This window comes from Canis aureus, chromosome 9 (genome assembly GCF_053574225.1).
Source record: "Canis aureus isolate CA01 chromosome 9, VMU_Caureus_v.1.0, whole genome shotgun sequence".
Taxonomy (NCBI): domain Eukaryota; kingdom Metazoa; phylum Chordata; class Mammalia; order Carnivora; family Canidae; genus Canis; species Canis aureus.
The window spans coordinates 59,420,197-59,564,375 of NC_135619.1; the positions used below are offsets into that span (position 1 = coordinate 59,420,197).

General features: G+C 35.9%; 2 long non-coding RNA genes across 2 annotated transcripts; one reads left to right on the forward strand and one right to left on the reverse strand.

Moving 5' to 3' along the window:
• Positions 1 to 15,877: 15,877 nt before the first annotated feature.
• LOC144320175 (uncharacterized) lies at positions 15,878 to 63,249 on the forward strand. The gene is made up of 3 exons (XR_013385739.1): positions 15,878 to 15,992; positions 31,873 to 32,046; positions 63,034 to 63,249. It is a non-coding gene; the product is annotated as an uncharacterized LOC144320175 (long non-coding RNA).
• Positions 63,250 to 75,161: 11,912 nt separating this feature from the next.
• Positions 75,162 to 104,160, reverse strand: LOC144320176 (uncharacterized). Its single transcript, XR_013385740.1, has 3 exons — positions 103,986 to 104,160; positions 103,103 to 103,193; positions 75,162 to 75,472 (listed from the first exon to the last, which is right to left on the reverse strand). It is a non-coding gene; the product is annotated as an uncharacterized LOC144320176 (long non-coding RNA).
• Positions 104,161 to 144,179: the final 40,019 nt, after the last annotated feature.

Genomic DNA, 144,179 nt, shown 5'->3' on the forward strand with positions numbered 1-144,179 from the left:
AAAACACCTGAAAAATGTTTTCCTATGGAAGAGACATGAAGTAGAATCAGTGAGTAATAATGTCTTGTTTTAATTTTTAATTAAATGAATGAAATTGAATAATATTTTATAGATTTATCTTTTTTCCCCCTTTTAGTGAAGTTTTTTAGTAGTTTTGCTAAATTTGTTTCTTTCATGGGTTATTTCTGTTTATGTGAAAGTGTTCCTTGCCTACATTTCCCATTTTTTCCCATACTTTCAGTATTTTGGCAGTAGTAGCGGTAGCAGTATTGTTGTCCAGGGAATTTCTGGCAAAAAGTATATTTAACATTTTATGTATTTAAGTTCATATTTAACTTGGTTTCTACTTAAGATATCTATATCTATCTATCATCTATCTATCTATATACACACACCCTCTCCATATATTTGATTTTTAAGACCTGTAGAGTTTTCCTTTCTTTTCTTTTAAAGTGATTAAATCTTTGATCTGCAATTTATTTTTATATGAGCACTAAGGGAAGAATTCAATAAAACTTTTTTTTTTTTTTTCCCCAAATGACCAGTTAGTTTTGTGAAAAAGATGGCTCTTTACTCTTACACCACTTAATGAGCAATTGCTCTTTTCCCCACTAGAGCTCGCAAGTTAGGCGAACTTATGCCGAGTAACCACAATTGCAAGCCACTGTGACTTAAAACAACAAGGTTTTACGTCTCACTGTCATTATATGTCTATCATGTCCTTTTTCTATTCCGGGATTCAATTAGGGATACCGCATAGTATGCATGCATCAGGTCTCCTTAATATCCCTTCCTCCAAGTTTTCTCAGTTGTTTCTTGTTTTTCTCGACCCCCACAGTTCTGAAGCTCACTAGTCAGGTGTTTGTAAAATACTCCTCATCTTGAGTCTGTCTGTTCCATGCTTTCTAATGATTAGACTGGGGTTTGCGTTTTGGGGGAGAATATCATGGAGATCTAGTTCCCTTCTCATTCTTTCACTTCCGGAGTACATGATATCGATATGACAAGTTTATTCATTGTAAAGTTATGATTTTTTTTTCTCTCCATTCTTTGGAAACAAATCAATAAGTCAGCCTTCAGTCAAGAGCAGGGGAATTAAGCTCACTCCCTTGAGTAGAGATTGCATATACTATAAGGAATTCTTTTGTAAGGATAATTGATTATTTCTCCCATTTATTTATTCAATAATTTATATGCTATGAACGCATGGATATTTATTTTATTATATTTTACTTTAATTTTATTTCTTAGTTTTTTTTAAGTTTTTATCAGTGTTATAGCAACTGTTTCACTATGCACTGAAATTATAAAACAAACCAGCAAAAACATCGGGAATATCCAGTTGTGTAGAGTTTGAAAAAATTCATCTGGGCAACCATCCCAAGAGCAAAGTAAGTAACACTTTGATCATTTTCTCGTATTCTTTTGTTGTTGTTGTTTTGTTTTTTGGCTTCCCCTATGTCTATTATGTGTTTGACATTTCAATAAGGCATATCACACTAAGACACTCAAGTGGTATTATATGCTTGCATGTCCAAAAATGAGACATTTCATTTTAATCTGAAGACATTTGAATTTAAGATCAAACTTCTGGCCCTCTTCTTAAATGAGTATTCACTGAACTTATATTTTATTTTATTTTTTTAAGATTTTGTTTATTCATGAGAGACACAGAGAGAGAGAAAGAGGCAGACACACAGGCAAAGGGAGAAGCAGGTTCCATGCAGGGAGCCTGATGTGGGACTTGATCCCGGGACTCCAGAATCAGGCCCTGGACCAAAGGCAGGCACTAAACTGCTGAGCCACTCAGGGATCCCCACTGAACTTATATTTTAAAAGTTTAATTTTACCTTTCTTTTATGTCTCCTTTAGAGTTCTCAAATATTGCATAAAACTATGGGTTTGCATCATTTATTACAGATTTTTATATTTGGGCTAGTGTTTCTTAAAGTAGCAGGAAATGCAAACTCAAACTGTACCTAGTATAGACACAATCACATGATCTTATCCAGAAAATGATAATGCCATCTTGTCGCTGTTCAGTGATACTAATTGCCAGGCAAACTAGTGTGTGCCCGGTGGCAGGCAGGTTATCTCTCCCTCAAGAGTTTTGTGACTTACCACATTTGTGTTGACAGGCTTTTCCTAAGATAATATCATATCACAGTGTTTTAGTATTACCTGCCAGACAGAATTATTCTTCCTTGACGGTAATTTGTCTTTCAGAATTTCAGTGTCTCCTGCTTTAAAATCCCTTTCATCTGTCATCATATCCATATTGGTCCTTTAATTAGATTTTTTAAAAGTCTGAACAATATTTTAGCTTATGTCTCAGAGAGTCATTGAAATTAGCCCCCTCCTCCTCTTCCTATCCTTTCCTACTAGGTTTCTAAAGCCTAGTAGAAGTTCTTTTTTTTTTTTTGTATATTTTTTATTGGAGTTCTATTTGCCAATATATAATGCTCAGAACACCCAGTGCTCATCCCGCCAAGTGACCCCCTCAGTGCCCGTCACCCAGTCCCCCATCCCCCCTAACACCTCCCTTCCACTACCCCTTGTTCATTTCCCAGAGTTAGGAGTCTCTCAGGTTCTGTCACCCTCACTGATATTTTCCACTCATTTTCTCTCCTTTCCCCTTTATTCCCTTTCACTAATTTTTATATTCCTCATCTGAGTAAAACCATATAATGATTGTCCTTCTCCGATTGACTTACTTCACTCAGCATAATACCCTCCAGTTCCATCCACGTTGAAGCAAATGGTGGTTATTTGTCGTTTCTAATGGCTGAGTAATATTCCATTGTGTATATAGACCACAATTGCTGTCTGTGTGTATAGTGCCATATAGATGTGGTCAGTGTTCATCTTTCAATGGACACCGAGGCTCCTTCCACAGTTTGGCTATTGTGGACGTTGCTGTTATAAACATTGGGGTGCAGGTGTCCCCGGGTTTCACTGCATCTGTATCTTTGGGGTAAATCCCCAGCAGTGCAATTGCTGAGTCGTAGGGCAGCTCTATTTTTAACTCTTTGAGGAACCTCCACACAGTTTTCCAGAGTGGCTGTACCAGTTCACATTCCCACCAACAGTGCAAGAGGGTTCCCTTTTCTCCGCATCCTCTCCAACATTTGTGGTTTCCTGTCTTGTTCATTTTCATCATTCTCACTGGAGTGAGGTGGTATCTCATTGTGGTTTTGATTTGCATTTCCCTGATGGCCAGTGATGTGAAGCATTTTCTCATGTGCTTGTTGGCCATGTGCATGTCTTTTTTGGTGAAAATCCTTTTCATGTATTTTGCCCATTTCATGATTAGATTGTTTCTTTGATGTTGAGTTTATTAAGTTCTTTATAGATCTTGGATACTAGCCCTTTATCTGATATGTCATTTGCAAATATCTTCTTCCATTTTGTAGATTGTCTTTTAGTTTTGTTGACTATTTCTTTTGTTGTGCAGAAGCTTTTTATCTTGATGAAGTCCCAATAGTTCATTTTTGCTTTTGTTTCCCTTGCCTTCATAGATGTATCTTGCAAGAAGTTGCTGTGGCCGAGTTCAAAAAGGGTGTTGCCTGTGCTCTCCTCTAGGATTTTGATGGATTTTTGTCTCACATTTAGATCTTTCATCCATTTTGAGTTTATCATTGTGTCTGGTGTAAGAGAATGGTCTAGTTTCATTCTTCTGCACGTGGCTGTCCAATTTTCCCAGCACCATTTATTGAAGAGACTGTCCTTTTTCCAGTGGATAGCCTTTCCTGCTTTGTCGAATATTAGTTGACCATAGAGTTGAGGGTCCATTTCTGGATTCTCTATTCTGGTCCATTGATCTATGTTTCTGTTTTTGTGCCAGTACCATACTGTCTTGATGATCACAGCTTTGTAGTACAAATTGAAGTCTGGCATTGTGATGCCCCCGTATCTGGGTTTCTTTTTCTTTTCTTTTCTTTTTTTCTTTTCTTCTTTTCTTTTCTTTTCTTTTTTTCTTTTCTTTTCTTTTTATCTTTTCTTTCTTTTCTTTTTTTTCTTTTCTTTTCTTTTCCTTCTTTTTTTTCTTTCTTTTTTTCCCTGTTTTCTTTTTTAATATTCCCTTGGGTATTCAGGGTCTTTTCTGATTCCACACAAATCTTAAGATGATTTTTTCCAATTCTCTGAAGAAAGTCCATGGTATTTTGATAGGTATTGCATTGAATGTGTAAATCGCCCTGGTAGCATTGACACTTTCACAATATTAATTCTTCCAATTCATGAACATGGAATATTTTTCCATCTCTTTGTGTCTTCCTCAATTTCCTTCAGAAGTGTTCTGTTGTTTTAGGGTATAGATCCTTTACCTCTTTGGTTAGGTTTATTCCTAGGTATCTTATGCTTTCTGGCTGCAATCAATTGGGATTGATTCCTTAATTTCTCTTTCTTCAGTCTCATTGTTAGTGTATAGAAATGCCACTGATTTCTGGGCATTGATTTTGTATCCTGACACACTGCTGAATTGCTGTATGAGTTCTAGCAATTTTGGGGTGGAGTCTTTTGGGTTTTCTATGTAGAGTATCATGTCATCTGCAAAGAGGGGGAGTTTGACTTCTTTGCCAATGTGAATGTCTTTTATTTCTTTTTGCTGTGTGATTGCTGAGGCTAGGACTTCTAGTACTATGTTGAATAGCAGTGGTGAGAGTGGACATCCCTGTCATGTTCCTGCTCTTAGGGGAAATGCTCCCAGTGTTTCCCCACTGAGAATGATATTTGCTGTGGGTTTTTCGTAGATGGCCTTTAAGATGCTGAGAAATGTTCCCTCTATCCCTACCCTCGGAAGAGTTTTGATCAGGAATGGATGCTGTATTTTGTCAATGATTTCTATGTATCTATTGAGAGGATCATATGGCTTTTATTTTTTTCTCTTGTTGATATGATTGATCACATTGATTGCTTTATGAGTGTTGAACCAGCCTTGCATCCTGGGGATAAATCCCACTTGATCATAGTGAATAATCTTAATGTACTGTTGGATCCTATTGGCTAGGATCTTGTTGAACATTTTTGCATCTGTGTTCATCAGGGATACTGATCTATAATTCTCCTTTTTGGTAGGGTCTTTGTCTGGTTTTGGAATTAAGGTGATGCTGGCCTCATAAAATGAGTTTGGAAGTATTCAGTCCCTTTCTATCTTTCAGAACGGCTTTAGTAGAATAGGTATTATTTCTTCTTTAAACGTTTGATAGAATTCCCCTGGGAAGCCATCTGGTCCTGGACTTTTGTGTTATGGGAGGTTTTTGATGACTGCTTCAGTTTCCTTCCTGGTTATCGGCCTGTTCAGATTTTCTATTTCTTCCTGTTCCAATTTTGGTATTTTATGGTATTCCAGAAATGCATCCATTTCTCATAGATTGCCTAATTTATTGGCGTACACTGCTCATAATACGTTTTTAAAATCATTTGTGTTTCCTTGGTATTGGTTGTGATCTCTTCTTTTTCATTCATGACTTTATTAATTTGAGTCTTTTCTTTTTTGTTTTTAATAAGGCTGGCTAATGGTTTATCTACCTTATTAATTCTTTCAAAGAATCAACTCCTGGTTTTGTTGATCTGTTCTACAGTTCTTCTGGTCTCTATTTCATTGAGTTCTGCTCGAATCTTTATTAACTCTCTTCTGCTTTGTGTAGGTTTTATTTGCTCTTCTTTCTCCAGTTCCTTTAATGTGAGGTTAGCTTGTGTGTTTGAGTTATTTTCAGTTTTTGAGGGATGCTTGTATTGTGATGTATTCCCCTCTTAGAACTGTTTTTGCTGTATCCCAAAGATTTTGAACAATTGTATCTTCATTTTCATTAGTTTCCATGAATCTTTTTAATTTTCTCTAATTTCCTGGTTGACCTATTCATCTTTTAGCAGGATGTTCTTTAACCTCTATATGCTTGAGTTTCTTCCAAATTTCTTCTTGTGATTGAGTTCTAGTTTCAAAGCATCGTGGTCTGAAAATATGCAGGGGACAATTTCAATCATTTGGTATCAGTTGAGACCTGATTTGTGACCCAGGAAGTGGTCTATTCTGAAGAAAGTTCCATGTACACTTGAGAAGAATGTGCATTCAGTTGCGTTTGGATGCAAAGTTCTGTATATATCTGTGAAATCCATCTGGTCCAGTGTATCATTTAAAGTTCTTGTTTCTTTGGTGATGCTGTGCTTAGAAAATCTGTCATTTGCAGAAAGTGCCATGTTGAAGTCTCCTACTATTAGTGTATTATTATCTAATTATGTCTTTACTTTGGTTATTAATTGATTAATATACTTCGCAGCTCCCACATTAGGGTCATAAATATTCATGATTGTTAGGTCTTCTTGTTGGATAGACCTTTTGAGTATGGTAGAGTGTCCCTCTTCATCTCTTACTACAGTCTTTGGAATAAACTTTATCTTATATGAGGATTGCTACCTCAGCTTTCTTTTGATAACCATTTGAATGGTAAATGGTTCTTCAAACTTCCATTTTCAGGCTGTAGGTGTCCTTAGGTCTAAAATGTGTCTCTTAAAAAATAATAAAATAAAATAAAATAGAATAAAATAAAATAAAATAAAATTAAATTAAATTAAATGGGTCTCTTGTAGACAGCAAATGGAAGGGTCTCACTTTTTCATCCAGTCTGAAACCCTGAGTCTTTTGATGGGATCGTTTAGCTCAGTCACATTCAGAGTAACTATTGAAATATATTAATTTAGTGTCATTGTAATGCCTATTCAGTCCCTTTTTTGTGGATCATTTCTTTGGGCTTCCTCTTTCTTTTACAGGATCCTTCTTAATATTTCTTGCCGAGCTGGTTTGGTGATCACATATTCTTTCATTTTCCGTCTATCTTGGAAGCTCTTTATCTCTCCTTCTATTCTGAATGATAGCCTTGCTGGATAAAATATTATTGACTGCATGTTCTTGTCATTTAGTACTCTGAATATATCCTGCCAGTCCTTTCTGTGCTGCCAGGTCTCTGTGGTGAGGTCTGCTTTTAATCAAATATTTTTCCCCATATAAGTTAGGGATCTCTTGTCTCTCACTGCTTTAAGGATTTTCTCTTTATTTTTGGAATTTGCAAGTTTCACTATTAAATGTCGAGGTGTTGAACAGTTTTTATTGATTGGGGGGCGGGGAACCTCTCTATCTCCTTGATATGAATGCCTGTTTCTCTCCCCAAATTAGGTAGGTTCTTAGCTATGATTTGTTCAAATATGCTTTCTGGCCCTCTGGCTCTCTTGGCACTCTCTGGAACTCCAATTATACGTAGATTTTTCCTTCTGAGGCTATCACTTATTTCCCTTAATCTTTCTTCATGGTATTTTAATTGTTTTTCTCTTTTTTCCTCAGCTTCTTTCCTTGCCATCAACCTGTATTCTATGTCACTCACTCTTTCTTCCACCTCATTAACCCTTATTGTTAGGACTTCCAGTTTGGATTACATCTCATTTAATAGATTTTTAATTTCGACCTGATTAGATCTAAATTCTGCAGTCATGAAGTCTCTTGCATCCTTTATGCTTTTTTTCCAGAGCCAGCAGTAGCTTTATAATTGTCCTTCTGAATTGACTTTTTGACATTGAATTGTAATCCAAATTCTGTAACTCTGTGGCAGAGAGTACTGTTCTGATTCTTTCTTTTGTGGGGAGTTCTTCCTTCTAGTCATTTTGCTCAGTGCAGAGTGGCTATGCATGAGCTGAGTCCAGAATATCAACCACAACCTAAGTAAATTTCACCCTAGATGACTCTGATGAGGTCAGAAACCAGAAACTGAAAAGAAAGATCAGAACAAAATGAAACAAAAGGACCACTACAGTGAAAAACAAATTTTAAAGCAAAGTAGTAAAAAATAAAAGGCCAATAATCCCAAAGAAGAAGGAAAAAGAAGAAAAGATATAAAAAGAATATAAAGAAGCAAAAGTAAAGAGGAAAAAATGAAAAAAGAAAAAAAAGAAGAAAAAAAGGAGTGGGACTGGGAGATGTTGGTGGTGATGAAGTTGTAGTGGAGGGAGATTGTAGTCTCTAGTAGAAGTTCTTGGATTACTCTATTCACCATTAGAGTAGTTAGTATATGTGAATCTATAGAAGACATGGACATCATTTGGTATTTCTCATTATAATGGTTTTATAAGAGAGCTTCAAGAGGAGAACAGAAGACTTACATACATGCCATACATTGGAGACTTTTCCAGAGAAGACATGACAAAATATGGCACCCAGACCTATTCTAGCCAAGGAGTGACCATTCTCCCTGTTTTAGTGCAGAACCATATACTAGAGAAATATTATATATAATTTTTTATTCTCCCATGATTACTTTGTTCAATATGGAAGTATAGCCACCCTTCAACTGGTCTAATGTTCACAAAAGCTTTTCTGGTAGAAACTTGTCCTGTTCCAACAAAGAAAAACATAGTTAGGTAGCTGGAATTAGTTTTAATCACTTTATGCAAGATGAAAGAAAGATACAGGAGAGTCAAGATAAATAGGTTTATTTAAAGCCTGGTGAAGTTGCTGTAAGTCACACACACATTGAAGACCTAATGTTAGGAAAGAGAAGCATTCATACACCCCGCAATCCAATTTATTTTTGCTGATTGTAAAGATAGTTTTCAAACTTAAGAAGGCAAAAAAAAAATATATAGTAGTGTGAATTGGAGAAAGGTATATTTCTTCCTGACCCTGTCTATATTGGTAATGGTTTATGTGTGCCAATGAAGCCATTTAGAGAAATACACTCTGCTGATTCTGGAGTAATAAAGCTAAATCTACTTAAAAAGTCTGAGTCACAAAATGGAAAACATTACAATACTTAGATGGAGTAACTGCATGACCTTTGACAAGTCACTTCCTATATCTGGTTTATGATCTGTAAGATCCCTTCCAATTCAAGATCTTCAAGGACTCGAAGACCATGCTTGTTGATATGTAATTCCAGAAGCAACCACATCAGCATTGGTCGAAATGCAAATTCTTAGATTCCCTTTTTAGAATTAGTGAATCAGAATCTCTGGAGGTGGGAGGTTGGGTTTAACAAGATCTCCTGGTGATTCTTATGAAAACTCAAGTTGAAAAGCACTGCTCTAAGACATTTGGTGAAGGTCAGAAATAAGCTGAACACACAAATTTGTAGACTACAGGGAACAAAAGGAAGTTGTGAAGGAAGATGTGGTTTCTCTCTGGGTATAGGAGCAACCATTGGACAAAGTTGAGAATATATTTCTTGAGGTAAAACATTTTGGCTCCATCTAAACAGCAGCGAGTGATGGTTATTGTCCATTATGAGGAATTATTTCTCTTTGTCTTGTAAAAATAGCTGTGTCACTAGAGTGCAGTCTCACTCTGACTCCAAAACCAAGGGAGGTGGAAAGCCTTGCTAAAAACAAACAAAACAAAACAAAAAAAACCAAACCAAAACAAAACAAAACAAAACAAAACAAAAAACAACCTTGGCAAACAATACAGGCTTACAAGCTCACAGTACACTTTTCCTGCTGTGGCTCTGGAGGCTGGTGCTTCTGCTCTGAACTTGCTGCGGTTTTCTGGTCTCCAAATGCACAAAAGTCCATTTTTCTTTATGACACCCGAGATCACACTACAGGCTATAACACTGCTGGTCTTCTAGCCCTGACACAGGCTCCTACAAGGAAAAGACCCTATGGTTTTAACAATAATCACTTTCTTATCACACAAAGAAAACTCATGATTCAAACAAGACTTTCCCTTGGCACTTATAATATCAGCTTTATTGTACCTGTGGTCTTAGGGAAAAAAAAAAAAAAAAAAAACCAATGGAGAGAGAAGAGAATCAACCAGTAAAACATACCAGGAGCAAAATGAAAAGATGATGGCTTCCATAAGGCAAAGGAATGGCACGATCCAAGAAGGGGATCTGATGTTGGGCAAAGACATTTATTTAACACAGCTGAAGCCAAGAAGAAGGGCCACAGTCCTGTTATTCAGTGCTCCTTAGATATTCTTATAGAAACAGTTTATTCCATCAGCAGTTCAAGATTATAATTCTAGCCAGGAAAAAAAAAAAAAAAAGAATAACGTTGAAACCTTAAAGGTGGCTAGAGTAACAAAGCAGTACTGCCACAGGAAGCTCATGATAAATCTTTATGGGGGACAGGAATGAATGAGTAAATGAACCAATTTATGACAACTTGTGTAATAAAGCTTTTTCGAATACAAAATGCAATACAGAGGAATGAGATCTGATCCCAGTTATTCAAGCAGGGCAACCACTAGCATTTTCCCAGTTGATTGTTTGGAGAAAAGGGAACTTTGAAAAGAACTATAGCTGTACAAACAGATTAAATGTTCAAATGGGAATATGGCATATCATTGGCATTATACTGGAATGCCAATATCATATGGTGATATTGGCATATCACCAGCTTTGGTGTCATACTGCTTGAGTTCAAATCTTGACTGTACCGTTTGATAGATGTTTTAACTTCAATAAGTCTGTAAAGGGGGAAAAATGTCCCATTCCATGGACTTGATTTGTAGATAAAATCAGCTAATGGATTTCCATAATTTGACATAATACTTTGTAAGAGCTCACCTAACGGGACATCTGGGTGCCTCAGTGGTTAAGTGTCTGCCTTTGGCTCAGGCCATGATCCCAGGGTCCCAGGATCAAGTCCAGCATCGGACTCCCTGCATGGAGCCTGCTTCTCCTTCTGCCTATGTCTCTGCCTCTCTCTTTCTGTGTCTCTCATGAATAAATAAATAAAATCTTAAAAAAAGGAAAGAGCTCACCTAACTATTGACTCATTCTTATTAACACTAATTATTAAACACTATATGTTACTATGTAATTTTAGAATGATGCACTTGTCTGAGAGAGGTGACAAATACTGCTTGTTTCTCTTTTACTGAATGTTTCAATGGTTGATGAGAGAAAAGGGAGAGGTTTTTAAGGGATAGAGATAGCTTGGTGAGACACTGTTGCCCATATGACAATGAGCACTAAATATTTAAGGAGTTAAAGCCCCAGCAGTGCTGAAACTCATGACTTTCAACAAAAATGAAGTTTTGTTTTTTCCAGACACCCAAAATTTTCTCCTCTACAAACACACCCACACACACACACACACACACACACACACACACACATTGAAATTATGTCTTGGCTGAGAAAAGGAGGTCAGAAGATGAAAGTCACAGAGGAAATAGAGTGTTTGGATTAAAGAGATAATGCATATCACAACATGCATCTCCTACAGTGCACCCCAACTCACATGAAAGATAGGGCTTTCAGACTGAGCAATTAGTCACAAAAGGGAAGGGAGGAAGGAAGGGAGGGTGAGAAAGAAGAAGAAAGAAAGAAAGAAGAAAGAAAGAAGAAAGAAAGAAAGAAAGAAAGAAAGAAAGAAAGAAAGAAGAAAGAAAGAAAGAAAGAAAGAAAGAAAGAAAGAAAGAAAGAAAGAAAGAAGAAAGAAAGAAAGAAAAGTAGTAGGAAATGTAGGAAGTAAGAAAAATTCTGGCCTAAAGAGTAAATAGTGCTGACCATTTCCAGAATTAGCAAGAGAAAGCAATCTCTTCCTAACAATACCACTGATAAAAACATGGTACTTAGAGGAAACTTTTAATTAAGTATGTAAGCAAGGGTTTATTTATTTATTTTTTCCTGAGGAAAAGTAATCAGGGCTCTGACACAAAGATGTGACATTCCAGAGCAGTGGGATGGGAGATAGTGTAGAAGCAAGAAAAAGCCGGGCATCAGGATTAAACAGAAAGGAAAACTAGACTCAAACCAGCAGTTTTAAAATATCTATTATTTCGTGAGAAATAAAATTTGGGATTATTGTCAGAAGAGTTTGACATACCTGGGTTTATGTAGAATTATGGACTTGACAGTGTGTAATAATAACAAAATAACTCTGTGGTACTCTTTCCTTTATGTGGATTTCTCCTTTTTTTTTTTTTTTTTTTAACCGAATTTTAGTTATGTGAGTCAAAGAAGCCTTCGAAACAATGCCATAGGTGTATATTTGATAGGGTAATTCTTTCTCAAAAATTAGAGACAAGGGGGGATCCCTGGGTGGCGCAGCGGTTTGGCGCTGCCTTTGGCCCAGGGCGCGATCCTGGAGACTCGGGATCGAATCCCACATCGGGCTCTCGGTGCATGGAGCCTGCTTCTCCCTCTGCCTATGTCCCTGCCTCTCTCTCTCTGTGACTATCATAAATAAATTAAAAACCTTAAAAAAATAAATTAAAAAAAATTAGAGACAAGAGTGAGCTGAAAGTAGAATATACTAGAAACGATTCTTAGATAACAGCTTATAAATTACTTACTACTTATTGTGCTCCACGTGGAGACGTTCAACTGTTGACCACAATTAACATGCCCTTTTGTTTGTAGACCTCCAATGCTGCGGTTTGGAAAGCATCCTAATATCAGGAACTGAGCTTCCTGATGCTGAGAACTATATCCTAACCACTATCTATGGTATACATCAGAAATTAATGTTAATAGTTGAGGTAGCACCTAATATTTTCTGAAATGAACTTTTGTCAAACTTTATGCTTTCTATGAATTATTAATATTTATTTTTAAAGATTTTATTTATTTATTCATGAAAGACAGAGAGTGCGAGAGAGAGGCAGAGACACAGAGGCAGAAGCAGGCTCCATACAGGGAGCCAGATATGGGACTCGATCCCAGAACTCTGGAATTGTGCCCTGAGCTGAAGGCAGATGCTTAACAGCTGAGCCACTCAGGTATCCCTGAATTATTAATATTTAATTCTGGAAAATACCTTGTGATTTAGCTATTTTTATTATCCCTTATAAGGGATAAAGAAAGTGAAGTAAGATGTGCCTGGGTAGCTCAGTTGGTTGGCATCCAACTCTTGGTTTCATCTCAGGTTGTGATCTTAGGCTGCTGGAGTCCAGGCTGGGATGGACTCTGTGCTCAGAAGGGAGTCGGCCTGAAGATTCTCTCCCTTCGCCCCTCCCCCCACTTGTACACTCTCTCTCCCCCTCTAAAATAAACAAATAAATCTTAAAAAAAAAAAAGAAAGAAAAAAGAAAAGAAAAAAAGAAAAGAAAGAAAAGAAAAGAAAAAAAGAAAAGAAAAGAAACTGAGGAAATGCAGATTAAATAAATTGCCTGAGGTCATAGTGATGCAAGAGCAGAGTCTCTGTAACACATACTCAGCATATGCTTACAGGCATATCAAAATTTGTTTCAGTGTATAAGTCACTTTCCTAATATATTTTTTATCTTAATACTTTTTGCAACTTGAACACTTATTCATAATATAAAATAATTCTAGAATATCTATGTTGAGTGTCAACCGTAGATATTCTCCCCCAAATATCAAGTGGATTAACCAGAGTGAATTAAAAAACAGAAAGCCTGATTGTACTCAGTAAATAAAACAAAATAAAAAAGCCCAGTATGTACATTTATCATCTCTAATTCTGGAAAGCAAATGAAATCAAATAAAGCATCATTTAGAATACCTTAATGTGAACCTTTGCCCTAGACTCATTACAAGGAATATTTTTTAGCACTGAAAATGTGTCTACTTTGTCTCAAATGGGCATACTTTCCAGTCCCCAAAAGAGTTCACTGTTTCACATATTTAGGCCAAATGAAAAGCATTATCCATCAACTACCAAAAGCCCTTGTAATGTTTTTATCAAAATCACAAACTATCGTTTGAGTTGACAGATTAAGAAATAAAAATAAAGGACAACACAAGGCTACATTTGAATTTTAGAAGGACAATGAATTTTGTTTAGTGTTAGGGTATATTCTGTGATACTTGTGGGGACATACACTAAATATTACTTGCTGTTTATCTAAAATCTAAATTTAACTCAATATCCTATATTTTATTTGGCAGTGCTCCTATAAGAAATCAAAACAAACCAAATAATTTGTGAAATTATTGAATATGGTTATGCCCAATATGAGTCTTCTCAAGTGATAAATTGACTTCTGAAGAAAATAATACAATGTATACACATTTTTGCTGTAAACTAAGGCTTTTCATATTGCGGCTTCATTAGCTGCTCAAACGCTTCGAGATGAGCTCCTTTTTCATGTTTTTTAAACTAATTTTACCCTTTATTTTTTCCTCCTGGATTATCATATTTAATGTGGTGACACTGAAACATTTTCATTTCATGTTTACAAAAGAGAAGTACTCTGATGAATAATTAAATCTAGGATGAGAGTTTTTAGAATTTCCTTAGATGAAGCACTGTGGTGCTGTTTTACTTTCCTTTTTAAAGGGTATATGTACAGACATCAGCCCTCCTTCCTCAAATCCTATTAAGATGAAATAAACTAAAGGAAGTGATGAGTCTCCACCTTGTCCCTCACACAAATTCTATTTAGGAAACACCAGATCTATTCTTTGCAAGATTACTTAAGGAGGGAATCAACCCAAAAAGACAATTTAATTATCAATATCTGGAACAAAAGGTAGCTATGTTTGCAGAGTTGTTACCTGAGAAAGAGAAACAAACTTTATATTCTGTTTATCTAATTATAAAATATTCCTAATGCATTTTTCTGACAGGTTAAATTTGAAAATGATGGTAATTCAGAAGCTAGAATCACATTTGTGTTTGTATTAACATTCAAAATGCCCCATTTGGGTCATCCTGATAATAATAGTTAATATTAACCGAGTTGTGTTTTTATGCCAGTTTCTCTGTGCTAATTGCTTTATAAGAGTTATCTCCTTAAACCCACCAACACCATGAAACAGGTAGTAATATAATCCTCATTTTGTAGATTAGAATACTTGTCTAAAGCCATAGAGATAATAAGTGGCCAAACTTGTCCAAGATATTGTCCTAGGCGGAGAAAACATTCTGACCCCCTATAAAATGGGACAAGAGTGACAAAATCTACAGAGGACCCTGAATTAAGCTGACATACATCTTTCCATTTTTTTTGATTGATCATCCCCAATCCCAATAAGTACATAAAACTAGATACACTTTTTAAATCATGATTGAAGAAATTGCTCTATAAAAATAAAATAAGTTGTAGAAGCTAAACACATCCAACCAGATTTTGTCTTTAATAAAAAATATTGAAGCCTTAGTCCCTGGCTGGAGAACATGATTGAATCTACCTGGGTTATGGTCTGGGTATCAGGATATTTTAAATCTCCTTAATTACAGGAAGAAAAAACAAAACAAAAACAAAACAAGCAGACAAACAAAACAAAACAAACAAACAAAAAAACACTGTCACAATGTGCAGCATTTGTAGGTTAAACCTTAAAGCAATGGTTTACAGCAGTCTTTGCAAGTGTCTGAACAACATTCAAATTGATCCTGGCAGCTTTTCTAGTTAGTATATATGAACTATTTCTAAAAATACATTATTCTGAACAGACATCTATCCCAGCTTCTCACTGGAATGCAGAACTAGAGAAGTAGGTTTTATTTGTTCCCAGAAGAGGATGAGAAAGGAAGAGAGAAGTTATAAAGTATACGGAGATGCAAAAAAGTTGCTTAGAATTTCAGTAACAACAATAATAATAATAAAGTGGGAAGGCATATCCTCAAAGACCAGCATTTCAGAGGACTGCCTTGCTTCTCAGTGTATGACGATAATACTGCAGTAAATCATGTCCCCAGCTTCCAGTTCCATAGCTCCAAATTCTCCTAGCAATTGGCATTCTCCTGAGAAAAACAAACATACCCATGCATTAAGCCTCTAGTCCCTTGAAGTTCCCAGAAAGCAAATTAGTCCACACAGTAGATTAGAAATAGAAAAAGGAAAGTAGGGGGTGGTGACTTTTGGTGATAGCAGGAATAGGAACCTGATGATTTAAGAATGTGTGAGTGGCTTTCGGCAACAGGGATTGGCTGTGAGCTTTGAGCCCCTCTGGGTTTGTTGGCTGTGGGAGTCCTAATTATGAGTATAATAGATAAACTCATCATGGCCACAACCAGCTACTAATCTGGTTCTGCTATTAACAACCAATTAAGTTTGCATTATGAAATGATTTCCGGAATTGAAGGTAGGTGGACTTTTAATTATGTATTGTTTGAAAACATTAAAGATTTTGAATCAAGGGCTTGAAACATTATCTTTGATATGTGGTAATAATTCTGATCATACCAAAATTGTCTGCTGTACCTAAAATAGCAAATCAATGAGAAGTGGAGTCAAATTGTTGTGTAATTTGGATATAGGAGATTAGTATTATGTGTTTGTATTATTTTTTCCTCCAGACCTTCCATTATTTCTGGCTAATTTTAATCAAGATACCAAATGGCCTTTTATCTCTATTTCTCTCCCAGATATGATTCTAACTACCTAACATTTGTTTGAATTTGGATTTAGTAAATGCCTTCTTCTCAACCCCTACAGCTAAGCATTTGAACTAGTGGGTTGGTAATGAAGATATATAAAGATAAAGAGGAAAGAGGAACATTGGAATTGCATATAATAGATCTGCAGTTTCTAAGATGTCTGCAGCGCTTTGATTTTATTCTAGCTGCCTGTGGAAGTAAAGATGAATAAATATCAAACAACTTAAATCATAGTCTGAGATCACAAGAGAAGGAGCCTCAATTTTGCTACGGGTCTCTTATTGTAAACACAATTTCCAAATAATAGAAGTAAAAAAACAACTGGTTTCTAAATTCATATGTTGGAATCCTTCTACTTACTTATTTGTGTTTGTTGGCTTTGTTCTGTTTTATTAGGCTCTATGTTTAGATGCCTACGAAAAAGAGTAAAGTAAGTTTTTCTGTAGATGTTTAATAGAGGGATTTTGGTTGGACAAGTAGATTTAAGTGTGAATCACAATATCAGTCCACAGCACCGATTCTCAAAGTCTAGCATGATCAGAATCTCCTGGAGAGCCTGTGAAGACAAGGATTACCGCTTTCCATCCCCACCATGTGTGATTCAGTATTCCTAGGGGGAGTACGAAGAATTCATATTTATTTTTTTATTTCTAGAATTCATATTTCTAATAAGCTCCCAGGTGATGCTGATACTGCTGGGCCAAGGACCATACTCTGAAACACAGATTCATTAGTACTCATAAAACAATAACATTACACACTATAATATAAAAAGACATGGCCAATTTAGTCATGACCTAAAGTCTCATTTGGTTCACTCTGAAAATATGAATCCACATGAAAGAGAAGCATTTTCATGGCTTCCTTAATCAAGCACATCAAATTTTGTAACTTCCCCAGGAACCAGTCGAACACAAGAGAATGCATTCTGTGCTAGCACCCAATTTCCATCCTTCTGTGTAAATTTTACTGACATTGATGGTATTTATATACTTAATCCTCCTACTTTTCTTTTGTTATTATTATGATTATTATTATTACTATTATTATATCTATACCATCATGAGAAACAACCAAAGTAACATTTTTTTTATTAGGGTCTAGAAGGTAAGTGTCATGTTAGTGACCACGTATCTTCTCCTAAATGCCTAAATCTCAGAGTCACTGTGTCAAGTAAGACTTGTCCTCTAACTCCAAAGATGATATTGATAATCCCAATGCCTTTATCACAGTTCTTAAAACTGCATTTTGAAAGAAATCCTAGAGTCCTGAACAAAGTTTTTGCAGAACAAGAGGTAAAAGCAATCTGAAAGGCCAGGGCTTAATAGGAATCCAAAGCAGAAATGCAGAGTCATAAATCCTTATACCCCTGACAGGAACAGAATCATTGAGGAAGTTAGAGATGACACATTAAACACCCAAACAAAACGACAACACTCCCCTTGATCTGGGGCAGATGGATACCAGGGTTTCTATGGATTTTATTACTTTAATCAACCAATCAAGCTTGTTTCAGAGACCTGTGCACTCCTCATACATATGGACATGAAATTCCTGGCCAGTCCATTCTCACTTTACCTTTAGAAAACGCCTCTAGCAAATGTTTCCTGCCTATGCAAGCCATATGTTACTGGAAGGAGGTCTTTGTAGAGCTTCGTCCTTCTGGAGATAGTAACCACAAATGACGGATCACAGAGATTAGGTAAGGTTAAAACAGGAAGAGTCTGTGGAGATGAGCTAATCTAATTTTGTCGTTTTACAGATGAATACACTTAGGGGGAGATGAGAGAATGTCACACGGCCCGTTAGCGACAGATGATATAGGGTTGCTGAATTGTGATTCTCTGCATGGCACACTTTCCTTTACTCATCCCTTCTTAAGGGATTCAGCTATTCTAGAAGATGCTTGTCAAGAGTAGCATGATTTCAATGTCTGCAAATTGAAAATTGATCTACTTATTTTGTATATTGCATCATGTATTATGATTCTATTTTGTAAACGAACAGAATCAATAGGATATATAGATACAGATATATGGATATAGATATCTGTATGGAGAGGTTTATTTTAAAGAGTTGGCCCACATGATTGTAGTGGCTGGCAAGTCTGAAATCTGTAGGGCAGCCTTAAAGGTCGGAAATTGAGATAAGACTTGATATTGTAGTCTTGACTCTGAAATCTGTAGAGCAACCCAGCAGCCTAGAAACTCAGGCTAGGTTTATAATTTGCAGACTTGAAGCAGAATTGCTTCTCTATCTGGAAACTTCAATTTTTGCCCCGAAGACCTTCAATTGACTGGATGAGGTCCACCCACATTATAGAGGGCATTCTGCTTTACTGTAGGTTTCCTGATTATAAGTCTCATCACAACTACAATTACTTTCACAGCAACATCTAGACTATTATTTGACCAAACAACTGGGCATGACAGCCTAGCCAAGTGTGCACATAATATTAATCATCACACATTTCTTTATTTGTGATTCCTAAACACGTGTTTCATTCAATCGTGAATGACTTGAGAGTCAGATGTATAGGAGTCACCCCTTACCCATTCAGGAGTTACCTAAGAATCCTATAGATGCCTAAAACCACAGATAGTGCCAAACTCTATACATATTGTTTTTCCTATACTTATGTAGATATGAAAACTTAAAAAGCTTAATTTATAAGTTAGGTGTACTAAGAGATAAACAACAATAATTAATAATAGAGTAATTATTATTGTACAATAATTATTATAATTATTATTATACAATAATTATTGTATATTATACAATATAGTGTAATAAAAGTCATGTGAATGTGGTCTCTCTCTCTCTCTCTAAATATCTTAGTGCACTGTACTTATCCTTCTTCTTGTGATTATGTGAGAGCATAAAATGCCTATGTGGTGAGATGAAGTGAGGTGCATGACAGTATACACTGTGGCATTGTGTTAGGCTACTATTGTCCTTCTGAGGCATTGTCAGAAGGAGGAACATCTGTTTCCAGATGGGGGATGAAGAAAGTGAAACCACAGGTAAGTGGAAGCTGTTGTATTTAAAAGGCACCAAGTTGAAAGTTGCCTAGGTTAAGCAATGTTTCCCAGTATGGCCTTAGTGGATGTTGCACTCTCCATCCATGTGATCCCTCTGTTTATTAATCTGCACCAATGTTTGAGTGAAGATGAAGGCTTGGTTAATTACCACTCTAAAACCTCCATTCATATAAAGGGTCTTGACAGGGACAGAATGGGGATATCTAAATATCTTGATATTAAAAATACTTGTAAACTATATAACTCTACTCAATGTTCATTTTTAGATGATTTTCAGAGATGGGTATTATCTAAGATTTTCTTTTATCTATCAGAAAGGCAACTAAAAGTTGATTCTCCAGATTTTTTTCTTCACATTTCTTATTGTAAAATGTGTATATACACGTCACAAAAATACACAAAATTAGATTGTAAAATGGTTGAAATAAAATAAAAATAACTAGAAGCTTAAATGTTTCTTTTCCTGGTCCAATTAGCCTGCTTTTTGCACTGCAGGGTTTTATAACTCAGCCTCCAAACCCACATAATATGCCCTCATCATTGTGTCACCCTGCTTAGAATATTCAAACATTGTCATATTTCTTATTTTTTTACATTATCCTATTTTTATCCTCAAGTGTCCATGGCACTATAGACAGAGCATTCCAAAACAAAACACAACAAAACAAAACACTTCAGATTTAAGGGGAAATTGACCTTGGTCATCTGAGACTGCAACAACAGAAGCCTTAATTCCTGGGTTTTTTCTATGTAAACTATGAAAAATATTACCTCAGCCTACATTTACATATACTTTAAAAGGAAAGCTGTCCTAAAGTATTTTTGATGTTTGCACAGACTCATGCATGTAGAGATTATTGTCACGTGCAGAGTTCTTGCCTTCCCTGAAATCTGTCTCCCCTAGTTTCCTGACACTATCCTAACTTTCCCTCCACCCCTGGCTGCTTCCTTCACAATTTACAACCATGCATTCTGTGGGAATCGCAAAAGTGAGTGCAATCTAGAAATTATGGAGAAATAATTCCATCTATTCAATGGAAGCCTATTAAAAATTTAAAGAACATTGTCTCAAGTAAACTTTCTAGTAATGATTGGTTTACTCGTGTCTTTATTTCTTTCTTATTAAAAAAAAAAGCTGTTTTCTAAAATCAGAAATCGTATATTCACTACTGTTCTTTGGTTTAAAAATGTGTGTAGATCGAGCCATTAAAAAATCAAAGTTTATTTCATTATATTGACATTTTGTGGGGGGAAAAGTGCACATTAGGAAATACACGTTAGGTCTGGAAATTACAGTCATAATTTATTCTAAGTTTAATAAATGCACTGCTAGATTTTAAGTTTCCAGAATTTTAATTTTTTAATCACTCCATATTTAGAGTGTATTTTTTCTTCTTTTTTTGCTTTGTTTTTAAAGGCTAAATAGATTACCTGAAATGTTGAAGTCTCACACATTTTTCTTGGTGCCTACAATCTCATTGCTTGAAAAATGCCTACTTATTGCTGAAGCAAGTGTCATGACCTGGATGAGGACACCCCTGGTTGTACCTGCTACTAAATCTCATCCTACTCAGTTCAGGACAGCATTCTGTTTGATGAACTGCAGTATCTCATTGGGAAAAATATGACATGTGAGGCATCTACTCTGTGCCAGGCACTTGCTCAACACCTCAGAAAAGTCCTAAGAAGTTGAGATAAAGAGAATCATTTTACAGCTTAAGAACTGAGTGTTAAATTATGTAAAGAACCCAAGGCCTGGCAGTTTGTAATATGCAAACACAGGATTTGGACCGCTTACTAGCTAGCTGTTTATATTTATTCATCCACTTAGAGCTCTGTCAGCACTAAATAAACTGTTCTATTTATCTGTTTATCCTCAACTCCAAATGCGGCCCATGGCACATAATTATTAATGAATCTTGAGTGATTGAATGAATGAATGAAGTTCGCTTTTTTTCTAAATTCAAGTCTTTCACAGTAAATTTATAGAGATTTACAAAGTCCTAAACCTCAAACAGATAAGAACATTTATTTCCAGCTCTCCTATCCATCCTACTTCAAGGTTCCTTCTAGAGGTTAGCAGTTTTTTTACCTTTGACACAGGGTTAACACATAATTATCTTCTTATTGTGAAAAAAATGTAAAGGTTATCATGACATTTGATGGAAAAAGTCAAATGAAATAATACATTCTGTGAAGTACAATTGTCAAAGAAGAAATCCAATATAGTTCTTTTATTTCTCTGCAAAACATATATACATTTAGCTACAGATAATTAACATTTATAAAACCCATAAAAGCTCACCTGAAACTTTTGGCAGGTAATTAGTAGGATGAATTGATTAATGTACATCTTTATCACTTATAATAGAGTGGCTTTGTGTGTGTGTGTGTGTCTGTTTTGCAAGCCCGAACAGGAAAACCGCCACAAGTTTAATGCTATGTCATGTCCAACTTCTCAAAGAAAACCATAAAAGCTTCTATAATTATGATTCATTGCATGAATATCTTTTCAAACAAATTTGGGACATAAAATCTGAAGTGATATGTGCTATTAGAATTCCAAGTTAAGAGTGAACATAGAATGATTGTATCCAAGAGCATATATGTTAGATTATACTACAAAAAATTAAGTGGTATGTCACTTATCCTGTGTCATTTCCAGTGAGAATTTAAGAATCTATTACATTTATCTTCTATGGACCACTGAAGGCAGCTGAGATTTTTTTGAAAGTAGTTTAAGAAAGAAATTCTTTGAAAATTCCTAAACTTGGTTTTGGGCCTTTTCAGATTTTCCTTGAACTTAAAGATACTCAAAGACTCCTTAGAGATGAGTATTTATAAACTATTTTATGAGAAGCCAAATACTGAGCAGATTTTTTAGAAAGCTAACATCAAGATTTTCATAAAAATAGTTTTAAAACCTGGACCAAAGATTTTCTTAGATCATTAATTAATGAGAAAAACACTAAGATATCTTAGCTGCTTCTGAGGGGAACCCAAAGAGCATAATTATATAGGCAGTCAGAAATTGTGACAAGGAATTTATGATTATATCTGCAGTTAGATCAATATCTATAGGACAATAATCAATGATATTCCATCAGAATTCTTGCATTTCTGTGCACTGGAATTATCTGCATTATTATCATATTTCCATGGCTTACAGAATTGCAAATAGCTCAAGGACAATAAAAGATAGAATATGCCATATGGTAAGCTTGACAGGATAGTACAGTCTGTGATGGTTTTGCTCATTTCAAAATCTTGTACAGTATGATCTGAGACTTGAACAACACATCTTGGAAGTTTTTCTGGGAGATCTCTGGGTGGCTCAGCGGTTTAGCACCTGCCTTCAGCGCTGGGCATGATCCTGGAGTCCTGGGATCAGGTCCCACATCAGGCTTCCTGCATGGAGCCTGCTTCTGCCTCTGCCTGTGTTTCTGCCTCTCTCTCTCTCTGTGTGTCTCTCATGAATAAAAAAAAAAAATCTTTAAAAAAAAAAGAAAAGTTTTTTTGGTAAACTATTAATTGAGTCGCTGAGGTACTTGGGGTGTCAGATGCTATTAAGGCTTTAGAGAAGACCATGAGGCTACTTTGCATGAGACAATGGAAGAATGATATCTGGCTTTTAAAACATGGTGCGTGAGGTAGGAAGAAGGGGGAGAGTGTGAATAGGGGAGGTTGTAATGCTCAGGGTGCACCCCTCACCAACTTTCCTGAAGTCTGAGTTTCAACACAAAATAAGATGAATGTTTCCTGTGATTGGATTTGTAGGAAGAACTGGTAAAAGAAGAGTTTATAGTTGTGGAGAGTAGGAGAGAGTCAACGTGGGAGAGCTCAGGCCCTGGGTAAATGTCAATGTTCTCCATGGTATTTCCCTTTTCTACCTTGATGCTTTCACTATAACAATTTCAGGGCCCTTGGGATGCCTTACCTTCTCCTCTCTGTTTAGTATCTTTCAACCAAATTCTGGAAGCACCATGGAAGTTATCTTGGTGGACTTTAATTTTTCATTTATCTGAAGATTTGTTGCCCTTAGAACAGTACAGCTAAGGATACCGTTGTGTTCAACCCAATTAGACTATAAGCTCCTAAAAGGCACAGAAGTGCCACATGAGAATTTTTGTTCTTCAGTAATAATTGTTCATTTAGGGAGTATGAGTCCTTATTTAATGGCTCTAAAGGAAATGACAGCCATGGCCAAACAAATATGTTTTACTTAATCATAAAAGCAAATAAAATATTTGCTTCCATGAATTTGCATCATAATCAGGTTATTTAACACTTACTAAAATTACTTGCTATGTGATGTGTATATAGTAGGCATTGTCATATTCATTGTCACACTGGATTATGTTTATTTTCCTCAAAGTATACGATTTCAAGAGGTGAAAATAGATACAAAGTTAAATAGTCATTAAGGGGTCATGCAATTATTGAGTGCCAGTGTCAAAAGTAGTAATCAACACCTCTTATTTCTGTTCCCTCTCAGCTATGCTTGGATTCAGTTTAAATAAATCAGTGGCAATCTCAGGGCACAGTAGAATGTGTATGTAGCAGACAATCACCTACCATAATAGACACCTTTGTATCTTTCTATTTCCTTTCTTTTTATTTAATATGCCTCTTTCTTTTTCCTTCACCCACAAGATAATGTGGATGAGAATAAAAACAGGATTCTAATGATAAACTCTATATTTGACCTTGAACAAATCAATTAGCTTGTGTGATGTTATCTGGAGAGTTGCAACAAACTTAGCTGGATCATAATGCTGGTGATAAAACATATCTCAGGAGTGTGTTAATAATCAACAGATGCTGTAGAAATCTAATGCGTTATTTTTATTTTCCCATTTTCACTTTCTTTTCTCCTTTGCTGCTGTTTAAGGCTAGGTCTTCCAATGCCACTTCAGTGGGCTACTTAACTCTCTGCTGACACTTAGGACTTAAATAGTTTAGATGATGACCTAAATTAGCCTTTGGACTGTCTCAGTCCCTGGAAAGTGTTGAGTGTCTCCTCTAATTGTTGTGTTTCACAGGATGTATTCTTTGAGTTGACTTCTTCCATCGATTGTCATGATAACCTTCTTATTCTTCACAATGAGGAGATAATTATATGTTAACCTGGTGTCTGAGGTAAAAAGCTGTCAACTTTTAGACCAAAGCCTTGCTATAGGATATATAGGAACCTGAAAAATTAATGTTCTTAGCAGTTTGAGGTTTAACACTTTGTACATTTTTAAGAAGCTACTTTGAAAAGGCAGAAGGATTCAAAACACAGAACAAAAGTAACCTCAAATGCAAATATTTCTATTATATTTTTAAAACAGAAACTGGTTTATTTACATAGAAGCATTTTGCCCAGAATGAGTAGTTGTTTTGATATGTCTATCAAATCATGTAAGCCATTATTCTAAAGTTCAAAACAAATCAGGGCAGTAGACCATATGCTATAAACCCAATTTGATTTTGATTGTTGGGCCTACCAACTGTAAGCTCTGTGGTTTTGGAAAAGTTAACTTAAGATTTTGAGCCTCAGTTTCCTCATCTGTAAAAAAGTGAGCAACACCATTAACTATTAGATATCAGCTCTAAATTCCCAGGCTGCAATAGAGCAGGTGTTTGATGCCCTCAACTGTGTTTTGACATATGAAGTAATAGCCAGAGCTTTGAGCTATTGGTCTGTATCACTTCACCCTCGCTTGGATTGAGTGCTCCTTTTTCTACAAATGTCCTTTGGGATCCCCATCTACTCTCTGCTTGACTAATTTTCTTTTCCTTTTTTTTTTTTTAAGATTTTATTTATATTTTTCACAAGAGACACAGAGAGGGAAGCAGAGAGAGAAGCAGCCAGCCCCCCCACCCCAGGAAGCCTAATGTGGGATTTGATCCCAGGACCCTGGGTCATAACCTGAGCTGAAGGCAGACCCTCAACCACGGAGTCACCCAGATGTCCCTGCTTGACCAATTTTCTTTTTTTCTCTTTTTTGATTCTAATTACCTTTCTGTTCTCCTTGGAATGCTATTGTACCCCCACATTTATGCTTCATCTTTTTAGCTAACACTTTACTCTGTTATTTTCCAAAGGAGTTTAAAATTAAACAATAAATTCTTGCTCCCTGTAAGCATGTTTGCATATATATGTTTGACTATAAAAGATGACTTTATGCTTAATATGTTTGACATGCAATTACACAAATTCACTCAAAATATTTCTTTTGAACTCTTAAAGCAGTAATAGATTCATTATGAAGTATGGTGAGTGTGTTAGTTTTCTGTGGATGCATGACAAACTACCAAAAATTTAGTATATAAAACAATACAGATATATTCTCTTACCATCTCTATGAGTCAGAAATCCAGGCATAGTTTGGCTGGGTTCCCTGCAAGGCAGCAGTCAAGGTGTCTGCCAAGAATGGATTCTCATCTAAGGTTTTCCTAGGTCATGTGGGAATAATCCGCTAGCAGAATTCAGTTTTGTGTAGGCCACTGGATAGAGGGCCTAAGTTTGTTTCTGGCTGTGGGCCAGATGCCACCCTCAACCCCTTGCCACTGGTCTTACCTATAGGGTAGCTCACCATGTGGCACCTTGCTTCTTGAAAACCAGGGATGGAGAACATCTCCTAGCAAGACAAATGTTAGTCATAATATGTAACACAATCTTGTCTACCTAATCTCATACATCCAGTCACCTTTACCATAGTTTATCAGTAAGAAGCAAGTCACAAATGTTGCCCACACTCAAGGGGAAAGGATTATATAAGAATAACAGGAAGGTAGAGTTGGTCCACCACAGTGAATAAAGATAGGACATCTTGACAATTAAAGATGATTCACCATATTTTGGACTCCTGGGTGGCTCAGTGATTGAGCATCTGCCTTTGGCTCAGGGCATGATCCCAGGGTCCTGGGATTGAGTCCCCCATCGGGATCTCTGCCTGGAGTCTGCTTCTCCCTCTGCCTATGTCTCTGCCTTTCTCTGTGTGTCTCTCATAAATAAATAAATAAATAAATAAATAAATAAATAAATAAAATCTTTAAAAAAGATTATTCACCATATTTCTTTTTCATGGATCAGTGAAGACCAGATTATCAATAATCTTATAAATTGCATGAAAAAGCATGAACTATATTAAAAAGAATGATTTTCCATTGAAGGTGTGAAGGTGCAAGGTATCAACATGGGCTTGCATTTTAGAAGGATTGCTTGTTGCCATCTGATGAAAGCCATTGGAGGAGAAGACTGGCAATAGAAAAATCACTTATGCTGCCCATCAATCCATGTAAAAGGTAGCATCATATCAGATTAGGGAGTGGTTACATAACTGACAAGCAGTGGATGGAGGTGAGATGCTGTTCTGAAAATAGCATTGACTGAATTTAGTAAAGTAAAAAAAAAAAAAAAAAGAAGAAGAAGAAGAAGAAGAAGATGAAACCAACTTACCTGGAATAGAAGTTGATGATGCTCATTTACTGAGATTTATTGAAATCACTAAAAGAGGAGTGGGTTAGTTCATGATAAGGCAAGATATCACCCCATAGAAGGCAACTAAAGGCTTGGGACTCAAAGTGAGAGGAGAAGAAAGTTGAACATCCTCCCAGCCTAGCATTGGGATTAAGATGAGGGAAAGGAACAAAAAAGTCAGGAAAAGGGGTGACAAGTGACAGTCAGAGGGAGGAGGAAATCTACACAATATGGAACCCATGGAGGATAACTTTTGAGGAGTCAATGATGAAATTGTTTAGTACAACTGAGATATGAGCAAGATAAATAATGCAAAAACCATTGTATTATCGATAAAGACATTTTAGGTACACTTCATTAGTACAGATGTTCCTCACACTACAGCTCTAATGGCCTTCTGAAGTTATTTATAAGTTCAAAAACCTAATATTGCAAATTAGTTCCTACAAATACTGTCTATTTTCTTCTACTTATGGTGACATTTCACTGCAGGACAATTTCACCCAGCATTGAATCCTGAAGAAATTCAATCTGCATCAGCACCTTGAAAAGTTGTAAATGCTGTCCAGCATTTTAGCAAACAGAACAGTTGAAACACAAATTATTTGTTCCTCTGGAGATTTATTGGGGATCGAAACTGCCATTTGTCCTGTAGTGACAAGTACAAGTCTAGCATTTCTCTTTGAATTCTCTCGCAAGCTTTTATTTAAGCAATTACAATTGCAGCATAAGGCATTTCTGGAGATTAATGACTGCCTGGGAGGGGTTGCTCTGTGGTCCATTAACTCCAACCAGTCATTAATTTACATGAAAGGTCTTGCATGAAAGTTATTATTACTAATATAAGCTGAAAATAAAAGAAACATACAGTAGGTATATCGACTTCACCTTCTTCCCCAGGATGATGCAAAGTCATTTCATTTGAATGAGGATCTTCAAGAAAAGTGAAGTCCCTGCATCTAAGCCAATTATTTGACTTAGTGCTATTGGCGATCTAGCTTTGCCTACATTGAATCAATGAACTTAAAAAGGAAATAGGAGAGCGGAAGTCCCCAGACCTAACAAGCATCCCAAACCTACAAAAATGTGTTAATATTAACCATAATTTTTGTTAAACAGAGTAGTGTAAAAAAACACTTTGCCCTAGTTTATACTGAGATCTGTCCGAAATTTGTCAGAAATATTCCCATAAGTGGTGTATATTAGTTTTATCTTTTAAGAGATATAAACTGTTTACTCACCTTCAATTTACTAAATTTTAACCTATGAATGCTAAAATTGACCTTTTGTTCCAAATATTTGAGTGCTTTGTAAAATGTTTTCCATAATATTTATTGCTAGGAATCATTATAAGAAAGTGCTTCTAAAGAGCGGAATATAATAATCAAGTTTTATTCTTTAAATAGGTCTTGAATATTTTTTGGAGTACAAGTGTTTAAATTTATGGAATAAAATTCATGGGCAAAAAAAATTATGTGATCTCTTGTATGCGTGTGTGGAGGTGAGAGTAAAGAAGGCCGTTATATCTTATCTTTTCTAAACATACCATGATATATTTCAGCAACATTCAACTTTCATCTTTCATCTCATAAAATATTTTATACTTTCAGCCTTCTCTCTATAAAAATTACATTAAGCTAAATATGTTAGATGCCAGAATACTCATTTTTAGCACTAAATGCTTTTACCTTTTATTAAATACATAGAAGATTTGATTACAAGACCTGATGATATTAATAAAAAATACATGTACATATATACATATAATACATACAAGCATGTAAACATATCTGCACCTGTGTAGACGTGCACATGCATGAGTCAATGTGTGTATATATGTACATATGAATATATGTGCATGTATATGAACAATGCACATGTGTGTAGGTACTGGTGTGTGCATGTGCATGCATATACAGGCATATGTATGTGTGTCTGTTTGCATATATACATATATCTACCCACACATTTATGCAAATCTGTATTTAATTAACCCCAAAATGCCCAACATGCAAAAACTACATATTCATTGAAATCATATTGTTTTGCAACACTGTCTTCATTTTACAGATGATTTATACTTAAAGTCACATTTGCATTGATTTATTACAAGTCAGAAAATAAATAATAAACATATGTTTAGTAATTTGTTATACAACATAAAGATAATTTTAATGCCTATAAACTTGAATTTGATACTTTCAATAATCTATCTTATATGCTCTATATATTTTTTAAAATGCTTATTAACATGTTTATTTCAATTAAACTGTGAAATAAGTTGTTCTCTAATAAAAAGTGAGTCTGATTCATCTGATCAGTTTAACAACAAAGATTTCCTTAGACATATAGTTGATACAACGATTGTTCTCATACATGGAATAACCTAAATCTGGATCTTCAAAGTGTTGATAGAAATGTATTTGGAACCTGTGATAGGATAAAAGTAGTTTGTCAAAATCTATCATGATGATAAAAGTCTTTTGAAATTAATGTTTAGATTTTTTAAACCCTTTCTGATTATATAAGCTAAAATGAGGTGCCCCAGAGTAAAAGTCACAGACGTAGTTAAATAGCCATTTGATACGATCTTGTTAAGCATTTTTGATAGAATCTGTGAAAAGAAATGCCATTACTAACTTGGTAACAGATGATTTTGCAAATAATATGGTTTTCAATTTTATTTCAAAATTATTAAAGGAGTATCTCATCAATTGTCTCTTGAAAGATTATTATAAAAAGTTTTGATCATAAATCATACTCATTTTGGCTTATAACTTGGAAAAATTCAACAACTTGGTTGGCATCACTATAACAAAACTCATTCAGTCTGGATCCATTAATTTCCATCAGTAAGTTTTCTTAGTATTTATATCTATGAAAATAAAGAACAATCTCATTCTAAAACTAAATAATAGGCAATCACTGGATATATTAACCTATGAACAGAAAACAAAGATGTAGTAAACAAGATTAATGGGAAAACAAAAACTGCACAAGGTCATTTGAAAAGAGTAACAAAATAGATAAACCTCCAAAAAAATTGATCGCAGAAATACAAATAAGTCCAAATAAAAATTATCACAGACAGAAAATTGGGCACGATGATGAATTGACCCTAGACGTTTATATTCAACCAAAATTTTATAGAAATATGATGATATAATAAAAAAGCCTCATGCATATAATTATAGAGGAGGCAAAGATTAAAGAGGGACATGATTACAGATAGCAAAGATTAAAATATATTAGGTATCTCTATATAAGTTTATTTCAACAATTTTGAAAACTTACATAAAAAAATTAGAGAAATGTAACTGACTAAAAAGGATTAAAAGATAGAATGCATCAATAGTACTATACATAAGAAATAGAAGTTATAATTAAAAATATTCCCACAAAGAGAGTATCCATCCAAATATATATAATGCTTATGTATGGAAAGAGTTAATAAAATTAATTTAGTAAAGGGTACACTGAATAAATACATCAAGTGTCTTCACTGTGATGATACTAAAGTTCAACATGATTTCAATAAAATATTCAAATTCATGGAATTTTTCAAAATCTATTTAAAATTTACATTGCAGTCCTAAGTATAGCCAGTTACATCTTGGGGGGGAGAGAATTATTTAAAACACACACACACTCAAAGAGATATTTGTCCTATCTCTAGTGCTATTTTTTACTAAGCAGTTTCTGACATAGTGATAGACAAAGTGATGAATATAATGATAGAATTAAGAGCCTAGAAACAAACCTACACATGTATGGAACATTGATTTATGTGGGAAGAGACATCAGATCAGTGGGGAAAAAGAAGTCTATTCTACAATTTGAGCTAACAAAACATCATGTGCATATGAAAATCCAAACATTCAAAAATGATTCGTATCTTAAAATATATACAAGTATCCATGGCAAACCTATTACCATTAAATGTCAAAAGCAAAATGTTTTAACATTTAGGAAAATACAGATAAATAGATCTCTAGCTTTGGGGTAAGGAACACAATCTTAACACAAAAGCACTTAAATACAAGAGAAAACATACACTTGACTATATTAAAGCATAAACCCTGTGTCCATCAAAAGGCACTTAAAATAACTAAAAATATATGACATAAACTGAGATAAAATGTATAACATATGTAACTAACAAAAGGTTAATACTGAGGAGCAGTATCTAGCAAACTATTGCAGAAAAGTCAAAGCAACAGAGAAAAAAAAAGGGCCAAAATTATAAACATACATTTCATAGAGGAGAAAACACAAGTAGAACTATGATGAGATGGTCCATCGTTTTCAGGAAAATTAAAAATCAGAATCACAGTAAGATATTATTTTATAATCACTCAACTGACATTAGCAAGTGTTAAATCTGACAATTTGAGGGTTGGAGAAAATGTAAATCAACAGACTCTCTTAAGGTAGCAGATATAAGTGTAGATTAGTACAACTGGTTTTAGAAAAATATTTGGTATCACGTAAAGTTCTAGAATCACATGCTTTGCCAACTAGCATGTCTACTCCTGAGAGAGACTTTTACAAGGCACTTATCAGGATACTTGTTCAAGAAAGTTACAGGAAAAATATGAAATATGAAAAAAATACATTCTGTTGATAATATAATGAATAAACAAAGAGTGACACATTAAGTCAATGGTTTTCAACCTCGAGTGACTTTGTGTCCTGGGGACATTTGATAACATCTGGAGACTTTTTTTTTTTTGTCACAACGGAAGGGATGCTACTAGCATCTAGTGAGCAGAGGCCAAGGATGTTGCTCAACATCCTACCTTGCTACAGGACAGCCTCCCATAGCAAAGAATTATCCAGTCCAAAATATCAATTGTTCTGTCAACGTTGGGAAATCCTGGGTTAAAACAATGAGATACACAGACAAGACAATAAACCAACTAAAATGAACTCTACCTACATACCACCATATAGATGAATCATGACAACAAAACATGGAATGGCAGATTTATAGGCCCAAATATTATTTACAGGATGGTAATCTCATTTAATAAGTTTTATTTTTATTCTTTTTAAAGATTCATTTCTTTATTTTAGAGAGAGAGTGTGTGCGAGAGAGAGCAGAAGCAAGGGGAGGGGCAGAGGAGAAAGGAGAGAGAGAATCCATTAGCAGACGTGCTGAGCAGAGCCTGACTCCAGGCCCCGATCCCAGGACCCTGCAATCATGACCTGAGTTGGAACCAAGAGCTGCTCAACAGACTGAGACACCAGGTGACCTATCTTTTCTGATGAATTTTAAAACATAAAAATCAAAATAACACATGTATGAGTACTATATTCATGTAAAAACTATGTTAAACAAAACAGGCCAATTATGAGTGTAATAAAAAATGTATCAGTTGGAAAGGGCAGAAGGATAGGATGGGAATACACAGGTAGATATAAGCAATTTGCAAATGTTGAAGTTCTCATTCTTAGTGAGGGGCTTACAGGTGTTTATAAAAGAGACAGAAGGCCACCCTGAACCTGTTAGGAGAGTATGTTATGAACAAGGATCATGACTCATTCTTCTTTTAATTATATTTTATTAATATACTCCCACTTTCAAATAAATTCATGTATTTATTCACTCTTTGTTTAACCTCAAAACACAGAAACACTGACATCAAGAGATCTTTGTTAGATTGGAAACAAAATAAACATGGAGAGGTTGGCTCTGTCAAGCCTCAGATTGCTTTTCTAACATTTGTCTTCTCTTTAGTTTGTATATAGGTTACTTTTAGAAATATACTACTTAGTAAGCCAATTAGCTAGTATATACAGATAATGTCTATCATGTTTTTATTGATTTATTGAGTCAGTTAAGTTAGGAGGGAAATGTGATTTTCCTTCCATGTGGAATTGGAAAGGAAGTCTGGAAGTTTATTTTTCCTCCCTCAGAATACTCACTTGGTCCAGCACCAGTTGGTGGAAAGACCATTATTTATCCACTCAGTTGCTTTTGCCCATTTGTCAAAAAAACAAATGAGTGTACTGGTGTGGGTTTATGGTTTTCTTTGAATAATACTAATAATCAATTAAAAGATATTAAAATTAGGTTGGCATATTGGTTTTGCCCCAAACTAAACTCAAACTGTGTCAGGTTGAGTTAGTTTACTAGAATTTGTAAAGCAAGGTTTCTGCCTAAAGGTTAACCATAGAATTCATTAAATATACACATCATTATCATGGACATGGAGTCATGTCTTCAGAAAATTTATTTATGCTTGAAATAGGATCGTCACTTAATCCATCTATTCTATTCTTAGATTCTCTCCTCACAGTAGACATTGGAAAAGCCACATATCACTGAGTTTTTAACATTGAGCTCAAATTTGCCTATGATAGAAAAACCAGTGCAAAACTGGGATGAGAAGGCTATTTAGGGTGAGCTCGGCCCTGATACTATCTGCAAAACTTCTATGAATTGGCCTTCTTTGGTTAGAACTCAAACTTCGATTTTGTCGTGGGTCTTAGCTGTAGCTGTTAATCTGTGGGGAGTGATGTCACTGGTGTGTTGAATCAGGTAAAAGAGTCTTGACTGGATACAATTCTGGTTGTACAAGTTCTCTACAGAACCTCACCTGGAGCTGGGAGGTCTATACACAAATCTAAAATGATGGTCCCCATGGGGTATTAGTCTAGGCTTCTTGAAAATTTTTCAATGTCCACCTATCTACATCCAAATCATCTTTCAGTTTCGTAGATACTCAAACTTAAAGAAATTCATCCCAGGCAGAGGTCTGCAGACCTTAAATTTGGGGGATGAGCTAGTGCTAATTCCCGGGCTGAGCTGTGCTGACTTATAAATAAGATGGCTTTCCTCTAAGAAAGAAAATGGGTTATTGTCTATACAGAAAGACAAGGCTACCTTGGGTCTCTCAGACTGTGGAAGTCCTTAAGATTCTTTGGTTTCTACACTTTCTAACCCATTTGTAGCACTCTTGGATAAACTGCATTTGTTCCTTATTGTCACTGTAACAAATTACTCCAAGTTTAGTAGCTTAGAACAACATACATCTATGTTTGTACAGCGTTGGAGGTCAAAAGTCTAAAGTGGCCCCAGAGGGTTGAATCCCTTCTAACGGCTCCAGAGAAGAACACTTTTCCTGACTATCTAGAGGATATCTAGAGTCATCTAGAGGATGACTGGCCTCTTTGGCTCATGGCACCCCTTCTCCACTTCAAAGCCAGCAAGCTGGCAACTTTTCTCCTCTCTGACCTCTGTCCATCTTCTCAAAGACTCCAACCCATCTGTCTCCTTCTTACAAGGACTCTTGTGATTACACTGGGTCCACCCATGTAATCCAGGATCATTTCCACCCCTCAAGATCTTTAATGTATACATATCTCCAAAATTCTCTTTACCATGGAAAGTAGTGTATTTACAGGTTACCAAGATGAGGGCATGAACATCTTTGGTGGGGAGGTAGAGGTGGAAAGAAAGCATTATTCAGTCTAAATTTTCTTTTCTTTTCTTTTTCATTTTTTAAAAGATTTATTTATTTTAGAGAGAATGAGAAAGAGCATGGAGGAGGGTTGTTGGGGGAAGGAGTAGAGGGAGAGAGAGAGTCTCAGGCAGACTCCATGCTCAGTGCGAGACTCCAACTCACAACTCTGAGATCAGGACCTGAGCTGAAACCAAAAGCTGGATGCTTAACTGACCTTGTCACTCAGGGGCCCCCAATAAGTTTTCTTTTCAATATTGAGCTGTAGTCCATGCAAACTAAGAGATGCTAACAACATTATTTGATTACACGTGGGTAAGACCTTGTTAAAGTGTAAAACATATGCTTAATAAAACTGAGTTTCTCATAAGAAAATAAAGTATTAGTGATTCTAAATATAGTGCTGTCCATACTTCTTAAAACCTGGAAATACTTTAGGGGAGTATATAATAATCTATTTGGAGGGAGCACAGCATGGAGGAAAAGAATCCTGGTTCTAAGAAGGAACTCTAGTTAAAGTCACTGAATGCAAAGAACTGCGGAGAGACTTGGAAAACAAGAATTTCATGGCAAGGACACCATATCACAACTGCCTTTAGGTGCTGTGAAGCCACGTATCTGTAAAAGTATGAGAAATGGAGAAAATGTGTCAGAAAAAAATTAAGTTTAAATAAAATTCAGCAAGGAAGCTAATTGTGCATGCCAATATGTACCCCTTTAGCATTTTATGGAAACTTTGCTGTCTTTCCTAGTTATAGGATCTTCTGTAGAGAATATTTCTATTAATGTGCTAATTTAAACCATGACAAACACATAGACATAAGTGGGAGTCGTGCAGCCCCTATAAGAGAATTTGTGTTAATGCTTATGTTACACTTTTAATTTTGTCCCTGAAACAATATTACAAGGTGAGTCTGTTGACTCTCTCTGGCTATTGGGCTATTAGGCTGATACACATACAGTAAACATAAACAACAAAAGGAACATTTTTTTAACATCTCACATGTGTTATTGTGTGTACAAGAATAAAGTGTCTTCCCTTAGTAGTGTACAATATCTCATAAAATCAGCTAGTCTGAGTCTATGACATAAAAACTCCTTGCTGTTTGCTAGTTGCAAGAACATTAGAAGATGTCCCATATCTTGACAATAGTCTAGAATGAGAGTGAGAAGTTTCTTAGTTGTCTGTGCTGTGTAGCAAATTGCCATACACTTAGAAGTTTAAAACAATGCACATCTCTCATCTCTGTGAGTCAAGAGTACAGGCCGAGGCTAAGTGTGTCCTCTGCTTAGGCTGTCAGAGGCTGCAGTCAATGGGCAGGGTTGCGTTTCCAGTAAAGCTCAACTCAGTGGGGTGCTGCTACTAATCTCCTTCAGCTTGTTTGCATAATTTATTTTCTTGTGGTGCTAGGATTCATAGCAGCTTGTTTCTTTGAAGCCTATGAGGGAAAGAAAGAGAGAATGATGAGAGCAATCTGCTAGCAAGAGATTTGTATCATCAGTGGAGTGATATCCCATCACCTTCACATGTTCTATTGGTTGGAAGTAAGTCACCAGGCCCATCCACCCACAAGGAGAGAGGGTTACACAGGACACCCAGAAGTGGAATCATGGGGCCATACTCAAGTCTAACATTCACAGAGAGGAAAACTAGACATAACAGATAACATAAAACCCCAGCACCATGGCTCATGCTTCCAATTAAAGACTTTGTAAAATTCCTATAACTTGAAAAATGCATTGTTAGCAATGCAAATGGTGGTTACATATTTTGGCTAAATCTGTGCTAGAATCATTTTTTCTGTGAGTCTGTCTTCGTGTGTTGAGAAATATAGACATACACCAGGAGGGAAGGATTTCAGGAAGTGTTTTTTTCAGAATGATGTCCCATAGGTAAATTCTGAAGATCTAACTTTGATAAATTTATTCACTTCATAGAAGCTCTGATTTTCTCTAACATAATTTTTTTATCATCTTAAGAGGAGTATTCTAAGAAAGAGTACCATCTTAAGATACTAGGTTTTTTTTTTTTTTTTGTATCTTGATATGACTAGTGAATTTGATGAACAGTTTCCAGCAGAAAGAACCAATAAGACAGCATTAGGCATGAGCAAGAGTGCAAGAGGGAAAAACAGAAGTTTCCAGGTGCCACGATTTTGCAGTTTTCCTTGTCTTTAAATAAAATAGATGATGATATGTAAGGAGAGTTCCTTCTCATTATCTCTAAACAAAATTCTAGGCCATATAAGTATATGATTAGTAGCCAATATATTCATTTATGAATGTAACCAATGAGTCTAATAGAGAGGGGTGGATGTATGTGGAATATTAACAGAAACTGTGATTTAAGTACAAAGAGGTAAATTCAATCTCTGCTAGAATTTCTAATGGAGACAATGAGATCTAAAAGGCAATGTACCTGGAAACACTTCAAATGGAGAGGACATGCAAAATGGCTCAGCTGATCACTCAGTGGGCTGCAAACAAAATGAGCAAATGCTAACTTTACACTTGCCCTGTCTATTCTTGTGGACTGGGAAATTCCCCATCATTTTTTTCTAAGTACTCAAAACGTGTTTTGTTTTGTTAAGTTTCATAGAGGTGGATTAAACAGGCTCCTAGGGGCAGAATGAAGCTAAACTTTTCAGTAGATCAAACAACACAAACCTTTATGTAGAGGCAGGATCTGAAATCAATGGCATTCTGAGACTAGAACTCCACTGTACTGCTCTGCTTACTAGCTTCTTAAATACTTTTAGGCAAGGTCAGAGACTCATGCAAAATATTTTTCAGTTGTCAATGTAACTTGAACGCCATTTCAATAATTAAAAAATTCATTTTTACCTTTTTATGCTGATGATCATATCCTCCTGTATTAGTTTATGTTGCAATAATGTAACTTGTAGTACAGCCACCTTTGGAGTTTAATCTCCAAAAGGTATAATAGTCATGAAGATAGCACGACATTTTTTCTTCATAGTCTTGCATTTGCTACCAGAATTAAAAGACCTGGATTTCACAATTGCATAGAAAACATTTATTGTTTAATATAATGATATATATTCTCAATAGAAAGTAAAGTCAAAATGACAATTGGTTCCCATTCTTGTAAGTGGTTGTTTTCCACAATGGCATTCAGCAGAAACAAAGATACTTGAAGATATTGAAACATTTATCTCAACAAATATAAGGTAAATTGGCACAGTTTTTCCAAGGGCTAATTGACTTTTTCAGCATAAGAAAATAAAACATGTACTTTATACATCTAAAATTAATAGGGACTAAAAAAATTAAAAAATAAAATTTTTAGGGCCTACACTTAAAAAGCATTAAATTTTGATTTAACTAATTCAATACAGTTGGGTTAACACAAACTTTAAAATTTCTGAGTAAAGTGTTAGGCCTCTTTGAAGCAGTTGGGCAGGCAATGCATACCTTCCGACTTTGGTTGATGATTATTTTGTATACTGAATTGAGAAATCGAATTATCCCATGGAATTCCATAAGCTAATGTCATTGAAAGTAGGGAGAGTAGTCATTTTTCAACTTTTAAAAGTTTACCAGCAGCATTTCACTGTTCTTGACTTTGTTTACCTTAATTGTATCCATAAAGGTGTTTTAGGGAAACTCCAAAGTCAGAAAGGAGGAATTATTTTATTTCAGTTTTATTTATCTTATCCCACCCCATACTTAACTGCCATTATCGTTACTAACATAGTTCTGCTTGGCATTTAGCCATGTAGGGAGCAATAAATCTGTAATTTGAACAGAGTCTTTGAAAGCAAACATGAAGAATTTTTGTAAATTTACTGGGACAAGCATAAAGTGAATGTCATCTTATAATACTTGGGAAATGACCAAGTTACATTACTAAAGGGAAACGAGAGAACAAGAATGAGCCTTGGGTAAGCAGAGAATATCATAAATCATGTAAGATAGTTCTGTGCTTTTATCCTTGGATCCATATGTTCTCCTCAAAGAAAAACAGTGTATAACAATTTAGCATTATTTTACATAGCTCAAAGAAAGCCTGGAATTCCCTTAAAACAGCTAAGTGACACCACTTATAAACAGTATAAATACATTTTGTTTTTTTTTCTAAGTTTTGTTCAATTCCATTTTTAAAAAAATAATTTTTTCAAGACATATTCTGATCTTGTGGATCAGGCAGGGAATATTAAAATGTTTTATCTATTAGAAATTATTTTCATTTTTTAAACATTCTCCTTTAGGACCTGGTTGGCAAGGTCCTAAACTACAAGGACCTTCTGGACAAAGAAACTAAAATTTGTATTTTGCAGTAATCTCTCAACCTTCTTATCTTGTATATATAAAAATATATCATTGATGATCATTTGTATAATTATAATGCATGTATTATTTATGTATATATGCATATGGATTACACACAAATATGCATTTTTAAGAATACTGATAACATTTCTTCAATAACATCTGTCACACGTTTATCAGTGCAAGCCATCAGATCCAATGGGTAGTTATCCATGATCATCACTAATATCTCTGTTATTCCTCCTTCTGGACACAGGGTACAATTAAGCTTTTCTGCTCTCTTCAAATGGCCATGTGCCTTGTTTTAGCCAGTGAATTGAGAATAGAAGTAAAAATGTATATTATGTAAGAACAAAAGTGATTGAGCAAATATGTGGTTCTCCATGTGCCTTTCCCCCAACACAGCCCCCAATGACATTTTAACCAGTGATATGCTACAGACTTTATTAGCTGATCTTTGAATAAGACATGGATCAGAGTCCCTCATCAACCCAAGATGAGCATGTGGTAAAATTGAAAATTTTCGAGGATCCCTGGGTGACTCAGCAGTTTAGTGCCTGCCTTCCGCCCAGGGTCACCCTGGAGGCCCCGGGATTGAATCCCACATTGGGCTCCTTGCGTGGAGCCTGCTTCTCCCTCTGCTTCTCTCTCTCTCTCTTGTCTCTCATGAATAAATAAATAAAATCTTAAAAAAGAGAGAAAATTTTCAATCTTTTCTTTTCCTTAAGAATTTTCAACATTTTTACATTAAGCTTCTGAAAGTTTGGCTGTGTTACTGTGGCACACCCTAAACCATCCAATGACCAACGATCAATACATTCAGAAACTAACCAACCTGGTTTAAAATACATTAACTTAATTCCAGTGACTTCTAAAAATATTACTTCATGGTCCACTTTGAGCATTGCATTCATCTTTAAAGTCTATAAGGGCAACATGCTAATCTCTCATTTCATTTTCTCATATCTACCATTTAACATTAATATAGTTTGACACTCACATAGTTCAGTTAGTTGGGACCCAAGTCATAGCATTTAGAAAAAAACCTCACCAGATTTTGTGGTGAACTTGAGGTAAACATGACATTTTCCTCATATTTCCAGCAAAAATTACTAGATTAATCACTCCAGGCAGATTTTACAGTATTTCATACCTTTTTCTAGTCCCTACTTCTGGTATATTTTCTTCTTTTGAACACTGACAAGGACTCATTCAAACTGCTAAGCCATATATACAATGGATGTTTAGAAATGTTAGCTGCAGAAAGTTCCCATGTTACCAACAATGAATCTCACATTTATTCTGTGGAGCTGAAGTATTTGTAAAATGATAGAGGCTTTAGAATTCTCCCCTGGATTATTGTTGTTATAATTTCCCTTGACTGCTACCTTTTCAATGTGTTTAACTTCTTTATTTTGTCGTTTTGACTCTTTGCATATTATTCCTTTAATATGCATTTCATTTATTAACATTTCCTTACAACTGTTATAATTCATTGCACCTGCCCCTTTATTCTGCTTTTAATTATAATGAAATACAAAGGATTTTCTAATTTTATAAAATTCCCTGAAAGGTTTATAATAACAGACAATTGTAACATATACTGATTTTAAGAAGGATTAAACCTGGGGCACCTGGCTGATTCAATAATCAGAGCATGTGACTGTTGATCTCAGGGTTGTGAATTTGAGCCCTAATCTGGGCATAGAATATTTAGAAATTTTTTAAATGAAAAAAAAATTAAGGGGTAGCTGGATGGCTCAGTCAGTTAAGCATATGACTCTGGGTTTCTACTCAGGTCATGATCCCAGGGTCTTGAGATGGAGCCCAGAGTTCTTGGGCTCTGTGCTCAGCAGGGAGTCTGTTGAGATTCTTTCCCTCTCCTATCTCCCCACCCAGCTCTCATGCACTCTCTCTTCTCTCTCTTTCTTTCTCTCTCTGTCATAAATCAATCAACCAATCAATCAAAAATATCTTTTTAAAAAAATTTTAAAAAGGAGTAAAGTCTTAGGACAGCATGAAGTTTACTGTAGTTAGACAAAAAAATGAGGGGGGAAGAAAAGAGCACAACCAAGAACTTCATCCAGAAATCAGTTCAATTTCATTAAATTTCTGGAATGTTTTCTTTGACTGAATGTAAGTTGATAACTTTTGTCTCTCATGTCACCAACCATGTGATATAAGGCTTCTACAATGGTGAGGCCAGGTTAAAGGGCCAAAAGACCTTCCAAGTTACCAGAATTAAACTTCAAAAAAAATAAAGTAAGGGACCTATTATAACAATTGCAAGTATATCAAGCTAGAAAATGCAGGTTCTTGATTCAAGACATCAAAGAACTGGTCAGGAGTGTGATGATAAGATGCTAGTCTTCCAAGAATGTTGAGCTTGTAGCAACTATGGAAGCAGACACAAATGTTTATGGCATTTCCACACACATACATAATCAAATTCAAACTTAGAATGTCCATGCCAAAAAAAGGTCCAAGATGCTCTGAGAAAGAATAGCCATGAGGTGGGTGTAAGTTTATTTATAATTTTCCTTAACAAAAATTACACAACACTGATTATTTTACCCAAATTTTTAGGACCAGGAATTTGATGTTTCAGGTTCCTTGAACTATCTCTGCTATTATCATTGAAAAACAAGCAAAAAACCAATTAGATGAGTTCTATCTTGGAAAAAGTTTTCTGAACTTTCTCCCTTATAAACTGATGAAAAAATTATCTTCTATTTGTTCAATGCTCACCCTCACTAATAACAATCATTTGATCTGAGATAATGGCTCTCACCAAGGATATCAAAACTTTATATATATGAGTCAGTTCATCACAGAACCTTATAAATAGCCATTAAAAATGAAATGCCCTACAGAAGTTAAAGCAATATCATTCAGCCAATACTTTTTGACTCGTGCGTGCACGTGTGTGTGCGTGTATGTGTGATTTATATGAGAAAATTTTGGCCTCCAGTTACAATTCTGACCCTTAGGTGATCAACTTTAAGATAAATATATGATTTCTCCCAAAGACCATCAATTTAAAAGAACAACTTATAATGTGTCTTTTTTAACCTCTCCATTTCCTAAACCAGAATGAGCCCCATTATGCCTTCATAACTCTCTCAGACCAATCCTATCCTTCACTAAACATTCCACGAGAAGACCTCAATGTAATTGCTTTACCAACAAATGCCTGCCATTCTAGATGACAGCACTTAAAATCTGGGTCTATCATACATTAACAGCTTTAAAAAACCAATATAAATAACCACATCCACACAACCTACCAATTCTTTTTTTAAAAGATTTTATTTGTTTATTCATGAGAGACATAGAGAGAGAAAAAGAGAGGCAGAGACACAGGCAGAGGGAGAAGCAGGCTCTATGCAGGGAGCCTGATGTGGGACTTGATCCCAGATCCCAGGATCACGCCCTGAGCCAAAAGCAGATGCTCAACTGCTGAGCTACCCAGGAGTCCCAGAACCTACCAATTCTTAACCTTGCATAACTATAGAGTATTAGCAGAGTAGGGGCAACATCTGGACATCAGAACATAGCATCTTCAATTTATTACAATGTACTCACATGTTTGTGTCTTGTGCATGATGAATGGTAAGTATAGCTTATTTTCATTTCTGTGGTTAAAAGTAGTTGTTAAAAAATCACAAATAAAGGGTTTCCAGGTGATTTCTAACTCAAAATGAATTAAAATGAGCCTTAGTTAAAAGAAATAGAAACCTAATTCCAATTAGAAAACTAGTGAACAAGATACTTTAGTGCTATAGGTTTAAAATAATCTGATTAAAAATATATCATTGTTTAGGTGAGTATAAAGAGAAAAAATACATTTGTTTCATGAACTAGTTAAATTAAAGCTTTGAGAACTGATCAGTCTACCATGAAAGCAGAACTTGAAGCAATATAATTCCATTTGGAAAGTTCAAGCTAACTAAATTTCCTAACCCCATGGTCACATAGACCTCTTGAAATAGCTCACTTAGGTAAAAGGTTAATGAAAGTTAGAATCTGTACAACTATTTGGGATGCAATGTCATTTGTTTTTCTTTCTGGTGCTATTAATCCAATGGCATGAAATTTATATTTAGTTAAAATAAATAATAATGGAATTACATATTTCTAATTAAAGTGATGCACCTAGTAAACCTACGTATGCCCCAAATGGTGTTTTTTTTTTGTAACTGAATTACATTTCCATTAATTAATTTTCATTAATGTAAGGTTAAAGAAATGCTATATTTTATTTGCCCTTTCAACACAAACAGAGACCCATGGTCTACTTCTCTTAAACTGACATACTAAGTAATTACATGTTGATTAATCACATATTTGAATCTTTCAAATGGCCTTTTATACTAGTTTACTAAAACTTTTAATGACTTGTCTTCAAGAGCTCCATAAAAATACTTATTTATTCTCTTTTTCAAAAAATAAAATAACTCACAGAAAATGTGGCACACAAGAAGTTAGGAACTTGTTCTAGTTCTATGCCTGCAATTGCTTTTGCGGTGTCAATATCATCCAGTGTATTGAAACTCTCCTTAAACCTCCATTTTCTCATTTGGAAAGTAGAAGAGTCAGAACGTGTGGTAGAGCCTGGCTTGCTGGTCACTATATCCATTTATACTTCCTACAGGGTACAGTTAGACTGCATTCCCCAGTCTCCCTATAGGCATTATGACACTAGTTTATGGCCAAAGACATGGTGGCAGAAATTTTGTAAGCCAATTTCCAACACTGCTCATAAAATCTTATGAGCAATATTCTATCCATTTTCCCCTTCTGTGGAAAGCTCAGGAATGAATTAGAAATGGCAGAGCCTTAAGAATGAAAAACCCAGGATATCTAGTGTACACTGATAAGAGGGATTCATACAGATCAGAAATGTGTGTTTGAACTTTATGTTAATGAGATGAATGGCTATTTTGTATGCTATGATTTTGGTTTTATTAATTACAGTCATTATTATTATTACCTCAACTAATACAGATTTTGTCAACAACTAGGTCCAAAATGTTATTATTTTATCATCCTATGCTATAGTTAAAGATCCAAAGGTGAATGTCCATAGTAGGGAAGAAAAAACTCATTTTCTTTTCACTTATATTTCAGAATGCCAAAAATAACTGTATATTTGTATCAAGTATCTTACCTTCAGTAAGTTCATTTATATCACAAAACAAAGCTGCCTTGGGGTTTTATCAATTGAGGTCCACAACTTTTAATCTTTGTGTCCTCAGCATGTATCAGTTGATGAAGAAGATAATTTCCTTCAGAAAGACCTATACTAAGAGTCCTATTAGTTACCAATTGCTGGGTAGCAGATTACTACATCGGTAGCTTGAAACAGCACAGGTTTATTATCTAATGGTCTCTGTCGAATCCAGAAGTTGCACATGGCTTAGCTGGTCCTCTACCACACTCTCTCAGAAGCCAACAATCAAAAGTGTCTGCTGAGACTGGGGTCTTTTCCAAATACTCAATTATAGAAGGATCCACTTCCAAGGTAATTCATGTGGCTGGCTATTGGCAGTTCCTCAGATTCTCCAGGGTTATCAGAGGAAAGGTTTTAGTTCTTTGTTGGCTGGTGACTGGAGTCTGCCCCCAAGTCCTTGGCAAATGGATCTCTCCCACGTGGCAGCTTGTTTTATCAAAACCAGCAATGGAGAGAGAGACACAGAATCTATCAGCAAGACAGAAGTCACCACTGGTTGTAACCTAATTACAGAAGTGTTAGTTCCTCAATATTACCATATTGTATTGATTAGTATCAAATTATTCAAGAGGAGAAAATTATACAAAGCTATAGCTACCAAGAGGCAAGATCACTAGAAGCTATCTTAGAGGATTCCTGCCAGAGATTATTTTTAAAATCATTTATGATTATACCCCACAAGTAACAATCAGATGCCACAGTTAGACCTTGATAAGGTTTCTTTCTTATTGGCTTTTCCTACTGCCATTAGCCAGGTTCTGGAGAAAAGACAGGGAAAAGAGCAAGCAAGAAAAGGAAGATAAAGAGTAGGAAGAGAAATGAGAACTTGGGGAAATTTTTTTTTTTTTTTAAAAAGCATGTTGATTTCTGTGTACTTCACTTTCTATCATGCAATTGTATCTATCTGAATCGGCAACATAATGTGTACTACTATAGATGTTAAAGCAGTTTGAACCCCTGAGAAAAGGTGCTGGGACAGAGCTGGCTTAGCAGAATGAAGATGTGTGATGTGAATGCATAATAAGAGTCAGAAATATAAATAGCTGTGAAGAGAACAAGAAATGGCACTTTTATAGAAATCAAAAAAGCATATGACTGAGCTTATTAGGGGTACAGTAACAATGTGTTAGATCACGGGACTACTGGAAAATGAGCTTGTCAAATTGGCATGTGATTTTTTTTTATTGCTTTAATAAATCTCACTTGAAATCCACCTATTTCAATGAGGCCTGACTTATATGAAATAAGAATGCTTAAAATTTATAATGAATTTTATTAACTGCTTTTATATGCATTGTTTTATTTTGCTCTCATACAGCATCCCCTCCTCTCATGATATACAGATTTGTTAAGTCATACCACTATTAAAATTCTTCTTTTGCTCCTCATTCTCTAGAGGTAAAGTCTAGAGTCCTTCACCTAATATACAAAACCATTCATAAGGGACGCCCAGGTGGTTCAGTGGTTGAGCATCTGCCTTCGGCTCAAGGCATGATCCCGGAGTCCAGGGATTGAGTCCCACATCAGGTTCCCTGCGGGGAGTCTGCTTCTCCCTCTGCAGATGTCTCTGCCTCCCTCTGTGTCTTTCATGAATAAATAAAATCTTTAAAAAAATTCATGAGTAGTACATGGCTGCCTTCACCACTCTCTTCTTTCCATCTATACACTTCATTACTTTGTGGTAGGCATTGGAACTACTTATTTCCTGCACTTGCCACTTTTCAGACATCTGTGTATGCTCTAGGTTAGAGTTTCTCAATTTTGGCTCTACTGACATTTAGGATCAGATAACTTTTCTTGTGGATTTGCTGTGCATTGCAAGATGGAAATTAGCATTTCTGGCCTCTTCCCACTAGAGGCCACCAGCAATCCCATAGGGTGTGACAGGTAACAATGTCTCCAGACATTACAAAATGCCTCTTGGGGGGCAAAATCATGCCCCCTTGGGAAACACTGCTCTAGATATTTTTTTCATTCTGTTTTCTCAGTCTGGAAAATGCTAATCTGATTTCTATAATTGACTGACCCCAACGTGTTCACTAGAAGTTGCCTCCACTGGTGGCTGTTACTTTGGAAAACAGTATGGAGGTACCTCAGAAAATTTCAAACAGAACTACCATAAAATCCAGCAATCCCACTTTTGGGTTTATGTCCAAAGTAAATGAAAAGAAGTTTTTGAATTATTTACAATAGCCAAAATAATGTAAATATCCATCAACAGATGAATGGATAAAGAAAATATGGTATATATTCATGAAAGAATATTATTCAGCTGTGAGAAAGAAGTAAATCTTGCCTTCTGTGACAACACAGATAAACTTGAAGGTGTTATGCTAAGTGAAATAAGCCAGACAGAGAAAAACTGCATTGTGTCACTTATATGAGAAATAAAATAAACAAGAGAAGGAAGGAAGGAAGGAAGGAAGGAAGGAAGGAAGGAAGGAAGGAAGGAAGGGAGGGAGGGAGGGAGGGAGGGAGGGAGGGAGGAAGGAAGGAAGGAAGGAAGGAAGGAAGGAAGGAAGGAAGGAAAGAAGGAAGGAGGGAAGGAGTCAAATTCAGAAATGGAGACTAAAACAAGTAGTTTCCAGGCGCTGGGGGAGGTGGTGGTAGGAATAGAGAGAGTTAAGTATTAAAAAATAAAGTTACAAATTTTTAACTGGAACATGACTAAACCTGAAGATCTAATGTAAAACATGGTGACTATAGTTGATGACAATGGATTATATAATTAAAAACAAACAAGAGAATACATTATCTCTCTTGGAAAGCTTCTCTCTATTCCCTCCACACTAAGATGCCTTCCTTGGTTCTTGCCTCTGTCTGAGCCCTAAGCACAATACTCAGAAGGATTACTTCCATCTTAATTTCATACACATTAGCTATTTGAAGATTTTACTCAGTCTATACTTTTTCTCCCTTAACTCTAAAATGGGAGTGATAATATGAAATAATTCACAGTATCTGGCACATATTCAATACTCAATATATGTCAATTAACATTACTACCATTGTGACTTTATTACTTGTTTGAGTGAGATGATGGTGAATTCTAGTTCAGTAGATGTTGTAATATGAATTGACAAATTCAAAGTTGATATATTATAGAGATAAATCTAAATAATAACATAATTATTTATTACCATTTCATATTTCTATAGCAACATGCTCACCTTGGAGAAAATCTTTGCTTAATTAAAGGATGATACATATAATTTTGGATATAAATATATAGTCCATGATCCACACTGCTGCTAAACTCAGCCAAAAAGAGAAAATACTCTACTGGAACATGCATTTTCTTTCTCTATTCATCAACCAATATTGTGAGAAGGGCTCAATATGAACTTCTTGAGAGCAAAATATTTACAGAAAGCAGCAAAAAGAAAATATATGTCAAAACAAACATTTAAAATATCCATAAATTGGTGCCCCGTGTTAACACACTAACTAGATCAGTAAAAATACATGCGTGGAACAGCAAAACTGGGTAAACATTCACATAGATGAATTGCTAAAAAAAATATGAAGACTTCATAAAATATATGCTGCTTTAAATACAGGAGAAAGATACAGAATAACTTGTCTTTGTTGAGAATTCAATACCCAGTGACCCTTAAGATAAGTATCCTGTGATTTACTTTGAAATGCACACACACACACACAAAGTTGGATCAATGGAGAGAAGGAGGGGTTAGTGGTTAGTGGATAGTGGTTGGATGGTGCAGTTGACAGAATAATGTCAAACAGTGAATGTTACATTACATGGCAATGAGGTTTTTGCAGATGTCATTAATTTAAGGATCTTAAAATAGGAAGATGATCCTGGGTTATCCTGGGTTCAATATTATTACAAGGGTCCTTAAAAGATGGAAGAATGAAGCAGAAGGTCAGAGAAAGAGATGTGGCAAGGGAAACAGGGATCAGAGTCAGAAAAAAGATTCAAAGATGCCTTGCTTCTGAACTTGCAGGTGGCAGAGAGGGGCCAGGGCCAAAGAATACAGTGGCCCCTAGCAACTAGAAAAGTCAAGGGAACGGGTTTTTCCTTGGTGTCTCCAGAAAATCATATAGTGAGAACCCAGTTCTGCAAACATCCTCATTCCTAGCTGCAGGAAAACTGTTTTAGCTTTCTGACATCCAGCTTTGTCAGATAAAAAATTTGTGTTGTCTAAACACAACCTGTAGTGTTTTATTAAATGTTAAGTGTCAAATACAGGTTATGGGTATAAAGGTCTGGACTCTATACTTCCATTTTAGCTGCGTATTTGAAAATGTTTATTAAAATGTCTGGAAAAAATAAATAAACAAAGGGTTGCACCACAAAAGAAAGAAAAACTGATAGTACATTGTGGAAAACCACTCTTAAATACTGGATTGATCAACAACAATTGATGAAAAAATTGTTTTGGATATAAATTTCTTTTTTTTAATATTTTTTTAATTTTTATTTATTTATGATAGTCACACAGAGAGAGAGAGAGAGAGAGAGAGAGAGAGAGGCAGAGACACAGGCAGAGGGAGAAGCAGGCCCCATGCAGGGAGCCCGACGTGGGATTCGATCCCGGGTCTCCAGGATCGCGCCCTGGGCCAAAGGCAGGCGCCAAACTGCTGCGCCACCCAGGGATCCCGGATATAAATTTCTATATCGGTTACTCATTTTATTATAGTAATCAGCATTTCCTTCTTGAGTTCATTTCCCTTATTGATATAGAAAAAGTAACAATCACATTTCAGATTGTTAGCATTCAATAAGTACTAACAGAATATAGTGCAATCGAATATACACTTCAACTGGAATTAAATTGTATGTTTGCTGAGTTGAGATGCCCAAATCTGCAAAGTTAATGAAGTTACCATAAGTAGCATAATGTGGATGTGATTCTTTCAGCTGCCAAACATGAGTAAATGCTCCGCATCACTTGCCATCAGGGAAATACAAATCAAAACCACAATGAGATACCACCTCACACCAGTGAGAATGGGGAAAATTAACAGGGCAGGAAACAACAAATGTTGGAGAGGATGTGAAGAAAGGGAAACCCTCTTGCACTGTTGGTGGGAATGTGAACTGGTGCAGCCACTCTGGAAAACTGTGTGGAGGTTCCTCAAAGAGTTAACAATAGATCGGCCCTACGACCCAGCAATTGCACTGCTGGGGATTTACCCCAAAATACAGATGCAGTGAAAAACCAAGACACCTGCACCCCGATTTTTATATCAGCAATGTCCACGATAGCCAAACTGGAAGGAGCCTCGGTGTCCGTCAACAGATGAATGGATAAAGAAGATGTGATCTATGTATACAATGGAATATTACTCAGCCATTAGAAATGATGAACACCCACCATTTGCTTCAACGTGGATGGAACTGGGGGGTATTATGCTGAGTGAAGCAAGTCAGAGAAGGGCAATCATTATATGGTTTCAATCATATGGGCAATATAAGAAATAGTGAAAGGGAAGATAGGAGAAAGGAGGAAAAATGAGTGGGAAAAATTAGAGAGGGTGACAGAACCTGAGAGACCCATAACTCTGGGAAATGAACAAGGGGTAGTAGAAGGGGAGGTGGGAGGGGGGATGGGGTGACTGGGTGACGGGCACTGAGGGGGGCACTTGATGGGATGAGCACTGGGTGTTATGCTATATGTTGGCAAATCGAACTCCAATAAAAAATTTTAAAAATAAAAAGAAATTATGAATTGTTACTTATTTATCGCCTTCTGAAAGGTTCTCATTACTGGTACAATATATGACTCATCACTGTTGAAAATGGAGCAGAGTAGACATTGTTACCTTTTGTCATCTTGGGGATTAGGGACACTCACCAAAATAGATTAGTTTAATTCATTTTTTTTAAATATGCATTAGCATATTTTCCAGGCCAATTAGCCCAGTAAATTTTTTTGTATTCTTGAAATAAAAGCTGCATAAAATCTTTGCCCTAGTTTCTACTTGTAAAAAAAAAGAAAGAAAGAAAGAAATGTTGATATGCCTCTGTAGCAGATACTTACAATATCCTGCTTCTATTCCCCTGACATAGTGATCTGACTTCCAACTGCCCAAATCTATGCTTTTCCTGCCCTAGGGCTTCCTTTGGCCACCAGAGCCAGCTCTGCTCAGGGCAGGGCTGACTGGAAAGGGCTGGGAATTACAGCCCCCAGAATAAGTCATTACTCAGTGGCAGAGAGTTGGTGGAAAACAGTCTAGCTTCCTATTTCTCAGGTGGAATAGTTCTGCAGCACAGTTGACTCTGATTCTCCATTGGGATTAAGCTCCAGTTGTCTGTAGTGGTAATGCCCTTGATAACACTTCATTAATTGGCTCCGTCCCATCATTTCCCCTACACTCTACTGGTAATTTCTTGGACTTACTTCTCAAAAAAAAAAAAAAAAAAAAAAAATCCTGCTTTGAGAGCATTCAAATGAAAAAGTTTCCCAGCCTCAGAAAGGAAATAACAATAGAGCATATTTAAAAAATAAATTCTAGAAAGCTTTGTAATATACTGATACATTCTGAAAGGTTTTCTAATTGCCTAAGAATTTACTTCTGTCCAAACAAAGTATTACACAATACCTAGATCTCTGTCCAATGAAACTGAGTTTTAACGTCATCGTCTTCTTGTTACTACTTAAAATCTGTTATCAGCAAACAAAATCCTTTCAACATCCATCTTGATTTGGCCACTTAACCACATGGCTTGAGCTAACAAAATCCAGTGGAAGAGTTAACTCTGATGGTCTCTCCATCTGACCTTAGTGATTTCAGATGGCAGTGATAGAACATTGCAGACACATCTTAGACCATGGCAGTGGTCTCCCCCTGTGCATTGTATCCTGGCACCCATGACAAGAATCACTGAGATTGATTCCACAAAGTATTTTTTGCTGCCACACAATTGGGAATATAATGATGTTTCTATGTTTTAGCTGTGTGGCCTGTTTCATATAGATGGGCTGTGAAAATCAGAATAATTGAGTTTCACGGTTCTTTTCAGCTTCTGCATATAGAAAATGAAGAAAAAAGAAAAGTCACACTTTCAAATATGCTTGCTAAAGAGGTTTCAACAGTAGAAGTTAAACCTGAAAAAAATAATTGAAGTTTAACAATGGTGAAAATGAACCCAGAGGTGACTGCTAGACCTGATATCAGTTACTGGGTAACTAAGGGTTGCCAATGTCTGAGGAATGGTCGTATGCTTTATTGGGAGTTAATGTGGACCCTGACATGCTCCATCAGAAAATGCTACAGTAGATAGATACAACAGTTACATAGCTAATTCATAATATCCCAAGAGTAGTCACCATCATGATGTGTAGTAGTCACCAAATGATGTCACCTCATTTACCCACCATATTTCTTTAGGTAGATCTTTGAGTTACTTTCTGGCTTTAAATTCATGACCATTGTGACAATAACTGGAACTGTAGTGAATATTGATCATTTCTGTCTCACCGGACACTCATCTCTTCATCTAGGAAGAGGAACTCAGCTTTCCTTTGGCTACACATAGCCCTTTGTGTGTAGACCCATTGGTGGTGGCAACAACAACAAAAATCCATCTATTCCCCTTCCCTGGTCAAGTTTGTGACTCCAACAAGATAGATGAGATTCTACTGGGAAAACACTGGAACGTGGAGACCAGAACTGAGATGAGGATAATTTAAGAATAAAAGTAAAAGTAGGAGAAGCTATTCATCCTGGAAGAAGGGCTTGGATAGTATCCTGACTTGATATTCCTCACCAGTCTTCACTATATAAGGGGCCAGACCAGGCTGGCCCTGCTTTCTATTCATCCTGGTTTTCTTTAATTTCACAAGGTCACCCACACATTCAATAGGTCATCAGGGCCATTTCTGTTGTATGAAAATATTTACTCCTAATCATTTATTTTTCCAATACATCACTCGATGTTTCCTTTTATTGAGTCAGTTACTCAGTTTGAAAAAAATCATTTCTCATTTTATTTTTATTATTCTTCTGTTAGGTACCAATATCCTAATTTCTTTTTAAAGTAAGTATTTACTCTGCCAGGCACTGTGATTAGCCATTTTCATGCATCATTTCCCTTGGTTTTCACAAAACCTATAAGGATGTATAGTTTGGTTTTAAAATCTTTTTCTTAATTTATCTATATTTATTTTCTAGGGAAAGAGAATAATAAAAATGTAGAACATCAACTAATGAAAGAGCTAAAGGCGCATAAGTTGCAAATCATATATATGATATATATATAGGCGCATATATATGTATGTATTTGTTTCAGGGCTTCTGTTATGTTCTAGATACTGCATAAAAAGTATATTTTCAAACATTACTTAAATGATTGTACTTTACCTTACTCTCCAGATAAGTAAACTGAGACTTAAAAATGGCTTTTAAAATATACTTTTTCTAAGCCCCTATATATTACATAAGCAGGAAGTGGCAAAATGGGGATTTGAACCCAGGTCTGGGTGACTACAAAGCCTACCACTGTTCTTTCCAATTTTTGTGAAAGGGCCTTCTGTAGAAGACCGTATTCTCTAGATATTTATTTTCTTTGGATATGACCATGAGACTTATGTTACATTATTTTACTATAGAACTATTTAAACTTAAGGAAAACAGGAAAGAAGAAACTGTTTATAAATTCTCTATGACCTTTAAAGTAGAAACATCTGTTGGGTTACACTGATCTTGAGTGAACACAGACAGATATTTCAGGTGGATGGACTGTAGATTTTATGTGCATTGTCATTTTACTCTTCGGAAAACTCTTGGAGAAAGCTGTGGGGAATAATTTACTGTATTTTTAATAAAAATAAATGCTATAATGTAATAATATAAAATGACAGTCCTTGATTACATTGCCGGGTGAACCTGGTTCCTGAATTTCTGTTAATAGTGATAAATAATCCCAAGGGAAGCCAGTCCAGGTCCTCACCTTTGAGCAGCTTCCAAAAGCTGAGTAATATATGGATTCATTCTGGGGAATCTACTCAGAAACCTTTAGAGTTGGCTTAAAATATTTTAATATACTGTTATGTAAACAAATACAGACATGGATTCAATGTTTTATTTTTTAAGATTGTATTTATTTGTTTACTTATGAGAGACACAGAGAGAGAGAGAGAAAGGCAGAGGCACAGGCAGAGGGAGAAGCAAGCTCTATGCAGGGAGCCCAACATGGGACTCGATCCTGGAGATCCAGGATCACACCCTGAGCTGAAGGCAATGCTAAACTGCTGAGCCACCCAGGCTGCCCCTGGATTCAGTTTTAAATTCCTTATACTTATAGTTTTTATGTAACCAAAAAACAAAGATACATGCAAAAATTAACTACAAACTAAAATACAAACTACTGCACTTCAAATTAATAACATTGATTTAATCCAGGGGAGGATCCTATTTTGCAGAATTCAAATTGCTGTCCATATGAGTATAGTACTAACTGCTGTAATTAGAGGGAATCTTTTTTTAAAGATTTGTCTATTTATTTTGGGGGGCAGGGCAGAGGCAGAGAAACTCAAGCAGACTAAGTGTTGAGCAGCGAGACTGACTCAGGGCTCCATCTCATGACCATGGGACCATGGCCTGAGCTGAAGTCAAGCGTCAGATGCTTAGCCAACTGAGCCACTCAGGTACCCCATAGAGGGACTCTTGAATTTGTTTTGTATTTACTACGCAGCCCTGGGGACAATGCAATTTCCCACCGCTTTTTTCTATTCAAATTCTTGGGCAATTTTAATTCAAATAAGCTGTGAAGTTTTATTTTCAATGAATTTTCAGGATTTTATCATTCTTATAATAACCCTATTATTGAAATTATTTTATTGTTACTGCTTTTAGGCCTCTGAAATTTGACAGAACTATTTGGCAACCAAGAATATCTTAAATAATAAGGGGATTCAGGGTCTTAGTCTGGGTTTTTCCAAAGCCAACCTTGAGACAAAAGCTAATCTATGAATGATTTACTCAGAAATGTGATTTTAGGAAGATAGACTAAGAGTAAATATTTATCCAAAAATATGTTATAGAATTGGCTCCCTCAAGGGAATATTGTTTGCTTGATCCAAAGGAGTTCTAAGAAATCTTCTGGTATGTTTGAGACCATCTAGCACAGGGTTAAAAAGGGAAGTCATTTATCTATTCATTCACCTTCCCAAACCTAGGCATTGTGCATGTGTGATTAGCAAACCCTTCATGGGACACATGTACTCAGTGTCAGAGGATCTTTGGGCAGAAAGTCAGGGGACCTGCTGTGCATTGTGACCGCTCTGTCAGATTACACGTGTGTCAAGCTGCTCAAAGCCTGTGTGAAACTGTCCATGGCAGCAGTAGCTGGGATAAGAAAGGAGGCCAACAAGTCTTGAACCCATGCGCAAGATGGTTTCCCGTTCATTCACTGACATCATAGCTAATTTATACATCTTTATATAATTAAAACAATCAGCAGACATTTAAAATTTGTCACTAGACAACACATGGACACCTTATTGAGAAACATTCTTAGCATATCTCATTCATGTATATTTTACACAATCATTCCAGAAGTTTAACTATAGTTCTAAAGATACCTATGCACCAGTTGCTTGACCGATGTTTTGTCAATGCAGGCTCTCAAAAAAGGCATAGAATTTTCCTAAGTAGCTGATTCTTTTAATTCAATTCAACATATTTTATCAAATCCCTCTTTTGTGTATTCTCCTACACTCTGGGAATTCAAACATGATCAAGCCGCAAACACTAGAGGGTCCCTCAGTCTTTTGGGAAACTGAGAACCTAATTCCCAAATCTTACAGAGTTCTACAGTTGACACATGTTCAAATGTTTTCTACATATAAAGACCATATTTCAGATACACAATTGGCATTCAAAAAACGGATGGCTTAATTTCAAATGTGCAGCAATAACAACAACACAAGTATGTTACTGGAGGGAAAAATAATAGGATTTTCCATAGAATTTCTAGTTGTGGCCCTTGAAATAGTGACAGAATGGAATCATTTCCTTAATCTAATGGCATAGTAAGCCCAAGCATGTCATATAAGGCTAGAGATTGAATGCTGCTCCTGTGCTTAATTCAAGTTAAATTAGATTAGGAGAAATGACACTGTGAGCTTTTACATTCATTCTTAATCCATATTTTCCACATAAAATAACTGATCTTGCAAAAAAAAGAAAAACCTCATTTATTTTTTGCCTTGAAAAATTTTTCTGATATTTGTATTCAAACAAATGTGTCATTCTTTTTAATATTATAAATTCATCCACTGTAAATGAGTCAATAACATTGCTTCTTTATCAAAAAAAGAATGTTTTCTGTCATACTCATGTTGTTTTTGCCAAGGTACAAACAAAGGCATAGACATACATAAACATACACATATGCGCGTGCATATATGTGCATGTTTACATACACATAACTATATATGTGTGTAAGACCATTTTTGCAAGTAGTAATAGCTATTAAGGGCAAAATGCTCTTTTAGGTATAATCATCTTTTATACATAATTTCAAAATAATTCGATGGAACTATCCTGCCGTCTGGCAACATTAAAGACTAAATCAAAAGCCTAATGAAGTGTAAGAATATTGAATAAATTAACTCTGTTTATGTTTTCTTTAATATGGATTTGACAGCCAAGTGCTTTCAAATACAGCCATTTGTTCTCACTATGTTACTTTGTACAAATAATATGGTGTTATTGCTATCACTCCATGTTTTTTGATGGCATTTTTTAATGCATAAAATGATCTTGATCAGAACAAACTTCTATGACATTCCAGTCTTAATACTGGAAGTATGACACACACCAAAATGGAACAATTTCATGATTTCTGAGCTGAGAATGGTCACCCATTGAAATGCAGCTTCTACCACAAACACCAATTCTGGCCACCTCTCTTTCAAGAATCTAAAGGTATTTTTCTTACTATTTTGGGGTACTTTGATTTCTGTGTAGTTTTGTTTCTTTCTGTATTTGCTTAAGTTTAAACAAATAAACAAACAAACAAGCAATTAGCCCTTAATGCTTCATGTCTTAGTCTGCTTGAGCTGTCAAACAAAACACTATAGACTGGGTTATTTTAACAATAAAAAATTATTTTCTCAGAGTTCTAAGGGCTTACAGGTCCAAGATTCAGATGTAAGCCAATTTGATCCCTAGTGAAGTCTCTTTCCTGGCCATGTTCCAGCTGTGTCCTCATATGGCAAAGAAAATGGGCTCTGTTGTCTCTTCCTTCTTTGAAGGGCACCACGCCTATCAGGTTAGGGCCTCACCTTCATGATCTCATCTAATCTCTATCACCTGCTCACAGGCCGGGTCTGCAATGCCAATCAACTTGGGGTTAGGGCTTCTGCATATGAATTTGACAGGGAGAGAGGCACAGTTAGGTCCATAAATCTTTCTTTTATTTCTTTTTTTTTTTTTTTTCTTTTTGAGACAGACTGCATGTGTGAGGGGTTGGGGAGAGACAGAGGGAGAGGGAGTTAATCTTAAGCAGGCTCCATGCCCAGCACAGAGCCTGACTCGGGGCTCGATCTCACAATGGTGAGATCATGACCTGAGTCAAAATCAAAAGTCAGACGCTTAACTCAATGAGCCACCCAGGTGCCTCATAGCACTTTATTAAATTTAAACTCTATTTTCTGGGACTCCTGGGTAGCTCAGTGGTTGAGTGTCTGCCTTTGTCTCAGGTCGTGATCCCAGGGTCCTGGGATCAAGTCCCGCACAAGGCTCCCTGCAGAGAGCCTGCTTCTCCCTCTGCCTCTGTCTCTGCCTCTCTCTGTGTGTCTCTCATGAATAAATAAACACAATCTTTTAAAAAATAAAATGAAATTCATTTTCTAATAACTCTGTAATACTTGCCTCCTATATTATTCAATCTATAGTCACACAAGTCTATTTTCCAGAGATCCTTATTTTAGTAACCACTGATAATATTGAGGATGAAGATTTTGGAAACTATCAGGAAGATGCCCTTGAGTAACTACGGTTTATTTGGCACCTCTGGTATGCCAATACTCTGTATCGAATGCCTCATTCAAGCCACAGCACCTCCCCATGACACTTACGTTATTCTGTACATTTTCCAAATAGAGAAAAGTCTTAAGGAGGTTAATGGACTTTTGCATAGTCTGAATCATGATATAATAAATAACTCCTCTCTTAGTGCTCTTTCTTTAATATTTCTGCCGACTCCAGCATGTTTAAAACAAGAAGAGCTCTGGGAACAGTGTTTAGAACTCCCTTTGGGGGAAGGTTGATCTGCTATATTGTTACATTTTTCATCTTCAAGCACATTTTACAAATCATTAGTGCATTTTAAAGATGTAGAAGTATATTATGAAATATAATGCATATTTAATATGAGGGTTTCGACATCCCTGTTTTGTATCCTTTTAATGAATTAGTATGTAAAAAGAAAGGGTGTTGGGGGGATTAGAATTGACTGAGTCTGCTATGTCTAAGGTTTGAACTTTCTCCCAAGAGGCTTTGGTTCTCCCAAGTCTATGCTATAGATGGCTCTCCCTGTGATGTGATGAAGTTAAATCATTTTCAACATCAATATGTGCCTTGAGATAAACTGCTTCCCTTTGTTTTGAGGCAGTAGGACATGGCATGTGGATTATTATTTCCTTGGTGAGATTTTTTTTTTCTTTCACTGGAATGTCTCCAATACTTCATCCTTCAGGAAAAGGAAACTTGACAGCTCATTTTCCATCCCTATATTGCCTACTTCCACCCCTAAAAAGAACAGTTGACAACTCACATTTTACAGAGATAGGATATGGAAACATGGAGCCCACACCTCAGTAGGGAGACCAAGCAAAAACTTTCCAGTGTGGGTGGTATTAATCACAAATGATAATTCAAGGTGGGAAATGGGTCAAGATATTTAGGCCCATTTTGGTATAAAATGAGATTAAAATGATAATGGAATCACGTTAGTACCCAAAACAGAAAATAGATGCTAAGTACTCATTTGTAAAAAGCAACTACTTTTCTCATTTTCCAAAACATAAAGTGCTTCCATGCCCCTCCCTCAATGCAATACTGTGATATGCTATGAAATTCCAGTACTGAGTTAAAATAAGATTTTCTAAAATCCTGGATGCATGAGATTCTGTACTTTCTAATGCAAAAGTTAGCTTTGGGTCCTCGAAATGAAGTGACCCTGCCTCTTGGCTCTGGACCACATACCCAGGACAAAATAACAAACAAGCAAACAAACAAAACCAGGAAACCTCTGTTTCTCAACAGCTGTATGAGTCCACTTCAGCTGTTATAACAAAATAATCATAGACTAGCTGGCTTACACAACAGAAATTTATTTTCTCACAGTTAAGAAGATTGGAAGTCTAAGATCAATGCTCACCCAGTTGAGGACTGGTGAAGTTTCTCTCCTTGGTCTGTGGATGGCTGCCGCCTTCCTGTTGTGTTCTCACATGACCTCTTTGTGCACACATGGAAAGAGCACAGCCTGGCAAGATCTTCGGTGCCGGCTGCTTCTCCTGCTTCTTCTTCTTCTTTTAAGATTTCATTTATTCATGAGAGACACAGAAAGAGCAAGGCAGAGACATAGGCCGAGGGAGAACCAGGCTCCATGCTGGGAGCCTGAGGTAGGACTCGACCCGGGACCCCTGGATCACACCGTAGGCCAAAGGCAGACACTTAACCGCTGAGCCATCCAGGCATCCCAGATCTTCAGTGAGTTCTTATAAGGACACCAATCCTCTTGGTTTAGAGCCTGTCCACACACACACACACACACACACACACACACACACACACACACCATTTATAATCTCATTTAACCTTTATTACTTCTTTAGAAGCCTCATCTCCAAAATAGTTGCCCTGGAGGATAGGGCTTCAATGTACAAATTGAGGGTGGGGGGGGGGGATACAAGCATTCAGTCCATAAGAACAACCAAAGGTAAAATGCACATCTAGTTAACTTAGGAACCATCTCCTGTATCTGTTCTATCCTTTGTTAGCGTTCTGTACTAGATATGTGTGCACAGACACACACACACACACACACACACACACACACACACAGTTAATTCATTTTCCCAAAGGTGCTGAGCACAGTTATAAATAATTTCATGATGTGTCTGTAGCCACATGGTGATCTATAGACAAAACTACCTCTGTAATCTTAGCCTCTGTGTGGACACTTTGCAATCCTAAACAGCTGTCTCTGTTTCTGTAACCCCATGGAGGTGTAGACAGCTACATTTGTCCTTTTAAGAAGGAAAGAAAATCATCCTTTTTTCTCCCCCTCAAAAGTGTTTACAGCACAGATGCTTCTAATGAAGAGGTTTGTGTTTACGCTCTGTCTAATGGCAGGCAAATATTTGGTTTGTTCAGGAAACCAAAATATGGCTCAAACCCTGAAGTGTGGGAAGGAATTTAGAATAATGATATCAGGCATCTTTCTACACGAGTGTAGTTGGGTTCTAATCCTGGCTCTGGTTTTCATTAATTGGGGGACATTGTTTTAGGTTTCCTGATTCCTCTTTTGTCCCAGTAGGAGCTATCCTCCACATAGCAGCTGGAGCCTGGCTTTTAAAATGTAACCTTCCCTGAGCATAGCTCTTACCTGCTCAGAGGCCTCATGTATCTTCCCACCATACTATGACCAAAGTCCTTAGCACCGTCCTGGGATCCCAGTAGGATCTGGCTTCTGCTTATCTCAACAGCATCCCTAAGACTCTCAATCTGATTAATTGTGCCACAGCCACGCTGGCTGTCCTGCTATCTCTTGAAAGCATTTCTTCTCACCTCTGTTTTTCCCATCTCTCTCTCTCTCTCTCTCTCTCTCTCTCTTATAAATTGCTATTTCCCCAGTGCCTACAATAGTGCCTGGAACCTACAGATATTCAGCTGACTCTGAATAAATGTGGAAATAACACTGTTGCTAATGAAAAGTATCAAAACTGAAGATGCTAGCCTAATTGGGAGTTATTGTCATTATACGTATCCTTTAATTTAAAAGCTTCCTGACTAGCATAGCGGTTACCTTGTCATTTCCAGCTGAAAAAAAAATATTTAAATCATGTTTTTAAATGTGCCTATTATTATTAAGACTCATTAAGTAGAATATAAATGGGAAAATACATAAGGTGAATCTATACTTTTATATACTGTATTTTGGTTATATAAAATTAGATAATATCTCAAGAAAGATTAGATTTTGTTTCAGTGAGGTTCTATATTTATTCCAAGGAGTTCTGCTGAGAACTGGCAGCTGCCATGTAATAAGGGAGAAGTTCAGGTAAGAATTCATCATGGGCAAATCTTTTCGTGTGTTGCTCCCAGAGAAATGGATCAGGATTAGGGGGCAGGACATTTGCACCCCATCATATAGAAGCCATACGCAAAACACTTAGCATTGACATTCAGCTTGGCTGCCATGAGGATTCAGCTAATTGAATTTATCTACAGCCAAGCCTTCCTTTCCCTGGGTAAGAGTGCGGTTCCCTAATCCCCTGGCATTTATAGTTATATTTCTAGGGGTTCTCTAATTCCATAGAATTTCTTCTCCATCTCACTGATACCAGGCTAGCTTTGGATGGAAGACTTATCTTCATTTTCTGAGCACCCTCTGTACCGTTTCTTGATTCTCTCTCTGCCTTTGTCCCACCTGCTCTGAGTCTCAGGAAGCTGATCCATGTGGACTGCACCAATGGGCTCCTCCACCTTCTGCTTTCCTTTTGAGTTGGATCATGCCAAGTGACACCAATGGAATATTAAAGGGAGAGAAAGAGGGAAGAGCTTAATATGTTCCTTCATCCCCTCCCTGCAGGTCACTATTCCTGGTGCTCTCCAGACTCCTGGGAAATATATATATTATTATAAATCTCTTTATAAACCCTCCCACACAAATGTATATATAGACATCCTACTGGTTTTGTTTCTTTGCCAAACTCTGACTAATACACTGACCTAACTTCACATCAGAATCATCCAAAAAACTAAAAAAAATTGCCTCAAAATTTACCTCCAAATTTTCATTTGTGAAAGAAGGGTCCAGGGAGCTACATTATTAAAAAGATCTTCATGTGATTTTCTGCAGGTGATTGTCATAGACCAGAGTAGACCCTGACCAGTTTCTACTCAGTATCTTCCCATTTGGGAAATACTGAGTAGAAAAACAATTACAACTCCCCAGTCCACACAAGCTGAAGTTCTACTCAGCATTCTAGAGGTGTGATCTTATGACAGTTATTTAAATTTTGTACATCAGCATCCTCCTCTAGAAATGATATCAATTATGCTAAAAGCTTTTATATATTGTATTGTTTAATTCATGAAATATGTACCATTTGTTCTAGGGAGAAAAGCATTTCTTGATTCATAGCAAAACATCATGTGATCTAACAAACCGTTGTTGCTTTTTTGCTAGTAATTTTATCATCATTATTATTGAATATAAAGTATTTCTTTTTCATATGTTGATTCATTTAATACTTATTGAGTACTCTTTATATGCCCAGCACTATTCTTGTACTGGGAGCACAATGGTGACCCAGACAGTCACTGTGCCCAGCCCTCATATAACTTATATTCTCATGGGGGAGAAAAATATATACCTAACAAGAAATTCATCTCATCACTTAATGTTAAAGTGTGATAAATGCTGAATAGAAAAAAAAGTAACAAAGTGAAAAGGGTAGAGGTAACAGCAAAATAAGAATTCAGCAGAGACCCAATTGAATCAGGGAATGAGCTACAGAACCTGGTGGGGTGGAAGTCTAGGCTCCCCACTGGTCCTTGTTAGGTCTGGGGTGGGGGGTAGGGCTGCAGGGCTGCAGGGCTGCAGGATCCCCCCCCCCCCCACGGTTTTTGGCTTGAGGAGAGAAGTTTTTGTCTAAAATTGCCCACCTTGCTAAGATGCCCCTTTCCTAGTCTTTTGGCTAGAAAGAGTAGACATTGCTCAAAAGAAGTGACATGATGGGCATTTCTTTGTTTGCACCTGCTGTGCTTTGGGATGTTGGCTCTTTCAGAACCAAGCCTGGGATATATGGAGGCCAAAAGAAAACCTTAATCCACACAACTGACTTACTCTGCATGATGGCCAGTTATATTTCCAACTGAAAGCATTTTTGTCTTTCTTAATAATAAAAGGCTAGGTGGTGTTCAAGAAGGTGTCTAGATTGGCCAAAGAAATGGGCTGACTGGAAGCTCTGTCTTCTAGAAGTGACTTTAGAGAATCTTTCCCTGATAACAACCCATGATGGGCCACCTTTTTTTTTTTCTTTCCAGTTTTTCATCCTACATTTCTTATGACCCACAAAATTTTTGTCTTCAGCTAATTTGAAAGTCATGATTCTAAACTACCAAGCCATCTTACAGTGGGAGTACGTGATTAAGCTATCTATGGCAGGAGCATCACTGTGTTTCATCCCAGACAGTGTATGAGAGGAAAGTCAAGTATTTCTAAATTCTCATGAAGTATGTCATTATGGATTTGCAAGTCATAGGCTGTGTTGTGTCTCCACTAAATTTGTGTGAGGCCCCTATTAATGTTAGATTTTGAAACCAGCATGTGTCCCAGAGCCCATAGTTTACTGGGACACTGTAAAATCTGCATATTGGGGCTGAGATCATCCAGTTTGATGCTTCCCTGTCACCATAATGACAAAAACACACATCAATTAGAAAACCATGGTCTTTAGCAATCTACATCTCGACATCTTCAATGTTACTTCCCATTTTCTGGAGTCTGTTAAATGCAATTTTTTTCACGCTCACCACATTGGCAACTTTGGAGGGTGATTATGTCTCGCTGCTTTGCTTAACACTGTCAGCCAAATTCTTAATAAGAAAATCTGTCACGTCTTGATAAATCATCTTCTTCTACCACACTGGGTTTCACAGAGCAGCTGGACAACACTTCCACAGCTGCTGCTTCCCATTGCAGAATTCAGTGTTGAACGAAATGATTCCTATGGGTAGTATCCTTTGGGTCTCTTTCAGGATGAAAATACCTTCATTATCTTTACCATTAAAGCAATTCCATGTGGAAACTGAGTGAAATCCACAGAAAACACAGCTGGCTTGAGAGCATCAGTAATACTATTTTTATTAGTAGATATTTTTTTCTGATTATGCACATATTGCAGGGAATTGTTTCCAAATTTGGCAAACCTCACAAAAATCTGGCTTGTTGTAAACCTATCTGTTTTGAAGTAAATGAAAGATGTTGTTGCCTTCAGTGTTAAACTTTATTTCTTTTTCTTTTTCTCTATCCAGGTCAACTTAATCGAGACCAATAAGGTGAATACGGTAAAGGGGAAGCACTGAGCGAATCCTGGAGCTGCTTGTTTTCATCCCCATAGTCTCTCTGGGTCCCACTTCTCTTTCTGAGTTGTTTGGTTTTTGATGAAATGTTTTACACATGCAAGGCTTCCCTTGGGGAACTGATGCCCTCAATCCAACCCAATAATAGAATTTTTAAGTGTGGTTTTATATGACTTTTTACCTTAATTGATAACAGGAAAATAGGTGATTTGAAAAAATGAAAATCTCATACAATTTTAAAGTTATTGCCTTTCTAAGGCCATGCCAATATGTTTCTACAACATTGCTTACAGCATGTCCGTTTCATCATGTGTTGGAGCACAATTATACTAACTAGCTACATGGCTACTCCATTCGGGTGTAAAATATTGAACTGTCTGTGCTGAGAGAATATTTTTGGACACCTACTCTCTTTCCTTTTTAGTTATTAACACTTTGTTTGATAACATGACAATAATATCATGTCACTATCGTTTTACACAAACACACTAAGCAACACACACATAATTAGGATCGAGTGTACTGATGAACAGAGAAGAGTGCTGTAGAGATAGAATCGTGACTTAACCACTGATTCAAATTAAATACCAGCATCCTGTTGCTCAGAAGTCTTCACTTACCTTACTTGAAGAAAAAAAAAACAATTATAAGAAGTCCTGAAATCCTGTATATAATGTTTCAGGTCCTACAAAAAAATCTGTAACCCCCATTATCGTTCTGAGAAAATAGAAAGTTCATGTATAGAGTTGGTAGGCATATAGCTGAGGCTCTAATTCAAAGTCATGTGCCAGGTACACTCTGGGTAGCTGTTGGCAAGTTACTTCACCGGGGGCATTCATGAAATTTCAGTAAGATGAAGTGTACATACACAGAGGACAGTTTCTAGCAAAAACTGTGCCCTCAAAATGGTTCTTTTTCCCCTGTCTTCCTTCTAGGTTAGGACCAAAATGAGCAGAACTAACCCTACCAAATATTCTCAGAAAGCTGTCATGTTATCAGTTATGAGAGATATGAGAAATCTGGGTCATTGTAAGACAGACAAAGCCTTCTCAATATTAATATGTGGGGCGTTAGCCTGGGTGGCTCAGCGGTTTAGCACCACCTTTCACCCAGGTTGTGATCCTGGAGACCCCGGACGAAGTCCCATATAGGGCTCCCTGCGTGGAGCCTGCTTCTCCCTCTGCCTGTATCTCTGCCTTTCTCTCTTTGTCTCTCATGAATAGATAAATAAAATCTTTAAAAAAATGTGGGGAAGCAAGTCCTTCAGCATAGTGGGTAGTCCAGACATGCAGAAATCACAATAGAAATTGCCAACATGTGAACCCATTCAGAAATGCTAGATTAACTTTGTACCTCAGTGAAATCTCATCATTTTAGCCGAAAGATACTAAGAAAAGTTTTTGGAAGAAGGAAGCCGGAGGGAGGTAGGTGTTTGTTTTTAGGTAGAAAGAAATGAGTCAAAGAATATTCTAAATGCAGGACTAAAGGAATGAAATTTTATGTGTGCATCTGCAGTTCCTTGGTGGTCCCCAATCTTGGGGAAAAAAGTTATTTTTGTAAGCCAAGATAATCTGAAACAGATTATAGGGAAATCCATCAGAAAAATAAATACAGAGTGTCTAGTATGACGTGAGGATGTCCATTAGTGTAGCTGCAGTGCAAATATGGTGAAAGAATTGTTTGTTTTTTTGTAATTTTGCACAGTTGTGTTTTTGTCTAGCTTGATCAATGCTACTCTTGTATCCCAAATCTCCCTTTCTTTGCCTTCCTTGTGAGTCACTGACCATATGGCTCCAGCTCCCAGTCTAGCTGCTGAGGGGGAAGGAAAAAAAATAGTCTCGATAAACATGCAGACCATTCTGAGTATGAGGTTGACATGGCTGATTCCGCCGCACAGCCTCAAGAGAACTGGCACATTGACTCTCTTTCATTAAAGGCCAAGTGTACCCTATCCTTATCTAGGCACTGAGTTCATCTGCGGGGTCCTTCAAAACCAAATTCAGATTTCTTACTATTTTATTTACAGTGCATGCATAAAAGCCACTATGATTTTTATGTTAGGAGAAGACATTTGTGTGTTTGGGGAATCTATGACTCTATGTTTAACTCTGTTAAATAAATTTAGGGGGCATTAAACAATTTTGTAAATATTTTTGTAACTCTTTTTCTGACGATTTTGCAAGGCAAATTGCATATATTGCGGTACTTATTCCCTCTACCAAGAATGTTGACTTGCTATCTCAGTGGTTATTCTTTATATCTAAATATTGGAAAGAGCATTAAAAATTAAAAGGACATTTTAAATAATGAGTAGAATATAGCGTCGGTATTATGTAGACTACTGTAGGTCTACCCAAGTTTTCTCCTCAAACCTTTGCTGCTGTTTGTAATTTAGTAAATTTAAGTAAGAATATTTACATTATAACTATTTTAAAACTCCAGTTATAAAATTTGGCCAAATGGAGGGCAATCTTTGTTCCGGAAAACTAGTTTTTGAAGTGTCCAATGAGAGAAATTTTAAAAATGGTGCTTTCAATCTCTTCCTGAACTTTGTTGAACTTCAAACAACCAAAGAACAGGAGTTACATTTTATTTATTTATTTATTTTTAGGAGTTATATTTTAAAGACAAAAGAAGCAATAGCCCTCTGAATTCAAATTTTCCTCTATATGTTTTTGCTATCAAATAATATGTTGTATAGTAATTTTTTTTTTTAGAAAGAGAGAAAGAGAGCTTGAGCCTGGTGGAAGAGGCAGAGGGAGAAGAGAATTTTTTAAATAAATTTACTTTTTTTTGAGAGAGAGAGAAAGAGAGAGAGCACACACCTAGGTAGAAGGGGAGTGACAGAGAAAGAGTCTTAAGCAGACTCCACACTCAGCACGGAGCCAGAAGTGGGACTCCACCTCAAGATCCTGAGATCATGACCGGAGTCTAGATCGAAAGTCAGATGCTCGACCACTTGAGACATCCAAGCACCCCTATATAGTGAAATTTTTTGAGTATTTAGATTTTTTTCAGTTTGCTCTTGGTAAATTTCTTGGAGCAAAAGTAACATTTTGATTCTTTGTATAGTAAAATGTATCAAGATTTTCACCTGCCTCTTTGCTTTGAATCACAATTAGGGAGTTCCACACTCCTAGGTTATAGAAAAATGCATTCATGTTTTCTTCCAGCATTTTGTTTGTTTGGTTATTTGTTTTGTTTTGGTTCTGCTTTATTTTATTTTATTTTTTAAAGATTCATTTATTTATTTGAGAGAGAAAGAGAGCACACACATGGAGTGAGGAGTGTGGAGGGAGAGAGAGAATCCTTAAGCAGACTCCCTGCTGAGTGCAGAGCCCAACTTGGGGCCTGGACCCAGGACCCTGAGATCACGACCTGAGTTGAAATCCTGAGCCGACCACTTAATCAACTGAGCCACTCAGGTGCCTCTGGTGTGGTTTTAACTTTAGATATTCAATACAACTGGAATTTATTCTGATAATACTGTGTGAAATTTGAAACCAGTTTTATTAACTTCCAAGCCATTCACATTATTACAATACCCTTTATTGAAAAAAAAAAATCCTTTTACCTAGTGGCTCAGTCAGTTGAGTTTCTACTTTAGGATCATGTCATGGTCTTGGGGTCCTGGGATCAGCCCTACATGGGGGAAGTCCCTGCTCATTGGGGAGTCTGCTTCTCCCTCTGCATCTCCCTCCTGCTTATGCATGTGCTCTCTCTCTCTGTCAAATAAATAAGTAAAATCTTAAAAAAAAAAAATCCCTATACCCCAGCAGTTTGAGATTGTATCTTCAGTAAATATGAAGTTGTCATCTCTCCATGAATCTATTTCAGGTCTTTCTGTTTTGTATTGCAGGGAAGGTAAAATGTGCCTTCACCCTCCTAGTGTCTAGCTGCGACTGACAGGACAAATTAACCAGGAGAAAAACATACGAATATTATTTACAGGTACATGGGACCCCCTCACAAGAAAAATGAAGACCCAAAAAAGTGACTAAGCCTAAGTTATTACATTCTAGCTTGAACAAAGAGAAGAAAATATGGAAAAGTAACTTAAACATAGAGTGAGATAAAGGGAAGCGAAGAGTCATTTTATCAAATTTCTGTTGGCAAAGATTTTCTCAGTCTCTATGGGTCATCTCAAGTGCCAAGAATGTTTCTTCCTCTTGATAGAAGAAAGATGCTTTTCACATGGAAATTTTATCTCCTTTGTAGTATTTGCAGTGTTTCAAGTGCCTTTGACTCAAAATAATCAATATGACAAAGTGGCATATTTTGGGATGCATATCCTGAATTCCTTCAATAGCATTCATCTGTTTACGCCCCAGGAAAACTAGTGAGCCAAGCAGCCCTGCCAAATCTCACTGCTACCCTCACGAAACTTATAGTCAAGATAGGCATATAAATAAATCATATATTAGAGCTTTCCTGAATGCTAGAATTATATAGAGATATTTTGTAATATCCTATGTCCTTGCAATTACACAGGTGACTACCTGAGTCATAAAGTAGAAATGTGAATATTTATCACCTGAAGGATATCCTATTTGGCTTAAGTTATTAAAAAATAAATGAATAAACTACTCAATCTACAAGTTTGTTGGCTCTCATCGAATTGTATTCCAAAATTTGGGAATTGGGGAAATACACATGGCTGGTCTGCATTCTATTGTACTCTTATGTTCCTAATTAATAAATATATCTTGTAATGTGTTTCTTTTAGAGATAATATAATATATTTTTAAATTGCTATTGTTCATATATTTAAAGAACATTGCATGCATGCAATACATTTGATGGGATAATTTCTAAAATGTCTAATTTTTTGCATATGTGGCTTCCAGAATTCCTGTTATTGCCTATTCCTTCTTTGTTGACTCAGTATTACCATAATTCCCCATCAACCTTCCCCTGCATTTTCATTTCATTTGATAAAACATAAATATGCATGTGCATGTACATATGTATAAGTACACACACTTGCATTTGTATATAAAATATATATAAAATGCACATGTGCATGACATATTTTTATTATAGTAATTTCATAATGACAATAGAGAGGATCCATATGAGTCACCATTTCAGCTCTTATTTCTGTTTGTCCTGACTTCTCTTGCTTGACTCGGTTGTAAGTGGTAAGAATCCATGAATTTCAGATTTACCTCCTTGCTTCCTCATAAACACACACACACACACACACACACACACACACACACACACACACGTTATCCTGGGCACCATGCTCTGAGTCATTAAAAATAAATAGAAACACTTTGGGAATACTTCACTTTGGGAATACTTCATGTACTGGGAGTTATCTATTGCCTCTAGTCTGTGTCCTCTGGGATCTAATGCTGTGTGAGTTTCTGTTTTTTTTTTTTTTTTTTAAGATTTATTTTCTTTTTGAGAGAGAGAGAGAATGAGTTGGGAGGGGCAGAGGCTTCTTTTAAAAATTATTTCTTTTTAGAGAGAGAGAGAGTCGAAATGGCAAAGGGAGAGAGGAAGAGAGAATCCCAAGGAAACTCCATGCTGAACACAGAAGGTTGATCTCATGACCCTGCAGTCACGACCTGAGCCAAAATCAAGAGTCAGCTGCTTCACCAACTGCACCTCCCAGACATCCCTACTGTGCGAGTTTCCTGCCACACCTTTCAATCTAGAACTTTATGGTGATCCCAGGGTTAATGCCCTGCAAGCCAGCTGGCAGAAATCAGCATGCTGTTATATTTAGTTTTTAATGTCTCTGTACTGTATGTAGGCTTTTGTCTCCTTAATTTTAAAATCTGAGTGAGTTTAGGTGGGGCATGATCTTTCCCCTCATCTTATGCCAGGTTTCTTCACATATTTATTTAACTGCTCTGTCCTAAGTCATCTGCGTATTTTTAAACTTCTGCTGAAGCTTCCTGTCCAAATTCCTGCTTTTCACATATTTCCTTCCAAGACTGTGGCCAACCACGACATCTATCTTCATGCACCAAGCGCCCAAACGTACATGCACTGCGTTTTCCTTTCAAGATAGAGTCTGTTCCAGCATTTTTTGCATTAACTCAGAACTGTGATTCTGAGTTAATGCAAGATCTTTAAAAGCCTTTCTGTAGCGGCTCAGAAATCCTGTGAACCAAGCCCCTCAGTTTTGCCATTCAGCAGCTCCCTAGGTCTTGTTGATTAAAACACCAGTCTGTATACCATCAGTCAGTCACTGGTACTGTTTCGAGGGGGGGCATAGTCTTCTCTGCTGTACTTGCTAAGCCCCAGCTCTCTTGTATTGACTGAATTACCCAGGCAAGCAACCTCTAGCATTCATTACTTTCAGAACAGCTTGTAGCAGACACAATTGGGTTCAAGTGACATTGATGTAAATTGAGAACCCATTTCTCCTTATTATGTGGATAAATTGGGCAGATTATTTAAATCAATTCTGCCTTAGTTTCCTTGATTGTTAATATGGATAATACCAATATTTTAGGATTTTTTCCTTTTCACTGAGAATTAAATGATACTGAGCATATGTATAATGATACGAAAATAGCAACCATTTATATTATATATCATACTCCAGTTGCTTTACATATATTATCTCTAGTCCTTACAACAAGGAAAGCTATTTTTCACCACCACCATTTTTGTTGTGTGTTTACAAATGAAGCTCTAGAAGGCTGACTCAATTTAGGCTACCATGGTATTGAATGACCGAATTATTTAAAGTAAAATACTTGGTCCCATCACCCATGCACTCTGCATCATACCATCCTGTCTTCAGATGTCAGTAGTTGGCACATGCAAAACACTCAGTAAATGTGATTTTTACCATTTCCTTTAAGATAACATAGTATCGTCACAGAAATAGTTAAATTAAATCACTGCAACACTATCCAGCATATGGATATTTTGAGGACAGGAATCTTAACAATCATAATTACTTCTCCTGAATATTCAATATGATGATTCCATATAGTCTATGCTCAACAAATATTTGTTGTCTTACTGACAGATTATTAAATTCAATTTTGATTCGAAAATGACAGCTGTAATGTTACTGTGTGAATTTTATGTGCACGAATCTAGAAAAATGCTTGAGTGAAAAAAATCTTAAATAGTATAAAATCATGATAACTTGGATGCATTTAATCTGCGGACTGCTGTAAAATGATTTATAAGAGATCATTAGCAATATTGCCAAAATGTAATTGAATTCAGGATCAGCAACATCAGTAAGTTAAAATTCAAAATAAATATAAAATTCATCTAAAATTCATATCAGTCACGGTTAGAGTAATTGCTTTTTATTAACTTTTACTTTTCTTCAAAGTGATTTAGTCTTTCTCTTGATTGGATGTTAAGGATGTTGAGGGTGCAGAGAATGAGCGAGAGCTAATTTTCACATTGATTTTAAGAACATCCCCATCCATTTGGGAAGATAACCTCACACATGGTTTTACTTCTATGATAAATGACTATCACAATAATGGCAGCCAATGAGCCAGAATTCCAACCACAGTCAAAGTCTGTGTACACGTTGGGTTGCAGAGCCAGTGCGTGTTGGAAGCAATCAGAAAATGACTTCAGGGACGGGACAGACCAGTCCTACAGCAGGACTATTTCTTTACCAAATGTTATTCATTCACAGTGGGCTAAAGAGGATGACTATCAATCACCTCAATGAGTTGCTATCATAGAGGAGAATCTGCACCCAAATACTGACATGTAGATATTTTCCTTTTGATGAATGCAATTGTGACCCTTTGCTCAGTTACTATGGAGGTAAAATTCCTTGGTGATATGAAACACATTTAAATAAATGTCTTTGACGGGCGCCTGGGTGGCTCAGTGGGTTAAGCATCGGCCTTTGGCTCAGGTCATGATTTTGGGGTCCTGGGATATAAAGCCCTGCATCAGGCTATCTGCTCAGTGGGGAATCTGCTTTTTCTGTCCCTTCCCTGTTAATTCTCTCTCTCTCTCAAGTAAATAAATAAAATCCTTAAAAATAAATCAATACATACCTTTTGAAAATGGCACCAATTCTCAAAGTAATGATGTCCCTAGTGTGATTTTATGCAATTTTGACAGGCTATACTATGATGGTGGCTTTACTTAAAGCCAATACTCTGTTTCTACTTCTTTAAGAAATGCATGTGGCATTATTTATGTGCATGCTTTGTAAAGATATTTGCATTGAATAGAACAGCAACATCAACCATGTCCTTTGTTTCATTAGCCTGATTAAACAGAAGAATCTACCAGCCAGTCAAATAGAATATGTTGATTAATAGAATTTTAATTAGTATAAGCTTTGCGAGAAAAAATAACACTCAGAAAAGGAAAAAGGCAAATAAAATGTTTTTGATTTACTTAGCTCTCATTGACCATCAAAGGAATGTTGTGGTCAGTAAATCCATCCACAAATATTTAGACAGTACCTATGATGCTCGAGGCAGTGTTCTAGATGCTGCAAGGAATACACATAATTATGCTCTGTTACACATAATTGTTACTCTACATGATGTGGTTACTGAATTTAGGAGAATATAATATAGTTTGTACTATATTATATGTACATGTGGTTACTGAATTGTTACTCTGCATGATGTGATTACTGAACTTAGGAGAATATAATATATTTTGTACATAGTTAGGCAGTAGGTGATATTGGGGAAACTGACATTTTGAACATTTTCTGCATACTAGTCACTTTAGGAATGCTATTTCTTCCTTAATCTTTCCCAATAGACATTATCTTTGGATTTTAAGACGCAGGAACTCAGACATAGCAAATGTAAATTCGTTGTCAGAGTCTGCATAGCTAGTCATTGATGGAACCAGTACTTCAACTCAGACTTTTCTTACCTTAAACTCCATATTCTTTACAGTGGTATACGATTGTACACCATTGCTTTGTATACCATTGAGGGATTGGAAAACACATGGGATACGAGCGCTAGAATACGAAAAAGCAAATGTACCATAATATTTTATGTTAAGGGGGATGAAAAATAAGGACATGCATTTTTCATAGCAAAATAGGAGTCCTGGTGAATCATAATATTCATTGAAATAGTCACTGCTGTCAATTCTTTGCCTCTTTGTTTAGAGTAAACCCTACCTATAATGTCAGACATAAATCTGCTTAATATTTCACATCTATGCCTGGAAACATCAGCTTCTGTTTTGTAAATTCTTAGAGTTAATCGGATCCTCCAATAAAGTGTATATATTGAAGCTATAATGGTTACACCAAGATCACACAACTATTTGTGCTAAGGTTAAACACACACACACACACACACAAACACACACACTTTTTTTCCTTCTTTTCAGGGAATAATACTGTCCTGGATAAAATTTCCTACCAACTAAAGATCCAACTAAATTTGTAGTGCCTATGTAATAATTTTCTTAATGAATCTACTCTGTTAAACTGTTAACTCTTAGATACTACAAATTGCAGAAAGATAGCACTTACAAAAACTTTAAAAAGCAACTAATACTTTATTATAAATACAGATTTCAAGTTAGAAGAGTACTCACTGAGTTAAATGAATTAGAAAAGAGATAAAGGGATTATAATTACCCATAATCCTTTCACTCTTCTTCATATAATTGCTTTTATCATTATGCTATAAAATTTAATAATGTGTTTTAATTTTTATGGAACTAGAACAGACCAATATTCTCTCATACTTATAAACCATAAGGTGCTCAGCCTCCAGTATAATTTTTTTTCCATTTTTTCTGTTATCAATAATGCTCTTAGAAATATACCCACCCATAAGCCTCTCACTCCTTCATAGCCCTCATATATTTGATCTTTTTTTAAGGAAGTTTCAGAGAAATGTTTACTTAAGAAATGTTTCTATGAATTCCTAAAGATCTGGAAAATTATCAGCTGCATGCTCATTCAAAAGAATTATATGATTTTATCAACAACTTAGGAAGGGATTGGCTTTATCATACCATCACTAGGAAATAATAAATCCTTTGTATTATAAGCACTGTGGTTCTAATGAAGAACACCTGGATAATTAGAAGAGATATTAAGAGGCCTTTGGTTTGTTTTAATTCTTTCACTTTAAAATTTTATGAGTGTAGCAAGTCCATTTTCGAATTTTATGCTTTTCATTCCTTATTAAATAAATTTTGACTTACATAATTTGTGACTTCCATCTAAGGCACTGGCAGTGCCTCTTATTCTTTACTTGTATTGGTATGTGTGAAAGCTGAGTGCATAATTCACACAAGCACCACACCAAATGTGGCCTAAGTACTCACTAAGAGAAGGATCTTTTTGAATTAGGTGCCTGGTACTCCTGACTGACAAGCAATTCTTAATTGTCTGTGAAACCACAGAGGGGTCTGAGCTCTACCATCTAACCATGGCCCCACACACATTTTTCCACATTCATTGAAAAAAAAAAAAGTTTATTAAACACCTACTGTATCCCAGGCTCTATTCTAAGCAATGGAGGTATAAAACTCAGGATCATTTCTGAAAAAAGGTCTGACATTTCTGTTGAGGGTATGTCCTGTGTGGGTGAGACAAAAGACAAACATGAAAATGGTGAGAACTATAATGTCAATTCAAGAGTGGAGAAATATCAGAAGAAAATAAATGAGGTAGTGAGCCAGAGAAAGAGGGAGGGGCATCATCTGAGCTTATGTGGTTAAGAAATCCCTTACAACACTGGGGACATTTGAGATACCATCCCAGTGACAGAAATAAGCCAGCCATCTGAAGAGTCTTTCATATTAGCATAGACAGTGGCTCATCATCTCAAAGCTGGAAGTATCTGGGGACATTTGAAGAAGAGAGAAAGCCAGTGAGACTGACAGGATGTGCGGTAGAAAATGCTTCCAGAGAGGTAAGCAGGTGCCAGATCAGTTTGAGAACTTTCTAGGTAATTACGTTAGATTGTAAATGAGGAGCCCCTATAGTAAACAGAGGAGTTGCATGTTCTGATAGATGTTTAAACAATATCCTTGGATGTTGTCTGGAGAATCGAATGTAGGAAGCAAAAGAAAAAGAGAGCAGAACATACAGGAAGCTCTCACTACAGTCTAGGCGAGAGGTATACACATCTTTAATGGAAGTGGGAGTAGTGAAAACAGTAGTAGCCTTGGCAGGTTTGGGTTCTTACTTGGACACAGACCTTTGTGGCTGTGGTGTGCTGGTGATCTGGCTCCATAACCAACCAAACAAACTTTGATGTGTGATAGTGCCAATTTTTATGCTGTAAATGTGTCAACTATGAGCATGTTTGAACTATCAATACAATATCACTGAAGATGTAGCTAAGGAAGGATAAGCAGGAACAGCTCTTCGGAGTCATTATGAACCAGCTCCAACATATCACTACTTGCCTGCCTTCTGCATTTCACTCAACTGCCATCTTTTCTCTTGGTTGTTATCCCACTCATATCACACCACTGTTCTACCTCAACTGGGATGAAATGTCACTCCATGTAGCAAGAGATCTGTGCTTTTGCATAGTGTCACGGTGGTCAAAGGATAATTTCCACACAAAACCTTAAAAGAGGGAAATGTGAGGCAAGATAAAACTAGTAAATTGAATTGTCCACTCTTTCACTTTTTAAGATTTATTTATCTATTTAAGAGAGGGAGAGAGAATGACTGAGCCTCCCAGGGTCCCCTTTTCTCCCTTTCAGTATGAAGCTAGATATAGTTTTACTGATGCAAACAATTGCTCTGACTTTTAGTGGCCGATATTGTAACACGACATAATGCATCATTTACATGATCTGTTTCCTGGCATTTACGTGATTTGTTATCCTCACCTTCGCATCCTTGGGCTGGATGGCATGTCACACATAGAGTGTCAGACCTTCAGTGCTTCCTTGAAGCTCTTGTTTCTAGTGGATGTAGACAGAGATTTGTATGTGTGTAAGTAGGTATGAGTGCATGATAGACAGACATGACTATGCTTGCTAATAGAATGGACGTGTGGGATGACAGAGAAAAAGAAGTGGCCAATTGTTTTTCAATAAAATTTTTATTTTAGAACAGTTTAGATTTACAGAAAGATTGTGAAGATAGTACAGAAAGTTCTCATGTACTCCCCATCTAGCTTCCCTTTTTTATTATCATCTAACATGGTACGTATGTCACGATTAATGAACCAATTTTGTAACATTGTTGTTAACTGAAGTCCGAGTTTTATTCAGATCCCCTTAGTTTTTATTGAATGTACTTTTTGTCTTCCAGGATCTCATCCAGATACCTCACTGCATTTGATTGTCTTGTTCCCTTAAGCATCATCTTGACTGTGACAATCACTCAGACTGCCCTTGTTTTTGATGCTCTTGAGAGTTTTGAAGAAATCTGCCCAGTTATTTTGTAGAACGTTCCTTATTGAGATTTGTCCAGTGGTTTCTAGGAATAGAGAAGGATTATCTGTTTTGGCAAAAAAGATCACAGAAGTAAAGTCCATTTTCATCTTACATCAAGGGGACATACAATCAACATGCCTTATATTGACCTTAACTTCTGAGCTCACATAGTCTTTGCCAGATTTTTGTGCTGTCAAGTTATTCCTTCCCCATCTCCCTTTCCCACATTGTGCTCTGGAAGGCAGTCACTATGTGAAGCTCATTCTTTTCCTTAAAAACATTTTATTTATTTATTTATTTATTTATTTATTTATTTATTTATTTATTTAAGGGAGAGAGCGCACAAGCAGGGGGAACAGCAGGAAACCTGACGCAGGGCTTCGTCCCAAGGACCCTAGGATCATGACCTGAGCCAAAGACGGATACTCAATGGACTGAGCCACCTAGGAACCCCTGAAAGTCATACTTAATAGTGGAAAATTATGCTGTTCCTGAGAGTAGAGTACATAAATTATTTGGGATTCTACTGTACAGGAGATTTGTCTCTAATTATTTATTTAAATATTTAATCATTTACTAGTATCAATATAAATTCATGGTTGTATATATATATATATATATATATATATATATATCATGGGTTATAATCTGATACTATTTTGTCTATTTTCTTGCTCAGATAATTTCAGTTTTGCCATGGAGAGGTCTTTTAATTGGCTCCTACCCCATAGCATGGGTTTTTGTTTGAGCACTTCCTTACTTTCAGAGACTGCAAAATGCCAAGTTCATCCTTTGTTTCCTGTCCCTATCCTTGAAAAAATCAGCCCATTTTGAAGAGTAGCATTACAAATTAAGATCTAGGACCTTGACATGCTAATTGTTACTGAAATGCCTTTGGTTCTATGCTTTCCCTGCTGACAAAGCAAGGAAAAATGTGTGTACATTAACATATATAGATCTATGTATTTTTATATATATCTCTATGTGTATTAAGTTAAATATCAGTAGAAATGTCAATAGTGAGTCTTTACTGATATTTCCAACTCTAATCCATCAGCACATGAAACACTTTAGCCTTCTCCCCTTTCTTGCCTGTAAACTTCCACTCCAGCAGTGAGAAATCGGCTTCTTACCATCTGCCATCCATTTACCAAATTTTTCAGTTTCAGTGTACACGTGCCCATGTATATCAGCATCTGAACTGTTAACCCATACCCCCATGGGGAAAATTATCGACTAGAGTACGGTCCTCACATACAATTTCCTTAGCCTTTAGTTTACTGACACATTTCATTTCTGAAATCACTTAGGTCAACACCTTTCCCCCCCACATCCTTTGGTGAAGTTGTTTTATATATCTGTAAAAAATTAGATTATTTTGTAACATTTTGCAATGCATCTTGATGTTCCTTGATCTGATTTTTTTCAAAATTTTGCATACATTTTCAAATTTGTAAGAACTCTTTGTACTTTAAAGTTCTATGGGTTTTCAAACATGTGCACCTTTATAGTATTACACAGAATATTCACTCTGTGTTGTCTTTTCAATTAGACTTACATCAATACAAATGCCTGGCAACCACTGCTTTTTACCTTCTTTATAGTTTCTATAACTTTGCCTTTTCTAGAAGACCATATAATTAAAATCATATAGTATATAACCTTTCAGAATAGTTTATTTCAATCAGCAATATGGATTTAGTAGCTTTCCTTGGTGTAATAGCTCATTTCTTTTTATCACTGGATACTATTATATTTATGGATATACCACAATTACAGTTCACCTATTTAAAGACATATTGGTTGCTTTCAGTTTGGGGTGATTATGAATGAAGCTACTATAAACATTCACTTACAGGTTATCATGTAAACACAGCATTCATATATATTGGTAATTATCAAGTAGAGCCATTACTACATTGTATAGTAAAAATATTCTAGCTTTTTGGGAGCTATCAAACTGTCTTCCAAAATAACAATGTATATTCCTACCAGCAACGAAAGAGAGAACCTGTTGTTCCACATCCTTGCCAGCTATGGATGAATATTGTCAGATTTTGGGATTTTTAGCCTTTCTAATAGGAGTGTAGCACTATATCATTTTAATTCGCATTTTGTGAACAAAATATTAGTTGAGCATCTGTAATAATGATTAAATGTGCCATGCATATATCTTCTTCATTGAGTTATCTGTCAGATATTTTGGCCGTTTTTTGATTGGTTGTTTTCTTTATTGCTGATTTTTTTCTTTTTTTTTTCTTTTTTTTTTTACATTTTTTTTTATTGGAGTTCAATTTGCCAACATATAGCATAACACTCAGTGCTCATCCCGAGTGCCCCCCTCATTGCCCATCACCCAGTCACCCCAATCCTCCACCCACTTCCCCTTCCCCTTTCATTTCCCAGAATTAAGTGTCTCTTATCTTTTGTCACCCTTACTGATATTTTCACTCATTTTCTCTCCTTTTCCTTTATTTCCTTTCACTAATTTTTATATTCCCCAAATGAATGAGACCATAGAATGTCCTTTTCCGATTGAAAGTTCTTTTCATATTTTGGAAATAAATCTTCAATTAGGTGTTTTACAAATGTTTTCTCCCAATCTCTAACTTGTCTTTTCATTTTTTTTAACTTGAATAAGTTCCAACTTATCAATTATTTTTGATAGATTATAATTTTGCTGTTTTATCTAAAAACTTACTGCCATATACAAGGTCACATTGATTTACTTACATGTTTTCTTACTAGAAGTTTTAAAGTTTTGTGATTTATATTCAGCTTTATAATCAACTGTTGAGTTTTTCTTTTTTTTGAGTTTTTAATTTTTTTTGAGTTTTTCTTTTTAATTGTACATCTGTGTCACACTGATTTTTATTTATTTATTTTTTCCCCAGTCTGGACATCAAATTGTTTCACAATAATTCGCTGAAAGACTATCATTTCTCCATTGAATACCTTTGCTTCTTTATACAGGACCAGTTGACTGTATTTATATGGGTCTATTTTTGGCCTCTCTATCCTGTTGCATTGATCTGTGTGTTTATTCTTTTGCGTGTGTGTGTGTGTGTGTGTGTAGAAGGCATCTCTTTTGGGATCCCTAGGTGGCTCAGTGATTGAGTGTCTGCCTTTGGGTCAGGGCATGATCCTGGGGTCCTGCATCAAGTCCTGCATTGGGCTTCCCACAGGGAGCCAGCTTCTCCCTCTGCCTATATTGCTGCCTCTCTTTCTATGTCTCTCATGAATGAATAAATAACATATTTTTTAAAAGGGGGGGAAAGCATCTATTTTTATTTAAATTCAATTTACCAACATATAGTAGTACATCACTAGTTTCAAATGTAGTTTTCAATAATACATCAGTTGTGTATAACACCCAGTGATCATCAAATCACATGCCTTCCTTATGCTCATCACCAAGTTATCCTATCCACCCATTCACTTCCCCTTCAGCACCCATCGGTTTGTTTCCCAGAGTTAATAGTCTCATGGCTTGTCTTCCTCTCTTATTTTCCCCTTTCCGTTTCCCCTCCTTCTCTTATGCTCCTTGCCCTATTGCTTATATTCTGCATATACATGAAACCATATGATAATTGTCTTTCAGATTTTTTTAAGATTTTATTTATTTATTCATGAGAGACACACAGAGAGAGGCCATAGGCAGAGGGAGAAGCAGGCTCCATGCGGGAAGCCTGATGTGGGATTCAATCCCAGGACCCCAGGATCACGCCCTGGGTCAAAGGCAGACGCTCAGCCACTGAGCCACCCAGGCATCCCATCTTTCTCAGATTAACTTATTTCACTTAGAATAATACCCTTCAGTTCCAACCACATAGATGAAAATTATTGATATTTATCCTTTCTGATGGCTATTCTTTTTCTTCTTTAGTCTGGTGGTGTGGTGAGTTATATTGATTGAACTTTGAGTGTTGAACCAACCTTACATCTTTGGAGTATCTCACTTATTTATAGAGCATAACACTTTGTATACATTGTCAAATTCATTTTCTGATATTTCTATAAGAAGTTTTGAATCTAGATTTAGAAGAGACATCGATGTGTAATTTTGCTTTCTTATAATATCTTTGTATGCTTTGAGTATTAGGGTAATCCTGCTCTCATAGAATGAGTTAGTAAGTTTTAACTCTTGTTCCATTGCTACAATTACTAGTAAAAACATCTGGGACTCGTGCTTTCTTTGGGGGCTATTAACTGATACAATTTCCTTAACAGAAACAAAGTTATTTCAATTATATATTTCTTTGTGTGTGAATTTTGGTAGTTTTTGTGTTTCTTGGAATTAGCATATCTTATCTAAGTCATCGTTTGTATGGGCATAGAGTTGTTCATAATGTTCCTTTACTATCCTTTTATGTTCGGGAATCAGTAGAGATGGTTCTTCTTTTGTTTCTGATATTATTAGTATTACCTTTTCTCTTTTTCTCTTGGTTAGTGGTTTATAAATTTTATTGATCTTTTCAGAGGACCACTTGTTTTTCAAAGAACTAACTTTAAAGCTGACACTTGTTTCTTATTCTGAGGTCTACTTTGTCTAAAATTAATATTAGCTACTCCAGTATTCTTTCAACTAGGGTCAGCATGTCATATCTTCCTTCATCCCTTTACTTTTTCTCACAACAGAGGCTTTATATTTAAAATAGGCTTCTCTTTAACAATGCATAATTGTTTTTCTTTTAATCACCTTAGATATTTTCTGTGTTTGAATCAGTACATTTAGACTATTCATACTTAAAGTAATTATAGATATATTGGTTTGATACTATTTTTACCAGTTTCTATTCATTACTTTTGTTTTTATTTTTATTTTTCTATTTTTTCTGATGTTAATTATACATTTATTTAACATATCTATTATATCCTTTTAAAATATTATTGGTTATCCTCAGAGTTTGCAGTATACATTTTTAACTAATTTAACTGCATCTTCATGTAACACTATACTGTTTCATGTATAGTGCAAGTAACTTAGAGTAGTTCCAATTTTTCCCTCCTATCCCTTATGACATTTCTGCCATTCATATCTCTTATCGACCAGTTATAATATCCAGTATATGTTTACTATCATTACTTTAAATATGTAACTATCTTTAGTTAAATTGATAGTAAGAATTTTAAAAGATTTTATTTTGTCATCATATATTCCTTTTATAACACTCTCTTTATGTAGATCTGAGTTTCTAACCTAAGTAATTTTCTTCTTCCCTGAATCACTTCTGGTCAACATTTTTTTAGACATTATTTATTTATTCATGAGACACACACACACAGAGGCAGAGACACAAGCAGAGAGAGAAACAGGCTCCACGCAGAAGGAGATGCTCAACCACTGAGCTACCCAGGCATCCCTAGTCAACATTTTCTTAGTGCAAATATGCTAGCTGTGACTTCCCATTAGCTTATAGTTGTCTGATAAAGCCATTATTTCTCCTTCACGTCTGAAGTATAATTTCACTGCATAAAGCATACTAGATTATTGGATTATTTTTTTCCTTTCAATAATTTGAATATTTCATTCTGTTCTCTTTTTGCTTGAATAATTTCTGACAAAACATTTGCTTTAATTTTTAACCTTGTTCCTATATAAGTAAAGCATACTGTCTTCCCTCTAGATTCTTTCAAATCTTTCTCTTTGTCTTTGGTTTTCTGCAGTTTGTATATGATTTGCCTAGGTATCATTTTTGGTATGTGGCTCATAAAATGTTATCTGAGCTTCCTTAATCCATGGTTTGGTATGTGTTATTAATTTTGGATATTTCACAAATATCATTATTTCAAACATTTCTTTGATGTTACTTCTAACTTCTGTTTCTGATAGTTCAATAATGTATATGTTCCGCCTTTTGAAATTGTCCCACACACTCACAGTTCTTTTATGTTCTACTCTTTTCTCTTTTTCCTTCTCTTTTTTACCCTCTTTACATATAAGTCTGGTATATTTCTATTGATCTTTCTTCTAGCTTACTAGTCTTCCCTTGGCTATATTGAATCTATCATTGTGTCAGTCAAAGGCCTTCTTCATTTTTGTTATAGTATTTAACACACTAATCATAATTATTTTACATTCCCTGTCTCATAACTCTGACAACCTTTATCATATTTGAGTCAGATTCTCGTAATTGCTTGGCCTCTTTTGGCTGTATTTTTACTTGCCTTTGGCATGCCTTGTTATTTATTTTTGGAAAGTTCAGCATGTTTATCAAGTAATAGGAACTTGGAAAAATAAGCTTTTAGTGGGAGGATTTATGTTAATCTGATGAGAAGTTGGGTTGTCTTTGATATTTGCCATAGCTTTAGTGCCAGGGGTTTCAAATTCTTCCAAATATCTCTATTTTCTCTCCTCTGTTGACTTTGGGCTTTTCTAAATACTCCCCCTCAGAATCTTGCAGGTATTTCAGCTGAAAACAACTATTACTACATTAGAGCTCTTTAGATGTGAAGGAAGGGAAAACATTCTTTAATTTTATGATAAGTCTCAGTCTTTTAGTAGGCCTGGGTCTCTTGGCAGGGGCCTTACAACTCTATCTCATGTCCTCTTAGACAGGATGGCTAGAGGACGGACTAGATGAATTAACATATGGAAAGGAAAAAAATAGCTGTAAGAAGATTAATATAGAGGTAAACAAAAATATCCTTGACCTCAAGGATCTTTTGTAATGAATTAGTATATTTACAAATATCCAATATATTGGTTCACACTAGGGTGATTTTGTATTTGATGATAAGAAACAATCATCAAGTAGATGACTTTATTGACATTTGTTTTCAGAGTTAAGTACTGTCTTTTTGGTGGGTTAAGAAGCAGTTCATCCTTTTCTATGCTTTTTCTCCAAGTATACATCTTCAAAACTTTAGCATAAATCAGAGCCATATGATAAAAGGAGGTTGGGTCATGAATTGCTATGTGGGAGATACACTCACCAAGGAGAATCATCAAGGAGAATGACCCCGTGGAAGTTATATGAGAAACAGTAAACACTTCTATGAAATCAATTTAGAGGCTGTTTGAAGGACATATAGCTTTGTTCTATAGGTTAACCTTACATAGCTTCATCTTCTTGTTAGCCAGCCTTTCTCACACTTTACATTTGTCAGTTAGATTTAGTGCTTCAGTTACTATGATGCTAATCTGTGGAGGATAAGATAGAGTGTGTGGTTTTGTTTCCAAACCCCCTTTTCCGGGATCCCTGGGTGGCGCAGCGGTTTGGCGCCTGCCTTTGGCCCAGGGCGCGATCCTGGAGACCCGGGATCGAATCCCACATCGGGCCCCCTGTGCATGGAGCCTGCTTCTCCCTCTGCCTATGTCTCTGCCTCTCTCTATTTCTTTCTCTGTGACTATCATAAATAAATAAAAATTAAAAAAAAAAAAAAACCCTTTTCCAAATAAAAACTAATGTAAAATTGATTCAAATGGAGTTGCTTGGGTCCCGTACTGGCTGGGGTGCTTGGGGTGCATCCAGTGGGGCCATTCTATCTAGCCTCTGTGTTGACATTTGAGTTTTCTGCTCAATACCTTCAAGAGTCTGAAGGCCATGGTTTGAAACACATGGGGACACTAATATTGAAAAGCATGCTGGAGTCAACAGATACGGTTTTTAGTAGTCTAGGCTTTGCTAGTTACATGTTATGTGACATAGAAGAGTCATTTTTGTCACTGAATCCAGTATTCTTAATTATGAAACTTGAGGATGTTTAAATTTTAATTAAGTTAAATTTAAAGCAATAACATAAACTAAAACTGCCCGTCAACTTATTATCTGAATCTGTAAAGAATTTCCACAAGCTACAAAGTCCTAAGACTAATTTATTTAAAAAATGAATTTAGGGCAGCCCAGGTAGCTCAGCGGTTTAAGCGCTGCCTTCAGCCCAGGGTGTGATCCTGGAGTCCAGGGATCGAGTCCCACATCGAGCTCCCTGCATAGAGCCTGCTTCTCCCTCTGCCTGTGTCTCTGCTTCTCTCTTTGTGTGTCTCTCAAGAATAAATAAATAAAATCTTAAAAAAAAAAGCCTTTGTTACCTTTGAAAAAAAATAAATAAATTTGATTATTTAATTTAAAAAAAATAAATCAGAGGACAAGTAATGTTGGCCATTTAGAAAAGTTTGTGCTGTTTTGGGAAAGAGAAAAAGCACCTGAAAATGTGCAAAAATGTGTCTTTCCTCCTCCTCTCATTGTCTGCTGCGTCAATTCATTCAGAGATGTTTATTAAGTACCATCAAGATTGCAAGATATGCAATTTGGAATTTCAAAATTTATATTAACCAGAACACTGAAAAACTATTCGTCTAATAAGCAAATGCGGAATTTTAAAGCCTCACTAGTGCCATCACTTACCCTTTATAAATACTTGCCTTGATCTGTGCAATCAAAGGCTGAATTTTTTATAAAATACATAAACAGAGATACAGAAGGCTGATAAAAATGATCACCTATGTTTATACAATTATGGATGATGTTAGTGATTTTATCAGTAAAAAAGTGATACATACTCTGCATAGATTTGGAAGGTATAAATGTGTAATCAGAACAATATCATCTTATAAAATTTAGCTTATTTAGCTTAATATAAAAATCATTGCCAAGAGATTGTGGGGAAAGCTAAGATTTATGGATTCTTGCTGCTCTATCAAAACTGCCAACAGAAAGTTTAATCTGGTTGCTAGGAAGAAGTCCAGTGAGATTATTTGACACGTATGTCACTGCCTTGAATCTTGAGGTCAGCATAGTACACTACCAGATATGGTGATGATATAGCTTGGCAAGATGATAGTCCTTGCCCCCTGGCAATGAGAGGCCTTCTATAGGGCTGTCTGCATTTTCTTGTGCTGAAGAACCCAAGTTGTATAATATTGAGACGAAGACTGTCTCTACTGCCGTGTGCTACTGAAAATCATTTTCAAAATATTCCCCAGGACTCACGCCGTCAAAGTTCCTTTTGCTCATAAATTCTTCAGACTGCAAGTTCATGTTTTGTAGAGGAAGATCATAAATTCGACGTTACGCACATGGATTCCTAGATGCCTTTGAGACCTTGAAGTGTCCAGTAGTCCATTGTATATATGTCTGAAGGTCAGAAGAAGGATTTGAACTAGAGATAAAATTTTGTTCATCTTCTGAGTATAGAAGAGTCTGTGCATGGAGGGTAGAGAGTGAGAGGAGAAGAGCTTTGAGACTTTTCCTGAAAGACTCAATATTTTAAAAAGTGTTGGCGGAGATGGAGCCCACCAAAAACACTGAGAAAGGAAATCAGAAGGGAAAGATGAACATCTGGAAGGAATGTGCACCATCCTGGTAATGAAAGCAAGAGAAACTTTCCGAAGGGCAGGTGTGGGGAACTGTTTATAGTTGCTAAGATTTCTAGTAAAATAAACATGGAAAAAAATGCATTTCGTTTGGAGATATGGAGGTCTCTCAACAAGTAGGCAAATTCACATTATCCATGGATCCCATACTTGGGAATTCACCTATTCACTACAGTTTATTTGCAATCCCCCACATCAATATTTGCAGTATTTTCACCATCATTTGTGGATATGCACAGAGCTGCAAAAAATTTCTTAGCCTATGGTGCAGGTACCCAGCTGAGGCTGAACCGGGCATCATTCTGCCTTCTTTCTTTCAGTTCTCATACCACAAATGTGTCTTTTTCATACTTTATTTAGTGGCAGGTATTTCTCATTTGTGTGTTGGTGATGGTGGTTGTGGTGACTTCAGTGTTTCAAATATCCTCCAAGCATAGCGCCGAAGTATTGTCTGATGTTACTTACCAAGTGTGAGAAGGCTGGGATGTGCCTTATGAAGAAAATACAGGTGTTAATTAAATTCATTCATGAATAGTTTATAGTGCTATTGGTCGTGAGATCAATGTTAAAGACTCAACAATGATATGGAATAAGGTGTCTTTAAATGGAAACATGATAAAACAGGTTACTTACTGACCTATTGATGAAAATACTTTAACTAGAGGCTTATAGGAACCACTACCGGTATTTCTCCTAGGAGCAAATGGTTCATAATAAGCTCATTGCTCATGGTGATGTTGTAGAATGCAACTACTAAGAATAATGAGAAGCACTTATATATTTAAATGAATCAATACAATTTTTATCAGACATTTGTACCATAGAGACAGAGAATTCATTATCACCCTAAGCAGGCTTGTGTCACTTTGGATTTTATGTTAAAATATTCTTTTTTATATTAAAATATTCTTAATATTTACTGAAATCTCTCCCACTATTTCTCCTGTTGATTAGGAGATTCATTTGCTTTATTTTAGTAAAGCTTCATTTATTTCCTTTATTTTAGTGCAAACTTGGAAACTTTTATAGCAATTTTAATTTCAGTTGAGAGTTGGAAAACATTTATCTTTCAATATCATTTTTTTAATTTGGACTAGTAGAGAATAACAGGTCAGTATAATTGCCTGATACTTTCTATATTGTATAGTTTTTTGGTCTAAATAAAATAATTTGTATATCTATGTTTTAAAATGCTGGAAAAAGAGTATTAAATTTACCATTTGTTATTTGTCTTTACCTCCTTGTCTCTGATTGCTCTCTTATTAATAAAATGCCAAAAAATGTATTATTTGACTCTTCAAACTCTTTTTCACTGTGTTATTCTATGAAATCAACTTGGAGATTGGGTTGAAGGACATATAGCTTAGTTCTATAGGTTAATCTTATATAGTTTCATCTTTCATCAGCTAGTCTTTCTCACAAGGTACATTTGTCAAAGTTAGATTTAGTGCCTCAGTAACTATAGTACTAATCTGTGGGGAGTAAAGGTAGAGTGTATGGTTTTATTTTCAAACCCCCTTTTCCAAATAAAAGTCTATGAGGAAAGCTTAATATGTAAAATCAATTCAAGCAGAGTTGCTAGGGTCCCATAGTGACTGGGGTGCTTGGGGTGCATCCCAGTGGGGCCATTCTATCTAGTCTCTGTGTTGACATTTGAGCTTTCAGCTCAATACCCTTGGGAGTCTGGAGGCCATGATTTGAAACACATGGGGACGCTTATATTGAAAAGCATGCTGGAGTCAACAGATATGGTTTTTAGTCTAGACTTTGCTAGTTACATGTTATGTGACACAGAGGAGTCATTTTTGTCACTGAATCCCGTATTATTAATTATGAAATAAAAATTCTGATATCTAAGGCCATGGTATCTATGAAAGAGTTTTTAGATACTATAGAAATTGGAAAGTATTCTTGAAACATTGCTAGATGTATGGGTTTAGGGATAATCTAGAATTATTTGTTTCCAAAATTATCAGTCTAATAAAAATATGACCTAACTACATATTCCAGAAGACAGAGGTATATGTCTACCTGAATATTTAGGTTATTCTGACAGCCAGAGCAGTCAAGGAATATTTGGATTTAATTTATCTTGCAGGTGTTGGTCAGGTTTGAAGACAGAGCTCTTTGAAAGAAATTTTGTGTGGTAGAGAAGGCATAAAACTTTGATAAAAAAATAAACAAGGAAGGTTATATTCTAGGGAATACACATTAAGCCATGATCATTTATTAATATCTCGGCTGCAAGAATGGTAAATAATTAGATAAATATTTCTAGCCAAGCTGAGCATTGAGAGAATGGAATAGTTTTATAGATTGTGGCTGAAAGAGTAGTCTCAGGCCACCAACACTTAACGGACTTTTTGTCTTTTTACTTGTCATGTTTCTCCTCCAAATGTAGTATAAGAAAACATTGTGTATCTTTCCATTTCTTTTAAAATCCCCAATGAAGAGTTGTTTCTGCCATTATTCCTGGGAATCTTCTTTCTCATTCGATCACCTACTCTGATCACCTATTACATCTCCATGAAAGAAGTAAAACAACTACTTCTTGGAAGTAGCATTGTTTAGTGTTTCTGAGTTTAACATTCTGTGCATCAATCTTCTCTTCCTACCCTTTTAATTCACACTTAAATATGTCTAATTTTTTTTAATTTTTAGAAATATGCATAACATCTAAGTGAAAAAAAACAGGGACTGCATTTTTAATTTCATTTCATAGATGAAGGCTCATCTGATGTATGAATATATTCGTTGTCTATTCTTAGCACAAATTTCCAATTTAATTTACTACAGAGAGACAGCAAGTAAGTGTGAAATGTATATATATTTTTTTAATTTTTCAAACAGCAAAGGTTAATTTTTCCCGTATTAAATCACTGTTTTTGTATCCATTTCCTGCAAGCATGAGCTCAGGAAGTGATAAAGTTGACACAGTTGCTGATGGATTTTTCAGCAGCTCATGCCAGGTTGTTTCCTGGTGCCAAACACAATGGAGCAGGAAATATGGCACGTGACCAGAAAAATCTTATTGTTTTAAATAAGTTTTCTCTCTCACTATGTCTCTGAGCAGAATTTCCCAGAATATTTAAATATTTCTTCACTATGATGGATGAGCCTACAAATGTTCTGATAGTTATCTTCATGCATAGTTTTCTTGTTAGCTTAACACTTAGAAGCCCCAAATTATGAAATAGTCCAAGAAATTCATGATAACTCTTTTCAGAACAGATTAAATAAGACATATTTTTGGAAGAAAGGATTTGATCAAATAGAAAAACAAAAATGTCTCAATATAATTCTTATGACTTTGATTTCATTTAAAGTAATAATCCACTTATTAATGTTGTATTTCAAATAAAGGATTTTGCTTCTAAGAAATATTTTTCATAATGCTATATTATCTGTCCTTTTTATAGGACCGATTGTTGCCAAACATTGAATTTTCTTCCCATCTTTATCCCCAAATGTTTATTAATTTATAAAAAGCATTTCTTCCTTTCCAAAGATCCAAAACTTATGGCTTTCTGGCTGTTCCCTTGTAGTTAGTATAAATTTGGCTTGGATAGTCATTTATGTATTTTTTTTTCTCAGAGTGGAATTAAAGTTTTTATAAGGACACTGCAATCAAGAAGTCAGCAGCCAAATGTAGACTTTAAAAAGACTATTCATGTTGCATAAGGGTCTTTTCAAGTACAAAGACCACATCATCATTTAATGTGTGAATTGTTTAAATGAGCATTTTAAAAATCAAGCCTGCGGAATTAAATTACTCTATTCCCAACTGCCAGGACATAAATAGATCATACTAAGAGTTAGGAAGCCTTTACTTTCTCCTGAAAAAACATACTACCAGGATTCTTTCTTTCTTTCTTTCTTTTTTTTTTTTTTTTTTTTTTAAGATTTTATTTATTTATTCATGAGACAGAGAGAGAGAGAGGCAGAGACACAGGCAGAGGGAGAAGCAGGCTCCATTCAGGGAACCCAATGTGGGACTCGATCCAGGTCTCCAGAATCAGGCCCTGGACTGAAGGCGGTGCTAAACCACTGAGCCACCCGGGCTGCCCTACCAGGATTATTTCTTGAAGCAAACACTGTCACTGAAAAACTGCGATTCATTTGGTGGACTAATGGTAACTCCTACTGTAGGCAGCTGTAAGAAAGTAACCAAACAGATAATCAGACAAACAGACCTGCTATGGGTAGGCCATAGTTCTGTTGGTAAAGCTGAGCTGTGGTTCAGATTACCAAATTCATTAGCATCAGAATATTGTTATTTCTTAAGAAATGGGATGAAAACAAATAAGTAGGCAAGGAAACAAAATGAAAACCTTATTTAAAAATGAAAATTGGGGAAAAGATGATAAACTACAATGGTGAATATATCACATAATGGAGTTGACTTACTGTAAAATTTTAACTTTCTGTGCATCTATTGTCCTTTCTAAATTTATCACAAAATATCAGGAAAATCAGAAAAGAGACACAAAAAATGAGAGGGAGAAAAAAAGGGAGAGGGAGACAGATGGAGAGAGAAAAAAAGAGAGAGGGGTGCGTTTATAGCCTTTCCTGTTTTCCTGAAAGTAGTGAACACAGCAAATACAAGAGAAGAGGGCAGCTCAATTCTTACTAAAGAGAAAGTTGCCATTGCCTTAAACAAAGCAGAGATATCACCCATTACTGTAGAATGACCCACCAACAAAGAGATCAGACTGTGGAGGTTGCATCTGTTTGCCCCATATTTTAACTTTATTTTGGTGTGCTGACATTTGGAGTGGCTCTGATTGGTCTGGAATTAGCCTTCTTATCATGTGAAACATCTGTACTGTATTGTTCCAAAGGATTAGCTGCCCACTGGGGATTTTGTGAAGTCAGGACAATAGAGGTCATTAAAGGTGCAAACATTTATTTTCCGGTCTCTAGTTCAGCAGGGGAAAGCCATGCAGCTGATAGATTTTTTTTCCTTTTTAATCCAAAGCTCAGCATTCTTGCAAATATAATGAAACAAGAGTGATCCGAGCTGGAGTTGTTAGACTGGAATTGATGACTTTAGGAATTCAGAATTTTTTTGCTGGCCAGAAAGAGGAGAGAGGAAAACATGAATTCTATGTTGAAGTTATGAGTTGAAAGCAAAAGAACATGCTTTTGGAGAGTGGTGCCTGATGGTTCTGAGTGGGATACCCAGAACAGTCTTGTGTGATATTGCAAATTAAAATATAAGCTTTCTCCTGCAGTTTCAAGACTTGCAATCAACATTTTCTTGTTTTCCCTTTCATCTGGTATCCCTAATTCCATCAATTGTACTCTCCCCAAGCTTCCTGACAGTGCAGTTATAACTTACAACATAGTGATATTGGATAGATAAAATCTGAGAATGTGGAAAAATGAGTTTTCTAGTGTTACAGGTTGAAATCCGCCAGTCCCACAAAATAGATTATGAAGTCCTAACCTCCAGTACTTTAGAATGTGAACTTATTTAAAAATTGAGTCTTTACAGATATAGTTGATTTAGATGGATCATACTGGAGGAGGAAGGGCTGCCAATCCAATGACTGCTCTCCTTATAGGAAGACAACTACGTGAAGATAGAGGCAATGGGAAGAATTCCATGTGGCAATGAAAGCAGAGAGCGGAGTCATTCAGCGGCAAGCCAAGAAAAGCCAAAGATTGCCAGCAAATCACTAGAAGCTAAGAAGAGGCAAGGGAGGATTCCAGAAGGTATCAGAAGAATCATGGCCCTTGATTTTGGACTTCTAGTCTCCAGAAGTGTAAAACAATACATTTCTATTGTTTTAAGCCACCCAGTGTGTGGTATTTCGTTATGGCAGCCCTAGAAAAACAATATACCTAATATCATAAGTTTAATGAGTGAGGCCCTGCTTCAACCTTAGCTTTCTCTAAGTGGCAAAACGATCTGCCTATACCATCCTTTTATCTTCTAAGCTGTATTAAGGACAATGTGAAGGTTGAGTAGGTAGGCACATGGAGGTGGTGTTGACACATAAAATTTTGCAAGCAGGTATGTCATCTCCCAACTCTCTTTGCACATTGAAGGGCTAAGGGCCCCTCCACTGGTCTGCTCTGAGCAGCTTTTCGCTAATACTTTGCATATCACCTCTGAAAAGTTGTCTTACCTTTGAGTTCTATAAGGTACATGATTTAAATGCCCATTATATATATTGGACCAATATTTTTCAAGTTGTGGGTTGTGACCCACTAGTGGATGATAAAATCGATTTAATGGATAACCCCCCTCCCACACAAATGAAACCAAATAGGATGAAACAGAATAGTTATGAAGTACACTTATGCATTCTTCAGATATTGTTTTGGAGACATTTATACACCTATGGCTGTATGGAAGGTAGAGGCTTGTGTGTGTGTACCCGCACCTGTGTGAGCGCACACATTCTACGTTGTGTTATAAAATGCATTTCTTATTATGGGTCACTTAGAAAAATATTTGAAAGCCTCAGGATTAGGTTCTGTCTCATAAGTGACAACTATCTAATTATACGAAATTGAGAATAAATCACTTTAAATAAACTTAATGTTTTATTTTACAGAATACACTGGTCATGATCCCATTATTTTTGATAAATAATAGAAATTTGTGGATTTTCAGTGAGAAAAAGGACATGTTAGGATTGCCAAACTGCTTTTTCTCCAATCACAGACTTGTCAGATATCTTAAATATTACGAAATTTTATGTTTGCTTTCAAATCAGAGTTTCCTTAGTTTTCCAGGCCTCTTGCCCTAGGAACAATAGGGCAAGGAAACACATTATAATAAATATTTTCAAAGCTCCATTACACAGCATCAACAAACAGAAGAAAAAAACAACACATCTGTGAAAAATAACACAGATAAACTATATAAGAACTTTCAAAGTAAAACATCCAGAAGGAACAACTAAATGTGTTATTGTTTAATGGGACATTCTTTTGTTCATAATGTGAAAGGATCACTTTATTTTTGGTCCCTCAAAGGTTATCTAGCCATTTCCTTCTAAGTCAAATGAGAGGTTTAGCTGGCCAGAATTATGAAATGTTTTACCAGTGATATCCAAGAAAAAGGAAGACTGACCCTGGTGTCCTAATTTCCAGACTTGTACTTTAGAAACCATATAATTCTGATACAATGGAATCAAACCAATAATTTCTTGAAAGATACAAATTACCAAAAATGATAAGATACAGAATATCTGACTGACTTTTAACAAGTGATATGATTGAATCAGTAATTAAAGTTCTTCCAATGAAGAACAGGCTAATTTGAGTTTGCTTAATTGGATATATCTATCAAATGTTTAAAGAAGAAATAATATTAGTCCTCATGGAATCTTATAGAAAATAAAGAAGGAGGAAATATTTCACAACTCCCTCTAGGAGGCCAGTATTAGTCTGATAATATCAAAACTAGGCCAAAACATCACAAGGAAAACAACTACAGGCCAATAACTCTCATGAACATAACACATGTAAACAATATAAGAACTTTCAATAGTTTCCATATAATAACAACAATATTTATATAATTATTTTAATATTATTTATAATAGCATCAAAAATAAAATACTTAAGAATAAAGTTAACAAAAATGCAAGACCTCAACAGTAAATATTATAAAATATTGCTGAGAGAAATTAAATGTATAAATCGAGAGACATTCCATGTCTGTAAATTGAAAAACTAAATTGTTAGGATCACTGTTCTATCCAAATTTTTCTACAGAATTTTTAATAGAAATTTACAAGCTGACCCTAAAATTCACATGGAAATAAGAACCCCGAATAGGCAAAATTAGTTTTAAAAGAAAAAAGTGAAGGACTTCTACTACCTTACTATAAAGATTTCAAACTTGATTATAAAGCTACTGCAACAAGACAATGAGAAAACTACTATGGAGATAAACATACAGACCAATGGAACAGAATTAATACCCAGAAATAAACTCTTATACTGATGGTCAACTAATTTTCAACAAAGATGCCAAAAGTATTCGATGGGAAATTTTTCAACAAGTGAATCAGAAACAGAAGAAATTACCAAATTAATTATATAAAATGATTAATTTAGTTTTCTAACCTCATTCCATATATAAATATTGGTCACAGGCTTTAATTTACAAGTGACAGCTATTCAACCTATAGAAGAAAATATTGGAGAAATATTGATGATCTTGTGTTGTATAGAGTTTTTAAATACGGCATCAAAAGCAGGAGCCATTTTGTCAAAAATCTTATATTAAATTGGGGTTCACCAAATAAAAACTGTGTGTACTTCAAAAGACTTCATTATAAAAGGAAAGGATGGAAGTGGAGATAGTGATGAATAGAGAGCACAGAGAACATTTAGGACAGTGAAAGCATGATGTATGATACTATCACAATGACTACATGTCATTATACATTCATCCAACCTGTAGAGTATACAACACCAAGAATGGATGCCAAGGCAAATGATGGACTTTGGGTGTCATAGATGTGTTAATTAATATAGGTTCATCAATTGTAGCCAATGAATCAATCTGGTGGGGAATATTAATAATGGAAGAGGTGATGCATGTTTGGGGACAGGGGCTATATGAGTAATCTCTATATCTTCCTTTTAATTTTGATGTAAACCTAAAATAGTTCAGGGACTCCTAGGTGGATCAGTGGTTGAGCTTCTGCCTTTTTTTTCTTTAGAGACAGACTGCATGTGTGAGGGGTGGGGGAGAAACAGAGGGAGAGGGAGATAATTTTAAGCAGACTCCATGCCCAGTGCAGAGCCTGACATGGTGCTTGATCTCACAATGGTGAGATCATGACCTGAGTCAAAATCAAAAGTCAAAAAAAAAAAAAAAAAAAAGTCAGATGCTTAACTCACTGAGCCACTCAGGTGCCTCATAGCACTTTCCTAATTTAAGATTTATTTACTGGGATGCGTGGGTAGCTCAGTGGTGGAGCATTTACCTTTGGCTCAGGGTGTGATCCTGGGGTTCTGGGATAGAGTCCTACATCAGGCTCCCTGCAGGGATCCTGCTTCTCCCTCTGCCTATGTGTCTCTGCCTCTCTCTTGTCTCTCATGAATAAATAAATAAAATCTTAAAAAAAAAAACTGAAACAGTTCAATAAAAATACAGAAAAAGAAAAGACACGGACTGGAAGAAAACATTTGCAGATTATGTATCTGATAAAGCACTCATATCCAGACCATATAAAGAACTACAACTCATAGTAAGAACATAAACAACCCAATTAAAAATTGGCAAAAATGCTGTATCAGTTTCCAAGGGCTGCTATAACAAAGTACCAGAAACCAGTGGCTTTAAAACAACAGAAATTTATTGTTTCACTATTTTAGAGGTTATAAGACTAAAATCAAATGGAGTCATGCTCTTTTTGAAGCTCTGGGTAGAATCTGTTCTTGCCTCTTCCTAGCCTCAGGCTTGTTATAATCTCTGCCTCTGTCATCACACAGTGTTTTTTCCTCCTGTGTCTGTGTCTTCATATGGTGTTCTCTTCCCTCTGTCTCTCTCTTTCTTATAAAAGTATTGGTTATGTTGAATTAAGGTCCTACCCTACTCCAATATGACTCCATGTTAATATGACTGCATCAGGGAAATTCTTATTTCCAAATAAGGTCAAATTCACAGGTACCAGGGGGTGGGACTTCACAATAACTTTGGGAAAATACAATTAAACTCATAGTGGATGTATATAGACATTTCACCAAAAAGATATACAAATTGTCAATAAACACACGTTCAATATCAATAGTCATGGGATAATACAAATTAAAAATATAGTAAGCTATCACTTCATACATTTCTGATGGCTATAATAAAACTGATAGGCTCTGACAAGTATTAGGTAGAGCTGAGGAAACTGGAAACTAGATTTTCTCCTCTAGCGGGCATAAAAAGGGAGAAGTTCAGCACTTTCATGAAAAATTAAACATAATTTTGCTATGCAATTTAGTAATTCCTCTCCTAGATACTGACAAAAGAAAAACCAAAACACGTCCTCACAAAGGCTTATATGTGAATATTTATAGCAGCATTACATGAAATAGCCAAGAGCCTTAAACAATTTAAATGTCCATCAGTTGGTGACTGGATAAACAATATGTCTATACACAGAATATTATTTAGCTGGGGGTTCCCTGGGTGGCTCAGTGGTTTAGCGCTGCCTTCAGCCCAGGGCATGATCCTAGAAACCCGGGATCGAGTCCCACGTCGGATTCCCTGCATGGAGCCTGCTTCTCCCTCTGCCTGTGTCCATGCCTGTCTCTCTCTCTCTCTCTCTCTCTCTCTCTGTCTCTCTCTGTCTCTCTCTCTCGTCTCCCATGAATAAATAAATAAATAAATCTTTAAAAAAAGAATATTATTTAGTGATACAATGGAACTTGCTGCAACATGGATACATCTTACTAACATTAGGGTAAGTGACGGGAGTTAGATTCAAAACACTACATATTGGGGGTACCTGGGTGGCTCAGTTGATTGAGCATCTGCCTTTGGCTCAGGTCATGATCCCAGGGTCCTGGAACCGAGCCCCATATCAGGATCCCTGCTCCGAGGGGAGCCTGCTTCTCCCTCTCCTCTGCCTGCTGCTCCTCTTGCTTGTGCTCTCTCTCTCTCTCTCAAATAAATAAATAAATAAATATTTAAAAAATAAATAAAAATACAATGATTCTACCTAAATAAGTTTTAAAAAACACACACAAAATACTACATATTGTGTGATTTGATTTACATGAAATTTCCTGAAAAGCTAAATGAAAGGACAGATAATCAGTGATTGCCTGGGGTTGAGCATGGGAGTGGGAATTGACTGCTGAGGGGATTATAAATTGGGATGATGGAATGTTCTTTTTTTTTTTTTTAAGAATTTATTTATCTATTTCAGAGAGAGAGAGAAAACACAAGTTGAGGGAGCGGCAGAGGGAAGGGAGAAGCAGAGGGAGCCCATGCTGGGCTAGATCTCAGGACTCTGGGATCATAATTTGAGCTAAAGGGAGACACTTAACCAACTGAGCCACCCAGGCACCCCTAATGGGAATGTTCTAAAACTAGATTGTGGTGATGGTTTCACATGTTTATACATTTACTAAAAATCACTTGTCTGCATTTCTAATCTGTGATCAATCTGTAAATTATACATTGCCGGAACTACTAACAATTTACTGGCAAGGATGGTGGTTAGGCAGTATAGATGGATGAAGCCAGCTTACAGTGATGATTATCAAAGGTGGATAATAATTAATGGAGATTCATTATAGTATTCTTTTTACTTTAGTGCAGATTTGGCATTATTCATAAAAATTTTTAATTAAAGAAATCAAGGAGGTAAGGTTCTATCTCAGAAGCTTGAAAAAGGACAAATTAAAAATAAGTAAACATAAAGAAGCAAGTATTAAAGATAAAACCATAAATCAATAAAATTGAAACTAGAGAACAATCTACAAACCCCAAAGTGGGTCCGCTGGAAAGGTCAATAAAATTGATAAACACTTATAGCACTGAAGAAAAAAGGGAAAAATATATCTGTGGTAGGTATTATTACAAATCTTATAGACATTAATAAGATAATTAGAAGATATGGACACATTATATAAATCTTAGGCAAGATGAACAGATTCCTTGAAAAATACATGTTATAAAACTGACACAAAAAGAAATCAGAAATCTGAACAGTGACATAACTGTTGAAGAAATTGAATTTGTAATTGGAAAGAGAAAATTTTACTTAATTGGCTTCACTTGTAAATTCTGCCAAACATCCGAGGAAGAGAAACTATCATTGTTATACCAGCCCTTTCAGTACAGAATGAGAAACACACACACATACACACACATATTATTTTAGTTATAAAATCAGTCTAAAACTATTGTAGAAAATTAGAATATAAAGATAAGAGTAAGATGAAAATAAAAACCATTTACCTTTCCCTTTCCTCTACATTGCCTAGGTTAACGTGGTTGATTTTATTTTATAATTATTGTGTCATTTAATTGACTGTATCATTTAATTATAAACAAAAGAATGTGGCATGCTTTAACACAGCAAAAGCAACCATCATGCTGCTAATAATTGACAGTATTATCTGGAATGAAATCATGAATTTGCAAAAAAATATATTTATTATTATTATTATTTAAGATGTATTTATTTAACCATGAAAGTCATAGGCTGAGAGAGACAGAGACAGAGACATAGGCAGAGGGAGATGCAAACTCCTTGCAGGGAGCCAGATACGGAACTCGATCCCGGATCCCGGGATCATGACCTGAGCCGAAGGCAGGTGCCCAACTACTGAGCCACTCAGGTGTCCCTTTATTACTTTTTTAAATGATTGAAGTATAGTTGATATGCAATATGTAATTAGTTTCAGGTGTACAACATAGTCAATAATTCTACATATTACTCAATGTTCACCAAGATAAGTATGCTACCATCTGTCACCATCCAATATTAGTTTTTTAAACATTTTGTTTAAATTCAATTTGCCAACATATAGTATAAACACCGGGTACTCATCCCATTATGTGCCCTCCATAGTGCCATCATTCAGTTACCCCACCCCACCCCAATCACTTCCCTTTCTGGAATCCTGTTTGTTTCCCAGAGTTAGGAGTCTCTCATGGTTTGTTCTCTTCTCCAATTTTTCCCCATTCTGTTTCCCTCCCTTCCTTTATGGTCTCTTTCATTGTTTCTTATATTCTACATATAAGTGAGGTCATATGATAACCGTCCAATATTATTACGATATTATTGTCTGATATTCCCCATACCACACTTTTCAATCCTGTGACTCATGTATTTTATAACTGGAAGTCTGTACTCCTTAATCTCCTTGAACTGTTTCACCCCTCACTCCATGTCCCTCTTCTCTGGCAACCACCAGTTTGTTCTGTGTATTAATGAGTCTGTTTCTGTGTTTTTGTTTGTTTGTTTTGTTTTTCAGATTTCACATATAAGTGAAATCATAGGGTATTTGTCTTTGTCTGACTTAATTACTTAGCATAATATCTTCTTAAGTCCATCCATGTTGTAACAAATGGCAAAATCTCATTTTTTATGGCTTTGTACACACACACACACACACACACACACACACACATACCCCACATTTCCTTTATCCATCCATCTACTCATGTACACACGTGGGCTGCTCTCATATCTTGGCTATTGTAAATAACGCTACAATAAACATAGTGTTGCACATATCTTTTTGAATTAGTGTCTTCATTTTCTTCAGGTAAATACCCAGGAGTGGAACAAATGGATCATATGGTAGTATATTTTTAGGTTTTTGAGGAATCCCCATTTGTTTTCTACTGCAGCTGTATCAATTTAGTAATTGTTTTTATTTTTATTTTTTTGCAATTTTCCTTTATGAATGATAATCATATAGCTAAATTCATAAACCTTATACACTATTCTTTTTATATCACTCAATAATATAATAACCTTTTTGTGATATTAAAAAATGAAATGTTCTCATAATATTCAATGTTATTAGACATAATACTCATAATAGGTATCACTTGCACAACACTTATTGATAGGATGATATATATATGTCATATATGTATATGTCATATATATATATAATTTTAAGCACAGAACTAAATCATTGCATTTGAATCTCAAAAAATACATGCAGGGACACCTGGGTGGCTCAGTTGGGTTAGCATCTGACTTCCGCTCAGGTCATGATCTTGGGTCTTGGTATCAAGCCCAAAGTAGGGCTCTCCACTCAGCAAGGAGTCTGCTTCTCCCTCTCCCTTTCCCTTTGCCTCTCCCCCAACTCCTGCTCTCTCCCTCTCTCTCTCTCAAATAAATACACAAACTATTTTTAAAAATTACCTACAGGTGTCCATTTTAGGGGTATGGAAAATGTGACAAAGAGGTTATATAATATGCCCAAGTCTACACAGCCAGGAGCTAGCAAAATCATACTCTTAACCACTATGGTCCACTGTTTCCATGCCAAATTATAGCTTACTCACTCGTTCTCTCCTACTGTAGACTTTTAGTCTTGATTATCTCTTTGTATAAGACTGTCTAGAGTTTGGATTGAGTGAATTTCCTAGTAATTAATTTTTCTTCTAAGTTTTAGGCATTGCCCCAGTGGGAAAAATCTTGATTTTGAGAAATTTAGTGAGTATATTTATATCTCTCCATTGGATTACTTTTCTCCACTATCTGTGCTTTATTCTCTGTTCTTTTAGTAGCCAAGTGCCCCTGGAATTATATAGTATGAGAATAAGGAAACCACCTCTGCTAAATGTCAGTTTGGTTCATTTGAAAGAGAGTATTGCCGTCAGAAACCAATTTTTGTTTTATTGCTTGCCATCTTATTTCAAATTAAATCACCTAATCTATTCTTTGCACCATACAGTATTTGTTATAAAAATAGTACAATACTGGCATGATAAATGTTTAATATATGTCCATTTAAATTTGGAAAATTTTCTAGACTACTTTGAGTATTTATATTGTTTTTATTTCTCCCATCTGGATATAGAATACATGTGCATATATATTAAAATATGTGTATATAAAATGGTATATATATATACATGTATTTGAGAATATATATTGGAAGTCATATTATTATAGTCAAACATTTATCTGAGTTTTTCCTTTTTTGGTAATCTAAAAAAATAATTATCACTCATTGAAAGTATCTTGTATGCCAAGTATTTTATATGTTTTGTGTACATTATTTCATTTAATCCTTTTGATAATTCTGTGAGGTCAGTATTACATATGAGAAAACTGAGATACCCTTAAGGAGCTTGATAGTAAAGATAAATTCTATATTATTATTATATTCTTTTTTTAAAAAAAATATTTATTTATTCATGAGGGACACAGAGAGAGAGAGGCAGAGGCATAGAGGAAGAAGCAGGCTCCTCGCAGGGAGACCGATGTAGGACTGGATCCCCGGACCCAGGATCACGCCCTGAGCTGAAGGCAGATATTCAACTGCTGAGCCACCCAGGCATCCCGTGAAGGTAAATTTTAAGTTGCAGATCCAGCACATTCAGAATTGTAAAAGCATACCGTTTGACTTTCAAAGTCCATAACCTGAACCACAAGGCAATAGTATCTCCATGGGTTAAATTATCCATTGACAGTATAGTCTTAAACTATTTCTACGTTAATTTTCACACATACTTAAATAGTATTATAATAGAGCAGTTTTCTTAACCCTTCCTGCAGTTTTGAATTACTGGGGATGCTTTTAAAATACTGAAGCCTGGGCCCCAACTCACCTAAATTGAAAGCAGAAAATTAAGACATTGTGTCCAAATGTCAGCATTTTTCTAAAGCATTTTAGTGATGGAAAGTAAGTGAGGGTTCTAAACTACTATAACAAAACAGTGCATGAGCAAGCATTTCCTTGAAGTTTGAAGACCAATAAGGTTTTTTTTTTTTTAGTTTCCAATAATAAGATATCAAAATGTCAATTTACTGGTATGAAATCATTTATTTAATTAATATCTGTGAGTAAATATATTTATAAACTCTGACTAAGTCTACCTCCATGAAAATACCCTCTTGAAGTTTCTACATTTCTTCATGAATGATAGGCAATAGCACTGCCATTATTAGGGAATGGATTAACAGCAGGGTTGGGTTATAACCGTTATCAAAGGATATCAAGTTACAAACTTTGGAAAGCAGTTATAGGTAATGAATTAATTATTGAAACATGCAATTAAATAAAAATGTTCTGAATCTCTTAGATACAAATTTCAGAAATAAGCAGAGGTAAAGCAGATATACAAACGAAACTAAACTAACCAGATGTCATTTATTATGGAGAATGTCAGTGTTTCAAAAAAAAAAAACAATTTTAGCCAGTAAATGAAACTAGAAAATAAAATAGAGGAAAAATATAATTTTATAGGATATAAATAGTGAAAGATAGAAAAGCAATGTTTTTGTAGCGGGGGAGGATGATGTGATAGCAATTGTTCAGTGTGCTCCATAGGTAAGATAATTGGTAAGGAAGGGCATCATATATTGGACCAGTTCCCTCTATTTTTGTGAGTTACTCATATGCAGTGCACATCTGCTGTAAGTTTTCATGCCTAGAGGATAAAAGGAACTGAGTGCCTAGAGTTTCAAGCAGAAAAAGACTAAGAGAGTGGAGAAAATAGATCATGGGCAAACATATGTACATAAGTAGAATAATTGGGAAAGTACAAGAATCTTGGAAGATTGAAATTATAGAAATGTGAAGTCTGATAAGGAATAATAGCATAAAACTGAGAAAGAGTAGGTTTGGAAAGTTCCAGACATGGGAATCCTCACAACCTAATCATCCACGTGAACAGGTTAAAACTCTATCACTTATTAGAGTTAGTGAGGACTAGAAAACACTCCAACTATTATAGGGGAGATTTGCATAGACTAGGACAGAGAGCCGGCGGGATTTAATTATAATTGCATAATTTAGAATGAGTTTATTGTCAAAATTGAGAAAATACACTCTATGTTATTTTTTATTTTTATTATTTTGTAAGATTTTATTTATTTATTTGAGAGGGAGAGACAGAGCATGAGCAGGGGTAGAGGGAAAGAGAGAAGCAGACTCCCCACTGAGTGAGGAGCCTGATGTGGGCTCCATCCCAGAACGCTGAGATCACGACCTGAGCCAAAGGACGCTTAACCAACTGAGCCACCCAGGTGCTCTGAGAAAATACACTCTAATTAGTTATTTCATTACAGTTTTGCTGCTATCTTGATGCATTTACCCTTTGTATTATTATATTCCACACTTGCTCTGCAGAAACATCTCTGTAAGGGCTGAGCCAGAATTTCTATATTGTAAGGCTTTTCCTTCCTGGGTAATTAGATGTAGTGGAGTAGGGCTAAGCTAATTTTCCAGAAACTGCTTTTAGATAGCAAGCTCGTGGTCTTTGGATAGACTGTAGGTTAATTTGAGATGAATTGGCAATAAAGGTCATTTAATAATGCATTTTATTCATTTTATATATTACATATGTTATATATAAATGTACATATATGTGTGTATATATGTATGTATATGTGCATACATATGCACATATACATATTACTGAATGAAATGAAAATTGAGGTGGGATGTTAATGGAGAATTATAATAATATTGAGTCAACAAATAAGGAATAGGCAATAAGATGGGTTCTGGAAGATCTCACAAGTCTGAGATCACAACCTGAGTGAAACCAAGAGTCTGATGCTTAACCTCTTAACCTACTGTGCCACCCAGGCACCCCTATTTAATCCATTTCAAAATGCCAAATCTGGAGAGTGGATTAGGGCCACAAATGGAAGATGGGGCTAGAATTCAAATCTAAAAGGACAAAATTAATCCAAAATAAAAGGATCTTAGAAAAAATTCAAGAATAATTTAGGCTGGCTTCAGGGATTACCTGAAACCCTCTCTTGCCAATTCATTGAATGAAATTTGAAAAGCATATTAGAGAAACACTGTATTCAAGGTAATGCTTACCTGTCAGGGAAGGAAAAGGAATGGGACAAAAAAGAAGCACCTATTTAAATGCAATGACATTGGTGATGTTCTATTTGTTAAATGGATGGTGGGTTCATAGTTGTTCATTTTATTATTATATTTCATCACTTACACATATGTAGTACACATTCCAAATGTATCAAATAGCTAATAATTAAATTTTAAATGTTAAAAAATATCGGTTTAAAACTTAGAACATATTGTAATTCTTATTGGTACGATGTCAACAAATATAATAAGTAACAGTGTGCTGAGCATTTTTCCTAAATGTGGAACTGTTGCCACGTGCACTGTATGTTCATTTGCTCATGTGATTTTTCTTGCAAGAGTTGGGAATGAGAGAAAAGTAAACGAGAGCAATCTCTTTAATGACAGATCGAATTTTCAAATCTATGGGCAATAAATTGTAAGATATTGAAGAGATTTATTCAAAAACTAAAAGTTTAAAATAATCTGCTACAGCCCTTCATGCATAGTTGTCTGGAAAATCATGTTCCTGTTATTCATTTTTATTTATTTGGCATCTGTCACAATCCCATTGCACATAATCATTCAAACAAAACTTTGTTTTCTTCTGGTACTAGGTTCTACGTTTCTCAGGTTTAAACAACTATCTATCCCTGTTTAAGAGGAGTGCAAGGAAATCTTAGTGTTTGGAAGGCCCATCTCATGCCTGTGTGCCAGTAGATTTAATTTATAACACTGATTTAGTTTTCTGCAATTTTCAGAAACCATGCTTTTCAATCCTGTGTGGAAAGCACACATACTCAACCCCCCAACACAATCACATACACTCTTCCAGGTAAACAGGTGTAAAAGAAGAGATTGACATACCTTTTCTAGTTGACCAGCAATATGGGTACCATCAGGAGGTTTTCTATCTATCTGGGAAGCAGGAGTTTTCAAAATGCTACAGAGTAGTAAACTGAGTAAATAAAGAACAAACAGCAATAACTCGTTTAGCAGAAACACATTGTCCCCTATTAAGAACTTCTGATCTATAGGTTTTCTCATACCCCTGGAAGTGTCTCCCCTGAGGAGTTCTCTACCCACATACCAACAGTTGGAAAACATTAGCAATGAGAAAAACATTGTCACACGTGTGAAATTAGTTCTCGATCCAACCTTCCTTCACAAGTTAATGTCACCGTGCTTATTCTGAAAGACCCTTTTATATAAAGAATGGCCAGAGCAGACATGCTGGAATTCTTTGTATAAAATAATCTCTGTTCCCTGAAAGGTCTGAGCTCAGACCGATACTCTTTCAAATCCTCCTTTGCAGATTTAATTTTGGACAAGCCCAAGGATGCTAGTGAACATAAGACCTGTGCTTCAACATAAGAAACGACTCTGTTGCCAGACAGGTGTGTATGCATATGTTTTAGAATATATTATTGTTGTTACTACTTTTGATAAATTAAATTTCTGAAAATCCCAAAGTAAAAATATTTCCCCCATTGGAAACTACTCATTAGTATCTAAAATTTTGTGAAACCGGGTGCTGGATGGTTTGTACCAGTAACTTCTGAATCTGTATCTCTTTCCTTAGCAGGAGACTCACCTCTTCCATGGTGTATATGCATGTGGGTGTCCATCTGCCAAGCTTCAACATGGCTGAGATTGCATATCCCCCTGTCAAATTCTCCCCACTTCATCATCCATTTTATCTTAAAAACCTGACTGCCATCCTTGATTTTTTTTCTTCCCTCTTACTCACCAACTCTTCTCCAAATCAGCTCTCCAACTTGCCCATTTCTCCTGGTTCCCACACTCTACCTTCATCTGGGGCCATTTTTATCATTAGTGTTTGCTCCACTTCCAGCCCATCCACTTTCCATTCTGTGACCTCAGTAGTCTTTCTACACCTAAGTGTGGTCATGAGCTTCCCTACTGACAACACTGTAAACTTCTTTGTTCATGAGACTTACTTATTGAATAAAGTTGAAACTCCTTAAATGGCCATCAAGTTCCTTTAAACACTGTCCAGTACTCTCTAATCTCGGCTTCTGATGCCCTTACTCCTCAGCCTCCTGAAGTTCTCCCAGCTCCAGAGCTCTCTCTTCGCTCCGAGTTATTTTCAATGTTACTCTTTTGCCAAATTTCAAACCTGTTCACTAGCCCCAGTGTCTCTTTTATCTACATAAAAAATAGGTCGTTCTTTCCTTGATAATGATGACTGGCTCCCTTAGAAGTTTCTATAATCTCTCCAGAGGAGAACCCATTGAGACAAAGTCACAAATAAATGTAAATTCATGTTCATTAAATGTGCAAATATTATAGAATCCAGGAATACTAAGTGTCAGTGAGGCTGAGAAGCCAGGCTGGGTATCATATACTGCTGATGGGAATATACATTGATTCAACCACTAGGGAAAATAATACATCATTAGTTAGTTATGCAAAGATATAAATACTAAGCTGCAGCAATTCATCCCCCAGGTATATATTACTAAAGATAGTCTTACATGTACACTCCAGGAAGACATAAAAATATCATCATTTATAATATATATGGGATATATATATAGATAGGAGGGATATATACAGTAGTCCCTCCTTATCCATGTATCCATGTTTCACTTTCTGGATTTTTAGCCACCTGTAGTCATCCGTGGTCCGGAAGCAGATGGTCCTCCTCTGACATATTATCAGAAGGTCAGTAATGGCCTAATATTATATCCTAATGCCTAGGTCATTCTCCGCACTTCATCTCATCATATCGGCATTTTATTATCTCGCATCACTTCAAGAAGAAAGATGAGTGGGTTGGGGGTGCTAGGTGGCTCAGTTGGTTAAGCATCCAACTCCTGATTTGGGCTCAGATCATGATCTCAGGGTCCTGGGATCAAGTCCTATGATGAGTTCCATGTTCAACAGGGAGTCTGCTTGGGATCCTCTCTCTCTTCTTGTCTCTCTCCCTGCTCGCTCTTCTCCTCTCTCTCTCTAAAAATAAATAAATAAATCTTTAAAGAAATAAAAGAGGAAACATGGGTACAGTACAGTAAGATATTTTGAGAGACCACATTTACATAACTTTTATTACAGTATATTGTTCTAAATTATTCTATTTTATTATTTTATTCATTATTATTAATCTCTTACTCTGACTAACTTATACAATAAATTCTTATCATAGTTATGTATGTATGGGGGGAAAATCGGGGTGTACATGGGTGGGGTTGGTTCTATCCACAGCTTCAGGCATCTATTGGAGGTCTTTGGGCATATCCTCCATGGAGAAGGGGGCATTACTATACAATATAATATACTATCATTCACTTCATCAATAGAATTCCATCAATGGAATTTCAAAATTTAAAGGGAATTTTCAGTATTGAAATTGAACATTAATTAATTTTTAAAATTAATTGAACAAAATTCATTTCAAAAAATATAAACTGTTGTGAGTCAAATTTACAAAATATTGCAGAGTTTACCTAATATATTTGTACATATTCACATGATTTAGGGATTTTCACATATGAAGTGAAATTATGAAGGAAAGTAAGTGACTTATTAATGGACAAGCCAGGATGGTTACCATTAGGTAGAAAAGATAATGTAATTAAAGAGGGACACACTGAGGACTTGAAAGCTTCTGGGATGTTTTATATCTTAAGTTATTTGGTATACTTATGATTTTTAAAATATTTTTAATTTAAATAACATATAAAATTATATATATATTTTTTTTTTCACAAAACAATTATAAACAAAAACCTGAAAGGATTTTAACCATACCAAGAGTAAAGTAGATCTTTGTAGACTATGTCATGATTCAAATAAAGCATCTATAGGTCCAGTCTTTGGGCAGATAGAGTTAAGAGATGACAAGAACCTTAAAACTTTTGAAAACTATTTTCCTTCTAACTTCTCTATTGATAAAAAAGAGCTTTGTAGAGAGGCAAAGAGAAAACATGGTGCTATAAAGAAGCTGAATTCATAATAGGTCCAGAGATTTGTAGGAAACACCTCAGTATTTCTAATGAAAATTAGATATCAAGGAGCTGAAAAATCTTACCAAGTTAAGTTATTATCTTCTTATTCATGCTTTTGTTATAATTTGTACATAAATTGAACATTAAGATGCAAGATCATGTTTAGTTTGTCCCATGGTCCATTAATGCATTGAGACTAGAGAAACTTACATTATCACAGTAGGAATTCAAAACTGTGTTGAATGAGTGCATGAAATTTTTAAAAATGTGATAATGACCTGTATAAAATAAAATAAGAAATAATGTTAGCAGTATAACAAAACTGGGAACAAGTAAATGTATTTCTGATGTTTTATAACTTGGGAACAATTGGTTTCTAAAGCTAAAATTTAGGAACGTAATATACATTAAAAAAACATACTTCCTATAAATAATTCCATAAGAATATGAAGGTCCTCAGCAGTCAACATCAGTTGCATAAGGAGAGTTTGCCTGAATATCAAAGCAGTGAGCTTTCCAATGGGGAAAGGGCCCTACAAGATTAGTAATAATACTAGGGGCAGGCTCTAATCTGTGCTTAGTAGTTCTTTATGCATGATCTTACTACAGCTTAATAAATGCATAACAGCTTTATATTTGCATGCAGTACCACACTTGCTGGGACAGCTAGTAACTTTATATTTTTAAAGATGTATTTATTTATTTTAGAAAGAGAGAGAGAGCACCAGAGCACATGAGTGGTGGGAGGGGCAGAGGGAGAAAGAGAGAATCTCAAGCAGACTCCCCGCCGATTTAGAAGCGGGACTATGTGAGGCTCTATGTGGGGCTCAATGTAGGGCTCAGTCTCACGACCTGAGATCATAACCTGAGCCAAAATCGAGTCAGTGGTTTAACTGAGCCACCCAAGTGCCCTATGGGACAGCTAGTAACTTTAATAATGACAATGATATAGTGAAGTTATTTTTCAGAATTTTCATGTGTCAGGCACTGATATAATTGGTTCACAAACTGCATCTAATTCATCAGTAGCTGCTGTTATTATTCCTGTTTTGCAGATGAATAAATTTAGTGAAGCTAATTGGCTTGCCCACAAATACACAGCTAATCAGTGTCAGAACCAGGATTAGAACCCAGGAGGCAGACAGTGATAGAGCACATGTTCTTAAATGATATACATGTGTGCACTGGATCTCAAATTACTGGAATAATCAGTCCAAATGAAATGCAAAGTTATATTTATATATATACTCCCACAAATCATTGTAAGAAATCAATCCCCCGTTAGAGAATGAGGGCAACTAATTCTCTACCTAAAACTTGTGTTTGTTATGTGCTCAGAAAGAGGAAGCAATATGGTACAGCTGTCAAAAGAGGTGAACATATTTGGCTGAATTAATTAGAAAAAAAATTGTTTCCTGAAATAAAAAGACAACTTGGCATGGTATTCTGGACATGATTAAAGAACATCTGAAATATTTCGGTCAGTTTGGGATGATATATTTTAAGAATTTAATACTTGGCTAGTGAGACTAGGATATAAACATGTCTGAAAAGCATATCACAGTAGAGAGAGTTGAAAGAATTTGAGCAACTTCATTGTAAAAGACTTTTGATGAGACCCAACAATTTTCTTCAAATATCAGAAAACCACATGGAAAAAAGAGGAATTAGACATCCCATGTCATTCTTTGTGCAGAACCATACCCACCATCTAGAAATTACAGTAAATTGAATTTACTTTCATTGTGCTGAAGAAGAGTCCATTCAGACCTCCTCAAATGGTATCAGCCAGCTAAGGAGATGCTCATTTTCAGAGTTGAAGCCAAAGCTGAATGAATACCTATCAAAACTATTACACTGGTCATTTTTGCATGGAGTGAGAAGTTGAACCAATGAACTCTAAAGTGTCTTCAATTTCTCAGATCAAATTTTATGTCTGTATTTTAATGAAAAAAAAAAGAGAAAGGAAAGGATAATCACTATTCTTTGTGGTTTTATTCTGCACTAGCAAAAATAAAAGTATAATTTAATTTAAAAAAATTTACAACCCTTTTAATGCCCAAGCCATTTTCGACATAGTATCTGATGCATGAATATGGACAGACCAGCCTGCATTTTGTTTTCAAGAGATAAATAATTTTAAAGCACTATATCAAGGTAGTAATTATAGCCTCAATATTAGGCGCCTAAAAATATAGTTTATACTATCGAATTTAGCAGGTAGGACCCAATGGCGAAATACTAGTTTTGCTTTTGAGTTTCAGATAAGACATTACAACTTAACCCACTAGCAGGAAAAGAAACTGTAAATTATCTAACTAGAAGTCTAGAACACAGTACACAGAGAAAAAGACAAGAGTTCTGAGTTCATATACTTTCTGTAATTTTGTTCATCAGCAATATACCTCCTTATGGAAGATGCTGATCTTCAGGAATTCTCTTCATTTCATCACTGAAACAAAAATGATATGCCTATCTTTTTCAAAACCCAGGTTTCTCAGTCTCATCTTTCTGCTTAATTATCTTCCTGTAAAATCAACAAGTAGTGGATTGAGTATGGGTGTAGGAGAATCCATTATGGTAGGAAATGAAAAACAAAGTTGCAGACCAGCCTTCATCATAACCTAATTGTGTGACTCTTGGGCATTATAAATAACATGATTGGACTTCTGGTGTTTGGCTACGATTAAAGGATACAGCTCCCCTATTTACCTCACAAGGCTATAAAACACCTCAAATTCATTCCATCGAATACTTACTCTTCACTAAATATTGAGCTAGTTCCTGGGGGAGGAGACATATAAAACAAAGACAAAACCTTGGAAAACATCACTGATTTGGAAATCAAACAGGAAAACTTTTCATGGATGTGGAATTTAAACCACTAAGGTGAGATCGTCATGTGTCTTCATGATGTAGCACAGTGCCTGGAAAGTGAAAAGTACTAGAACTCTTTGTAAGTATCATAACAAATAATTCCCACGTAATCCAGACATCAACATTATTATTCCCATTTTATGCATGAGGAAAATAAAGTTGAGAAAGATACAAATGAGAAAATTGGGACCAACAATCATATTACCTGAACAACTTTTGTTTATAAAAAGTGCTTTACTAAGATAACACAGATACTCTACATATGCAGTAAAACTTTGGACCAGTTCTATCATCAGTAAAAGCTTAAATGGAGGAATGAATGAATCACTAAATAGTTCATAAATATGGTGAAAAGCATAAATGTAGTTTAAAAAGCATCACTATAACTTCATCAAAGTTTTAACCATGAGTATTTCAGGCATTAATTCATGTCTCAGTGCTGATTTTCTTTTAGGTTTACACTCAGTAAGAAGTTACAATTTACTTGTTTCCTTTTTCCAAGTTCAAGGCTCGTCCCAACTGAAAAGTAATTCTGTACTAAGCATCATGAACCATCTTGATGGAGAGAGATAATTTCCTCCTTTGGGAAGTTTCAAGGTTTCCCTAGTTTGCTATAATACAGCTGTTTCCTGCTCACCCAGCACTCCCCTTTAGTTCATGGTTCTTTGAGATTTTTTTCCTGATTTCTGATCTCTTAATCCCAGCAGTATAAGTGTCTTCCAGGAGAAACTACCCTTCCCAGTTTCTGATTTACAGGCGCTCTATGCCATTTTACTGTGGGCCAGATACCTTAATCCTGCCTGCAGCATCTGTGGCTGTCTTCTCTTGAATCTCCATTTGCTTCATCTTGTGTCTTAGCACCCTTAATTTTATAGCCACAGTTTTATTATCCCACACTGACAGAATTAGTTATGAATTTTCTTCCTTTCCAAGACAGAAACAGAACTGATTTGTTCTCATTGTAGCCGGCCATTTTCTATAGAAGATAAGGAACATCTCTTTTAAACACTGATGAGTGGCAAATGCCAAGAAAGTGAGAAAAGGCAAGCTCTCTTTGGAATGTTAGCCCCAAAAAGGAATATCAAGATGATCACCCCCAGGCACTCGCAACTGAAATTAGCTGATGTGCTAATTGCTTTTTTTGCAGATGGATGACTTCTACTGAACCACCTTGAGATGCTGCAGCACAAGACGGCATTTGAAAAAAAAAAAAAATCTAACTTTTATCAGGCTTCTGTGTTCTCTCCCAACCCTATATTAGAACAATGGATTTGGAAGTAAATGAGATATTTAAAAAACACTCATAAAGCTACTTGAATTGCATACTCAGAGAAAGCCAAACTGTGATTTAATTAAAGGAATTATACATCTACAAATTGTCTACCCTGACTGTTTTCGATGAAGAAATGATCAAAAGCATATGCTTCTTTAACAACAATTCAGAGTGCAATTGGAAAAATGCTATTACTTCAGAAATTGATGACGGTGCTGCAGGCCCCCAAAGATGTGGACAATACATTTGGAGAATAGTAGCTACTCTGAAGACCAGATTCTTCTTTCAGGCTTATATGGCACCATCACCAACCCAAACTTTGTATCCATCTAAAGTATGCAGGTAGAATTAACATCAAGGGACACTGTGGGGTTGCGTTTGATTCAGCGATATGTGGAGAATTTATGCTAGCATAAAAATGATGAATTTAGTTACCTCTGATAATGCCACTGGAATTGGAGAGCATCAGGTGTAGGGTTGGAGCTTAGATTAGATGCCACTCCCTGAGAAGTTTCACTGTGAAGAAGGCAGCTCACAAATACAGTCATTATTTGCCATAACCTTAGAGGATTTTTGAAATTTACAAAAGATCAGAGTAAACAAAAAATAAATAATAATTGAAATTGTAGAGTTTGAATCCTTACAAGATTCCTAACCTCTGAATTGATTGCATATTGTAATCTGTCATAACATGTTTAGTATTTAATAGTGTAATGAAAGTATTGAGTTTTTGGCAAATAGTGTGAACTATTCTTTTACAAAGTTTTTAAACATTTATGTGAAGAGGCTTATTTAATGTAGATGAACATAATGTCAAGTTTCTAGGGAAAGAGACATGTTGAGAAATGCATTACAGATATTAGAATTCAGACAGTTATGTTCTTTCTTAATTTACTGAGTGAATTATTTTCCAGGTACACACTACAAGGCACATTTTTGTTGATTCTCCATCAGGATGAAGTTATTTCAAATTTCTCCTTTATGTGTCTTTTAAAAACACAACATCATCATTCAAAACAGAATTTTCCTATAATATGATTTACTCTCAATTAAGAAACATACATATATTTTTGAACTTTTGTTATTATCATATCAGAGCTTTTATCAGGCACTCTTTAGTAAACTTGTGGTCATTGCACATTGTCTTTATTATTAGGAGAGTAATCCAACTGTTTCCTCTACTCTTTATTTTTCATGTGTGAGTTCCTAATAATTCTAGGACTCAAAATTAACAAAGGTACAAAAGCCCAGTCTGTGTTACCAGAGTTTTATGGTATATAAGCAAACTCTCCCTTCCTTCCTTCCTTCCTTCCTTGCTTCCTTCCCTTCTTCCTTCCTTCCTTCCTTCCTCCCTCCCTCCCTCCGTCTCTCTCTCTTTCTCTTTCTTTCTTTCTTTCTTTTTTTCTTTCTTTCTTTCTTTCTTTCTTCTTCTTCTTTCTTTTTTTTCTTTCTTCTTTCTTTTTCTCTTTCTTTCTCTCTATCCCTCTCTTGCCCTCTCTCTCTCTTCCTCCCCCTCCTTGAGCACACACACACACACACATATTTAAAAATAATGTTTTCAATTTCACAGTTATTCATCTACATAATAACTAAAGATTGGTTATATGCAGCTGGCATTTATGGCAATTAACTTTATATTTACTTTGCAGATAATGTTAATAATTTTCCAACTCCCATACTTCACCTGCATAATTATAATACTCTTTGTTCCAGTCCCTAAAGAGACTGATGACTAGGTTTTCATTCTCATTGCTCCAACACAGGCATTTGGGAGGGGTGGAGGGGAAGAGGCTGGAGAACTTCCAAAAGCTTCTTCCAGAACTTGGTGGTAAATTGACACTTCCTCTTCTCCCCAGCAATTTTCAAAGGAAACAAACAAACAAACAAACAAACACTCTCATGCAGCTTTGATACGAGCCATAATTCTAGCTGGAATAGAGGATACAAAACAATATAAGTAATTCTCAAATTATAAATAGTTAACCAACCAATAATGATTAATATTGGAAATGTTGCCTATAGTCAACCACCCAAGCCTTTAAGTGGATATTTAAAAATGATGTAGGGGATCCCTGGGTGGCTCAGTTGTTTAACGTCTGCCTTCGGCCCAGGGCATGATCCTGGAGTCCTGGGATCAAGTCCCGCATCGGGGTCCCTGCATGGAGCCTGCTTCTCCCTCTGCCTGTGTCTCTGCCTCTCTCTCTCTCTCTTTCTCTCTCTCTCTGGTTGTGTGTGTGTGTCTCATGAATAAATAAATAAGATCTTTTACAAAAATGATGTAACACTATTTCGATGTGCTGAACGAGGACACTGAGTGGGTGCTAGTTTGAGCAAGGAAAGAATGAAGATAGAAAAAGCAACAGCTCAATATCCCCACAGTCAGGGAGAAGCATTGCCCATTTTCTCTTCTGTCACTTGTTAATTGGTAAAATTATGGTGCAATGGCATGAAGAGTAGAGAAATTGACATGTCATTTTACAAGCTAGTAATTGTTCTAGATATCTTACTGTATTCCCTACCTGGAATAGTTTTGCCCTTAATGCTATAATGTAGCTAAATGAAGAGCACTTGAAAATACAAATCCAAGCAGGAATTAAAGGTAAGGGATTTGAAGAATTTGGGCAGGACCCATCAAATAGTATAACTTTAGGATTTTTCTATCTCAAACAATTTTACTCAGAATTTTTGTAGTAATTCTCTGGAAATATTCCTGTGGCTAGGGTAGTGGAGAATGATATAATAGCATTGATTAAAGCCCTCGTGTGTGTGTGTGTGTGTGTGTGTGTATGTGTGTGTGTTTTAATTTATGGAACTTCTGCAGATTCATGAAAGTTAGAAATAAAAACACTAGCAATAAACATTCACCACACTCTATGAGATTATCACAATTATAATCTCAATTTTATAAATGTGTCAACTGAAACTTATGTACTTAATTAACCAGACCAAGAACAATCAGTTATCAAGTCATAGAGTGAAGCTGTGGTGTGGAAAGACCCAGATCTCAAGACATTTTCTTATCTAACCTCAAAATTACTGTGCAGGTATAAAATACAGCAAACACAAGAGAGTCAAAAGTGCTTGCTGACAAGGACTGTCACCCTGTTCAGGACACTTAACATCTCTGGTTTCTGCTGTAAAATAAAATGATGAGACCAGATAGTTAATTGGCAGGGTCCAAGGCAGAGGACAAAGGTGTGAAAGACATCTCTATCAGTGAGAGATAGGCATTGACTTGTGCTGTTTGGACTCTAGGATGTCTTAGGTGAATTTACTGTTCAATGACAAGAACACAAACCACATGAAATGTTAACTCTCTAATCTGGCCCCCCATGAACAGCAGCATCAGCAAAGTATGACAAATAAGGTTGGCCACAGTATGTCCCACAAGGGTGGCAAAGTTTATCACAGTAAGTGAGACCCAGATTGTGAAATACTTGGGACTCCTGGGTGGCTCAGCAGTTGGGTGCCTGCCTTCAGCTCAGGTGTGATCTTGGGATCCCAAATTGAGGCCCACATGGGGCTCACCATAAGGAGCCTCCTTCTCCCTTTGCCTATGTCTCTGCCTCTCTCTCTCAGTGTGTGTCTCTCATGAATATATAAATAAATCTTTGAAAAAAAAAAAAGAAATGTGAAATACTCAAGCTTCAATGTAAGCTCAACAAATACTCAGACCCTCAGTTGCTTGGAAATGTGGTTTTTAAATATCAGAGCAATTTACAAAAAGTACTGTTTTAAAGAGGAAAGATGATTAAACTGGAAATCAATCTGGCTCCAGCTCTGTGAGAAACTGAGACAGCGAGCTTAGGCAAATTATCTAAATCTTTGGGTCTCAACTATCTTCATTTTCAAAATGAAGGAGTCACACTCGATAGGCTCTAGAGACTCGTCCAATTCTAAAATTACCTGGCCTTTTTTTTTTATTTTTAGATTTTATTCATTAATCCATGAGAGAGACAGACAGAGGCAGAGACATAGGCAGAGGGAGAAGCAGGCTCCCTGTGGGGAGCCTGATGACGGACTCCATCCCAGGACTCTAGGATCAGCCCTGAGCCAAAGGCAGATGCTCCACCACTGAGCCACCCATACAACCCTGGTCTTTCATCTCTAGAAAAATGTTGATAAGGAGTGAGAATATATGACACCGAAACTCTGCGCTCAACGCCATTAGAAACAATACCTGGTTGCTGTTTGGAAGCTGTGTGTGTATCCTCAAAGAATGAAGACATTTCCTGTGTGAATTTAAGACAAGTAGTATGCAATATTGCAGCTTGAGAACTGATTCAAAGATTACTAAAATTTGTGCATAATTGCAAAACATTAAGTAATTTTAAATATATGGTTTTTAGAAATGTAGGAAATTCTAGATTTTAACCATCGCACTTTCTTTTTAGTATCACAAATTTGATTTATTTTGGTAAATGCACATGAAATCAATGGAACTTATCTGATAACCTGGGGTTGATCAGAAGTACTTCAATTTTGAATTGATAATCCAGTTACAGTGAAGTATTATCATCTAAGGATATAGTACCCCAAGCCATTTTATGGGGATAAATTGCCTCATAGGTTCTGGCTGACATTTCTTTTCTGTGCATATGTTTTATCAAGATTTTTCTCCTGTTGTCCCAATCCTTTCAGGAGAGTTTGATACGAAGGGCCTTGGTTTAATATTCTTTGAACAATGTTTTGAGTTATTTGGATAATAGGTGCTATATAAATCTAATAAACAAATGGTAAATGTTAGAAAATATTAAATGGGCGCACAGTAAAATGAAGTTTCATTATGTTGTGTTTGGCTTTGACAGTGTTCATAAACGTAGCATGTTTAGATTAAATTTATTTCCAATATAACACCAGCTTACCACATGTTTCGGAAATGAATAAAATTTTTTGAATTTCCCATAGAGTGATCACACTTTTTCTAAATATTTCAGCTTTAAGCTGCAGCTGAAAAGTTTCAGTTCAAATTATTGCTCAATAAAAGGCACAGGATATGTATTAAGTCTGAATATAAATATCATATAAGTGAAGCACCCCAAATGACATTTCAGTTTTTCCCAGCTCATGGAGTCAACTCTAAAATATACTCAAGTATACTTGCACACAAAAGTCATAAAAGTCAAAGGAATATGAACAATGTAAAATGGCATAAGCCTTTGCTTCCATCAAGGTTACCATTAATTTTCTATACTTGATGGATTAGATAATATTCAAGCATGAAACACAAAGGAGACATATTTTATTAATTTAAAACAAATATGTTCAAATAGGAGTTGGCAAGCTCTAGCATATTAGTCGATCACTGAGATATAAGTGCTGAGTTTCCTTTTCTACTCCTTCTTGTCCTGTACTTTCGCTTTGCTCCCCACATGTCCTATAAAATCCTGATTGTTCATGTTTCAACTCTAAATATATAAGTGTACCTTCACAGATTAAAAGTGATAAAAGGAATCTAATTTTCCTCTTATCCAGAATTGCCATATAGTTGTCAAAATCAAAGGAAAGAGTGACACATTACTCAATCAGAGTAATTAATACCAAACTCGTTGCTCAGTCCCAAATGGTAGAAACCATGTATCTCACTCAGCATGAAAGAAGGGATGGTCTCTGACCTCACTCCTTTATTCTTATCTGGGATTGCATGGAATAAAATGTAGATGACAAAGGTAAGAAGGTTTGAAATAAGTTATGCAGGACAGTATATTTTTTGTATATTTAGGAAATCTGTCTCCTAAACAATAGATAGGGGAGGAAATGGTCATTTCTTCATTGATAGTAATTACATAGTGAAAAGTGATTTATGAAGTTAGTGAGACTAGATGAAATACAGTATAGTGTCTCCTCTATATAGAAAATTTGTGACTCAATAGGTGACTTTTGAATTGGTATGTCAATAAATTATAGGGTCCACACTAAGATCAGTAAACATATGTGTCCAGCACCAAGGAACCAAATCATAATTTTCACCTCTTGAGACTCTAAAGAATTGAGACTTACCATGCAGGTGGATAGATAATTTATATTTTAGCCAGAGATTCTCTCTGTGTGTGTGTGTGTCAGGCATGTTGTCATAATTTAGATGTAATATTTAGAGCTTTTTAGTACAGGTAACATCAGAGCAGCATTGACTAAGCATTAATTAGTCAATGTTAGGTCAAGAGAAAAAAACAACTTCAACAAGAAACCATGAAATTAGACCCAAGTCAATGGAATTGGCAGAAGAGTTTTCAAACAAACGAAACTTTATAGTTTCAACTACAACTTGGCTAAAAAGTCAACATTTTCCAAAGACGAGGGCTTCTAATTTCCTAAAATACATACTAAACTTTCAGAATTACTTGAGACTTTCCTACCTTGACCACAGTAATTCAATAACATCTTTTTTTTTTTCCACTGCCAGTACAATGGAAGCATGAAAATCAAGCCATACATTTTCTAGTGTTTCCTACCTTCTTGCCTAATCCCTTTTCTCTTAGGGCAAAATTGATAGTAGATTGCTGGAATGGAAACACATCTAGGAAGTAGCTCTAACACTTAAGAAAATTGAAACTTTCTTGAGAAGTATGAGGGGGATATAAGCATACAAACACACACAAACACACATCTCATAACCTCCATATGAAAATATTTCTATCCTGAATACTTAGAAGAAGGTCTTTCCAATTAACACATTGCCAATGCATATTTTTGAATGCATTAATAACAAAAGCAATACATAAGGCTAGAATTGCCTCTGGAGGTCAGGAAAGACCAGTCAACATGCACTAAGGTAGAAAAGTCTTCAGAGTGAAGATCAGTTTGACACATCAGTAGAATCTGAATAGGCGGAGAGAGACATGGAAGATGTTGCATGACATGAGCAAAGATGTAGGATTATAGTAAGAATGATATGTATGAGAGGAAGTAAAGGAAGTAAAGGCAAGAAGAGTAGATTTAGTTGGTCATTTATACAAATATAGGGCAATATATGGTCATATGAGATAGGAAGAAGATATGGTTTGACTTTCTGAAAAAATTAATTGTTCTGGTGCATTCAAAATGGCACTTCTTTACATATAGAGGTAAGTGGCATATAGAAGATACAGAATTTGACATTTGGGACTTTCTTATAAGATGGATTTTTATCATTCTTGTTATGTAGAATGAAATAAGCCCTTGAAGATATGTGTGCCTTCACCTTATCAAATGTTTCCATAACATATGTTCATGGAATATGGTAGACATTTTTTTGTCTCCTACCCAGTGAATCCCCATTTCCCCTTCCTAAACTCTTTCTTATTTTATTTGATATACAACCTGCTCTCCTCCTTCTACTACACACACGCACACACACACACATCCACACACCATGTGTTTTGGTGGATACTGGCCCCAACAAGAGTCCAGAGTGCTTTGAAGGTATTTCATCCCCCACCCCTATGCCATAATGATTTTTTCTTCGGGAACTAAGACCCAAGGTAGCCACCTTTTAATATTTTTGCCTGATCGCAGGAATTAATTTAAAAAAAAACAGTAATGTGACATACTGCAAGCAAGGGTAGAGAGGAAATTTTTGTTATGGAATATTGGGAAAGACATCTCTTTGCCTATATGAAAAATAAATCATAATAAGAAGAAGCTCTCTCTTCCCCTGAATGACTAAATATGCGCTGATAAGCCCGAATCTGGTGCCTTTATTTTGCCATCACATAAAAGATCAAAGGACACTAGATTAAGTCAAATGCCAAGCTTGAGCCATTTCTGAACTTCCAATATATGCATCACTAAATTATCTCGTACATGTAAAGCTTATATCTGGTGCTCTGTTACCTACAGCTGAAACCATCCTAATTAAAATACAGAACTTAAAAAAAATCCAATTAAAGGACTAAGGACAGATTATGGTTTTGTTCATGTGTTATTCTATGCCAATCCCTCATAAAACATTTATGTGCAGATTTTTTTTACAGTAAAGATTGACCTTTTAGTATTCTAAAATCTTTCTATAATATGACACAGTTTCTTGTTAGCATAAGACAAACTTAATTAACTCTGCGCATTTCTGTTACTTTAGATAAATCCAATGGCATGTCCTTAGAGTAAAGTAATTGGCTTCCCAGTATAATGCACATTATACTAATTATAATATATCCTCTGAACATGACAGGATACATGTGCCTTAAATTAACTTCGTTTGAATATAGGGAACACGGGGTGATACCTCCAAATTTATATTCTTTTTAAAATTAGACTCACTTCTTCCCAACTCTACTTATTTATCAGGTCAAATGAATATATTTCTCTAGGGTAATCAAAGTGTCAGGGAGAACCTGCAGTATCTGTAGAACCGAAGAGGATCATGGCATCATATTTGTGATTTAAACATATTTCAAGCCATGAGAAAAATAAATGGCCAGTTGGCTTTTCTTTTGAAAGATACTTTTTCATAAGTTTATTGAAACATGTGAAGGACCTTTATGGATTTTAGCTTTCTGATACATAAGCTGCACACTGTGCTTGTCTATACTGAAAATCACAGTGAAAGCAGAACTCAGTACCTATGATGTCATTTGAAAACTCAGTGCTTAAAAAAAGAAAAGAAAGAAAACTCAGTGCTTGATTCTCTTGTTTGTGGCTGTTTGAGGGCTGCCTTTGTGCAGTAGGAATGATTTCATTTACTTAACACATGTGTTCTGCTAAAAAGATTGATTTTTCTCTTATAAATTCTCCATATCATCTCTCTGCTTTAAAGAAGCGAAGTTTGGGGAATCCCTGGGAGCGCCTGCCTTTGGTCCAAGGGCGTGATCCTGGAGTCCTGGGATCGAGTCCCACATCAGGCTCAATGCAGGGAGCCCTCTGCCTGTGTCTCCCTCTGCCTGTGTCTCTGCCTCTCTCTCTCTCTCCTGTGTCTTTCATGAAAAATAAATAAATAATCTTTTAAAAAAATTTAAAAATTAAAAAAAAATTTAAAAAAATTTAAAATTTAAAAATAAAGAAGCGAAGTTTGTATTTGGTGGTGTCATGGTCAGACCAACTATGGGTTGCTGTTATCATTCTCATCATCAAGAACTCCCATGTTCATCCCAATAAGATGCACTCAAAATCAGAGATAGATTCAAGGAATTGAAATCAAGCAACTCTTCTGCATTAGGTCAGCTTGAGGGAAGATGGTATGACCCGCCGAAAACCACAGTTATTTATTGTACGAATTGCAACATAGACTCTGAGGTTCCAAACATCAGTCCGGCTCCATTCATCACGCTTATCTAAAAACATCCACTTGTATGAGAGGGTAAAGAAGCACTTCTCCTAAAACCATTACAGTTATTTTAATTATACCTTTATGGTAGAAGACTATTTGTAATAAACTTATACAGATTCAATTTACATGGTCTCACATAGTCTTATCAATCAGCATTTGATAGTAATACTATGCCAACTTTATAACTACTGAAACTGATACAGAAATTAACAAGAAACATGGCACACAATCAGTAAGTACACAAATTTAAATTTGAATTCTAAAATTACTTAACTGTCAACTTAAACTTGTTTGGTAGCTATATTTATCCAAAAAATTTAGGAGAACAAATTCCCCAATTTAACCTATATTCTTTTCCCTGCTTAAGAATCCACTTCTTCAATCATTGAAAAATTGTCTTTACTAAGATAATCTTTCTTTTAATATTTCTTACATTTCTGTCTACCTCTTTCCCTTCATAAAGTCATAGCTCTAGATGTTACAATTCAAGGTCACACACATCTCATATCACTAAGCATTGCAATGATATTTACGTTATGTAACCCTGAAGGTCTCAGACCACAGTTGAAAGGACGAGGGAAGGAGGACTGAAGAGGCAACCAGAGTTGAGCCACTTCTATTTTGTACACATTTAGAATGTGGATATTGAGGTTTTCACTAATCTCTGTTAAAAAGCTGAACTCAGAAGTTATGAAAACCGAGGGATCTTATTCACACAAAAACAAAGAAACCTGTTCTTCAGAGAGTGAATAAAAGTGAAGGACATCTGAACCAGAAGAAGCAGAGAAAAGAAATGACAGATTTAGAAAAATGAAAAAAAGTAGGAGCATAGGTGTCACTGTGCCCCTGGTCCTTACCTCATGAAAAATCTCCAAACACGCCCAATAAATGATTTTTCAAAGTTATCTTAATACAATTTTTTCAATTAAAGTAAATCACATCTTGTGGGAATCTCACATATAGAAACCAACATCCTTTCTTTGTGAGCACAGAAGCCCTTGTAATTCTGGCAAACAGGCTGATTAAATAAAACCAAAGAAAGAGTTCTTGGAAAGAATAAGTCTTTTGTTTTAAAAACTATTGTCTTGTTTTTAAGAATTTGCTTATCCTTTGGGCTTATGTTATATCAAAACTTGGTGTACTTGTACATTAACTTATTTAATTATTAAATTGAGAATGGTTATTGTGAGCCACGCATCATTGAAAGACATTGACTATATCAGAATGAGACAAACCTCAGAATGTCACGTTTTATTTTTTTGACAAATTGATTTTAAAATATGTTTATAAATGAAAGGCCTCAGATTAGCCAAAACAGTCTGGGGAGGTGGGAGAGCAAAATTACAGCATTTATATTTCCCAATTTCATAATTTACTCAAATAAATAGTAAGCAAAAAAGTGTGGTCTAGTCATAAGGACAGATAAATAGATCAGTGGAATAAAGCTGAGAAAGGAAGGAAGAAGAGAGAGAGAGAGATAGAGAAGGACAAAAGAAACAAAGGGAAGGAGGGAAGAAAGAAAGGAAAAAGGAAAAGCAATGGAAAGAAAGAAAGAAAGAGAGAAGAAGGAATAAGGCAAGCAGGCAGGCATTTTTGGTTAATGGATTCAGACATAGGCTCCATGACATTGCAATGAGATAAGAATAGTCTTTTCACTAAATGGTGCTGAGACTCCTGGATATCTACATAAAAATGAGGTTTGGACCCTTACCCCACACCATAGACAAAAATTAAATCAAAATGAATTATAGTCCTAAATGTAAAAGCTAAAATTTAAATGACAAAAAAGGATAATTTTTCATGACCTTGGATTAGGCAATGGTTTTTTGACTATTACATGGAAAGTATAAGTGACAAAATACAGAATAAGTAAGTTGCACTTCACCAAAATTAAATTCATTTGTGCTTCAAAGCACACCATCAAGAAAGTAAAAATACAATCTAGAGAATAGGAGAATATGTCTGCAGATCATACAGCTGATAAGGGATTTGCATCCAGAATATGTAAAGAACACTTTCATCTAAACAATAAAAAGATGAATAACCCCATTAAAAACTGGATAAAGGATATGAATAGTCATTTTTCCAAGGAAATATAGAAATAGCCTACAAGAACACAAAAATGTGTTCAATATCATCAGTCACTAAGGGAATACACGTAAAAAACCCGTCCTACCCACTAGCATCTCTAAAATAAAACAGTAAGGGATCCCTGGGTGGCGCAGCGGTTTAGCGCCTGCCTTTGGCCCAGGGCGTGATCTTGGAGACCCGGGATGGAATCCCACGTCGGGATAGGGATCCCGGTGCATGGAGCCTGCTTCTCCCTCTGCCTGTGTCTCCGCCTCTCTCTCTCTCTCTCTCTCTCTTTCTCTGTGTGTGTGACTATCATAAATAAATAAAAATTTAAAAAAATAAATAAAATAAAACAGTAAGACAATAACAAATGTTAAAAAGATGTGTAGATATTTGAATTCCCATATATTGGTGAGATTTTAAAATGGCCAAACAACTTTGGAATAAACCGTTTGGCAGTTCCTTAAAATATTGTAGATGGAGCTTCCCTATGACCAAACAATTCCACTCCTATGTAGATAGTCAATAGAAATGAAACAGATTTCCATGCAAAAACATGTACATGGATGTTTATAACAGCATTATGCAAATTAACAATTCAAAAAGTGGGAACAGTTCAAACATTTATCAGCTGTAAGTGGACAATATAATGGAATATTATTTGGAGATTAAATAAAGGAATACTGATACAGGCTACACTGTGGATGAAAGCATTTGTTAATGAAAATGCCCATGAATTTGCTTTGAAAACCTTATACTAATGACAAAAGCCAGTCACAAAAGACCACATATCACATGATTCCATGTTTGAAACAGCCAGGACAGGCAAATCCATAGAGCCAGAAAGCAGATTGTTTACTAGGGTATTGGAACAGGGAAGAATGGAGAGTAGCTGCTAATGGGCACAGGGTTTCTTTTTAGGTTAAGGAATATCCTGAAATTAGTTAAAGGTGATGGTTGCAGAACTCTGTGAATATACTAAAAGAAAAACCTGAATTGCACATTTTGAAAGGGTCACTTTTATGATCTATGATGATAAATTACGAAAATTACAAATAATAAAACACCTAGTAAGTTAAAGACATGGACCATGAACCCATTCCGTCTGGTTTCAGAACTGCAAACACCAAAGAATTTTTACTCTTTGTGTGGAGCATGTTTTACAGACCTCTTGTGCAAATGTGGATCCTTTAAGTGGCTTCATGAGTAGCCAGGTACCAAAACCTATTTTATTACTGAGGATGAGGTGAAATTGCTTTGAGTGACAATAAAGAAGACAGAACCCATGAGTATGTTGATGAGAGGACTGAAAGCCAGTCTTTGCTCTCTAAATCCAAGATGGTCTCCTTCATCTCATGACCCCATGCTGCTGCTGAAAGTCCTGACTATAGTTTCTGCACTTCTTTTTGTTCATATGTTACTAATTTTTACTTCCCGTAATTTGTTTCAATAAATTGAAGGAGAGATGAAAACTCTCTTTTGCCCTCTCAAATCTATGCAAATGCTGCGTTGAAATAACACAGATGTGGCTAGATATAATAAGATTTATCACAAGTTTATATTTATCACAAGTTTATATTCTGATAATGACAGCAATTTAACCTCCTAAGTCAACTCAATTTCAAGTCTCATTTCTTTGAGAAGGAAGGTCCTAATGGTTGCACTTATTTAAACGTGGAGCTAATAAAGAAATCAGCAGATTGCATGCACACACGAAGTGTGTTCCAAGCTAAGGTATTAAACCAATATGTAAGTGTAGCCAGGGCCAGTATATTTTTCTAAATATTGATCCACTGGCAAACCCATATCTTTTGCTTAGAATTTTTCAATTCATACAGAGACCATTCATTTTCCCAGCAAATATCCAAAGCACAAACAAATCAATGGGCTGCACACCAACCAATATATTAAACTTACAGTTCTATTCAACTGCTGCATGCAACTATTTATTTCACACATAGGGCCAACTAATTTTGTCAGGCTTTTACATATATTAATGTTGACGTTTCCCTAAATGGCATGCAGTATGGGGAATCACCATTACACCTTATGATTTCACCTTTCATTGTGCCAAATACGTACATCAGGAGTTACAGATCGAATGGCTCTATCAACGGTTTGGTAGGTATGCAAATACCACCTTTACTACTTTTGAAGATTTATTTATTTGTTTCTGTATTTAGGTGAGAGAGAAAGTGCATGCAAGTGAAAAGGAAGAGGAGCAGAGGAGGAGGAACAAAGAGGGAAGGAATTTCAGGCAGACTCGGTGTTGAGCACACCTACCTAAGATACCTGTGGCTCAGATTCTGGATCCTAAAATACAACATAAGCCCAAACCAGGAGCTGGTCCCTTAACGGACTGAGCCACCTGGGTGCCCCACCTTTTGTACTTTTTAATGATAGAGTATGAATATTTTTGATATCAAGAGAAAGCCAGAAATTTGAATGGATCAGGATGGACATTTCCTGGTTCATGTTAAGAGCAGCTCCTGCAAGGAAATTAACTGCTGCTTTATGCCCACTAGGCTATAATTGAGAGGTGATTCATTTCTTTGGTTCTTACAAGAATAATAGAAGCTCTCATTTTCACTTAAAGGTTTCAGAGTTTGGAGATTTTTCACATAGGTGACTAACCTTGTATTTGGTGAGAAATGTGCATTGTTCATTAATGAGACTGTATTTTTTTATTTCACTATCATATTTTTACCACCGTTTTTAAATTTGACTTCATATCCAAGAAGACATTATGACTAAAAATGCAAGTCATTAGAACTCATGCAGGCTGACAACTTCAATGGGAAAGGCCAGCCGCCACGAAGACTATGTAACTCTTCTTCCTGGGAGAAATGGCTACACCTTGACATTGTGCATTTCAGATGTCCCCACACCTAATAAATATACTAGACTTTAGTGGCCACTCTTTTGTACATCTGTTTGAAAAGAGCCAACCTACTATAAAATGTGACATTAACCTTTAATTTTAATTCCTTTCTCTCTCTTAGTCTAGGCTGTTGGATTGCTCTCTCAGTATAAAATCATGCAGCGTGTTATTGGAATGTCATCGACATGAATAATGGAGCCCACACTCATGGAGATGAACCCCAGAAAGAAGGGTTATCAAGATGGTCATCATCGTTCACACAGGGCATTTTGAAAGGAATGTCCTAGATATCCAAGACACCTAATGGGACTAACCTAAAAAACCACAACAGTGGTTTTTTTTTTTTTTTTTTTTTTTTTTTTTTTTTTTTTTTTTAGTGGCTTAATATTGGTGTTACGACAGTGCTTTTTAAATATACCATGGATTGTGCACACACCAAGGATGACAAACGTATCACACGAATGTATTAATAAACTCGATGGTTCTCAATTGTGAACATTGACTTTTCTACTTTTTTTTTTTAGCAGTACAACGAAAATGCATGTAGGTTATTGGTAGTGTGGGGATTGTATAAAAATGGTCAATCCAGCACTGGTTGCTTTTAGGAGATTGGACCTTGAACTGGAGATGCCAATAGTGAAATTCCAGTATAAGTAACGTCTCTCAGAAATGTCAATCCACCTATCACTTGTGTAGTTGTCATTTTCTTAAACTTATTTTTGCCGTCCCAGAATTGTGCTCTCATCTTTGCATGTGTTGTTTTTGTAAAGAAGATGCACTTTCTTTTTGAAAAGAAAAATATCACAGGCACATGTTTTTTAAAATTGAATTAGCATAGGTATTAATAAATATCACTTCAACATTTGAGACTAGTGGGTTTATTTTACACGCAAGAGACTAGACTCGCTTTACATGTCGTAGACTGACAGAGGAGGCTAGCTCTTGTACGACACCAATTTTTAAAATTGTTCTCAATCAGGACGATTTCTGAGTGGTCAAAGGAGAGTTTCTTTGCAGAATGGCAGACTGACCTTCAATGGCAGAAGAAAGCCTGTTCACCTGAGCATGAATTACTTCTTCAGTAGAGGTATGGAACAAATTGACTGAGAGGGCACCAAGTCAGTGAAAATCAGAAAGTTGAGTGTGCAAGAGCGCTTCATTTAGCCTCTCTAGTCACTGTTCTTCCTCTCTACCATGTTCTCTTCCCCGGAAGGCTGAACTGCAGGGATTATATTAGAAGTTCCTATCTTCTCTGACATCTGATAGAGCCCCTGCTAAGGAGAAAAAGAAAGGGAAAGTAGGCAAGTGAGAACAGCATATTTATAGTTTCCCACCTCCATCCTCATGAAATTACCTCAAGCTGGCTGTGTGCCTCTACCAACGGCGATTCTTTCTGTCAAAAGAGTTGACTACACAATTATGTCTTTTTGGGTTCTGCCGGCCAATCCCTCCCCCTCATCCCTTTAGACCTAGGGGTGGTAACACATTTCTTACTATAAGCTCTGGATTAATGCACTATTCTTTCTGGTTCCTTATAATTACACCTTTATGAATTAGTCACTATTTTTGATAGTTCATCCATTTTCTGATAGGGCCTGACTGATCCCATAGAATACTTAGGGATCAAATGGAGACTTGCTTTTTCTTCCACAATCTCCACACAGAATGGAAAATTTATTCAGATATCTAGATCCAGTTTTCACAGAATACACAGATCCAGAATAGCCACTGAATTGTGTCACTGTTTACTCTTCTTTTCTTTTTCTTTTTTGACATCATTTTTTCTTGCACAAAGATAAACAACAGTCTAGCTATAGGAATTTTCTAGTGTCATGATCTATATTATTCTTCTCACTAGGAGGTATCCTTTCTAGGTTGAGAAAGATATCCGACACATATCTAATTGCATGGAGAGGAAGCCTTATATTCATGTCCAAGAAAATAAATATTCAAGTTCCTTGCACTTTCAATTATTTTTACCAGGTAATCATCAGATAAATTTTAACCTGCTACATATAAAAGCTAAAATAAATAACTATTGATATCTTCCTAGTGTACAATTTGTATTCTAAGACTTTTCTCAATAAAAATGCATCTATAAAGGAAGTTTTATGTAATAGTAGTAAACAACAAAAGACCACTTCCCAGAAGTCAATAGTCAATTCCCTCTTGATTTTGCTGCACCTTGCTGGTTGCTCTTTTTCATCGTTATTTGACAATTCTTTCTCTTATCACTGTCCTCTTAACTATGAAGTAAACCTCTCTTTATCTATCTTATACACTCTCAGTTTTCTGACTTGGGCTTATTACTTTAAATACCTTAAATGAGCCTTAAATTTATCTCCAGCATGAATCTCTGCCTAAATCCCTGACTGATATATCAAAGTACCTACTCAATAGCTGTGCCTGGATATCTTGTAAACATCTCACACTCAACACTTTGCAAGCACAATCACTGATTTTAACTCCAAATTCTTTGCTCACAGCCTTCTCCCTCCTTCTGGCTATTCAGTCTAAAGTTGGAACAATTAATATTGTTCTCTCTCTTTCATGCCCCACAACCAGTCCATCAGCAAACGTTGTTAATTTGTATTAATGACGTCTGGACCATCCAGCTCCTTCTCACCAACTCCGTTGTTCTCTTGTCCAATCTGCCATCATCTCTGCCTTTAAATACTGTTCTGTGCTTCTAATCAGTTTTCTGCTTCCACACCCTCACCCTCTCTACCCCCAAACTGTCCACTATGTCTACTGCGTCCAGAATAATGGTTAAAACTGAGGTCAGGTGATGTTGCTGTATTTATATTTCTCCAGTGACAGTCTTCTGTATTCATTTCCTAGGGCTGCCCAAAGCATCACAAACTAGGTGGCTCCAAGCAATATAAGTTTGTTCTCTCACTATTGTGGAAGCTAAAGTTGGAAGTAAGTTGCCAGCAGGGGCTGTATTTTCTCTAAATCCTGGAATCTTAGGAAAGCCTCTTTCCTTGCCTCTGGTGGCTGTTGGTGACTCTTAGCATTCCTTGGTTTGAATTTGCATCACCCCAATTTCTGCCACCATTTTTATGTGGCCTTCTGCCCTGCGTCCCTTCTGTGTCTTTATATATAGACAGCCCCCTCATTTCTCCTATAAAGATACCAGTCATTGAATTTAGAGCCTACCCTAAAGCAATATAACCTTGTCTTGACTTAGTTAGTCTGCAAAGACCCTATTTCCAAATAAGGTCCCATTGACAGTTTCCAGGTAAACATGAATCTCATGGGGACACTATTCAATCTATACGTCCCTCCATACCATTTAGAGTCCTGGTACTTCAATGGGGCAATTTTGTTTCCTAGAGGATATTTGGCAATATCTAGAGACATTTTTGGTGTTAACAACTGGAGTTGCTATGGGCATCTAGAGATTAGAGGTTTCCAATGTTGTAAAACACCTTATAATGCACAGACCAGCATCTCAAAACAAAGAATTATCAGGGCCAAAAGATTAATGGTATCAAAGCTGAGAAACTTTGTGCTTGGAATAAAAGTCAAGACAGTAACAATGGTCTACAGGCCCTTCATATCTGTTTATCTTCCTCCGCTCCAATAGCATCCTCTTTTTCTTTGAATAGACTGGTCATGCTCCAACACTAACTATTTGGGGCTTTTTTAGAATTCTTGCATTTCTGATATCAGCATGGTAAAATTCCTCACTTCTTTCAGATAATTTTTCGTTTTTTTAAATAAAAGATTTTATTTATTTATTCATGAGAGATACAGAGAGAGAGAGAGAGAGAGGCAGCGACACAGACAGAGAGAGATGTAGGCTCCATGCAGGGAGCCCACCTTGGGACTCAATCCCAAGACTCCAGGATCACGCCCTGGGCTGAAGGCAGGTGCTCAACTGCTGAGCCATCCAGGCATCCCGCAGATAATTTTTCCAATGTCACCTTCCTGATGAATCAATCCTATTTTGATAACTCCATTTCATTTGGAACTGCTATCCCTTACACTGACAATTCCCATTATTGGATTCTATTATTTTCATAATGCTTCAGTCATATGCTTGTTTATTAGGTTTATTATTGTCAGACTTTTACCCTCTCTCTCCAAAATCAGTTACATAACAACAGGAATTCTTGTGAAATGAATACATATTTGAACAAATAAATTAACCAATAAATGAAAAATTTATTGTGCACCACCCAGAGAAAACTATAAATCACTGCATCTTCCAAAAGTACACAAATAGAATAAAACTGTATACTCATGGGCTTAGAATGCACAATTCATGTAAGCAAAATGCTGAAACTTTATTTTGCTTAAAATAAGATTTGGTTGTTTCACTTTTGACCACAGAGAAAAGACACCTAATGTTGTTTTTAATTCACCAGAGACTCTGCAAAGTAGTTATAATGAGGGGCCATATGGATATTCAGATGAAACTTCCACTATTCAAAATGTTGTGTAATTCCTTTCAGAAAGTATGGTATTTCTGACTTTATGGCATATTATTTTGAGTAGCATCAATACGGACAAATCAGTGGTTTATGAAATAAGCTGGAAATCCTCAGAGTAAGCCTGGTGAGTAATGAGAGAGGATGAATAAATTGTGTAAGGTGTTTTAGTGAAACAATAAAATGATAGAAGGGTGCCTGGGTGGCTCAGTCAGTTAGGCCCTCGACTCTCGATTTTTGGCTCAGGTCATGATCTCACCGTCCTGGGGTTGAGCCCACCTCAGGCTCCACACTCAGCACAGAGTCTGCTTGAGAGTCTCTTCTTCTTCTCCCTCTACCCCCCACCTCGCTTGTGTTAAATACATAACTAAAATCTTTAAAAATAAAATAAAAAATGCTATATGTAATGTCATTACCTAAAGAGAATGCTTCTTTAAAAAAAATCTTTGAGACTCCATTTATTCTAATTCTTTCACATTTTGCATGATGTGATGACAACAATGAAATAAATACAGAATATATAAAGTAGTAGTAAACAGACTCAAATGAGAAACAAAGCATTTTAAATATTTTTAAAAAATAGGTAAATATAGAACAGGTTAGAAAAAACCTTACAGATATAACTAAAGAAATGTGCCAAATTGCCATTTATATACTACCTTAGAAACAGTGGTCATTACATAAGTATTAAATAGATTAGTACATATATATTGATTTCAATAAAAGAGTAGATTGTTCTGAAACTTTTTTTCAAAACCAAAATAATTACTTTTCTTTTTGGGAAATGGTAGTCCTTCTGTGAAAAGTCTACTATTCTCTCAGATTCCAGGCCATTTCTAAGTCAGAAGTGTCACCTGCACAATTCTGCATCTTTGTGAAAATATTTTGCTTGGATTTATCCAATAGAATGGCTCTGAGTTTGAGATACTCTAATACTGCAATAAATTTGACAAGTGACTAATGTTCGATTCATGACCCAGTGGACAAGCATGTCAAATTTTTGTCTGCATGTAGGTAATTAATCCATCATGGTCAATGTTGCTTTGATGGCTTTGAAATAACCAAATGATTATTGATTTGGAATTTAAATGATTATGGGCAATGTTAGGTAGTAGTCACAATTGTAAGCTATCTATGCCAACTTATCTTGGTTCTAAACAAAGTTAAATTGATAAATTTTATGTGAAAATAACACATGTTTGTTGTCTATTTCTTGGGGCATTAGAGAAATTAAAATTGTGGAAAATAAGATTGTTCACTTAAAAATGTTATTTGATAAATAATTGCTAGATGATATTTACATCTCTCTTACTGAAATTTCCTTGTGTTTCAGTTGTTAAAAACAAGACAACAGGCCCAAAATGGAGTTCACCTATGCTAAACCCCATGTCACCAAAAGGAGACTTAATTATAGTTTTTACTATCCCAAAAATGGAATCTTAAACCAGTCAATCAGAAATTGCCTAACCAGCACTAGGTAAGTAATCTGCCTAATACACCTCTGTCATCTTTTGAAGGAAGGTAACCTTGAAATAACTAATAAATAACCCGCTTTTTTTTGAAAATATAACTTCCTCATCCTTACTCCTTTCTCCTTTCTGCTTATAAAAGTCTTTCCTTGAAGCAACTTTCCATCTGCTAGATTGGAAGCTGCCCAATTCAAATCAAATTTTGCTCAAACTTAAAACTTTACATATGCCTCATTTTATTTTTTTAACAAAACTTTAGCTCTGATAGTAACTAAGTTAGATGAGCATAGTACACATGTCAACATGTACGCTAGCTGCCTTCCAGGACTAGGTTCAGTTGATATAACTCTAATAGATAATGTTGTGTGGCTCACAGCATGTGATTCATAATATCCATCCTCCCTCCATCCCCTCAACTCACCATTCCTTCTTGAATAAAGAACTTTTTCTTAGCAGGGTCTTTATAGATGTTTGCTGAATTGAATTTATGAAATGACAAAATGTTATTTAATCCATGAGAAAAAAAAATCCAGTCTTTATAAAGTTTAAAACCATCATTTGCTTGATTCTACCACATTATTATTATTATTATTATTATTATTATTATTGTTATGATTATTATTAGTTTCATCAATTTCACTAATGTATTTTAACTCTCAATTCTGTTCTGAAAGCAAATAATATCTAAATTCATTTATTTTGGCTTCCAAGAGGTCACTGAGTATTGTACTGTTTGTGAAATCAAAATATCTTGAGATTTTGGCTCAGTCCCTATTTGGGGCTCACAGATACAGTTTTGAGTGGAATTTGGAAAAGAGCAATAAAAACATGAAAAGGCCTGACAGACTTGATTTATGAGTTTAGATTAACATAATTACAGAGTACATATCTTAGGGATAAAAAAAAAAATCCTAAAGGGAAACTATCATGAAAAAACAAGCATAACTACTACAATTGTGTAAGACAGTGAATTACATTACAGGGAAAGGAATATTGTATATATTTGTTAAGAAAGTTTAACACTGGACTACAAAGAAACCTAGCAAAGAACATTTTGACTATAGATTGATCACAAATTACAATTTAAGGGAACGTAATGCCAGCTGTATGATATTCTCCCTAGGGAAGCAAGGTAGGGGCAGAACTGTCTCAATACTTACTATTGATGAAACTAAGAAACTAGAAATCACTTAGTTTTTAGTCAAATATTAAGATGACTTTAAGAATCCATTTTTTTCTGCACTGTATTTTTTAAAAAGATTTTATGTATGTATGTATGTACTTATTTAGAATATGAGGGGTGTTGCGCAGAAGGAGAGGAAGAGAGAAAAAATCTCAAGCAGATTCCCCACTGAACCTGGAGCCCAAGACAGGGATCCATCTCATGGATATTTATAGATGAGCCAAAATCAAGAGATGAGTGCTTTCCTGACTGAGCCACTCAGGGGCCCCTGCTCTGTGTTTATAATTATTCACATGTATGTGTACTGGGAAGCATTATAGGCAGAAGTTTGATTATTATCCTCTGAAGAGAGAAAATTTTAAAACTTCTATTGGAGAGATAGTAAATAACTGATAAATACAGTAGTGGAGCACAGGGCAGCTTCTTTTAGAAAGCAAAAAGTGAGTACAAATCAACTTTTTATTTTTCTTTTACCTTTTATCCTGTTGGCATCTTGCCAAAGCTTAAGATATAAGACCCAGGAATGACTGTTTCAGGTGAACAGACGTCTCATTGGGATGATTAAAGGCAAAGTCCTTGCTCCACCTGGACAGATGATCTAACAGCAATTTATAGTTTTTCTAAGAGCGATTCCAAAAATGTGTAAATCCCATCATATCCAATTTCTCTTAACCTTTTTAGTAAAATCTTTCTCTCTTTCAGAATCTTGAGTCCTCTTAACCAGCCTTAACTAGGTTGCCTCAAACAATATGAAGCTAAGAAAATAATTGGCATATAATATACTCAATCGAAAAAGGACCTTAGCTTGATTCATCCTCTGCCTCCCTTTGATGCTAAGAAAATGTGCTCTTTCTCAGGATGGGTCACCATAGCAATGACCATGACACATGATCATTTATGGTGTGAATTTTTGGTAGCTTTCAGTGGGACTACGGCAAGAATGAGGTTGCCCTGAACATTGCCCTTTTGAACAATCCATTGATATCTGGAGAGAAGAGGAAAGGCTAAGATAATTTCAGTGGAGTTTTTTTTCGTGTGAAATTCCAATTAAAATGGCCTTTGCTTGCTTACTTTATGAATGTCCAGTTTTTTTAAAAAAATTAATTAAATCGAAAGAGCCCTTTTTTGACATGTGAAGTGTAAGTTCTCACTCCAGCAAAATAATCAAGATCAGTGATATCATGGTGATTTGTGAGTCTTTCAAATCAGACATCATGCTGAGCCTGTTTCCCCACAAATAAAACAGTGGGTTTGCAAAGCTGCCCTGCCCATTGGGCTCCATGGGAATAGCTTCTGCAACCAGAAAACAGCATCATTTTGTGTTTCTCCACATTGCTGAATACATGTCAGATTCTGATGTGTATTGTTGATTCTGTTCTTATATCTGGTTTATAGTTAATGCACTTAATATCCAAAAATAAATATAGGCTAAGAAATAAACTTTATAGAGTAAATCTTTACAGTTCTTAGCAAGTGTAAGTGCACATGTTTTTTTAGGATTTTTTCCCCTAACCTCCTCAAATATTTAGGCAGATTAGGGGTGCCTAGGAGGTTCAGTTGGGCATCCCACAGTTGATCTCATCTCAGGTCTTGATCTCAGGGTTGTGAGTTCGAGCCCCTTGTTGGACTCCACACTGGGCATAAAGCCTACTTAAAAAAGAGAAAGAGAAAAAAAATTTAGGCAGATTAAATATGTTCATCTTTATACATCGGAATAAGGGATAGGCACACATTTCTAGTAGAGTCAAAAAGATAATATATGTGGGCAGCCTGGGTGGCTCAGCAGTCTAGCGCTGCCTTCAGCCAGGGCCTGATCCTGGAGACCGAGGATCGAGTCCCACATCAGGCTCCCAGCATGGAGCCTGCTTCTCCCTCTACCTGTGTCTCTGCCTCTCTGTCTCTCTCTCTGTGTGTCTCTCATGAATAAATTTAGAAAAAAAGATAATATATGTAAGCCAAGAAAGATATTATTTGAAAACACTTGTAACTGGATTGGAAGTTGAGATGCTGAAAGTCAGTTTCTTCTGATGAAATTTAATAAATATATAAATATTTACCTATTATATATTAGCATTGTTCTTGACTAAAAGTTTTTTTTTTTTTTTTTACATTTAAGTAGGTGGGGATTTCAGTTTTTATGAGATTCTCTGAACTTCAAACATGGAAAAAAATTATTCTCCCATTCTCAATTTTATCTCTTTTCTGGACTCTGTTTTAAAGTGATAAAAAGTACAATGATTAGATTACTTCTGGAAGCTTGATTGTGGCCTTGACAGCTCAATTTGCACAATGGAAGCTAATAATAGAAATGAAGGAAAGTTACCTTAGGTCAATTTTTATGCCTTGAGACCATGTTCACAAAATTTCCTTTCATAAAGTGGGTTATTTAAGTCTTGTTTGAGTTCCTTAATGCAAATTAATTGCCCAAATAATAATTTATGAAGTGCAGGTAACTCTATTAAATTCTATTAATTTATAGACTCTGATCAGCAAAATTAAAATGTAGGAGTGCTATTAGTCATAATGACTATGTACATTATGATTCTAGTATATTGATTTTATAAAGATTATTATAAAGTATACTGGTTTGACGTGATATTTAAGACTCATGTTTTAGTTACATTTCTTAGGATTAATTTCAACCACCTGTATCAAGACAAACCACTCCTCCTATAAAATAATATAAGATACCTCATGTAATATATACATAATCTATAATATAGTCTATATTATATAATATAGTCAGACATTATATATACATGTATATGTTTATCTCCAGATATACACACATGTACTCCAGTTCTCAGAAGTCAAATTTATTGAATTTTTTTTATCATTTTCTACTCTAAACTATGGCTAAAAATCTGTTACAGAATTTGACCCCTTTGGGAATAATATCACTCCTTCAAGAAATTAAATTTCATTTAGCGTAATTGTAACTTATGGATATTATAATTATATATACGCCTACTTAGGAGAGGGCTTTCATTCATTAGTTCACTCAATTAATTATTCAACTGATGTAAACTTTGTCTGCATGCCAGTCACTATTTGGGGTGCTGGGAAATACCAGTAACTTGACTCAAGGATCTCATAGTCCAGTTCTGACAACAGCCCTCACCTCTTCTCTACCCTGTACTCTGGCCACACTATTTTTTTTTTTTTTTTAGATTTCATTTATTTATTCATGAGAGACACAGAGAGATGGGCAGAGACACAGGCAGAGGGAGAAGCAGGCTCCCTGCAAGGAGCCCAATGCAGGACTCCATCCCAAGACTCCAGGATCATGACGTGAGCCAAAGGTAGACACAACCACTGAGCCACCCAGGAGTCCCTGGCTATGCTTTTCAAATGATTTTCAGTCACCACCCATGCTAAGCTCCCAACATTCCTGCTGTTTCTTGTTTTTCTTCCTTTGTAAGTCTGGAAGATGTCTAATGGTCTTCAAGACAGGTCCTCTTTTTGCAAGCTTCTACCCACAGTCTCCATCCTCTGAAGGCCCCAGGACATGTTAGGACTTCCTTCCTCTCTGCTCCATAGGCCCTGCTTACTCCAATGACAGAACACTTAGCACATTGCTTTGTAGCACTCTGTTTATCTGTTTGCCTTCCCCACTAGACAGCGAGTGACTTGAGAGCAGGACTTTGTCTCTGATCATCGGCACATCACAAAAGCCTGTCTCTGAGTTTGGCAGAACACATGTTGGAAATAAAAAGGAGGGGGGGTGAATGAAGTGAAGTGAAATAAAATGAAATGAAATAGACCTCCTTGGCAAATGAGCCCCTGGAGCCTCCTTGTCAGCTTTCTCTGATGGAATTTCTGTTTCTCCACAATGTGTATGTTGCTAATGGGGTGGGAGGTATTGTGTCTAAACATTACATTCAAACACATTCCGATAATTTATTTTTGAAAGAACTTGGGCATAGTGCTTGTCATCAAACATATAAGCAAGGCAAAGCAAAACAAAAATACATGGCCAACGATCACGACCAAATACCTGTCGGTGTGGAATTCTGGCAGAGGCAATTTTCCAGTGGAGGCTCTGGGCCCAGCCCACTCTGGGCTTTTGAGGTTGTCCTTTGGTGATTCAGGTTCAATAGAACAACGGGGGTGATCTATTGCCTGGCAGCCAAATGGTGCTCTTTCAACCTGGTATCTGTCAAGATAGGAAAAAGATAATGCCACTTTGCATCAGGCACAGAGAGAAAGGAACAGCAGGAAGCGGGCGGGGTGAAAGCGCACTGCTCACATGGCTTCCTTGAGGCTCTGCCTTCTTCAGAAACAATGCACATATTTCTCTGCAGATTAGCCGGCTGAATGGCAAAGATCACACACACCCAAAGGGAGCAACGCAAAGACAGAGAGAGGAAAGAGATTGAAAAGTCCTCTGCAATGAGACAGAAAATAAACTTCCTATGTTAACAACGTAACATATCTGGATTTATTTCAGTCTAATGTGAAAAGTGTGGTGAATGGAAATTAAAAAAAAAAAAACTCATCTTAAGGGAGACTTTTTAAATGAGTTACATTGATTTAAAAATATAGCTGTCAACTATTCATAATCTAATCACCTAAACATGAAACCGTTTTTATTATTGCATGTTAGTAAACATTTAAGTACATTTACAATACATTTACATATGTATTGTTATGTCATTAATATATAATGGATTGCTTTATTTTAATATATCTTTTTTTTTGTTTTAGTTACAGAATAAATTTCTATTGCGTTCATGTGACTTGATTTACATACATATCCTGTGGAAACTGTTGCAACCAAGTGGGGGTCTATATTAGATAATCATGCAATGAATGTCTTCATTCTGTGTATTTTGTCTGCTTATGATAAAATCCAGGGTTAAAATTTCTTCATCACAAGATATACCCTGGCGAGGACCCTTCTTTTGCCCCACATGTTGCTTAACTGAAAGCCTTCTTTGAAGTTAGAGGGATGGATGAGCACATCAGCTTCACCAACTCACAGTACAATAACGCCTTTCCATTTTTTGATAAGTTATTTATTTGGTAAACCTAAAGGTTGATTTGGTTGCTCATATTTTATGAGTTTAAATTAGGTATTACTTGTTCCTTCCTGTGCTGTGCCTGTGTATTTATTAGTAGATTAATGTTACAGTTTGACTAAACTCTTTATGCAGAATAGATATAAGCAGACATTTGGACAGTCTTAAGCATACACAACTTTTGAATTTGTATATGCTAAATGTCTCCAAATTTTGTTTGGTGATATCTCCATTATTACAAAGCAAAGAAAAGTTAAATTTCTCCTCAATTTTGATACATCCTATTATTTTGGCTGGTCTTGTTTCCCCCGGTAGTTTTTTTTTTTGTTTGTTTGTTTTTTTTTTGTTTTTTTTTTTTATGTAAAGCTCTTTAATCCACTTGAAATTTACTTAGAAGGATGGTACAGTGAATGGATTAAATTTCATCCTTTATTAAGTTTTTAATCAAAATAGCTATTCAGTTATCTTGTCATCATTTATCATGTAATCTTTTCTTACTCCCTTGATTTTAAAGCTTACTTTCTCATATATATTGAGGGTTTATATGTCATTGGATCTATTTATGGCTTTCCATTCAGGGGTGCTTTCATTTTGTGCAAGTATTATATGACGTTAAATATTGTTGCATTTTAATGGAGCTAGTAACATCATTTTGAGTTGTACTCCCTATTCCCCCAAACATGCTTTTTGAAAATATCCTTGCCTGTTTATTTTGTGATGCCATTTTAAAAACACACAATATTTTAAATGACTATTACCAAAAATAATGGTTGTATGTTAATATTGAATTAAGTACTGAATTACACTGAATAAATCACAGAATGTTTTACAGTTGAATTTAGATTTAGCTTTAAAAAATAACTCTTAGTTTTTAAAAAGATAGAGATAGTATAAAATTTTTAGGACTTCCATGTGTTCAGGAGTTTGGCCTCAGAAATGACTTTCAGGGCCAGTAACTCAAGAAAGTTTCATTGCATTTTAGATTTTAGAGTCTCTAAATGTTATGCAACTGGATAATTCATGTAATTGAGTAGATTGGACAGTAAAGGACTCTTGGTTTGTTTGTTCAATTAGCTAACCCTAACAAAATATTGAAGTGATGCATATTTGGTTAACCTAGAGAATTCTGATGTATATTTTATAAATTATTGATTTTTTAAAGATTTTTTTTAAATTTATTTATTCATGAAAGACACAGAGAGAGAGAGAGAGAGAGAGAGGCAGAGACACAGGCAGAAAAAGAAGCAGGCTCCATGCAGGGGGCCTGATGTGGGACTCCATCTCGGGACTCCAGGATCACGCCCTGGGCTGAGGCAGGTGCTAAACCACTGAGCCACCCAGGGATCCCTAAATTATTGATTTATATTAAATAAGACTGTAGAAATTATTTCCAATTATATGTTATGCAAATCTTAATGTCATCATATAAAGCTAACAAACTATCTAGATAGTGGGGGAAAATAACTAAAATAGGGGATTCGGGATCCCTGGGTGGCACAGCGGTTTGGCGCCTGCCTTTGGCCCAGGGCGCGATCCTGGAGACCCGGGATCGAATCCCACGTCGGGCTCCCGGTGCATGGAGCCTGCTTCTCCCTCTGCCTGTGTCTCTGCCTCTCTCTCTCTCTCTCTGTGACTATCATAAATAAATAAAAATTAAAAAAAAAGATTAAAAAAAATAAAATAAAATAGGGGATTCCCTGGTGGCTCAGTGGTTTAGCACTTGCCTTCAGCCTGGGGTCTGGTCCTAGAGACCCCGGATCAAGTCCCACATCGGGCTCCCTTTTGCCTGTGTGTCTGCATCTCTCTCTCAACCTGTGTCTCTCATTAATAAATAAATAAAATCTTAAAAAAAAAGAAAATAACTAAAATAAAATATTCGGATAATTCTACATAATTGGATTGATCAAGATGAAATTATGCATACATTTAATCTTTTAATAGTTAACTTGAGAGTGATCACCCTGATGCAAGGTAAATGTTAAACTTTAAAGAAAACAAAATCTTGAGAGAGACTTAAATTTAAATGAATTTGCTGCAATCTGTGAAGAATAATTAGAGCATAATATACTTTGAAGATAAACGTTTTAGCATGTTCTATATTTCCTCTCTGGATTTATAAATCACATCACTGGAAACTTCACCCTCAGGTACTTGCCAACATGGAACTAAGGCAAAGAAGCCAAGTCACAGACCCACTTCTGGCAGAGTGGTTAAGATCAACGGGTTCGCAGTTCATTGATTACAGGCACAGAAATTTATAACTAAAAAAGATCATTAGAGTATACCTAATGTAAGCTCCATGAATGATGAGACAATTCTGTCACAACAGAACTGATGCTCAAATGCTAATGAGTTTCAGGACCAAAGCCACACTAGTCATCTTACTCCTTCAGTGTAACATCCCAAACATGTAGTTTGGGTGGTTAGTTTTTACTTTCCTACTCATACTTTAAAAAATCCTAGCAAATACCTCAAATTAGGCCTAAAACTGAGTTTATAATAAGGTTTATAATCATGTGGCTTAAATATGCACTTGATAACATTGGTTTTAATCCTTATTTTAGGGCCCTATTATAATTATAAAAGCCAAATTTGGGATCCCTGGGTGGCGCAGCGGTTTGGCGCCTGTCTTTGGCCCAGGGCGCGATCCTGGAGACCCGGGATCGAATCCCACATCGGGCTCCCGGTGCATGGAGCCTGCTTCTCCCTCTGCCTGTGTGTGTCTCTGCCTCTCTCTCTCTCACTGTGTGCCTATCATAAATAAATTTAAAAAAATTATTTAAAAAAAAGCCAAATTTATGAATTACATATAAACAATACTAAAATTTGAAGTAAGAATCTTAGGTTTTAACATAATTTTTCTTTTCTGACACTAAACCAGCTCTTGTCAGTTGACTGTAGGAGTCGGTTTTGCTTATTAATAATAATAATAACCTATAGTAATAATCTGTACCAGAATAACTCAATTCCAAACCACATCCCTCTATACAAACTGCGTTAAAAAACGTTATTCATAAAGCACACATCGGTGCTTGTGAGCTTCAATTAGTGCAATGGTATCACTTATGTGTTTAGTCTCCCTAAATTAATTTCAATTTGCTTGCAATCATTAAGTATCATGTTATTCTACAAAACTTGAGACAGGTCCAGGGTTGTGGAGGGAAACTGAAACAATTCAGGCAGCCCTTGAAAAGAATGGGAATATAAAGACAAAGTTAGATGATAGATAGATGATAGATAGATAGATAGATAGATAGATAGATAGACAGATAGATACAAAAGTATCTTATTGGTATCAAGAAACACAAGTATCGGGATCCCTGGTTGGCGCAGCAGTTTAGCGCCTGCCTTTGGCCCAGGGAGCGATTCTGGAGACCCGGGATCGAATCCTACGTCGGGCTCCCGGTGCATGGAGCCTGCTTCTCCCTCTGCCTGTGTCTCTGTTTCTCTCTCTCTCTCTCTCTGTGTGACTATCATAAATAAATAAAAATTTAAAGAAAAAGAAACACAAGTATCTTATTGTACTGTTAGATACAAAAGTAATAGGGTGAGAAAAAAAGTCCCAACTATTTAGATATTTGAAAAATGCTGACAAATGTCTCAAGTATAAAATGGGGAAGATAGCACTATCATTAGGTGTTTGATGAATAAAGAATATATTAAATTAATTTAAGGTCAAACTATAAAGAATAACAATTCAGAAGTGTTTAAATTGCCACTGTGCTGTTTTGGCCAACATAATTTTGTAATAGAATTACTCTCATGCTACATTTCTTGACAAACTGATGACCACATGTGAGAGTTCTTATCACAGAACTTCTGCTGCTTCAGTTCATCCCGTAGCATTGCTGAGAAGTTAGCCTACTGTTTCATTTGGGACTACCAGATTTTAATAGCACAAGATTAGTCGAAACTCAGACAGGATCTGATATGCTGAGAGACATAAAATGTGAGACTTCACACGCACACACACATATACACACACACAGAGATTCTCAGTTCTTAGCAATGTGTCAGGGCTGGGCCCAATTACATAGAGATTCTCATGAATCTTTACATATTTCTTTTTTTTAATTTTTTTTAAATTTTTTTTAATTTTTATTTATTTATGATAGTCACACACAGAGAGAGAGAGAGAGAGAGAGAGAGGCTGAGACATAGGCAGAGGGAGAAGCAGGCCCCATGCACCGGGAGCCCCACGTGGGATTCGACCCTGGGTCTCCAGGATCACGCCCTGGGCCAAAGGCAGGCGCCAAACCGCTGCGCCACCCAGGGATCCCTCTTTACATATTTCTATTTAAAAAAGGAAAATTTTCTATTTGCTACCTTGATAATTATATATGTTGCATTATCAATACTCTTTTTGAAGGTGCCAATAAGAACTGAATTTTTAATTTTCAAGTTTATAAGTTGAAAATTGAAAGGATTTCCCATAGACTAGCTTCTTGCTCAGGATATTTTATGTTACTTCTTGCTGGTTTTACTATCTTCTTATGCTAATAAGCACTATAGGCAATATTTACAGGTTAGATAAAGATAAGACGCTCTGGATATATAGAGAGATGAAGTTGTAGGGCCTAATCTTACAATTTCTTAATTATTCCTGGACATACCTAGGATGGGCCCTAATCCAATCTAAATGCTGTTCTTATAAGAAGAGAAATTAGGCCACACGGAGAGAGGCACCAGACATGTGTGCACACAGAGGATCATTGGAGGACACAGCAAGAAGGTGGCCAAGGAATAAAGCTTCAGGAAAAAAAATCAGATCTGCCAACATCTGCCAAGATGAAGATCTTGGATCCAGCCTCCAGAACAGTGACAACATAAATTTCTGTTGTTTAAGTTACCAGTTTGAGTTTTGTCACCGCAGCCCTAGAAAACTAACACATCGAACCTATAACTCAATGGTCCCAGTGTCACTCCGTTTTCTACCTGATGAAATGAGGTGTTCTAGGAAGGATGTGACACCAGAAAAAGACAGTAGTATTTAAGGAATGTGCTAATACAACTTAGATTTGTGAATTTGACAATAGAGTATAGGACACTCTACACTCAGTTTCAGGACTCTTCGAAGGTCTCTAAAGTGACTCATGCAATCCAGGGGCCCTGAAACTTTAGTACAAGTTTAAGCTCCCTGGTAAATATGCCCTGACTCTATCATATAAAGATGTTTTCACATGTCAAATCAGAGTTTTAATTCATTAAATGACTTACAGTCATATTCAATGAAAGAAATTGATTTCAAATCTCCACTGAGAAATATGTATTTTGACTTTATGACTGGTAAAATAATTCAAAACACTTGCACTGGAGGAAATGTATTTCTTTTATCATTTTAGGATTAGAATATGCAAATGATAGCAGGCAGATATGAAGTCAAGCTAAACAAATCGCTATCAATATAGATACCAATATAATAAACACCACAAAGACTACAGAATCTCAAAATGGCACTGAAATTAAGAACAATATTAGGTTATAATATAATCCTCAAGATAATGCAAGATGTGATTATCATGTCATTTAAAAATTATCATTTAAATGGGAAAGCTAACTTATGAATAATACTTATAAAGGGAAGTTTATGGCATCTGGACCCACTGGCCTCAGTTGGACAAACAGTGCTCTGGACCTTATTGCTCTTCCTATCTCTTATAGTCCTAACTAATTTGTAATGTTTCTTCTGGTGATACAATTTAAAAAGTTGAAATTTTGTGTATGTGATGTTCAGGGCAAGTCTGGGTAATGAAATTCCAAAGGGTCATGGGTATGTTTTTTCCTTTTTAACATAAGCTCCATGCTCAGTGTGAAGCCCAATTCCAGGCTTGAACCGACAACCCTGAGATCAAGAGTTGAACCAAGATCAAGAGTTGGGCACCCACAGGTTAATCCACCCAAGTACCACTGGAGCAGCATCTTTACATAGCTTCACTTTGAGTTACTAACTTGTCCTCTTTTCTGGAGAGACAGAGATAGAGTACAGCTACAATTATCTATAAACAGTTGTACATGTGTTGTATCTAGAGCATTATATTATTTGTATCACATAGAGAAGAATTAAGTCTGCTAAAAGCTAACAGTACTTAATAGGATGAGCATAAACATAGAGGGCACCTATCTATAGAAGTAAGTCATAATGTCCCCCCTCCCCACAAATGTGCTCATCATTGCACCTGAACATGGCTTTTGACAAGACATACGGCCAACTGATTTCCATATAACAGGACCCCATGGGAGTGGAGTAGTTATTACCAACATTTATATTTCAGAGGTGCCGAACTGTCTCAGTCAGGAGAGCATGCAACTCTTGGTCTCAAGCCCCATGTTGGGAGTAGATATTATTAACACCCACATCTCTGCATAAAAGACAGAAAAACTGTACTTAGAACACAATAATATATAGATACTTGTTATATAAAATAAATAAAAGTAAATAATCTGAATAATTATATTTTTAGCTTAGAAGCTTAAGTATTTTACACACATATAGATCTATTTAGGTATTCAATTGATATTCACTCATGAATTAATGCCTATGTACATAACATCATTTGATAGTAAAAGTATCTATGTCATATTTTCCCCCCTCTATGTTTAATATGCAATGGATAGCCAGTGGCCAAGAAGTTTAAAAGCTTTGGTAGTACTCTGAGGTACTTGCTTAAAACATATTCTTTAAAATCTTAGTAAGTATAGCTATTTTAAGATAAAGCTATTTGATCAAGGACACCTGGGTGGCTCAGTGATTAAGCACCTGCTTTTGGCTCAGGTCGTGATCCTGGAGTCCTGAGATCAAGTCCCGCATCGGGTTCCCCACAGGGAGCCTGCTTTTCCCTCTGCCTGTGTCTCTGCCTCTCTCTGTGTGTCTCTCATGAATAAATAAATAAATAAAATCTTTTTTAAAAAGCTATCTGATCAGCCACACACATTAAAGATATTTTTCACTGTTAATGTTATATGAAAGGTAAATTTTTTTCACATAATGTAGTGTTCAAAGATGTCAGATTTCTCTCTATTTCTCTCTCTCCCTCCCTCTCTCTCTCTCTCTCTGTTTTGGCTTCTTTTTCTTAATTATTTTTTTTCTTCTTAATTCTTAAGAAGACTCTTCATTTATTTTAGAGAAAGAGAGAGAGAGAGAGAGAGAGAGAGAGAAGGAGCAGGGGGAGGGGCAGAGCAAGAGGAAGAAGCAGACTCCCCACTGAGCACTGAGCCTGATTCAGGGCTCAAGCCCAGGACCTGGATATCATGACCTGAGCCAAAGTTAGCCACCTAATCAATTAAGTGGCCCAAGCATCTCTTCTTTTCCTTAATTTTATACAAAGAGGATAAAGAATATTTAACAAGCAGAATATAATGTATATCAAAGAATACAGTCATAAGTGAACCAGGACCCGAGAATAGTGTACACTTGGTTACTTTTAAACTTGTTCCAGTATTTTAGCACAAGATGACCTTGGAACTTTCGAGGGTATAAGCTTTCTTCTGGATATACCATCTTGATCCTATAAACCCA